At 45.3% G+C, this 144,179-nt stretch overlaps 1 non-coding gene across 1 annotated transcript; it reads left to right on the top strand.

Annotated features, from left to right (window-relative positions):
- The first annotated feature begins 62,082 nt into the window (after positions 1-62,082).
- On the top strand, positions 62,083-62,157 carry Trnas-cga. Its single transcript has one exon. It is a non-coding gene; the product is annotated as a tRNA-Ser (tRNA).
- The last annotated feature ends 82,022 nt before the right edge of the window (positions 62,158-144,179 follow it).

Genomic DNA, 144,179 nt, shown 5'->3' with positions numbered 1-144,179 from the left:
ATGAAGTAATTAGAAAGACGATAACGCAATTTCTTATTCAACAGCACGCTAGTTGAGACTGCCTCAAGCCATGCGAAACTGCAAGTAGAAACTATTCACATCTCATAATGCAATATTTTATGACAATGGTCAATCCATGATTCTTACGCCAATTGCGATTGATAAAACAGTAAGCTAAATCTCAATTTCCAACTTTCCATTGAATAACAACATCACTTTTATTTTGTAACATCACATCCCCTAGAACTTAGAACGACTTAAACCTAACTAACCTAAGGACATCACACAACACCCAGCCATCACGAGGCAGAGAAAATCCCTGACCCCGCCGGGAATCGAACCCGGGAACCCGGGCGTGGGAAGCGAGAACGCTACCGCACGACCACGAGATGCGGGCTAGGCGACACATTGTTGTGTAGTAAATGTAGCTGACATATCTAAGTTGGCTTTTGTTTTTTAATTGTAAGGAAAGCTGTATCTCTGCACAATACGGAAAAAGTAGAAGTTCCAGTACTTCATTTGAGAGCACTGCCTGATGACGCCACATGCAAGTAGCCCGCAGTTCAGTCACGAACATTTCGTTTAAGTGGATACACGTTCCTCAAATCAGTGTTCGCAATTTATTGGTGTGCTTACTGCTGGAAGAAAATGTTGAAGAAGAGTTACATAATGGAAAAGCTAAAACACATTTCATATTTAGGAGAAAGCTTTACAAAATTTTCTTTACGCCACATATCAATCATCATTTATTAAAATAAGTTAGTTAGAGCGAAGTCATACATCTCGGCCTAAGTCAAAACATTAGTACAAATTAAAGTTAAATTCAGCCTATTGACTTCATTTAAAATAATAGCCATTTGTTACTTTCAGGTTGAAAACACAAACGAAAATTCCAGGACTGATACAAACACTGCACCACGCACAGTGTGTCCCATAACAGTTGTTTCTGTTGGAAGTGAAGTTTATTTATCAGCTCAAAGTCCTATAATAGAAAAATTATGAAGTAAAATAAAATTACTGCAAGGAAAGAGCCGGTACAAAACAAATTAGTTGCATTGTCATTTGAAGCTAAAAGCAGTGGCAGTTCATAGCTTTCACATGTGTACAATAATGAATTTAAAAGCTTATGTGATAAGCTTTTAATTAAAAATTTATCACAACTTGTTTTCATTTAGTTGGTTAGGCTATTTCAGTTTGTAAATAATGACATCATGCATATCAAAGGAACCGCCCTCTGCTTTCCTCTCTGTATGTTCTCTATTTTGTGTTCTGAGCCACATACGGCAAGACTCTTAAACACATTCGATTTTTAAGCAAAAGTAATTACATTTACAAAAGTATTCGAGTATTAGAGAGTCGAGTGAAGCGAAAGAATGTGCGAATCACTATATCCCATACAAAACAGATACGTGTCAGTAATGTGTCTATCACAATAACAACAGACAAAATGCATGAAGCATGTGATTATATTCTCTTGTTTTCAGGGAAATAAGCTACAGTTATACACATAATCTCCTTCACGCATAAGGTCGGGCAGTGTGGCCAAGCGGTTCTAGGTGCTTGATTCTGGAACTGCACGACCGCTACGGTCGCAGGTTCGAATCCTGCCTCGGGCATGGATGTGTGTGATGTCCTTAGGTTAGTTAGGTTTAAGTAGTTCTAAGTTCTAGGGGACGATGACCTCAGATGTTAAGTCCCATAGTGCTCAGAGCCATTTGAACCATTTTTTTTTTTTTTCACGAATAAGTTGTAGCTTAGGTCACTCAACGAGTGAGATTCGGCTGTTTGTACATTTATTTCACGATTGTTTATGTCTCTTGATAATTTAGTAATTCTTGGAACGCAGAAATGTAATAGCTCTTTCGGTAATTAGTTAGAAAAATAATTAAAAACAAGCATTAATCTTACGGCTGGCTTTTCCGCCGCTAGGGGCGCTAGAGTGGCTGCAACTATTCGACAGCAACATTTTGCAGAGCAGTAATTGTCGCATCGTAAGATATTAGAATGTGGTGCTTCAGTTCTTGCATCGACTAATCTAAACCGATTATATCATAATCACGTAAAACATAGCAAATAAGTATCGCGATTTACTGCAGACAAAATATAATGCGAAGAAATCAAAGCGCCGAGTGAACGGACACTTTCCAACCAGAGCTAGTGTTCCTTCTCAAAAAAACTCGTATTCGACACTGTGTTAAGTTCCAATCTTTCTATATTTCCTTGAAATAAGAGTAAGTATTGTGTTGTGAACCTTTTCTATATGTCATAGACGAAAGTGTTACAGTACCAAGTGTGGGAAAGTGAATCTCTAGAACTTGAAATAAATGCTCGTGAAATAGTGGAACAACTGTAGTCTATAAATACGAGCAAACCACATTGTTCAGACACAAGAATAGATTTGGTTTAACAGAGGAGAAGTAACACAATGCAAAATGGCTAGAAGCAATCCATCTTTACTCATCGCAACCGAAGCGAAACAGGTTGCTAGTTGGCTGTCAAATAATTGTCTGTGCACTAGCACGGCACGAGGGAAACTCGTCGTTTCAAGAAGCTCCATACCGTTCCAACAAGGCTATATCTTCTACGAGACTGGTGACAGGAACGTGTGGTAAATTGTTAACTTACCGTCGAAACAAAAGTCAATCTTGGCGGCAGCTGCAAATAGCCGATTAACGTGGTAGGGGTTTCCGTGGTGCAGATCGCTCATTACTCAGTGTGCATTGGGTCGAGATGGTGATACAGCAGCCCGAGATGTTTCGCATTCGCCGTTCCAAGTGATTCAGTTCAGTTACCACAGTGCGGCGCGATTTTCGGGAAGAAGTTGGCAACACACCTCGTACATTGCACGGGTCTCACTTTGCACCTCTGGACGAGTGACTAAAAATTCGGAAGTACTACGGTGTGTCCGGCATTAGGTTCAAATCGGAAATCGATCACGTGATTACCCCGATGGAGAGCGCCTCGGACGGCCTACTGCCTCGGCCGGCCATCGATCCCGCTCCAACGCTGCCGACGCTACCGGCTGCTGACCCAACCCTCGGCAACACGATGGAGATAGATTCGCTCATCGTCCCTACAGCGGCCTTCCTGCCAGAGCGACGCTACTCCCTTCCGTCGTCGGACACGGAGCGTCGCGAAAGGAAACAACGTTCTCCGAAACGTCGCAAGAGAAGGCGCCGAATCGTTTCCGGCCAAGAGGAGATGTTGCAGGTCGAGGACGACGCCACCGTCGACCCGTACGACACCCCCGAATCCGCTACTGCCGACGAAGATTTTATGAGCTCGGAGACATCCTCCGGTGTGCCTGCGCCCGTCTTCCCCACGCCCCATGCGGATGCTGAACTATTTAATGCCGAAACTACACCACGAACCACTACGAGGTGCATTCAAGTTCTAAGGCCTCCGATTTTTTTCTCCGGACTGGAAAGAGATAGAAACATGCGCATTGTTTTAAAATGAGGCCGCGTTCATTGTCAATACGTCCCAGAGATGGCAGCACCGTACGGCAGATGGAATTTTACCGCCAGCGGCGACAGTGAGAACTGTTTTAAATACTTAAAATGGCGAGGTTTCCCTTACTTGAACAGCGTGCAATCATTCGTTTTCTGAATTTGCGTGGTGTGAAACCAATTGAAATTCATCAACAGTTGAAGGAGACATGTGGTGATGGAGTTATGGATGTGTCTAAAGTGCGTTCGTGGGTGCGACAGTTTAATGAAGGCAGAACATCGTGTGACAACAAACCAAAACAACCTCGGGCTCGCACAAGCTGGTCTGACGACATGATCGAGAAAGTGGAGAGAATTGTTTTGGGGGATCGCCGAATGACTGTTGAGCAGATCACCTCCAGAGTTGGCATTTCTGTGGGTTCTGTGCACACAATCCTGCATGACGACCTGAAAATGCGAAAAGTGTCATCCAGGTGGGTGCCACGAATGCTGACGGACGACTACACGGCTGCCCATGTGGCATGTTGCCAAGCAATGTTGACGCGCAACGACAGCATGAATGGGACTTTCTTTTCGTCGGTTGTGACAATGGATGAGACGTGGATGCCATTTTTCAATCCAGAAACAAAGCGCCAGTCAGCTCAATGGAAGCACACAGATCCACCGCCACCAAAAAATTTCGGGTAACCGCCAGTGCTGAAAAAATGATGGTGTCCATGTTCTGGGACAGCGAGGGCGTAATCCTTACCCATTGCGTTCCAAAGGGCACTACGGTAACAGGTGTTTTGAAGAACAAATTCCTTCCTGCACTGCAACAAAAACGTCCGGGAAGGGCTGCGCGTGTGCTGTTTCACCAAGACAACGCACCCGCAAATCGAGCTAATGTTTCGCAACAGCTTCTTCGTGATAACAACATTGAAGTGATTCCTCATGCTCCCTACTCACCTGACCTGGCTCCTAGTGACTTTTGGCTTTTTCCAACAATGAAAGACACTCTCCGTGGCCGCACTTTCACCAGCCGTGCTGCTATTGCCCCAGCGATTTTCTAGTGGTCAAAACAGACTCCTAAAGAAGCCTTCGCCGCTGCCATGGAATCATGGCATCAGCGTTGTGAAAAATGTGTACGTCTGCAGGGCGATTACGTCGAGAAGTAACGCCAGTTTCATCGATTTCGGGTGAGTAGTTAATTAGAAAAAAATCGGAGGCCTTAGAACTTGAATGCACCTCGTACATCAGCTTCTGAAGACAAAATGGACGATACACCGGTGTCCGCCTCCACGGCGTGGCACTAGGAGGAGCTCGAGGAGTGGTGGCGATCCACTTATCATGCTCTCCTCAGAACCTCGTGAGGGCGCTTGGGATAACGTCCCACTGCGACACCCACGCCCTTGCGCTGACGCCAGAGTGGACCGGCCTCCAGCTGCCCGCCACCAGGCATACCGGATAGCAACCATCGACACCAATAACACCCACTCCAGAGTGAAAATCCACTTTATGCAGGAGATGTTCTGGGCTTCTGATATTGATTTCGATCTTCTACAGAAAATTCACTTGGCCAGTCTCCCTGATATCAATGGCTATGTCGCCCACGCCTCCGCGAGTGATCCTATGGGCCGCGGAGTGGCCATCTACGTCCGCCAAGCGATTTCTGTCACCGACGTCGCCTTCCTTCCATCAGCTCGAGGCATGGCTCTCACTGCCATGGGGACACGCTTCATTAATGTCTACGCCCCTTCAGGCACCGAACAACGACATGAACGGGCCCAGTCTTATTCCGAGGAAATCGCCCCCCTCCCTGTTTTCGGGCGATACGACTACTGCGTACTAGGAGGTGATTTTAACTGCGTCCCGCACCTCAAAGATCAGGTTCCACACTATTCTACACGCCAGAAACTATATACAGTGGTGTGGGACCTACTGCTTCACGATACCTGCGAAGTCCAACATGGCGACCGTTCTGGCCATACCTTTCTTACCAGTCATTCCGCAAGCCGTCTAGACAGGCTGTATGTCTCACAGACTCAGAGATGCGCGATACGGAGCGCAGAACGCTGGCCACTGGCCTTTTCCGACCATTGCGCTTACATCTGCGCGGTCCTTCTTCCGCTCCAGTAAGTGTGGCGCAGCCGTCAACCATGGAAACTAAACACTTCTCATCTGCATTACCTTACTTATCGCCAGTCACTGAGACATGGGCAGTCTGCCAACGACGGCTTCTCCGGTACCGCTCGACATTGACATGGTAGATGGACTGCGCCAAACAAGCGTTCCAGAGGACACTGATGAGATACGGGAAGGACTTGGCCGACAGACAGCACAACACTGTCGACTTCTACTATGCGATTCTCCAAGATCTGGACACTCAACCGCCAACCCCAGACAACCAGTTGGAACGGCGAAGAACTAGGGCGAAGATAATTGCGCTGGCACGCCGGAAATTTTAAGGAGTGGTGATACGAACGCGGCGCCACGATCATGCTGGTTCGAAAATACCGTCCATGCATCATATAGTGACCGACAAACGACGGCTTCGTCGGCAGATCATCGACACTGGTCACGTCTCGTGGCATACAGGGCACCAGTCAGAATGACATCGTTCACGCCTTCGTTGAACACTACCGTCGTACTTATAGGGAAGAAGATGCTGATACTGAAGCAGACGACTCCATTTTGCGTTACGTCACGCGCACCCTCCTCCAAAAGGAGGCGTATACTTCGACAGTGGCGGTCACATGAGACGACGAAGCAATAGACAAGAGTGCAGTCAACAGATCACCAGGAATTGACGGCTTACCGATTGAACCTTCCGCGACCTCATGACACCGTGGTGGACGACTATGTATCAAGAAGTGATGACATGACCAAGCAATACCACCCGCCTTTGTTGAGGGCATCATCATTCCAGTCCACAAACCAGCACGTGGTTCGACGGTCACGAGTCACAGACCGATCACCCTACTCAACGCCGATTACAAGATGTTCACTCGCTTACTGGCGATGGGTCTCTTAACAATACTCTCTCATATCCTGTCCCCAGACGAAACGACGCCTGGGCGTGGGGGGGGGGGGGGGGCAAGTTAACATACAGACTGCCATAGGGGAATGCAACGACTTAATTGCGATGGCGGCCTGCAGACACTGTGTAGCGGTCGTCGCTATAGATTTCGGTAGCGCATTCGATAATGTGCGCCACCGTTTCCCGTTTTCGGTAGCAGCCCGAATGGGCATCCCTCCATCCTTCATCGACGTCCTCCAGCGTCTTTACAACAGTGCCAGTTCACGAGTCCAAGTCCATGGACGTTTAGCAGGCCCAGTACAATCTGCCATTCCATACGGCAAGGGTTCCCCCTCTCTGCCCTCCTGTATGCCATTGCCCTAGAGCCCGGGATTTGGGGCCTGACAACCAAACCCTCTGGCTTCAGCCTTCGCCAACACACTTTTCGCTGTCGGGCATATGCTGATGCCGTGTGTTAGACCGCACGGATAACCGGGCGGGCATGATAACAGGTTAATGCAGGCGCTAGACAGACCCTTGAAAATGTGAAATGCTGCTACGTTAATAACTAGTGTAACTTCTAGAATTTGAATGTCAGCATCCAAAAGTGCATGCATGTTGAGCCGGACCTCAGTTTGTGGGATGGAGGTCCCCGTCTGTTGCACTTGGTCGGCCAATACAGGGACGTTAATGCTGGTTGTGGATGACGCTGAAGTTGTCGTCCAATGATGTTCCATACGTGTTGACTGAGACAGATGTGGTGATCGAGCAGGCCAACCCACCGTGCCGACACTCTGTAGAGCATGTTGGGTCACAACAGCGGTATGTGGGCGAGCGTTATCCTGTTGGAAATTACCACCTGGAATGCTGTTCATGAGTGGCAGCAGAACAGGTCCATTCATCAGACTGACGTACAATTCTGGAGTCAGGGTGCATGGGATAACGACGAATGCCCTTCTACTGTCATACGAAATCGTACCTCAGGTCAAAACTCCAGGTGTAACACGCAGACAGGTTGGTTACAGGTCCTCCATTGGCCTCTTTCTGACCAGTAGACGACCATCACTGGCACCAAGGCAGAACCAGATTTTATCAGAGAACACAACAGACTTCCACGTTGCCCTCCCTTATACCACTGAGGTCACAAATGCTGGTTGTTTGGGGTCAGCGTGATGACGCTACAGGGGGTCTCATTCGGAATTGTCCTCGAAGTAACCAATTTGTAAAAATTGGTTGTGTCTCTATGGTGCCAAATGCTGCTCAAATTGCTGCTGCAGATGCAGTACGATGCGCTAGAGCTACACACCGAAAACGATGTTTTTCCCGCTCGGAAGAGGGGTCGTTCGGAGTCCGATTTTCTTGCAACCGGACATTTTCAAGACCACTGCTGTCAGCAATCCTGTACAGTGAGTACATTCCTGCCAAGTCTTTCTGCAATATTCCGGAAGGAACATCCAGCTTCTCATAGCACTATTGCGCGGCCTCGTTCAAATTCGGCGGGGTGTTGATATTGGCGTCTTAGTGTCCTTAAAGGCATTGTTGACTGCCATCAACTCATCACGTCCCATCTCAAAGGTAAATAACGCTCACGAGGGTTACAGCGTTTATTTAAAGCAAATCAGGTTTGCATCTTCATAGTGGCGTTACTAACGCCACTCTTATGCGAGTGGCGCGAAGAGTGATTGTTCAAATGGCTCTAAGCACTATGGGAGTTAACATCTGAGGTCATCAGTCCCCTAAGACGTAAAACTACTTAAACCTAACAAACCTAAGGACAACACACACATCCATGCCCGAGGCAGGATTCGAACCTGCGACCGTAATAGCAGCGCGGTTCCGGACTGAAGCGCCTAGAACCGCTCGGTGCGAAGTGTGAATAGACATCTTTCAGATGTAGGAACACGCCTACCAACTTTCGTTTATGTCTTACAATTCCTTCGTGGTGCTGCGACTTTTTCCCGTCATTGTAGAAGCTATTGACAACTAACACAATTTTTTTATTTTCTAGACAGGGCAAATGGTTGAAATATTAAAGAAACTCAGTTCATTTCTAAATATCACGTCTTTCATAGTACACAAACAGCTTCCGTTTCAAGGTACAAGAATGCGCGACTGACGAAATGTGTCTTAACCGTCCACACGTTATGTAACTAGTTTTAAAAACACACAGAAATTTACTCAACGTAAAACTCTGTAATTGGAGAATTAACATTGTCCTCAAAATAGCTTTAATGTATTATACAGCAATTAAATATGTAGATCTCGTAATATTTACCAGCGCTGCACAGAACTCAACCTCGTGTCTCACAACAACAGAAACTGCCGGAAACTGTTATGACGGTCTCCAGGGCGCGGTCCTTCATGTGATTCTAAAATCGGCCACTAGAATAAAGGCAGAGCATGTGTTCCTAGGTACACTGTTCTCCACGTGCGACACTCCCTCCTACTGTGATTACAAACTGGGCACAAGACCCCAATTGAAATGTTCGACAACAAGCTGGTCACTAATAAGTTGCATTTTTATAAACTTTGTAAGATCTTACGAGTGATTTTCACAATGGCCGATGTTCAGTTATACAAGGTATATCTGACTTCTTATCAGTCGTGTGATTTATTGTAAGTGTGAGCTACTGAATTAATTTCTTATTTATCTTCGAATTTAGACAGCGTTACGAAACTGTTTATTGGGTCTTGATATTGTTTAAAACAAGGCAGAGTTTCACTACACCACGGCTTAGAGATACTACGTGCATCGGTAGTCCAACGTAAAAGGTGTATGGAACTTTGATCCTGAACGTAAATGTAGACCCTGAAATCACCAGATATACCCTGTTAAAACAGGATGATTTTATAGAATCTAGGAAACTTGTCGTCTTATGCGTAAGTTAGAATTCACGAAGTTACTGTCTTATTCATGTAGAAGTTACATTCTTGTGGAATCAGATGACCCTTTTGAAACACTGTACTAAAAAGTCTAATGCTATATGCAACTATTCTGCTGTTATCGAAACAAATTGAATGGAGCACAATGTCGGCGAATTATGTTGTTCAAATTTCGGCAATTTAAGTTTACAGGCTATATCCAAAACGTACAACGAAGACGTTGGATATGCCATTCATTATTTGCCCGTTGACCGTTAGAATAAGTTGAAGATGTTAATATCCCAAGTTGTTGGCACAACCAAGGCCGTCATGACTGAGGCTTTGCCCTTTTAAAATCTTTCTCTGGTTCGATGGCGAAGACGTTGGTCGCACGTGGCGGTGGCGCTGGAGTTTGTAATTCAATGGAAGATATTTGGTGGACGCACCCTAGAAGAAGGAGCTATCTTCAGAACTATGACGACGTTGATGGTGGTTTAGATACGTCACCACGCGACAATGGATTTTCTTTGAGATTCTATGCCGGCGGCGGTGACCGTGCGGTTCTAGGCACTTCAGTCCGGAACCGCGTGACTGCTACGGTCGCAGGTTCGAATCCTGCCTCGGGCATGGATGTGTGTGATGTCCTTAGGTTAGTTAGGTTTAAGTAGTTCTAAGTTCTAGGGGACTGATGACCTCAGATGTTGAGTCCCATAGTGCTCAGAGCCATTTGAACCATTTTGAGATTCTATATAAGTTCTTTACTCAACTCGCTCTAGACTATCTGTTAAAAGCTTCTGTCTGTCTCAACAACACTCGAATATCATTGCAGTACACTTTAATTCAAATGGCTCTGAGCACTATGGGACTCAACTGCTGAGGTCATTAGTCCCCTAGAACTTAGAACTAGTTAAACCTAACTAACCTAAGGAACTCACAAACATCCATGCCCGAGGCAGGATTCGAACCTGCGACCGTAGCGGTCTTGCGGTTCCAGACTGCAGCGCCTTTAACCGCACGGCCACTTCGGCCGGCCACACTTTAATTACTGGAGTGTGCTTGAATTTCGTTCTATCACCAATACAGATATGAAAGATTGTCTGACGGACTACAAACTAACTTCTTCAATAACCCACTCTTGAAATGTTACCACCAAGTCTGGTAGTTTTGCTAAAGTATCTCAGTACTAGACCACTGCTTTCGCTAAATCTATGCGTTGCTAGCCTCACTTCTGCTCTTGCGTATGACCAATGACTTAATTCCATACTTACCGCCACACTTACATTAAACAGCTACAAATATAAATTGAGAATATTATTCACATGATTATTTACACTGTTAACTTACTTCTGTGTGTTGGTTAAATGGTTGTGCGTCTATGAAACTACAGCAAACTTTCTTTCGAGTAATGTAGAATATCTGAACTGTTAGAACAATCGGGACGTAAAGGTGACAATCTGATATACAGGGTGGTCCAGAAGCGGGAAACCAGATGGTGCTACGGTTGGCCAGCTAGATGGCACTGCCTTAGGTCAATCGGATATAAACTGCGTTTTTTTGAAATAGGAACCCCCATTTTTATTACATATTCCTGTAGTACGTAAAGAAATATGAATGTTTTAGTTGGACCACTTTTTTCGATTTTTGGTAGGTGGCGCTGTAATAGTCACAGACGAACAGTTGGTAACAGGTAGGTTTTTTATAACTTAAAATACAGAACGTAGGTACGTTTGAACATTCTATTTCGGTTGTTCCAATGTGATACATGTATCTTTGTGAACTTATCATTTCTGTGAACGCTGTTACAGCGTGGTTACCTGTAAATGCCACATTAATGCAATAAATGCTCAAAATGATGTCCGTCAACCTCAATGCATTTCGCAATACGTGTAACGACATTCCTCTCAACACCGAGTAGTTCGCCTTTCGTAATGTTCACACATGCATTGACAATGCGCTGACGCATGTTGTCAGGCGATCACCATAGCAAATATCTTTCAACTTTCCCCACAGAGAGAAATCCAGGGACGTCAGATCCGGTGAACGTGCGGGCCATGGTATGGTGCTTCGACGACTATTCCACTTGTCATGAAATATGCTATTCGATACCGCTTCAACCGCACGCGAGCTATGTGCCGGACATCCATCATGTTTGAAGTACATCGCCATTCTGTCATGCAGTGAAACATGTTGTAGTAACATCGGTAGAACATTACGTAGGAAATCAGCATACATTGCCCCATTTAGATTGCCATCGATAAAATGGGAGTCAATTATCCTTCCTCCCATAATGTCGCACCATACATTAACCCGCCAAGGTCGCTGATGTTCCACTTGTCGCTGCCATCGTGGATTTTCCGTTGCCCAATAGTGCATATTATGCCGGTTTACGTTACCGGTGTTGGTGAATGACGCTTCGCCGCTAAATAGAACCCGTGCAAAAAGTCTGTCATCATCCCATAATTTCTCTTGTGCCCAATGGCAGAACTGTACACGACGTTCAAAGTCGTCGCCATGCAATTCCAGGTGCATTGAAATACGGTGCGGGTGCAATCGATGTTGATGTAGCATTCTCAAGACCGTCGTTTTTGAGATTCCCGATTCTCGCGCAATTTGTCTGCTACTGATGTGCGGATTAGCCGCGACAGCAGCTAAAACACCTACTTGGTCATCATCATTTGTTGAGGGTCGTGGTTGACGTTTCACATGTGGCTGAACACTTCCTGTTTCCTTAAATAACGTAACTATGCGGCGAACGGTCCGGACACTTGGATGATATCGTCCAGGATACCGAGCAGCATACATAGCACGCGCACGTCGGGCATTTTGATCACAATAGCCATACATCAACACGATATCGACCTTTTCCGCAATTGGTAAATAGTCCATTTTTACACGGGCAATGTATGACGAAGCAAATACCGTCCGCACTGGCGGAATGTTACGTGATACCACGTACTTATACGTTTGTGGCTATTACAGCGCCATCTATCACAAAGCGAAAAAAGTGGTCCAACTAAAACATTCGTATTTTGAATGTACTACACGAATGGGTTCCTATATTTTAAAAAACACAGTTGATATCCGTTTGACCTATGGCAGCGCCATCTGGTTTCTCTTCTTTTTTTTTGGTGGGGTTTAAGGGCGCTCAACTACTGAGGTCATTAGCGCCCAGTCACAGTTGTTAGAGCACATGGAATCTAGTAAAACTCAAGGGGAGGGGGGGGGGGGACACCAGAAAGTCCTGACAAGGATGCAGATAAAATAAGTAAAAAAGTTAGATGTCTTTGGACAAGCCAGCCAAAGTTATAAAACGCAAAACACGAGCAGCTGCTCGTGCGTCATCAGCTAAAATATCCGGTAAAGTAGATGGCAGGGACAGGACAACACGAGATTGACTGAAGTGCGGACGCGACAATAAAACATGGCGCACTGTTAATGCTTGTCCACAAGGGCACTGTGGGGCTGGGTCACCGGAGAGCAGGTAGCGGTGGCTAAACCGGCAATGCCCAATCCGCAACCTGGTCAGAAGGACCTCTTCTCGCCGAGATGGTCGGGAGGAGGTTATCCAAGCAGTTGGGAGCGGTTTTACTGCCCAGAGCTTGTTTCCTTGGAGGGATGACCAAGCATCCCACCACAATGACACAAGCCTCTTACAAACAACCCCACGAACGTCAGATGACGGGACACAATGGGAGGCTGGCTGAGGCAGGAGGACTGCAGCCTTGGCTGCAGCATCAGCAGCCTCATTCCCAGGCACTCCTACATGTCCGGGAACCCACAGAAAGCTGACAGGAGAACCATTATCAGCGAAAGAATGGAGGGACTGCTGGATCCGTTGAACCAAGGGATGGACCGGATAGGGAGCTCCAAGGCTCTGAAGAGCACTGAGTGAGTCAGAGCAGAGTACACACGATGAATGGCGGTGGCGGCGGGCATACTGAATGGCCTGATGGAGAGCAAAAAGCTCGGCCGTAAAGCTGGAACATTGATCGAAGAGCCGGTATTTAAAGGTGGCGGCCCCGACGACAAAGGCACAGCCGACACCATCATCAGTTTTGGAGCCATCAGTGTAAATAAAGGTGTGGCCAGCAAGTCGAGCACGAAGTTCGACAAACCGTGAGCAATACACTGCAGCCGGAGTACCCTCCTTCGGGAGTGAGCTGAGGTCGAGATAAATATGAACCGGAGCCTGAAGCCAAGGTGGTGTCGGCCTCTCACCCTCTCTGAAGTTGGTAGGGAGGGCAAAATCCAATTGTCGAAGCAGGCGACAGAAGCGGACTCTGGTGGGCAGCAGGGCAGACACATACAACCCGTACTGACGGTCGAGAGAATCGGCGAAGAAGGACTGATAAGAGGGGTGGTCGGGCATTGACAACAGCCGGCAGGCATACCGACACAGCAGTACATCGCGCCGGTAGGTCAATGGTAATTCGGCAGCTTCAGCATAAAGACTCTCGACAGGACTAGTGTAGAAGGCTCCGGTCGCAAGACGTAACCCCCGATGGTGGATGGAGTTGAGACGGCGTAAGAGGGATGGCCGAGCAGACGAAGCTCCCATAATCCAGCTTCGATCGGACTATGGACCGACAGAAGCGAAGCAGGACAGTGCGATCCGCTCCCCAAGATGAACCACTAAGAACTCTGAGGACATTAAGGGAACGTGTACAATGGGCCGCCAAATAAGAGACATGCGGAGACCAACAAAGTTTCCTGTCCAATCTGAGCCCTAGAAACTTAGTTGTTTCCACGAATGGGAGAACAACGGGACCGAGATGTAAGGATGGCGGAAAGAACGCTTTATATCGCCAAAAGTTGATACAAACTGTCTTCTCTTCAGAGAACCGGAAGCCATTTGCCACGCTCCATGAGTATAGGCTGTCTAGACAACGCTGAAGGCAGCGCTCCAGGAGGCATGTTCTCTGGGCACTGCAGTAGATCGCAAAGTCATCGACAAAGAGAGAGCCTGAGACGTTAGGTGGAATGCAATCCATAATTGGATTGATCGCGATGGCAAAAAGGGCTACGCTCAAGACGGAGCCCTGAGGTACTCCGTTCTCCTGGAGGAACACGTCGGACAATACGGAACCCACATGTACCCTAAACTTTCGATCCGTTAAAAAGGGATCAATAAAAAGGGGCAGGCGACCGCATAGGACCCACCTGTGCATAGTGCGGAGGATACCTCCTCTCCAACAGCTATCATAAGTCTTCTCCAAATCGAAGAACACGGCTACCGTTTGGCGCCTTCGCAAAAAGTTCTTCATGATGAATCTCGACAAGGTCACAAGGTGGTCAACAGCAGAGCGGCGGCGACGAAAGCCGCATTGGACATTGGTAAGTAGCCGTTGAGATTCAAGAATCCAGACTAACCGAGCATTAACCATGCGCTCCATCACCTTACAGACACAGCTCGTAAGAGAAATGGGGCAGTAACTGGAAGGAAGGTGTCTATCCTCCCCGGGTTTGGGTATAGGAACAACGACGGCGTCACACCAATGCATGGGGACCTGACCTTTGGTCCAGACGCGATTGTAGGTATGAAGAAGGAAGCTTTTGCCCGCCGGAGAAAGGTGTGCCAGCATCTGAACGTGAATAGCATCTGGCCCCGGAGCAGAGGACCAGGACAGTGCAAGCGCACGTTCGAGTTCCCGCATAGTAAAGGGGGCATTATAAGTTTCCAGATTCAGCGAGTGGAAGGAAGGTCGCCGAGCCTCTTCTGCCTCTTTCCTGGGAAAGAAGGCAGGGTGGTAATGGGCGGAGCATGAAACCTCCGCGAAAAACCGGCCGAAGGCGTTGGAGACAGCCACAGGATCAACAAGGACCTCATTACCTGAGGTCAGGCCAGGTACTGAGGAGTGGGCCTTAATGCCCGACAGCCGGCGCAGGCTACCCCAAACGACAGAAGAGGGAGTAAAACTGATAAAGGAGCTGGTGAAAGAGGCCCAACAAGCTTTTTTGCTGTCTTTGGTGACTCTACGGCATTGCGCTCAGAGTCGTTTGTATCCAATACAATTCGCCAACGTAGGATGGCGGCGAAAGGTGCGTAAAGCACGTCGTCAAGCACGGATAGCGTCTCTACAAGCTTCATTCCACCAGGGGACCGAAACGCGACGTGAAGAAGAGGTAGTACGAGGAATGGAACGTTCGGCAGCATTGATGATAACAGCCGTGAGGTATTCGACCTGACTGTCACAACTGAGAAAATCGTGGTCCAGAAAGGTCGCCAGGGAGGAGTAAAGTCCCCAGTCAGCTTTCGGTATGTTCCAGCTCGAAGGACGTGGGGATGGGGTGTGGTGTAGGAGACGAACGACACAGGGGAAGTGGTCGCTCAAATAGGTGTCAGAAAGGACATACTGTGGTGTCACCGCCAGACACCACACTTGCTAGGTGGTAACTTAAATCGGCCGCGGTCCATTTAGTACATGTCGGACCCGCGTGTCGCCACTGTGTGATCGCAGACCTAGAGCCACCACAAGGCAGGTCTCGAGATACGAGATAGCACTCGCCCCAGTTGTACGACGACATTGCTAGCGACAATACGGACGAAGCCTTCCTCTCATTTGCCGAGAGTCAGTTAGAATAGCCTTCTGCTAAGTCCATGGCTACGACCTAGCAAGGCGCCAATTGTAACAGTGCATGTATATTACGAGTCGCATTTGTACAGTCAAGAGAGATGTATCACAAGGAGTCATTAAAGTTAAGTATAAAGCAGCTACGTACTTTTCTTGCTACCATTCAATAGTTATCCTGTTCCAGAATTCACGCCCGTCTGCGTTAGATAGCGTGCCTATCGGCCCCCTCAAAATAACACTGTGTCGGCACTTCTGTCGACACATCATTTGGCGACGAGGCTTAAAGGATCGTGTTCTTTCTACTTGCTTTGCTCTGATTTACTTGTGTCATGGCTTCGCCAGATGTACTGTCCGAATTTTATCGCTTGCAGAATCAGCAGACGCAGGCGTTATTGGATGCCCTTGGACAGCTCGTCCAGGGTCAACGTGCCATTCAAACCGATGCGGCAGCCGCCGCTCCACCGCTACCATAGCCACAACTCGCAGTTGCACCGCCTTTTAGGAACTACGACCCGGCGCACGAGTCGTGGACCGAGTGGTCCCGACAGTTCGCCTTCCATCTAGCCGCCTACAGAATTCAAGGCAATGAGCGGCAGCCGTTTTTGCTTTCTTGTGTCGGTGTGTCCACCTACCGTGTGATAGTGAAATTGTTTCCCCGACGTGACGTAGCAACTCTGTCCTACGAGGAAATTTTGTCGGCATTGGATGCCTATTTCAAAGAAACAGTTAATGTGGTTGCAAAACGGTATACGTTTTTTCGTACAAAGCGTACGGCCGGTCAAACTAATAGGGAGTGGGTAGCAACATTGCAAGGACTTACTAGGGACTGTGCCTTTGAATGTGACTGTGGCCTTTCTTATTCAGATACAATGGTGTGTGATGCAATGGCACAGAACGTTTCTGATGTTCGCATACGGGAGCAAATTTTGAAACTAGTAAATCCCTCCCTTCAACAAGTGATAGACATATTAGATAGACAAGACACACTTGACTGTGCTCAGGGCTCTTTTGAAACTTCGCCAGCCGTGTGTAACATTAACCGGCCCGCTGGACGCGCTGCGCGGCCCGGTAACCGGGCCTCGCGCACTTTGAAGCAGCTGCCGCCGCGCTCTAAGCCACGTGTGCCGCGCCAGCACACAAATGCAGTGAAATCATGCCCGCGGTGTGCTACTAGACATTCGCGTGAACATTTCCCGTCACGCCAAGCTATTTGCTTTTTCTGCAATAGGAAAGGACATGTTCAAAGTGTTTGCCAGAAAAAGCTCAGATCAGACAATCACAATCATTCCAGGCCCTTTGCTTCGCGCCAGAATCGAACCAAGGACACTCAGGCTCGTGGACCTTCGCCCATGGACATTCATGTCGTTACTTCCACCCCGTCCAGTGCCACTTTCTCTAACAGTGACTGTGTTCGTCCCACAAAAACTGTGCGTCGACGTCGCCGGAAATCACGTCAATTAGCAGGTGCTTCTGTACCAGTGTCTGTTCAAATTGCACGAGGCAGTCGCTCTTGTCGTCAGCAGGACAATAAACTTTTTGTAGATTTGGACTCTAATGGCAAGGTCATACCATTCCAGCTCGATACCGGAGCTGCAGTTTCATTGCTCAATCATGACACGTACAAACAACTGGGCAAACCTCCGTTGCGTTCCGCAAATGTTAAGCTAACCACATATTCAGGACAGAAAATTCCTGTGTTAGGACAGTGCAGCCTTCTTGCAACATACAAGGGACAAACGAAACTTGTGTCATTTTACGTTCTTCGTTCTTCTACTGCAGTGAACTTGTTTGGTTTAGATTTATTTCAATTGTTTAACATGTCTATAGTAAATCAGGTCCTATCAGTGAATCAGACTGTGCTTTCAGACAGTGTTGCTCGGTTATGTGAAGAATTTGCAGACATTTTTGCACCGGGCCTAGGTTGCACTAAAAGCTATGAAGCACATTTGGAACTGAAAGTAAACGCGCAACCGAAATTTTTCAGAGCGCGCAATGTTCCCCACGCATTGCGTGATGAGGTCGCAAGAACATTAAACGATCTCGAATCACAGGGTGTAGTTGAACGTGTGCAAGCTTCTCTCTGCGCCTCACCCTTAGTAATTTTGCCAAAACCTTCCGGAAAATTGAGACTTTGCGTGGACTTCAAGGCCACAGTGAATCCACAACTAGTGACTGCTACTTTTCCTTTGCCCCGCCCGGAAGATCTTTTTGCTAAACTGTGCCTGGGAAAATATTTTTCAAAGTTGGACCTAGCCGATGCGTACTTGCAAATACCGGTGGACGACGAATCCCAGCGCGTATTGGTGGTTAACACGCATCTTGGATTGTACAGGTTCAAAAGACTGCCGTTCGGGTGTGCATCCGCCCCTGCATTGTTTCAGCAATATTTACAAACTATTTGTGGGTCGGTCCCTACTGCAGCAAACTATCTGGACGATATAGTGATCTCCGGACAGACAGAAGAAGATCATCTTGCGAACCTACGAACATTATTTCAGGTCTTGCGACAAAATGGTCTTCGCTTGCGGAAGGACAAATGTGTGTTTTTTGCTCGTGACTTACCATACCTGGGCCATGTCATCAATGCCCAAGGCATACATCCGAGTCCAGAGCACCTCCGTGCCATACAATATTTGCCTTCCCCTCAAAATGTGAAGCAGCTACAGAGTGTGTTGGGTAAAATTAACTATTATCATAGATATGTGCGCAATGCCTCTTCCATTTCAGCTCCGCTTCATCGCTTACGCCGTAAAGGTGTTCCGTTCGTCTGGACGACGGAATGCGAACGCGCCTTTCGCCAGTTGAAATCGGCGTTGCTTTCTAATGCTTGCCTCACGCCTTTCGATCCCCAGAAACCCCTTTTGTTGATGGTAGATGCATCGGATTTCGGGATCGGTGCTGTGCTTGCGCACAAAGTTGGCTCCCATGATCGCCCTATTGCCTTTGCGTCCACATTGCTCTCGTCTGCGCAAAGAAATTATTCCCAGATAGAGAAAGAAGCTTTGGCTCTCGTGTTTGGTGTTACTAAGTTCCATGATTTCTTGTATGGTCGTCACTTCACCATCATCACAGACCACAAACCTTTGACATCACATTTTCATCCGACCAAGCCTGTACCTCCACGTACAGCGCAGAAATTCATTCGCTGGTTTATTTTCCTCTCGCAGTACCGCTACGATATCTTGTATCGGTCCACGGCTAAGCACGGAAACGCCGATGCGTTGTCCCGTTTGCCTGTTGCTGAGGATAAAGCATTCGATTCTTCCGAACTTGCTTGCATGTTCATTGATTCGGAAACCGATGAAGTGGTTGAATCGTTTCCGATTGATTTTCGTCGTGTAGCTACAGCCACAGCTGCTGACCCTGTCCTTGCTACTGTTTTGCGTTTTGTTGCTACGCAATGGCCTTTGTCAAAGTCTCGGATCGAGGATCCGTCGGTTCGTAGATTTTTTGCTCACAGGGAGAGACTTTTTGTTCGACGTGGTGTTTTGTTGTTGCGTTCTGATAATGATCAGTCCAGAGTCGTGGTCCCACGTTCGTTACAGTCCTCTGTTTTACGGCTTCTTCACCAAGGACATTGGGGTATAGTGCGAACGAAACAACTTGCTCATCAGCACTGTACTTGGTTCGGAATCGATGCTGCGATTACGAATATGTGTTCTTCTTGCATGGCGTGTGCCGAACAACAATCCGCACCGCCGCGGAAAGTCTTTGCATGGCCAAAAGCCACTTTCCCTTGGCAACGCTTGCACATTGATTTTGCTGGTCCATTCTGGAATGCTCGATGGTTGGTTCTGGTAGATGCTTTCAGTAATTTTCCTTTTGTTGTCCGGATGTCTTCCACGACGTCCCCCGCCACCATCCAAGCGTTGTCTGCTATCTTTTGCATTGAAGGTCTTCCGCAGACTATTGTTTCCGACAATGGCCCACAATTCCTGTCCGCAGAATTTCAGTCATTCTGCCAGGCCAATGGTATTCAACATCTGACATCCGCGCCGTTTTCGCCTCAGTCAAACGGTGCCGCTGAACGATTGGTCCGGACTTTCAAGTCACAGATGTTGAAATTGACAGAGTCGCATTCTCGGGAGGACGCATTGTTGATCTTTTTGTCTTCGTATCGCTCTCAGCCCCGAGATGGTCGCTCGCCGGCTGAGTTGCTCCACGGTCGTCCTCATCGAACCTTGATGTCTTTGCTGCATCCGCCGCATCAGGTTCCTGTGCAGCGGCAGACTCCTGCCTTTGCTCCAGGCGACGTTGTATTTTATCGCAACTATCGAGGTTCACGGCGTTGGGTCGCAGGGCGCATTCTTCGCTGCCTCGGCCGCGCGATGTATTTGGTTTTGGGGGCCTCTGGTGAGGTGCGTCGGCATCTCAATCAGCTGCGCCTCTGTCGTCGCACGGGTTCTGCCGCTCCCCGTCTGCTTTCAGCGACGGTGCCGTCCGGTCAGAGCCCTGGGGACCCATCTACTGGCTTGCCTCATCCCCAGGTGTTACCGACGATGCCTTCCATATTGCCCCATGGCGACGCGCCGCCGCAGCAGCAGCCGCCGCCGCCGCCGCCGCCGCCTGTTCTCCCGCCGGCGCCGCCCGCATTCGACGCTTCGCTGCAGCCGCCAAGCGCCTCCCTGGGTCACGCGCCGCCGATCGCTTCCCGTGACCAGCCGTCCTCCGCCATGGACCTCTTGCCCGCTCCGGACCACATGACGTCATCGGGCGTCGGGTACCCCGACGCAATGGAGGTCGACCCTTCGGCCCCTCCTGTCTTATTACGGGCGCATACACCGCATGTTGACGTGCACCCTGGACTAGGTTTTCAGGCGTTTCCTAGATCCCCTCGGACCGAATGGCCGGGTGCGGGTGGCACAGCCTCGCCTGTTGTTAGGCTCCCCACCTCCTCGCATACGTCAACATGGGGTCCTCCCCACGGCGGGCGGAAGCCTTATCACACGACCGTTCGCCGATTTGCGGGGGAGGAATGTGGTGTCACCGCCAGACACCACACTTGCTAGGTGGTAACTTAAATCGGCCGCGGTCCATTTAGTACATGTCGGACCCGCGTGTCGCCACTGTGTGATCGCAGACCTAGCGCCACCACAAGGCAGGTCTCGAGATACGAGATAGCACTCGCCCCAGTTGTACGACGACATTGCTAGCGACAATACGGACGAAGCCTTCCTCTCATTTGCCGAGAGTCAGTTAGAATAGCCTTCTGCTAAGTCCATGGCTACGACCTAGCAAGGCGCCAATTGTAACAGTGCATGTATATTACGAGTCGCATTTGTATAGTCAAGAGAGATGTATCACAAGGAGTCATTAAAGTTAAGTATAAAGCAGCTACGTACTTTTCTTGCTACCATTCAATAGTTATCCTGTTCCAGAATTCACGCCCGTCTGCGTTAGATAGCGTGCCTATCGGCCCCCTCAAAATAACACTGTCGGCACTTCTGTCGACACATCACATACCACTCGAACCAACTGGCAAGAGTGGTAGAACAGATCGAGAGGTCCAAGTGGGAGTAGGTATGAGTAGAGACTGAGAGGAAAGTCGGGGCACCAGTATTGAGACAGACAAGATTGAGATGGTTGAAGACATCCGCCAAGAGTGAGCCTCTTTTACAGGATGCAGAAGAGCCCCAAAGGGGATGATGGGCATTGAAGTCGCCAAACAATAAAAACGGTGGAGGAAGCTGATCAATCAGGTGCATCATGTCAGCCCGACTAACTGCGGATGACGATGGAGTGTAGATGGTACAAACTGAAAAATTAAAAGCAGAAAGAGTAATAGGGACAGCTATTGCTTGGAGTGGGGTGGTCAATGGGATGGGATGGTAATAGACATCGTCCCGAACGAGCAACATGACCCCACCATGAGCTGGGATACCGTCCACAGGGGTGAGGTCATACCGCTCCGAGGTATAGTGGGTAAAGGCAATACGGTCAGTCGGGCGCAACTTGGTTTCCTGGAGACCAAGGATGAGCGGACAGTGCAGGTGGAGGAGCAGTTGTAATTCCTCGCGATTAGATCGAATACCTCTTATGTTCCAATGTAACAAGGCCATCGCTAGTCAAAAAAGAGGGGGAATGAGATGGGGGAAGAGCTGGTCGCCTCGACGGCCGCGGAGGGCCAGGTTTCGAGGGAACAACGTTACAACCGGCGGGAGGCAGATCCTGTTCCATCGAGTCGTCGCCAGCTGCGGCCGCTGTCCCGGGTTGTGTAGGAGGGGCAGCATCATTTGCCAACGAGAGGCCAGCTGAGCGCCTGCCAGCAGAGCGTCCCGGTGAAACTGAGGACGGCCGGGAGCAGCGACTCACGGATGGAGCGTCAGACGAAACGTGCCGGGGTGGAGAGGGGGATAGAGACTTCTTCTTGGAGGCCTTCTTGGAAGTCCGAGGAGGCTCAGGGATGGACCCGAAGAAGGTCCTCACGTTCGGGGTCCGTTTTGGAACGCCGGACCTCGGAAGCTGGGGTCTGGAACGTTTCCCCGATGGATGCCTGAGAAGAGGATCGCTTCTCAGGCGGCGGGGGGGGGGGAGGAGGAGGAGGATGAAGGGTGGCCCCTGGGGCAGAGGGGGCGGGGGCCGTGGGGGAGGAGGATTTGGAAGGGAGGGATTTGGGAGGCGGAGGCATAGACCCCGGACGGGGGGAGGAGGTGGAGGGGGACCGTGGAAGGAGTGGACACGACTGAGGCAAACAAAGTGGTCAACGTCACGGGATAGAGGTGGTCATACTTCTTCCTGGCCTCAGAATAAGAGAGACGATCCAAAGTTTTGAGTTCTTGAATCTTCTTCTCCTTCTGATACGTGGGGCAGTCTAAGGATCTAGGCGAGTGGATGCCAGGACAATTAACGCACCAGGGTGGTGGGGTGCTTGTATGTTCCTCACGAAGAGGACGTCCACAATCGCCACAAAGGGGCTCAGCCTCACACCCTGACGACATGTGCCCAAAGCGCAAACACCGAAAACAGCACATAGGAGGCGGGACATAAGGTCGCACGTCGCACCGGTAGCACATCACCTTTACCTTCTCCGGGAGAACGTCCCCCTCGAATGCGAGGATAAAGGCCCCGGTGTCGATGCGACGGTCTTTGGGGCCGCGTTGGACTCGCCGGACGAAATGCACGCCTCGGCGCTCCAGGTTGGCCTTGAGCTCCTCATCAGATTGCAGCAGGAGGTCCCGATGAAAAATAACCCCCTGCATCCTATTCAGCGCCAGATGCGAGACAATGGACACTGGGATGTCCCCTAGTCGGTCGCACGCCTGGAGCGCCGCCGACTGTGTGGCGGAGGTGGTCTTTATAAGAACGGACCCCAAACGCATCTTACTGAGAGCCTCGATTTCCCCGAAGATGTCCTCGATGTGCTGAACAAAGAACATGGGCTTGGAGGTGGCGAACGTCCCCCCATCGGTTCGAGAACAGGCCAAATAGCGGGGGAAGTACTTCGCCCCAAGCCGGCGGGCCTGTCCCTCCTCCCAGGGAGTGGCCAAGGGGGGAAAGGGCAGGAGAACCGGAACCAGAGACAGTACCTTTCCTTTTGAAAGACTCGGGCGCAGAGCGACCTGATACATGTTGACGTTTCATCTGCGAAATGTCCTCATCGATACCACCCACTCCGACCAGGGGCTCTGCCCACGGGCGCCACCCAGCCTCAGCAAGGGCCACCTGGCAGGATGACCGTTGCCGGGAGTCCTGATGCCCCAAGGAGACGGGCATCTACTCCTTGGCCGACATGGGGAGGGTGCAGCTCAGGTATCGGCAGTATGATCCCTGTGTTGTCAGGGGGTTACAACCTAGAGGGTACATGACGACCCCAGCACAACGGGCTGGCTACCGTGCTGGATTTCGGGTGCCATGGAAAGTCCATCATGATCGTAGGTGCAGATGGGGACGCACTATGGGCGTAACTTGTACAACCCATCAGGCGTTTAGGCCCAATTTGAGGAATAGTGGGTATGGTGACAACGCCGTTACAATGCTGAGTGCCAAGGTCTTAGTGCACTGAGGACCAGAGGTGCACCATGTAAGGCGTCCTTCCCCAAGAGGCTCGTACTTCTGTAGAATTTTGAAAAATGGAGGTCAAACCCCAAGGGGGACCATCACATGGAAGGCCGAAACGGTTGAAACTCCTTTTAGTCGCCTCTTACGACAGGCAGGAATACCTCGGGCCTATTCTTATCCCGGACCCGCAGGGGGGGTAGACGAGTTTCGTTCTTTGTAGTTTTTTCGTTTGCTGGTTAATTTTATGTGGACATTGGCCTCTTATTTTTTGATGTGTTAAAATACAGCATCACCGATCTACTGCGGTCTAACTGTGTTTGTGAGGCAGTAAATTTATCCACAGGGCAGTGACTGCGTCACTGGAATTCACTTTGGACGTGTGGCGGTGGGACTTGTAGTCCTGTACCACCTTCTGACGGTGACTACTACATCAGTCAGGCGGAAAATTTAGCCTAACGTGGGCAGGTATGGTTGGAAAGTATTGGACGTAGGATGGTGGCTGGTCCCGCCAAGGGATGCGTCCATGGTGGGCGTGCCAGGCCTATCGTTACCCGTGGTCGGAAATCGATCCCTCTAGAATAGTTACGGTTAGGCCCTGTCCTGCGCTTTACTTAAAGACTACTACCAAATATTCTACTGCGAGTGATAATCGGTGTTTGACTATAGAATAGAACATCTTTAAATTTGTTACAGTAATTGGCCAATTAAAGACCGCTTAGAATCTAAGATAAATGTACAAATTCTTTTTATCTTCCCAGAACTACTTCATGCGTTGGCTGACGGCTTGCCTCTGTTCATTTGACTTCATCCTCCTAGGTTGTGAATTTTGTTACCGGACAGGAAATTTTGCGGTGCTGATCAGCAGCCTCAAACGTCGTGTCCTATATTGTGTCTTCTGTGGCGATAAGTTTTCTCAAGTCTCTTCTTTTCTCTTACAGCCATCCCGTCGTGTTTCTTAATTTGGAAATGAAATTAAAAATGTTCTTCGTTTGCCTGTTGTAATGTATCCTGTAAATCCGACCGTAAACTTTAATCTCCTCTTTCTTGTTGTGGTTTTAATTGTTTCCATGTTTCCGTATTAATCTTCATTTCTTCAGTTGCTATCTTCGTTCTTTTGTGGTCTTTCAATTTTATTGAGTATTCTTTTTTCTTTCTTTTCCAGTTCTTGTTCATCCCTTTCATACAGTATCAGCCATTCAGATCCGTAAAGTGCTTCCGGTTTAATTACTGTCACATAGCTTTTAATTTTTACTTGGAACGATATGATTTTTTATTATATCTGTTTTTGAAGAGTTTGTATACTAATTTAAATTTCTACGCTCTTTCTTTACTGGTAGTGTTATCTAACCCATTTTAATACATAAACTTATCAACTCTGTCGACGTTTCCGTGTTCTGTTTGTATGTATTTTTCTCTGTTGTGTTTATGTTCAATGTATTCCGTTTTATCATATCATATTTGTAATTGGGTTTTAGCAGCAATTTCGAGAAGTGTTTCTATCATTATCTTTGCATCTGTTTTGTCATTACAAGTTAGTGCAATATTGTCAGCAAAAGCGAGACATTTCACCTCAGATCTTTCTCTTCCTTGCCATAGATCGATTCTTTCAATGTTTCTCTGCTGTAGTTCTTCACCACACTCTCTCATGACCTTGTTTAAGACTAGATTGAAGAGAATCGGTGAGAACTCATCGCCCTGCCGAACGACTGTATTAATTTTAAAGGGTTCAGAAACTTCTCCTAAAAACTCCATCTCTGTGAGTATCTGTTCGACTAAGTGGTTTTGTCAATATCTGCTTCTTCCACTGCTAAGAATACTGTCTGTCTGTTTACATAATCGGTGGCTTCGTTGAACTCAATGAATGTAACAACTGTGTTTAGGTTCCACTTGTTTTGATCTTGAGGAAAGTTTTCAAGTTAAAAATTTACTATGGGTACGATCTGACTGACTGACTAAAACAGAGGTTGTACAGAGTTTCAGGGAGAGCATAAGGGAACAGTTGACAGGAATGGGGGAAAGAAATACAGTAGAAGAAGAATGGGTAGCTTTGAGGGAGGAAGTAGTGAAGGCAGCAGAGGATCAAGTAGGTAAAAAGACGAGGGCTAGTAGAAATCCTTGGGTAACAGAAGAAATATTGAATTTGATTGATGAAAGGAGAAAATGTAAAAATTCAGTAAATGAAGCAGGCAAAAAGGAATACAAACGTCTCAAAAATGAGATCGACAGGAAGTGCAAAATGGCTAAGCAGGGATGGCTAGAGGACAAATGTAAGGATGTAGAGGCCTATATCACTAGGGGTAAGGTTGATACCGCCTACAGGAAAATTAAAGAGATCTTTGGAGAAAAGAGAACCACTTGCATGAATATCAAGAGCTCAGATGGAAACCCATTTCTAAGCAAAGAAGGGAAAGCAGAAAGGTGGAAGGAATATGTAGAGGGTCTATACAAGGGCGATGTACTTGAGGACAATATTATGGAAATGGAAGAGGATGTAGATGAAGATGAAATGGGAGATATGATACTGCGTGAAGAGTTTGACAGAGTACTGAAAGACCTGAGTCGAAACAAGGTCCCGGGAGTAGACAACATTCCATTATAATTACTGACAGCCTTGGGAGAGCCAGTCCTGACAAAACTCTACCATCTGGTGAGCAAGATGTATGAGACAGGCGAAATACCCTCAGACTTCAAGAAGAATACAATAATTCCAATCCCAAAGAAAGCAGGTGTTGACAGATGTGAAAATTACCGAACTATCAGTTTAATAAGTCACGGTTGCAAAATACTAACGCGATTTCTTTACAGACGAATGGAAAAACTAGTAGAAACCGACCTCGGGTAAGATCAGTTTGGATTCCGTAGAAATGTTGGAACACGCGAGGCAATACTGACCCGACGACTTATCTTAGAAGCTAGATAAAGGAAAGGTAAGCCTACGTTTCTTGCATTTGTAGACTTAGGGAAAGCTTTTGACAATGTTGACTGGAATACTCTCTTTAAAATTCTGAAGGTAGCAGGGCTAAAATATAGGGAGCGAAAGGCTATTTACAATTTGTATAGAAACCAAATGGCAGTTATAAGAGTTGAGGGGCATGACAGGGAAACACTGGTTGGGAAGGGAGTGAGACAGGGTTGTAGCCTCTCCCCGATGTTATTCAATCTGTATATTGAGCAAGCAGTGAAGGAAACAAAAGAAAAATTTGGAGTAGGTATTAAAATCCATGGAGAAGAAATAAAAACCTTGAGATTCGCCGATGACATTGTAATTCTGTCAGAGGCAGCAAAGGACTTGTAAGAGCAGTTGAATGGAATGGATAGCGTCTTGAAAGGGGGATATAAGATGAACATCAACAAGGGCAAAACGAGGATAATGGAATGTAGTCGAACAAAGTCGTGAGATGCTGAGGGTATTAGATTAGGAAATGAGACACTTAAAGTAGTAAAGGAGTTTTGCTATTTGGGGAGCAAAATAACTGATGATGGTTGAAGTAGAGAGGATATAAAATGTAGACTGGCAATAGCAAGGAAAGCGTTTCTGAAGAAGAGAAATTTGTTAACATCGAATATAGATTTAAGTGTCATGAAGTCATTTCTGAAAGTATTTGTATGGAGTGTAGCCATGTATGGAAGTGAAACATGGACGATAAATAGCTTGGACAAGAAGAGAATAGAAGCTTTCGAAATGTGGTGCTACAGAAGAACGCTGAAGATTAGATGGGTAGATCACATAACTAATAAGGAGGTATTGAATAGAATTGGGGAGAAGAGGAGCTTGTGCCACAACTTGACTACAAGAAGGCATCGGTTGGTAGGACATGTTCTGAGACATCGAGGGATCACAAATTTAGCATTGGAGGACAGCGTGGAGGGTAAAAATCGTAGAGGGAGACGAAGAGATGAATACAGTAAGCAGATTCAGAAGGATGTAGGTTGCAGTAGGTACTGGGAGATGAAGAAGCTTGCATAGGATAGATTAGCATGGAGAGCTGCATCAAACCTGTCTCAGGACTGAAGACCACAACAACAACAACAACAACGATCTGTTTTTCTGAATCCAGCTTACTACTCGACAGTTGTGTGGTCTGCTTGGTCTTCTATTTTATTCAGGACAGATTTCGATATAATTTTGTAGGTGAATGGACACAGAGATATGTCTCGGTAATTGTTGGTTTCCGTCCTGTCACCGTTGCGCTATAATGGATGATTATGGCTTGTTTCCAGTCGTCCGGTATTCTTCCTTTATCCTAGCAGTCTTTAATAACCTCATATAGGGTTTCAGATCCCCGCTTCCCTCCCAGTCTCCACATCTCAGCTAATATTCCGTCTTCACCTGGAGCTCTCTTGTATTTCAGCTGGCCAATGAATTTCTCAATTTTATGAAGTGATTCTGAAGGTGGGTTCCCCTGCCTGAAAACTAGTCTTTGTGTTGGTTCCTCGCAGTTTAGAAGATTTTTGAAGTATTTTGCTAGTAACTAACAGTTGTCTTTGATGCTGGTAATCAGTTTGCCTGTTGAATCTTTGAAGTGTAGGCTCATCGGCTTGCAGCCTGTTATTTCTTCTTTAAGGGGAGCCGGAGGTGCCAATGCTGCCCATGTTAAAATCACTAAGTTTGAGGAATTTATGAATAAACTACCAAGTAGAAAAATTTGAATTTTTTTTACATATAGAGTGGTTTAGTATTGCAGTTACGACAGAGTGATTTTGGAGTATCTTTTCTAGTTTCCTTCCAATTATTTTTTTTATTAATGACCCAAATTTTTTTACAAATCATTGCTTTATAATTAAACTGAAATGAAACTACTGAACATATTGCCAAATGGCTGTGTTACAATGTAAGTTTGACCACTAGAAGTGCTGTATAAAATTTTCATCTCTGTAGCTTGAGTGGATTTTGAGAAAATGTTCCTTATATTCGAAAAATTCTAATTTACGGGAAATGGCTATCAAAGTTTCTTAATACATTCCTGCACTATAGGATGGGTTATCAGGGTCTTCTTCTTCATCCTCCAAAAGCTTCCCCTTCTGTCTTCTGTTCTGGCCTGTTGTTCCATCATACTTCATATGCCCTTCTCTTCTATCTGCTCCTCTTATCCTTTCTCTGTCAATATTTCTTAGTGCTCGTACAGTGTCCACCCCAGCTGTAAATCCTAATGCCTTCAGAACTTCACACTTCACACTGTTCCCTTGGTTGTAGGTTGCTATTGCATCATAAATGCCAAGGTGCAGTGTTTTTATGCTTACAAACACCCTTTTAGAAATCACTTTCCAAATCAAATTGTTTACGCTCTCATTAGGATTCTGTGTCTTTCCGTGTAGACATTTGTGTAATAATTCTAGCTGTGCTAAGTCATGAAAAATTGGTTTTATTGTTCCCTCCTGATTCTTGTACATACTGCGTATTACCCGCTTTACACAAGAAGTATAATACTACCAACAACAGGCGCAACACTGAACTAATTCGAAATGGTAAACAGCAAAGAGACGATGTTTCGCGCTCTTATTCATTGTAGTATCGCAACTTGGTATTAGTGTTAATTTTCTTTTCCCTACGTTCTTCCTCTTCTTATATACACGGTTACAAAAACGTGGCATCGTAACCAGAAAAAAAGTGTACGACAATATTAAATGGAGTAAGATGTTCGAAATTCTGAGGAAAATAGGAGTAAGCTGTAAGGAAACATGGGTAATATTTGTTACATAAAACAATGTAGCCAACCCTTGCACACTCGCTGTATGCGTAACATGAGGCGCTGTATGCGTAACAGGCCGAGAAAATCCCAAGCAGTTCGCCAGGAAGTCACGAGAGGGTGTTAGATGCATTCAGCGGCCGCCCATTTCCTCTGCAGGCGTGGGGGAAAATGGTAATAACTCCACTTCTAGGGCGAGTAGAACAATAATTCAAAGTTTACGTTAAAGAGGAATGTTCCAATTAATTTTCGGTAGCAAAAAAAAATCGTAATTTTTTGGATTTGACCACCTCCGGCTCCCCTTAAAAACATTGTAGAGGTCCCTAGTGTTGTCTGGAATTTATATTTATTTCCTCTAATCATTTTTATCACATCTCCGTTTCCCTGTTCGAATAATTCTAGATGTCTGTTTTCTGATCTCAGTGAATGTGTTCCAGTCTCTTTCGTTTCTGCTGGACATCTATTTTTTCAAAGCTGATAGTCTATGGTCTACTGCTTCGTCACATATCTTATTCCACCACCTGTATCTCCTTCTTCGTGGTTGTTCTAGTTCTTTCACCATTTCTATCAGTTCTTCTCTGATTTCATCCCGGTTTTCCATTTTATTTGTGTCACGCTTTTAAACGAATTCGTTCCTGTCGTTTGACAGTAATCTTGTGTCAATTCTATTGACTTTTTTTGAATTTGGGGTCTGACTTTTAGGTTGTTATTTCACTTTGATTTCTGTTAAAAAGTGGTCCGAATCTATGCCTAGTCCTCTTCTGACCTGTATGTTCATGATTTCTCCGATATTTGTCTGGTTATTGCCACATGATCCAGTTACTATGAGGCTAAGTGCGTATTAGGAGAAGACCAGGCCTTGTTCCTCCTTGGTAACTTTCTGAAAAAGGTTGACATTAGTTTTAAGTCGAATTGTCTGCAGAAGTTGATGAGCCTTTCTCCATTCTTACTGGTGCGTTTGTGTGCAAAAAAATTGCTTTCTGTTGCTTTGCATTTCTCTTTTCTGCCGCTCTGTGCATTGAAGGCTACGAGTAGTATTGTGTGGTGCTCTGATATTTTTAAAGTCTCATTTTTTTGTGTTTCTCAAAGCTATTCAACTTTTTCTGTAATTTTTGCTGTTGTTATTGTTGGCAGGTGCATCTGCATTTATGATGGCATAGCCTTTGTATGATAATTTAAGCGAGGGAAGTGACAGTCGTTCCGATGGGGACGCAGAATTTGTTATGATTTCTGTTGGATTCCGTTTGACAATGAAAGCTGTTCCAAGCATAGTGACTTTCTGTTTATTCTTCATGGGCGGTTTTCCTTTACAGACCCCCAGCCCTCTGACTCGGATACGTTCTCGTCACCGTATCTGGTTTCCTGGTGCGCTGGTATGAGTATGTTGCTCCTGTTTGACACATCCGTTAACTGTTTTTGTTTCCCAGTCCTTAGTAAAGTGTTGATGTTCAATGCGCCCAGCAGATGTATCTTCATAGACCGTAAGAGAGAAATTCTAAGAAGCTCAAACTCTTCCTCACATGATGTTCTACACTCTCCAGAATCCGATGGCGTAGTTCCATCACTATTTCCAGTGATGAGGGATTGTTTACCTCATTGAGTATTTTTCTTTTCAGTGTTTACCATCATCTCTTGGTTGAAAGTTGAACGGGTACAGTACCCCCCGACATTGAAAATAGGTACAACATTCTTCGTTATTCTTGAAGTACAACATATTTTTTCTAATAATAACTCAATTTCAATTAATACAGCGAAGCCGGATACCAGTGTAAAAAAGAATGACAATTTATTTATTTAATTGATCACATGTGCACTCCCACAAAATAAATCCCTACATCCAGTTTGGTGAGATCTGTGAAATGAATGAATGTATGGTCGTCTGCTATCCGCAGATAGTGAATGTGAATATATGATCATCTTTGAGACGATCTTTTAGTCACCTTTGGTGGAACCAAAGAGATGAAATTTACCGGAGCTTTGAGCGCCTGAAATGTGGCTGACCAATGGGTAGCAAGGTCTTCCCCCACCTCGACAGAGGTGTCAGGCAAATCCAACACCTTCCATGAAAACCCTGACATGATAAGAAAATCCAGTAGTATGTCACATAGCTCCGAATAAATCGTGACATTAAATTAACCAAAGTAATACGAGTAACGAGTGAGCAAATGGAATACCACAGACTAACACAAGAATGCCTAAATGCATGTCATACCTTTCCACCGTGAGACAGACGCAGTTCCGAGGGGAGAAACGAAAACAGAAGCCGAGAGCAGAACCGTGTTAAGCTGGAAGGTCCTACGACAAGGGACGGACACCCACGTTTCCAGCTAACCACTAGGACCACCCCCCAGCCCATGTTAAAAGCTAGAGCCCTCCAGAAGAACAGTATAGATCTTACGATAACACAAAAAGGGCCACCCTAGCCGCAAGTTTTAGCGTGAGACTTTCTCGCGTCTCTGTTACGTTGAAAACTTTAAAAACATTGCCCCACCACGAAAAATATAACGTTTCTCATTGAATAGACAGAATTTTTGTAGGCGGAGCTTAAGGTTAACATTGAGACCCTGATTGGTCAGATGAAAACACAGCCAGATAGTTTTTTTAAACCAACTTCGGTAAATTGTAGTAAGGAGAAGTTAGTAGAGAGTTGCTTCTGAGACGGCGAGGTGAGCGGAGCTGTGCTGCCCGCTGCCCCCTGACGAACACCGACAAGGTAATGAATGCATGCGATGCCGCATAACAGCGCATAAGGCTTCACTCAGAACTGCAGAAGTCTCATCTGTTACACCCCCTTTTTGCGTAATACTAGTGTCGATCGTCAATTAAAGCTCATGGTGTTCACATTTGCCATTAGATAAGTAATTAAGATAATTGAGGGTCACTGTAGACCATTTTGATAGTTTTCTCTTTTGTGAAACTTAATTTAAACCTAGATTATAGATGTGATATGGCATAGGTCATCCTTCGATCCATTGTAGAACTTGGAAACCCATTCAGGGAATATTCGTTCACATTTTTGTTAAATGCTGTTGGTTTTTACCATCCTGTATTAAAACATTTCCTTTTATCAACAGTACAATTTATAAACAATGTTTTGTGAGTAGAATAAAATTTCGAATGGTAAACTTAACTGCTTTTTACCAGCTAACTAAAAATAGGAAAGCCTTGAACCCCTTCCACTAAATTTAGTTAGTATTAAGATTCTTTTACAGAGAGTGTAGTGGAGCTGACCCTGAAATCATTAAGTATTTGGTTATATCATCGCTAGTCTCACTGAACGCTTCTGAACTCTACATGTCATGTGTGGTCTGACGTCTCCTTACCAGCAACAGGTTCCAGGTTCAAACTAGTCAATTCCCTAAAAAACACGCTCAGAGCGTCGTTGCGCGAAAGTGGTAGAGAGACACGATATAGAACAAACAGACATCACGCAGAATGATAGAAAACGGTGACCCTGCCAGGATGGTAAAATACCATGATTGAAGGTCGACCACATGCCTAACTAGGTCGGAAAAGTATCCTGTTAAAACATTTTCGTAATAAAAAATTTTTTTTTTGAAAGGCATACATAGTCGAAAACAGTAGCCGCAGCGATAGATAGTAAGAAAGTATTCAATAAAAGTGAGACATTCTGGCAGAGACAATAGCATAATTAAGTTATAAATTTTAATATTGTTACCATTAAGCTTTCTCTCCAATCCAAGCGCACAGGTGGCGGATACATCGTTGACAAGTTGGTTCTGACCCAACAAGTAAGTGAAGGGTTTGTCAAGTCGTGTGAACAAAAAGTTTATGAAACGCGTGAGATCGTATGAGCGCATGTTGACTCGAAGTAGGGCGCGTGAATTGCTTTTAAAACAGAAAATAAGGGATTCGGAAAGATTAGCAATGGCAGATCGAGACCTTGACCGAATTGAGGTAGAGACCCAGCATGAAAATGGACAGAGAATAGAGGACAGTACAACGGACGGCGCAGCAGTATCGCGAGAAATAGTACATATAACGCACCATAACGAGGATAATGTACGTCAAGGCATAGAAAACATAAGTCAGCATACGACAGAGGGCAGGAAAGTAGAGAGACAGTCGATGAGGATTCTAACTTGCGTCTTGAATACATAGAACCCATAGTACAAGTAATCAGAGCTCCCTCAACATAGAGTACAAGGAATGCGAGCAGAAACGTGTCACAGCACAGTTCAATGCAATCGGTTGCGAACCAACACTTAGGCGAAAACACAGAGCGTAGGACGTCGGAAGAAAACGTAATAGGACCCACTAATCTGGCAGAATTATTACAATAAATTACGGAAACCATGACAAGGCAAAATAAAGACATAGCGAACCAAATTCAAATTCAGAATGCAGAAACCACGAGACAAATGCGTGCGATTAAAGAACAAAAAAAAAAAAAAAATCAGTTACACGTAAGTCATATTGAAGACGAGGCAAAAGAATCTCGAGAAGTGATAAGAAACTTAATAACAGGTCACAATCAATTGAGAACAGACATTGACAAGGTACAAACGGACGTACAAACTTTGCGTAATGACATTCAGGACGAGATCAAAACATTACGTAACAACACCCAGGGAGAAGTCAAGAAACTAGAGAAACAGATAAACGAAATTACTAAACAATCAGCAGGTACAGCGCGTGAAGTTGTTGAAAACAGTGTGTTACACAAACGTATCACAAAAGCAGCGCTGAAAAGATATGATAACCGCATAGTCAAAATAGAAGCGCAAACGAAGCGACAATTTCAGAAATTGCGTACAGAGTTGTTGCAAACCATTGAAGAGCGTAGTGAACAAGATCGAACAAGCACAGAGTCTGCAACCACATCCGTGTCTGCAACAGCACCGGAAAAACAAGCAATTAACGAAGATATTACGCAGTTGCGATTCCAATCATAGGCGGAAAGTAACATACGTGAAATCAGACAGCCTGCACAGCAACAAACACGTTTCGAAACTCTTGATGAACAAACGTCATCACAAACACATGCGGAACTACAAATGTATGTTTCAAGACAGGTTGGATAGTGCAATGAAGCAGCAAGGTTAGCCAGACAAGATACCGAACCAATACCTGACAATGGAAAGCCAGGTCGCGAAGAGTACAGTGCAATGCATTCAGCTATACGTTCACAACCGATGGAAAAAAATTATTGCGTACCACTCCAACGATACTACGCAAGGGTAGACGAAAGTTACAGTGGACAATATCCAATGGATCTACCACAACCGGAAAGAACGACGGGAGAAATGATCAGAAACAAAAGTGGCGAAGAATCGCGAATTTCATATGGAACTAAGACGAAGTACGACAATGATCATTTCCTCACAGTCAGAAAATTTCAACACTTTCGAGAAGGAAACTCATTACATCCACGAACTTTTATTGATAAATTCGGAGTAGGATTACCAGAACACTGGATGCTAACACACAAATTAGACTTTATATGTGCACACATGTCAGGAACAGTCGCAGAAACCATGCAGAATGTTGCAGCGACATGCCGATCGTACGAAGATGTCAGAGAGAAGTTTCTCTCACGATATTGATCCAGCGAAGCACAGAATAGAGTGATGCACGAATTATTACAGAACCCATATTTTGAAAATTCAGGAGAGAAGAGTCCCGTGAAATTTTTCGAATTAATGGCAAAGAAAAATCAATGCTTAGATGTACCATACAGTGACGGAGAGTTGATTAAATTATGTGCGATGAAGCTACCATTGAAATACCAGCAATCATTAGTAGGTCGCGGAGGCAATGACGTCGAAGCATTTAAAGATATTCTAAGGGAACTAGAGTTCATATTTTCGGAAGATGACGCAAGAAAAAGACGAAGCGCACGTGAAAACGAAAGCAAAAAGCAGTGGAATCCACAATACACAGTACGAAGAAACAATAATTACGAACCACGTGATAACTTCGCACCAAGAAACGACAATAGATTTCAACAAAGAACCGGTTATGGATTTAGAAGAGAATATGGCAACAACTATTATTTACCCAGGAACGGCAACAACTATTACAGAGGGAATAACGACAACTGGAACGGGTACTGGAGAACCAATAGACCGACAAATTATCAACAAAGAAACCACTATCAACAAGCTGAACAAGAAAAGAGAATACAGATAGAAGAGGTGGAGGTAAGACCACCAAACCCCGAAAAACGTTCGAATTGACAGCTAAGCGCCCATGCCAAAGAGAATGACGCACCGACCCAGGACAATTGCAGCACTTTGAACAGAGAAGTAAAAATCTTATCACGAGAAGAGAAGAAGGAAGAAAAATCCGCAGGGACCAGATGAAAACGAAGACAAGAAAATAACAATATCGTGTTGGGACGAAATTAATTGGGAGAATACTGATGAGGAAGATGAATTACCAGAGGCATGCACAACGAATGTAGGAGGAAAGGACGAAGTAATGAGTATTGCAGAGCTATTTGAGATGGAAACGAAGGGAAAGAGAATTCAATGAGGATAATGCGCAGTTGACAGAAGTTGAAAATAAGCTACGATTGGGGACACAACCCAAAGTATATAATGAAGGAAGTTATGAAGCGATAATTAGAGCATTTAGATGCGATTATGTGGAAGTAGCGATGAAGAAGGAGAAGATAGGCGAGGATGAGGAAAAAGTAGAGGATGTTGATGAAAGCGCAAATGAAGGAAGAAATAGAGAAGAGGAAATAAAAGAGAGAGAAGTAGCAGTCGAAGCTTATCCTACAGAAAGTTCGAATTCACAAGGGAAATTCCTAAAAAGACTCATGTATGATTCAGTGGAGGATTCGTTGATGCAAGAAGAAGAAGAACAGAACCAACCCTTTCAAATTCAACCAATTGTGAAGGCCATGGTAAAGCATATCCCAGTCAATATTGTAATTGATAGCGGAAGTGAACTGACTGCGATCTCAGAAAATTTATTCATGCAGTGTAATGCCAATGAGGAATTGCCAGTTATGAAAACACGTAAGATTAAAGTAAGAGGTCCTATTAGAAACAACGCTGCGGAAGTTACGAGACAAACAAGGTTAACTCTTTCGTGTCAAGGTCAAAAGATCGAAGCCAACTTTGTGATTATACCTAAACTAACTGTAGATTTGATTATAGGGGCAGAGTTTTTAAATGAGAGATGAGTGATAATAGATATGGGGAAAGGTAGCGTAACATTCGGGAATGTCACACTTCTCTTTGATCAAAAGCTAAAATTAGAAGAAATACCAGTTATAAACAAACAATTAAGAATGACGTGAGATAAAGAGGATGAAGAATTAGAATGGTGTGCACAAAAGGGGGAATCGCCTCAACTCATGTTAGAAGCCCATAAAGAAATCGACCAAAAACTGCAAGAAGTTCAAGGGATTTCAGAACACAGTAAAAGAGAATTAGAGGGTATTTTACGAGATAAAGCAGAGGTATTTTTACCTAAGACTGGCAGTATTAAACACTTTCAGTACAAGTTTGAAGATTAATTTTATTACTGGCAAATAATCAGCACAATATTTCAAGATTATGTTGCAGATAAGATCGTCAGGAGAAAGAAGAATGAAGAGAGAGGAAAGTGGGAAAAAGAAGGTAGTTTCAATAAAAACAAAAACAAAAATAACACCAATAGTACCATAGATTAAGGTGAAGGAATAAAGCATAGATAGTCTAGCAGCATGAAATACTAAAATGCTATACACCACGACACTACACAAAAAAAACGAATTTGAGGATTTTTGTAGAAGTTAAGACTCAAAATATCTTAGAATTGTAACATGGAAAGGGCGCAGAAATTTGTAAATCTTTTAAGAAGGCGTAAAACAATGTAGGTACTAGACATATGTTACATGATTATAAGTAAAACTTTTTGTAAGAACCATTGTAAAAACTCCAGCAAAGACGAGATGCAATGACCCACAAGTTGCAACGAGAGAAGTATCAAGAAAGAAAAGGACATAATTTGCAAGACATGATTCCTACAAGGCAGAAGCGTCGAGAGAAAGGAAAGGACAGCGAGATCAACAGAAGGCTCTTGTATCGGAAGTGGGCTGTAAATCTGCCCGCTAAGCGGAACCCTGCTGGGACAGAACACGGAACCACACAGTGGTGGAACCCTGCAGAGACACGACAGGACACCAAATGCCAGAAGGGACAGGTGCAGGGACTGACAAGCAAACACCGGACTTTCACCACTTGTAAACCCTGGAACGCCCCGACTCAGCGGAGCGAGCAAAAAACGGCCTGACGAGAAGACTGCTTGGGCAAGCCACCAATGGCACAAAAAAAAAAAAAAAATGTAAAAGTCACACTACTGCTATTAAAACAGCACACTGATGCACGAAACTGAAGAAAACTTCCACAAAGTAAAAATGACACGCCCAAACAATTTATCAGACTGTTACTAAGAGGAGAACTTCAAAGTGACTAGTTATCAATAAATATTTCCATATCCTGCCCAGAGAAGAACCAAGAGGCGAGTAAGAAGCAGAGAAAAAGCAGGAAGAAGAGAAGTTGAAGATTCGCAAGATTGAGACGAAGAAAGGAGATGGGTGAAGAATAGATGACATACCTTCCTAAATCCCTATCCTATTGTAAACTAGTCGTCTGCGGTGTATTACAACGAAAAACGACCGCTTTCAGCTACACATAACGATGACTTTCACACGTACGAAGCCAGTAAACCACGAGATTCTGCACTCACAGCTCCATTCCATTATGGGACCCCCACAACAGCAACACACACTTGCAAAGCCAACAAGAAACGACGAACGAAGCTCTACATCAAATACTTGCCCCCATCCATCTCGCTCAAGTCCATCACCTTCGTGCAAAAAACATTCGCCAACCTCATGCTTAAACATTCATAGGATTGTGTGAATGTGTGGAATCAAATTATGTGATGTAGGAATTGTGCAAAAGAAATGTGTGAAAAACTAAATAAGTTAAGCACACCAGACAGCTAATAAACTACAAAATAACAGTCATTGACTTTGGACTTAAGTAAAAAAATAGACTATCGAAAAAAATAAGTCATTAGTTCTGAAATGGACAGTATATAAAGAACAAAAGTAAGGCATAATAAACACTAAAACTATATGCCACTTATTTTCTCCTCATAAAAATAAAAGTATAACTATATTTTACTTACTTTCTCCTTATAAAAACAAAGAATAAAAAATTATCTTATTGGATGTTTCCCTTTTTTTTAACCTTTGTACCATTTGTTAGGATAATATCTCAATACTTGTGTATGTATAATTCTCTGTCAAAGCAATTCTTGGAAATAATTCTTATTTGTTAGTGTAACAATGTTGAAATGAGTGTCTAGAAACTCAAACATTTTACTTGTACATGATATTTAGAAAATGTGTTAGGAATAGATTTTACTTAGTTACTACATTTATAAAAACAATATTTCTAAGAAAATCGATGTGAAAGACTCCTCACTTTCGACAACAAACTTCTTAAAAAACAAACTTCACAATTAAATAAAGAAAGAAAATAATTAAAAAATAATAATTATAATAGAATAAAAATATTCTTCCCTTGTCAATATAAACATATTTTTGATAATAATGTGGAAGAATATAAAAATATAAATTAGTAATACAAACTAGCATAGAACAGAATAACATGGCTGAACAGTAGGCAACAAAATTTAGATAACGGAATAATTTTTGACTGACTTAGACAACGATTCAATCATTGCCTAACTTCAGTGCAAAAATTAAGTTCGAAGGGTGGTGATATGTAAGGTGTCAGGCAAATCCAAACCTTCCATGAAAACCCTGACATGATAAGCAAATCCAGTAGTATGTCACATAGCTCCGAATAAATCGTGACATTAAATTGACCAAAGTAATACGAGTAACGAGTGAGCAAATGGAATACCACAGACTAACACAAGAATGCCTAAATGCATGTCATACCTTTCCACCGTGAGACAGACGCAGTTCCGAGGGGAGAAACGAAAACAGAAGCCGAGAGCAGAACCGTGTTAAGCTGGAAGGTCCTACGACAAGGGACGGACACCCACGTTTCCAGCTAACCACTAGGACCACCCCCCAGCCCATGTTAAAAGCTAGAGCCCTCCAGAAGAACAGTATAGATCTTACGATAACACAAAAAGGGCCACCCTAGCCGCAAGTTTTAGCGTGAGACTTTTTCGCGTCTCTGTTACGTTGAAAACTTTAAAAACATTGCCCCACCACGAATAGTATAACGTTTCTCATTGGATGGACAGAATTTTTGTAGGCGGAGCTTAAGGTTAACATTGAGACCCTGATTGGTCAGATGAAAACACAGCCAGATAGTTTTTTTAAACCAATTTCGGTAAATTGTAGTAAGGATAAGTTAGGAGAGAGTTGCTTCCGAGACGGCGAGGTGAGCGGAGCTGTGCTGCCCGCTGCCCCCTGACGAACACCGACAAGGTAATGAAAGCACGCGATGCCGCATAACAGCACATAAAGCTTCACTCAGAACTGCAGAAGTCTCATCTGTTACACCCCCTTTTTGCGTAATACTAGTGTCGATCGTCAATTAAAGCTCATGGTGTTCACATTTGCCACTTGAAGTAAAAATCTGAAACGCGATGATTTTTCTGTTATATAGTTATTGAGAAGCCACATCAGCCACTGTAATCTACGACAAGTTAAATAAGTAATTAAAGATAATTGAGGGTCACTGTAGACCATTTTGATAGTTTTCTCTTTTGTGAAACTTAATTTAAACCTAGATTATAGATGTGATATGGCATAGGACATCCTTCGATCCATTGTAGAACTTGGAAACCCACTCAGGGAATATTCGTTCACATTTTTGTTGAACACTGTTGGTTTTTACCATCCTGTATTAAAACATTTCCTTTTATCAATAGTGCAATTTATAAACAATGTTTTGTGTGTAGAATAAAATTTCGAATGGTAAACTTAACTGCTTTTGCGACGTTATTTTACCAGCTAACTAAAAATAGGAAAGCCTTGAACCCCTTCCACTAAATTTAGTTAGTATTAAGATTCTTTTACAGGGAGTGCAGTGGAGCTGCCGCTGAAATCATTAAGTGTTTGGTTATATCATCGCTAGTCTCACTGAACTCTTCTGAACCCTACATGTCATGTGTGGCCTGACGTCTCTTTACCAGCAACAGGTCCCAGGTTCAAACTAGTCAATTCCCTAAAAAACATGCTCAGAGCGTCTTTGCGCGAAAGTGGTAGGCAGACACGATATAGAACAGACACCACGCAGAATGTTAGACTGGGATGAATACTAATTGAAGTGGGAAAGCTGAAAGTGATGTGATTATAATGTTGTGACTATTCCTTGTGTTGTATTCCATGTTGCAGTGTGGTGTATGTCATGTAGTTTAAGTATGTGTGGTTTGCATGGGAGAGTAGCAAAGTAGTTTCAGAGGCAGTGGGTTATGCATGTTCCTTTTGTACCGCTCGGTCCGGAAGAAAGTTTCGTGAGGATGGTTGTGAGAGTCGAAGTGTGAGATATAGCAAAAGAGCCACCATCCTATCCAGAAAGGGCACTGTAGCGTCAAATAATTACGAGACTATAAGATAGATAATCACCAATGTAAAACCATGCCCACTGGGCGGAATTTCTCATGTGTTATTGTTGTAGGTTATTGAATTTGTGTGTTTAGGTTATAGAATTTATCGGAATAAATAAGATAGTAAAAAGAAAAAGATTGGTGGCCTTTTCCTTCGAATAGTGTGTTGTCATGATACCCAGGATTTATAACGTGTGCGCCATTCATATTCAGTGCGATGGCCACGTGTTGATCAAAGCCGTTAAATAAGAAAGAAAATGTGGTATTGACAGTGCGTAGTGAACAGTCAGAGTTGTGTAAATTACTAATAGTCAGATGTGCGTTCCCGTTTCCGTTGGGTAGTATTCATACAGGAGGATAATTTGTAACTTAATTGTGAGTACGAGAGTTCATGTTACTCGATAAATAAGAATGAATCCACTCGCTTGGCAGACCACTCATCTTGCAGGCCTGACTGCTTGATGACACAGTATGGGCAAGTTGTGTGGGTGCCTCTCAAAGTAAATAAAGGAATTTAGTATTATTATTATTATTCTGAACTAACTGATTTGATCACAACGTTCTGTAATGGTTGGTTACCGGTCTGTACGTGAATCTTGTTGCATAATCCTTAGTAGCCATGTAGACGGTTACTGTTTGTGTTCCCGGTCAGGGTGGCGCGATGGAACGATCTCTATGGAATTCCTCATAATTTACGTTTTGTTCCAGTTTCAGTTGCTTATTACATGTTGTATGTTGTAGCACTAATAAGTAGTTGCAAAAGAGAATTAATCGGAATGACGCAAAATTACATGTTAATGAAGAAAAGACAGAATACCTGCCCATAAGTAAGAAAGCCAAAAAAGATGCACCTTTGACTGTAGATGGATTCAATTTCAAGTTTGTTGACCACTGAAAGTACCTAGGACGTCTTTTTAGTAATAACAACAGAACAGATATAGAAATAGATGCCCGTTTACCTGCCGGCCGCCGTGGCCGAGCGTTTGTAGGCGTTTCAGTCTGGAACCGTGCGACCGCTACGGTCGCAGGTTCGAATCCTGCCTCGGGCATGGATGTGTGTGATGTCCTTAGGTTAGTTAGCTTTAAATACTTATAAGTTCTAGGGTACTGATGACCTCAGATGTTAAGTCCCATAGTGCTCAGAGCCATTTGAACCATTTTGAACCAGTTTAGCAACAGCAAACAAGACACTTTTTAGTTTCATCAAAATTCTAAAAAAGATCACTTAGCAGTAACTTCAAAATCGGCTTACATCAATTGACCATTGTACCTGTGATGTTATATGGATGTGAAACATTAATATTTAGAAAGAAAGATGAAGAAAAACTGTTAATACTCGAAAGAAAAGTACTAAGGAACATTTTTGGACCTGTATACGACGAAAAAAAAGTTCAAATGGCTCTGAGCACTACGAGACTTAATATCTGAGGTAATCAATCCCCTAGAACTTGGAACTACTTAAACCTAACTAGCCTAAGGACATCACACACATCCATGCCTGTGGCAGGATTCGAACCTGCGAGCGTAACAGTCGCGCGGTTCCAGACTGAAGACCGCTCAGCCACAGCGGCCGGCAGGACGAAAATAACATGGAATGGAGAATAAGAAGAAATGAAGAATTAAGAGGGCTGTACAAACACCTTAACATCGTCGAAGTGCTCAAGAGGAGAAGGTTGAATTAGGCGGGTCATGTAGGAACAATGATAGAGAATAGACAACCCGAGCGGTTCTAGGCGCTTCAGTCTGGAACCGCGCGACCGCTACGGTCGCAGGTTCACATCCTGCCTCGGGCATGGATGTGTGTGAAGTCCGTAGGTTAGTTACTTTTAAGTAGTTCTAAGTTCTAGGGGACTGATGATCTGATATGTTAAATCCCATAGTGCTCGGAGCCATTTTTGAATAGACACCCTAGAATGGCATTCAGCAGAACAATAGATGAAACGAGAGGAAGAGGAAGATCCAGAATCAGATGGCGGGATAACATTCGGGAGGACACAACTAGGATGAACAGAAACAACAACTGGACAAACAGCGCATTGGACAGACAGAAGTTGAAGAGGCTCAGAGCAGGCGTATGGTCGATAAGGCCCACGCCACAAGTAAAGTATTACATGTTTTATAATTCTGGTGACTTTTAATATCTGGCCATCGGTCGTGATCTCCGTTTTCAGTATTTTTCTAGAATCCCCTTTTTTACTCTTTTGGCACGGAACCTTTGTTTAGTGGCAAAATGTGGGTGGATGACCACAGATGGTTAAATGAAGTTGTTTCTAAACTAGCTTAGCACCCTCTCCTTCGCTCGTGTAGACTGTATGACCTGCATAGAATTTGCTTCATTTAATCGATTTTTTATGTTATTCACAAATTGCAACACCTTCTAAACTTTTCATGCTAAGTAAGGCCATATAAGCATGGTCTTTTACGAATATGCGTCTGATCGAAAAGCGATTCTTGTAGTTGGAGTCCAAAGTTTTTGATAAGCATGCCTTTTACTTTCTTGTGGTGATATTTCCATCCCCTTATAAATATTTCTTTATATCCAAATGAGAACTGAAATACTAATTTTCATAACTTTAGCTTAATTTTTTTTTAATGTAACGAAATATTTTCTTTAAAAATTTAATCCTCTATTGCACTCCCTTAGGAGTTGAATTTCCACAAACACTAAAGCATTTTTTTAATTTGTAATTGAGAAGTCAAATACCACTTGTTATATTCGTAGATGCAACAGAAAATGTCATTTAACAGTTCTTAAGCAATTATATATTTTCAATATAACTTTCACCAGCTGTTTTACCCCCTCAGTGGTTGAATTCCCAAAAATGTTGAACACACAATCTTTTTTTATTTCTGACTCAGAAACCAAATACCAGTTTTCGTAGTTCTACCTTCAAAATTACCTTAATAGCGACGCTTTCACCCCCTTAGGAGTGGAGTTTTGGACAATCTCTTCATAAACGATTCCTACAGTATAAGATTCACTATCTCCAAGTTTAGTGTATCTATCCTTAGCAGTTTTGGCTGAGCGATGATGAGTCAATGAATCAGTCTGGCCCTATTTCACTTCATTAGGTGTCGAATTTCGAGAAATAGCTTCTTAAACGAAGCCAGCAGTATAAGATCAACACCTTCTGTAAATTTCAAATTTCTGTCCTTAGTTGCTTGGGCTGGAAGATAATGTTTCACTGGGTCAGTGAGTCAGTACATTGCCTTTTATATACGAGGGATGTCCAGAAAGTAAGTTCCGATCGGTCGCGAATTCGCGAAATGGAAACCACTGCGAAAATCCGGCAAAGCTTTGCACTGATGTGTTGGACAGTGTCTCTAGTATCCCCGTCGATCGTGTCGCGTCGCTTTTTTCAGTTTTGAGTGAACAGTGAGCACGTAAAGATGCGTAGGGAATAGCGTCTCCCGCCAAGTACGAGGGCCTGGTTAGAGATTTCGCCTGTGTCATGCAGCCCACACAACACAACTGTCGAACAGTTCCTTCGCCATTCCAATTCTCGGCCGCACACTGTAGGAGCAATGAAGACGCTCCTGCAGCGTTTCCGATGAGAAGTGTTTGATCACCCACAATACAGTCCGTAATTGGCTCCCCCTGAGTATCATCTCTGCTCACAAGAACCGCTGGCTATGAAGACAAAATTTTTCCACAGACAACGAGCTGCAGACCAGTGCAGATAACTGGCCGAAAGCACAGGCGGCTGTTTCCAATGACGAGGATACTGGAAAGTTGATTCAGCACTACCACAAAACTCGAAGTTTGAGCGGAGACTACGTGGAGAAGTAGGTGGAAGATGTACCTAACTGTTGCAAATAAAACGTTTCTGGTTTTCGCTATGGTTTCCATTTCGTGACCGATCGGAACTTACTTTCTGGACAACCCTCGTGGAGAGATAACGTCCTGTTCTCTCTTTTATTTTATGAAATTTTAACTGTATAGCAGCGAATCTGATATTTCTTCAAAAAATCCCTTGAGGACCCGCTCCCATTTTCTTGGAACACAATACTTTCATTCTTACAGTTTACACTAGACGATAGAATTTCAAGTATTTCGAAACTGGTCGCGGAGGCAATTAAAGATTGTTCACTCAGAAACTGTTTGCGCATTCTTCATTTAAAAAACATACCTCCTGTTCGTAATTAATATTTTTAATCTCTTTGAAGACAAAGTTATTCTTTAACACAGCCGTAGTCAACCTGGTCCCTACTGCTCACTAGCGGGCTTCCCAGCTGTCATGGTGAGTGTCAGGCGGTAAGGGATTCGGAAACCTTATTGTCAGAGTTTCGTAAAATTTTGACGAAGTATTTGGTACGTATTTTTTAATATATGCTTTAACTTGCTGTAACTCTGATTTATAAATTTTATAAAGTAAAATTACTTTCCTACTTTCTGAGTCGTCGTTACTGTGGAACCGGTGGGCGATTAGAAAATTTTAATCCTAAGATAGATGCAAAAATGGGTGGTAGGTAAAAAAGGATTGCCACCCCTGCTGTAACATCTTCTACTTCATACAAGTAACAGCTAAATAACTAAATTCTTGTAAAGAATACCGACGTGTAAAACAATGAAGACAAACATCTCTACAACCAGCCTGAGCATGTCAGTGAGAGCCATGCAAACTTTACTGACAATCTTTTATGTACTTTGTTTGGGTATTTGGAACAAATACATCAAGCTGCTGAAAGAATCTCCAGTTTCCATAAAAACGCAAAGGCATTGCAGGCCTGTCTTTGTAGTTTCATTCAGTGTCAACGGGTACTCCAAGTTATATCACATGCGAAAAATTGTCGAACTGTCCATTATTGTCAGCACGCAGCCTACTGAAAAAATTGCGCCAGATATTTCTCTACTTAATATTTGGGGAACCCATCACAATGGTTTTTCCTGTCTTTTTTAAATGACGCTACAGTACTGTAAATATCACACTCTCCAGTATGGCACGTGCGCCAACTGCAGTCGTCTATGTGTGTGAAGCGTAACATGGGGATTTTCATGTAGATGCACTATAAGAAATTGAGTTGCTGCTACCAGACAATCATTTCTCCTGTTTCCTTTTACAGACCTCTTGACACCGGTGTTATTTGATGCTCTCAACTTATGGTCATTCTTTGAACTTGTTAATCAATGAGCCTTACGTTATTGGTGTTCCCTCTTTGGTTGTTGTAGTGGTGAGACTACCGTTAGAGTGTTGGTGGTTTTAACGAATACAAAAGCGCTCTATTTCACGAATGTCTTGAAAAATTTTTATGTGTAAATTAATTTAAGACCCAAAACAATTTATGTAAAACTACATAACAAACGTTGTATTTTTGCATTAATTCCGTGTATTATCTTATAACGTAGAATTGTAATTAATTCTTAAATGTGAGAAAGCAATTGTATTTCTTAATTGTCAAAGAATGCATCAGCCAATCGGCCGCTGTGGCTGAGCGGTTCTAGGCGCTTCAGTCCGGAACCGCGCTGCTGCTACGGTCGCAGGTTCGACTCCATCCTCCATGGTGCTTAGAGTCATTTGAAGCATTTTTTGCATCAGCTGCAACGCAAGCGGCGTCAACAGTCAAATTTTGTTATCAGCCGCGCCGGAAAAAGAGCACAGCGAAACAGTAAAACAGGAGCGGCGTCTGGATCGCTCTCTCTCGACACCTCTCTCTCGATATCTCTCTCTTAATGATCGCTCTGTCGAACGATTTTTTTGTTTTTGTTTTGTTTTGGTTTTAGGGTGCAAAACTTCTATGGTCATTAGCGCCCGGTCCGTGACTTAGGAAACAGTAAAAAACGAAAATGGAAACCAGCAGCAATGGGAACGAAAGTCATAAAATTGGAGAAACTAAAATCAGAAAGAAGGCTTAAAAATCCACTACAGAAAGGGGTTGGTTGTCCCCAAAAAAAGCTTCAAATGACTGACGTCATTTCACTGGCACTAATAAACTTGAGAACGCGGTCGGCTGAGCGCGTGTCATCTGCTAAAATCGACGATATATCAGGCGATAGCTGTAGACGGGAGCGTAACGGATTAAAATAGGGGCACTCAATTAAAAGGTGTCTGACCGTCCACAGCTGAGAGCAGTGGGGACAGAGTGGGGGAGGATCGCCGCTTAAAAGATGTCGATGGCTAAAAAGACAGTGCCCTATCCGGAGTCTAGTTAAAATTACCTCCTCGCGACGACGCGTTCGGGAAGAAGAGGTCCAAGCACAAGGAAAAGCTTTCATGTCCCGCAATTTATTATGGGTAAGTGTCGAGCAATGCGTGTGCCATAAATGAACAACACGTCGACATAGAACGCTCCGTAGATCGGCGAAGGGAATCGATTGAATAGCTGGCCGAGGAAGAGAGACTGCAGCCTTGGCTGCAATATCGGCCGCCTCATTTCCACAGATACCAACGTGTCCCGTGAGCCAGAGGAACGCCACCGAGACGCCCCCCAGGTGGAGCAAGCGCAGACAGTCCTGAATCCGGTGAACCAGAGGGTGCACAGGATAAAGAGCTTGGAGACTGGGGAGAGAGCTGAGAGAATCTGAGCAGATAACGTGCTGTATCCGCTGATGGCGGCGGATGTAGTGGACAGCCTGGAGAACAGCGTAAAGCTCCGCAGTATAAACCGAACACTGGTCGGGGAGCCGAAAGTGATTTGGGGTGTCGCCAACAATATAGGCACTCCCTACACCTAACGATGTTTTCGAGCCGTCGGTGTAAATAAATGTGGCGTCCGTCATTTGTGCACATAGAACAGCAAATGCCCGACGATAAACAAGTGAAGGGGTACCATCCTTGGGAAATCGACAAAGGTCACGGAGCAGGCAGATCCGGGGACGGAGCCAAGGCGGTGCTGTACCCCAAGTTGTCAAGAAGGTTTTAGGAAAGCGGAAGGAAAGAGAATGGAGCAGTTGACGGAAGCGGACTCCCGGTGGTAGTAGGGAGGAGGGGCGGCCTGCGTACCCTACATCAAAGGAGGCGTCGAAAAATATGTCATGGGCTGGATTAGCAGGCATGGAAGACAGATGGCTAGCATAACGACTCAGAAGGACTGCTCGCCGATTGGACAGCGGAGGTTCAGCAGTCTCAGCATAAAGGCTTTCCACAAGGCTGGTGTAAAAAGCTCCAGACACTAAACGTAATCCACGGTGGTGGATAGAGTCGGGACGCCGAAGAATAGACGGCCGAGCAGAGGAGTAGACTATGCTTCCATAGTCCAATTTCGAGTGCACTAAGGCGCGATAGAGGCGGAGAAGGACCACTCGGTCCGCTCCCCAGGAGGTACCATTCAGGACACGGAGGGTGTTGAGGGATCGCAGACAGCGAGCTGAAAGAAAGGAAACGTGGGAGGACCAGCACAGTTTTCTGTCAAACATAAGACCCAAGAATTTAGCGACGTCTGAAAACGGAAGGTTGACAGGACCTAGATGTAAGGAGGGTGGAAGAAACTCCTTACGTCGCCAAAAATTAACACAAACGGTCTTACTGGGAGAAAAACGGAAGCCGGTTTCGATGCTCCAAGAGTGGAGGCGATCGACACATCCTTGAAGATGTCGTTCAAGAAGGCTGGTCCGTTGAGAGCTGTAGTAGATCGCAAAATCGTCCACAAAGAGGGAGCCCGAGACATCAGGAAGGAGACAATCCATAATTGGATTGATGGCAATGGCAAACAGTACGACACTCAGCTCGGAGCCCTGGGGTACCACGTTTTCTTGGGAGAAAGTATGGGAGAGAGTAGTGTTCACCCGCACCCTAAATGTGCGCTCTGCCATAAATTCGCGAAGAAAAAGGGGCAGCCGACCTCGAAAGCCCCAAGAGAACAGTGTGCGGAGGATGCCTGTCCTCCAACAGGTATCGTATGCTCTCTCCAGATCAAAAAATATTGCTACTGTTTGGCGTTTCCGGAGAAAATTGTTCATGATATAAGTGGAGAGAGCAACAAGATGGTCAACTGCAGAACGATGCTTTCGGAATCCGCATTGGGCAGGTGTTAAAAGACTGCGGGATTCCAGCCATCACGCTAAACGGTAATTCACCATACGCTCCAAAACCTTACAGACACTACTCGTGAGAGAAATGGGGCGATAGCTAGAGGGGAGATGTTTGTCCTTTCCAGGTTTCGGAACAGGAACGACGATAGCTTCCCGCCATCGTCTGGGAAAAGTACTGTCGGTCCAAATTCGATTATAAAGGCGAAGGAGGTAACGCAGACTATGGGTTGATAAATGCAGCAACATTTGGACGTGGATACCATCCGGTCCTGGGGCGGAGGAGCGAGAAGAAGAGAGTGCATGTTGGAGTTCCCGCAAGGAGAAAACAGTATTGTAGCTTTCGCGATTTTGAGAGGAGAAAGCAAGAGGTCGCACTTCCGCTGCACGTTTCTTCGGGAGAAACGCTGGCGGGTAATTTGAAGAGCTCGAAATCTCAGCAAAGTGCTGACCCAACGAGTTAGAAATTGCGATGGGGTCCACTAATGTGTCATGCGCGACAGTGAGTCCAGAGACCGGGGAGAAACTAGGCGCGCCTGAGAGCCGTCGAAGCCGACTCCAAACTTCCGAGGAGGGAGTGAAGGTGTTAAATGAGCTAATAAAGAATTTCCAGCTTGCCTTCTTGCTATCGCGGATGACACGACGGCATCGCGCTCGGAACTGCTTATAGCGGATACAGTTGGCCAAAGTAGGATGGTGGCGGAAAACGCGGAGAGCACGTCGCCGCTCACGTATTGCATCACGGCATGCCTCGTTCCACCAAGGAACTGGGGGGGGGGGGGGGGGGGGGGGGCGCCGGGGCAATTCGAAAGTGCGTGGTATTGAATGTTCCGCAGCTGTAAGAATAACGTCGGTAATATGTGTGACCTCATCGTCGACGCTGGGAAAGTGACGGTCATCGAAAGTCGCTAGAGACGAAAAAAGTGTCCAATCGGCTTGGGCAAACTTCCAGCGTCGCGGGCGCATGTAGGGCAGTTGAGGCTGCAGTCTAAGGACACATGGAAAGTGGTCACTCGAGTGTGTATCATCAAGGGCGAACCATTCGAAGCGCCGAGCTAGCGGAACAGTACCGACCGCAAGGTCCAAATGAGATAAATTTGTCGTGGAGGCAGACAAAAATGTAGGGACCCCAGTGTTGAGGCAAACTAGATCTGCTTGGTGGAAGACGTCTAGCAATAGTGAGCCACGTGAACAAGGATGTGGAGATCCCCAAAGCGGGTGGTGGGCATTGAAGTTCCCAACCAGGAAATATGGCGGTGGAAGTTGACCAAGAAGATGAAGGAGATCAGCTCGTGCCATTGGTGTGGACGATGGAATGTATACAGTACAAAGAGAGAACGTGTATCTGGAAAGGGAAAGACGGACGGCGACAGCTTGGAAGGAAGTGTTTAAATGGATTGGGTGATAATGGAGAGTTTCATGGAGAAGAATCGTGAGTCCTCCATGTGCTGGAGTGCCTTCAACAGAGGGGAGATCATTTCGGACGGACTGAAAATGAGGGAGAACAAAGCGGTCATGGGGACGCAGCTTTGTTTCCTGAAGACAGAAGATGACCGGCGAGTAGGATCGCAAGAGGATCGACAATTCATCCCGATTGGCTCGAATACCGCGGATATTCCAGTGGATAATGGACATAGGGTGAACAGAAAATGGAGGAATGTGACCAAGGTCGCTGTCAACTCAACGACTGCTCAGAGCTTGCGACCGACAGCATGGAATGGCATTCAGCCGAAGGCAGAAGATCCTGATCCATAGGTTGGTCAGGAGCAGCTCCTGCCACCAGCGATCGGCCGGTTGAGCGGCCGCCAGCAGTGCGCCTCGGCGACACAGAAGACGGCCGAGGCCGATTTCCGCCAGGTGGTGCTGTAGATGGGACACGCCTTGGCGGAGAAGGAGAGGAACTGGGTTTCTTTGTAGCCTTCTTGGAAGTATGATGTTTAGAAGAAGGAGGAACCGATGGTTGGGAAGTTGCCGTACGTAAAAACTCTTCACGAGTATGCTCTTTTTTCGAAGTCTTGGTGTCTGACTTTTGGGCTCGAGATTTAGCAGAACTCGACGAAGGGTGAGCCAGAGAGTGGGCAGGCGAAAGTGGCGAGGTTGAACGGGCGATCTTTGCGCTGGCCGATCTGACGACCGTGGCACTAAAGGTGAGGTCGCAAGTCTGCGAGGCCGCCTCCTTTGTTGGCCGTGGAGAAGCAAGGACAGTGCTGTATTTTCCTTTCTGAGGCACGGTGGGCTGTCGACTGGCGAATAATTTTCGAGCAGCAAAGGTCGACACCTTTTCCTTTACTTTAATTTCCTGGATGAGCTTTTCGTCCTTAAAAACGGGACAATCTCGAGAGGAAGCAGCGTGGTCACCCATACAGTTGATGCAGCGAGGGGATGGAGGTGGACAAGCACCCTCATGGGCATCCTTGCCACACATAACACATTTGGCCGGATTGGAACAGGACTGGCTGGTGTGATTGAACCGCTGACACCGATAGCAACGCGTAGGGTTTGGGACGTAAGGGCGAACGGAAATTATCTCATAGCCTGCTCTAATTTTCGATCGGAGTTGAACTTTGTCAAATGTCAAGAAGACAGTGCAGGTTGGAATGATGTTCGTGTCAACCCTTTTCATAACCCTATGAACAGCCGTTACGCCCTGGTCAGACAGGTAGTGCTGAATTTCTTCGTCAGACAATCCATCGAGGGAGCGTGTATAAACGACTCCGCGTGAGGAATTTAAAGTACGGTGCGGTTCCACCCGGACAGGGAAGGTGTGTAGTAGTGAGGTACGCAGCAATTTTTGTGCCTGGAGGGCACTGACTGTTTCTAACAACAGGGTGCCATTCCGTAATCTGGAACAAGACTTTACAGGACTTGCAATTGCGTCGACACCTTTCTGAATAATGAAAGGGTTGACCGTGGAGAAGTCGTGACCTTCGTCAGACCGAGAAACAACAAGGAACTGTGGCAACGATGGAAGAACTGACTGTGGCTGAGACTCAGTGAACTTACGTTTGTGAGCAGACATAGTGGAAGGTGAGGAAACCATTGCGAAAGAATCCCCATGATTACTGGCGTCTCCGATGGCGCGCTCCTCCCTTGTGGGGGCCCTCTCTGAGTGCACTCCCGCCTTAGGTGATTGTTCACACCTCAGGTCACACCTCCCGACAAACGGACGGAGGGACCAATCGGCACTTTCGGAACGTATCAGCTCGGGTAATCACCCCTCCCTGGGCCTGGCCTACCTGTCTACCTGGGGCGGGGAATTACGCGTTACCCCGTCACCGGCTACGCATGGAAGTGTGTGGGTCGGCCTTCAGACATGCACAAGGAGGAAGAAAGAGAAAGGGAAAGGAAAGAAGAGGGGTCTCAAACGCCGCAGCGGAGAAAAGGGTAAAGAGAAGAGGTAAGGAAAAGAGAAGGACAAAGGAAGGATGAAGACATACAAGCAAGGAAGGCGAAGAATGCGGTACATTTACAAGCGTCCGTCTCCGGACGTAGGCACAAACTATACTCCCAGAGGGGGAGAAAGGGAAGGAAAGAGCCAGAGGTGAGGGGGGGGGCGAAGATGGGGGATGGGGAAGGATGCGGAAAGGGAAGGTATGCAGCCCGGAAAGGAAGGAAGGCCACATTAGCTCGGGGTCCTGTGCTCACTACGCACGTATCCACAAAAGAGTTGTGGATCCCCTGGGGGGTCGAACGATTTTGTAACAGGTAGTTCTACTTGAAGATATCTTCAAGGTGTGTGAAGTATTTATCTGTGTAAAAGTATCGTCAATATTTGAATAATTGTTATTGTTTATCAATGTTTCATTTCAACAACATTGCCTGCCAACTTTTCTATGTTTCTGCTAGTAGAACTTCAAGACTGCCGGCACATCGTTTGCTGGCCGTTGCCGAACATCATTGATGTTCGAATTTGTAGCAACCACTCGTGCGTCCCTGAGATCCGATAAGCCGATCTGTAAATGCAGTTTCTGGGCAGCACTTCTGTACGTAACGCTTAATATTAATAATCGGAATATTGCCAACAAACGGCGTGCGTGATCAGTCCACCCCACGGTATCAATGTAGGTTGGACAAAACCTTGAATTATTAAATTTGTCTCTCTTAGTGATAAATTTACCAGTGCCGTGTGGTAATTTAAACTTACTGAGACGCCCTGCTAAACCTGGAGAACAGGACACGTAGTTTAAATTGTGGAAAGAGCAAAAATAAGCGGCTGTCAGTTACACTCTAACATACAACTTTATTTACTTGACCAAACATTACAAGAGCCAGCAAATTTTTTTAAAAAAACCACAGCATTAATTTTTGGAACTTAATAACCGGCTGAATACTCCTTAGAATCTCATGCCTTAAGGGCAAGACCCCTTTAATTTAAAATCGGTTGAAAGCCAATAACTTAAGACTCAAACGAAACTCCGAATTTTTCAAAGGCAAAAGGCCTTATCTTAAAAGAGTTCTTTTAATTAAGCTGAAGGTCCAAACAATCTGACACCTTAAGAGCAAAACAACTTCAGTTCAAAATCGGCTGAATGCCCGTCACTTGAGACTCAACAAAATTAAATTTTTAAAAAGGCTAAAGACCTTACTTAAAACAGCTCTCTAAATTAGTCTGAAGGCCCAAACAATCTTACGCCTTAAGGGCAAAACAACCTTAATTTAAAACTCGGCTAGAAGCCATGCAAATACAAACAACAAGAACACATAAGAAAAGGCAGTACACCCAACAACGCTCACAAGGGAACCTCCCCATCACACCCCCCTCAGATTTAGTTATAAGTTGGCACAGCGTATAGGCCTTGAAAAACTGAACACAGATCAATCGAGAAAACAGGGAGAAGTTGTGTGGAACTATGAAAAAAATAAACAAAATATACAAACTGAGTAGTCCATGTGCAAGACAGGCAACAACAAGAATAGGGTGAGCTCACGAACGCCGTGGTTCCGTGGTTAGCGTGAGTAGCTGCGGAGAGAGAGGTTCTTGGTTCAAATCTTCCCTCGAGTGAAAAGTTTAATATTTTGTTTTCAGAGAATTATTATTATCTGTCTGTCCATCCGTCAAATGATTTCGGTTCCCACTGGAGAGGCACGTCCTTTCGTCTACTAATCGCACGGTTTTGCAGTGCGGTAGTAAAACACAGACACTAAACTTATTACAGTGAACAGAGACGTCAATGAACGAACGAACAGATCATAACTTTGCGAAAATAAAGATAGTAAGCTTTTCACTCGAGGGAAGTCTTGAACCCAGGACTTCTCGTTCCGCAGCTGCTCACGCTAACCACGGGACCACGGCGCTCCTGAGCTCACACTATCCTTGATGTTGCCTATCTTGCGCATGAACTACTCAGTTTGTATATTTTTCTTATTGTTTTCATAGTTCCACACAACTTCTTCCTGTTTCCTCGATTGATCTGTGCTCAGTTTTTCCAAGGGAACTGTGCCAACTTATAACTAAATCTGAGGGGGGTGCGATGGGGAGGTTCCCTTGTCAGAAGTTTCTGTGGGTCGGCCTGGAATTCAACCACTAACACTCGCTTAGGTCAGACAGGGAGTCGGGCCAACCATTCTCGATCCGACGACAACCCAACCGACAGACAGTCAACGGACCTACCGACAAGATAACTTCCGCTCCACCCGACCAACACACAACAGGGAGTTCAATGGAACAACGTAGCAAAGTATTGGCGCCCACAACCAAATATACATTGAGCTGTCAAACTACACACCGCGCTGGACAGCGACAACACGATGAGGAAAATACACTGCCTGAATTTACGTCAACGGCCAGGGCAGACAACCGGAACGTTAACGGCCACAAGGCAGAAGATTCCGCTGGTGCACTTGAATTCAAAATAACCAAGTACAGTTAAACTCCACCGGAGGGTAGCTAAAATTTGACAACTTGAAAACACACGTTGTTGCTCGCGGGAATGTCACAACAGCCGACAACGAAATCCAAACGACACAATGTGAACAGTCGTAACTTGCTGGTAGATTGAATCAAAACTCAACTTTCGTGTCCAGGATTGGTGAGCCACGGACCTCGTAGCAATGGGAACAGCACCACACACTCCGACCGCGCGTGGAAACTGCCAGCAGCCTCGGCCAAACTACGCGCAGCGGAGATTTCCTCGTTGCTCCACGCCAGCTGACCAACTGCCCGCACACAGCACAGCCGGAAACTACACTCCTGGAAATGGAAAAAAGAACACATTGACACCGGTGTGTCAGACCCACCATACTTGCTCCGGACACTGCGAGAGGGCTGTACAAGCAATGATCACACGCACGGCACAGCGGACACACCAGGAACCGCGGTGTTGGCCGTCGAATGGCGCTAGCTGCGCAGCATTTGTGCACCGCCGCCGTCAGTGTCAGCCAGTTTGCCGTGGCATACGGAGCTCCATCGCAGTCTTTAACACTGGTAGCATGCCGCGACAGCGTGGACGTGAACCGTATGTGCAGTTGACGGACTTTGAGCGAGGGCGTATAGTGGGCATGCGGGAGGCCAGGTGGACGTACCGCCGAATTGCTCAACACGTGGGGCGTGAGGCCTCCACAGTACATCGATGTTGTCGCCAGTGGTCGGCGGAAGGTGCACGTGCCCGTCGACCTGGGACCGGACCGCAGCGACGCACGGATGCACGCCAAGACCGCAGGATCCTACGCAGTGCCGTAGGGGACCGCACCGCCATTTCCCAGCAAATTAGGGACACTGTTGCTCCTGGGGTATCGGCGAGGACCATTCGCAACCGTCTCCATGAAGCTGGGCTACGGTCCCGCACACCGATAGGCCGTCTTCCGCTCACGCCCCAAAATCGTGCAGCCCGCCTCCATGGTGTCGCGACAGGCGTGAATGGAGGGACGAATGGAGACGTGTCGTCTTCAACGATGAGAGTCGCTTCTGCCTTGGTGCCAATGATGGTCGTATGCGTGTTTGGCGCCGTGCAGGTGAGCGCCACAATCAGGACTGCATACGACCGAGGCACACAGGGCCAACACCCGGCATCATGGTGTGGGGAGCGATCTCCTACACTGGCCGTACACCACTGGTGATCGTCGAGGGGACACTGAACAGTCCACGGTACATCCAAACCGTCATCGAACCCATCGTTCTACCATTCCTAGACCGGCAAGGGAACTTGCTGTTCCAACAGGACAATGCACGTCCGCATGTACCCCGTGCCACCCAACGTGCTCTAGAAGGTGTAAGTCAACTACCCTGGCCAGCAAGATCTCCGGATCTGTCCCCCATTGAGCATGTTTGGGACTGGATGAAGCGTCGTCTCACGCGGTCTGCACGTCCAGCACGAACGCTGGTCCAACTGAGGCGCCAGGTGGAAATGGCATGGCAAGCCGTTCCACAGGACTACATCCAGCATCTCTACGATCGTCTCCATGGGAGAATAGCAGCCTGCATTGCTGCGAAAGGTGGATATACGCTGTACTAGTGCCGACATTGTGCATGCTCTGTTGCCTGTGTCTATATGCCTGTGGTTCTGTCAGTGTGATCATGTGATGTATCTGACCCCAGGAATGTGTCAATAAAGTTTCCCCTTCCTGGGACAATGAATTCACGGTGTTCTTATTTCAATTTCCAGGAGTGTATAAGCGCAGGGCAAAGATAGTATAAGGTGCGAATATCGATACACACCGCTGCTGCCACTCGCGGAGAGAGAGGATAACAGCATAATCGCGATAACCGCGCGAGACTAAACACAGAATAGCAACCAAGTTTTAATCCAACGCATAACTTGAGTCAGCCACGTTTCACTTATCTTTTTTTTTAATCTTGGATGTTTCTTTTAATTAACGGCACTCCAGTTAATTTCCTCTTATCTAAATGTATTTTACAGTTACCATTAAAGAGCGCCACACAAAACACAGAAAACTTTCTTTTTGGAAAATAATAATTCAATCTGTCGGCAGATACCGTATAACTGACATTCCTTTCATCAGTACCACCCCCCATCACTTACATTAGCAAACATATGTGACCATGTGACAGAATTCTTTCTGTTGCAAACAACACTACATGAAAAAGTGTTCATTAAAATAATGTTAACTTGAAATCGGAGCATCAGTGGCGTGCATGACGGAGGTGGAGTAGTCTGCAATGACAGAGCGCCGTGTACCACTCGATGAAAAGTGTATGGTTCAGGGCGTTGTGAAACTGTTTACGTTGATACTCATTTTCTTTCAGATGATGCAATGCAACAGTCGTTCATGTTAAGTCAGCCGTGGTCGCATGCGGACATGCTCCGCGTGCCGGGTAGCGCTCCACTAACGAAGTTCTTTACTTCCGAGTCACGGTATTTGTGCTGTCCATCGTCCATCAATATTGTACCCCATGGCGGACTCTTACCGCCGAGTTACACTTAAAGTTACATTCCACATCGAACACGCACGACCACGCACTTTTGAAATCGGACAGTTCATTCACGAAGAGCTATGCCTGAGCCCACAAGAATCATTCACTTCTCAATCACCTGCAGCATGCCGGCCGGGAGCAGGGGTGGTTGAGCTGTTCTAGGCGCTGCAGTCTGGAACCACGTGACCGCTACGGTCGCAGGTTCGAATCCTGCTTCGGGCATGGATGTGTGTGCTGTCCCTAGGTTAGTTAGGTTTAGGTAGTTCTAAGTTCTAGGGGACTGATGACCTCAGAAGTTAAGTCCCATAGTGCTCAGAGCCATTTGAACCATTTTTGAACCTGCACCATCGCCTATATTAAAATGATGACGGACGAAGCATGCGTTGACGTAGTGCAACAACTTGCTCTCGGACTAAAATTCAAACATTCTGACGGGCATATTGGAGGGGGGGGGGGGGGGGAAGGGGGGGGGGGGGAAGGGGGGGGGGGCGCGGTGGCTGTAGACCACGCTGGTTTCGGTCTTGGAACAATTAGGGTGTTTGAGTTCTCTTTGGATGTGCCCCAAGACGTCGTCGTTGAAGCCTTCCGATCCTATGACAAAGTTGTGGGCCACATCGCAGAAAAATGGCAGACGTTCACGACATGTCAAATGGTGTCCAACAGATCAAGGCTGAACTGTCCAAACACGTACCATCCTATCTGCTGATATGCAGTGTGTAAGCCGTTGTCATGTATGATGGCCAACTATAGACACGTGCAGGATGTGGGCAGGAGCACCATGTTGGGTCCGTTTGTCTTCGTCGCCATTTGTTCCAGATCCCGACCAGTGACGTAGCTCCCAAAGCGACGGTCGCTTCTTTACCAGGTACCTATGCCTCGGCTGTGTGCAACTCAGATGCGTCACTTCAAGATGCCTCTTGTCTCCCGCCGGAACTCCCCTTCAGGAACGACGGTGCGGACGAGATCTCACAGGCACTATCTCATCTGACGTGAACGAGACCAACAACTCTGCAGAGCTCGATGAACGGCCTGCCCGCAGTGATGCACATCGTACCGAGTGTGGTGCCTACCTCTGCTTTCCTTCAGAATGGCACGACGTCGAACGATGAACGGCCACATTCTGATACTGAACAGCACCTACGGTAGCAGCGGTCGCCCCGAAAACGGAAGAAGCGAAGTCGAACGCGCTCCGACGACACACTCCTTCATATGACAGGTACCAGACAGTGATCCCGCTTTGAATGCCCAAACGACAGGAGTGGCCGGCCAGATGTCCTATCTGGGGAATTTCCTTTCCAACGCCTGCAATCTCGCCCAACAACAGCGGATCCTATGGAGGAACGTTCCCCAGTTCCCACCATGGCAGCGTCACCACACCTAGCCCTTGATGGGCGCGACAGTCGCCTGTCACCGGTTTCGATCTCCTGGGCAGACGATTCGATCACAGAGCAGAACAGATGCTGACCCACCTGTCGGGGAATGTCCCACAGAGGCGCCTGACCCACCTTCCACCCAGTGATTGCAGCCACAGTGGCTCCAATGGACGATCCAACTTTACTCCCAAGTCGTTTATATGGTTCTTATCAGTATGTTGTGATGCGATTGTCGATCAGCCTTTCCAAGACTACACAGTTACCAAAGAAGACAAACTGGTCGGAAGTGTTTAGGATCCGTTGGTTTTTTTCCAGGTTTCAGAAGCACTCCAACTTTGGCTTTGCGCCATATTTTAGGGATCTGTTATTTTTGAAGTACAGTTGTTCATTAAATGTGGGACCCATTGCTTTATTACCGGCCCAAATATTTTAATATGTTCTGGTCGTTGATCATCTAAGCCTGCAGATTTATTTTTCTTCAGAGATTGAGAAGTTACTTTCAGTTCGTTTGTGTTGAAAGGAGGATCAAGATAGTCTTCCTCTTCATAATTTCTTTATAACTTCTTGTTCACTGTCCTTCTTTTAGTTTTTCCATTCAGCGGTAGCTGATGGGCAGTTTGACCAGGAGTTTACATTAAAAAGGCTTTGGAGCACTTGTTGGATGACGTTAAGTTTTGCTATAGATTCAGTACGCTTTGACATCATTCTTTGGTTGTAAAAGTACTGAAAAAAGTATCGCCCGGGGAAGTATCGTATTCGTCAGACTACACTCCTGGAAATTGAAATAAGAACACCGTGAATTCATTGTCCCAGGAAGGGGAAACTTTATTGACACATTCCTGGGGTCAGATACATCACATGATCACACTGACAGAACCACAGGCACATAGACACAGGCAACAGAGCATGCACAATGTCGGCACTAGTACAGCGTATATCCACCTTTCGCAGCAATGCAGGCTGCTGTTCTCCCATGGAGACGATCGTAGAGATGCTGGATGTAGTCCTGTGGAACGGCTTGCCATGCCATTTCCACCTGGCGCCTCAGTTGGACCAGCGTTCGTGCTGGACGTGCAGACCGCGTGAGACGACACTTCATCCAGTCCCAAACATGCTCAATGGGGGACAGATCCGGAGATCTTGCTGGCCAAGGTAGTTGACTTACACCTTCTAGAGCACGTTGGGTGGCACGGGATACATGCGGACGTGCATTGTCCTGTTGGAACAGCAAGTTCCCTTGCCGGTCTAGGAATGGTAGAACGATGGGTTCGATGACGGTTTGGATGTACCGTGCACTATTCAGTGTCCCCTCGACGATCACCAGTGCTGTACGGCCAGTGTAGGAGATCGCTCCCCACACCATGATGCCGGGTGTTGGCCCTGTGTGCCTCGGTCGTATGCAGTCCTGATTGTGGCGCTCACCTGCACGGCGCCAAACACGCATACGACCATCATTGGCACCAAGGCAGAAGCGACTCTCATCGCTGAAGACGACACGTCTCCATTCGTCCCTCCATTCACGCCTGTCGCGACACCACTGGAGGCGGGCTGCACGATGTTGGGGCGTGAGCGGAAGACGGCCTAACGGTGTGCGGGACCGTAGCCCAGCTTCATGGAGACGGTTGCGAATGGTCCTCGCCGATACCCCAGGAGCAACAGTGTCCCTAATTTGCTGGGAAGTGGCGGTGCGGTCCCCTACGGCACTGCGTAGGATCCTACGGTCTTGGCGTGCATCCGTGCGTCACTGCGGTCCGGTCCCAGGTCGACGGGCACGTGCACCTTCCGCCGACCACTGGCGACAACATCGATGTACTGTGGAGACCTCACGCCCCACGTGTTGAGCAATTCGGCGGTACGTCCACCCGGCCTCCCGCATGCCCACTATACGCCCTCGCTCAAAGTCAGTCAACTGCACATACGGTTCACGTCCACGCTGTCGCGGCATGCTACCAGTGTTAAAGGCTGCGATGGAGCTCCGTATGCCACGGCAAACTGGCTGACACTGACGGCGGCGGTGCACAAATGCTGCGCAGCTAGCGCCATTCGACGGCCAACACCGCGGTTCCTGGTGTGTCCGCTGTGCCGTGCGTGTGATCATTGCTTGTACAGCCCTCTCGCAGTGTCCGGAGCAAGTATGGTGGGTCTGACACACCGGTGTCAATGTGTTCTTTTTTCCATTTCCAGGAGTGTATGTCATGAGAAACTGTGACCCCTTCGGTGGTGTTCACAGAGCGTGAAACACCTCTGGAGACACCGTGATAAACAGAACGGCAGCGTCACAGTGCAGAAGGCCGCATTTTGGAGGAATGGCAATGTGGTGAGGGTTGCAAAGGGACGGAAAACAGACGGTGGAGTGCGGTCATGGTCGACAGTGTCCGCAGGAGTGACAAAGTTTAACGAATATAAATTTGATGTCGAGGATACAAGAAAGACGCGAATATCACGAGTGAATAACAGGCAGAGTACTGTGTTCATTTCAGTCCTCACCGAAGAGTCCATCGTAATTGACAAAGGCCTTACAATCGGCAGTAGCTCCATACATTAACAGCTGGTGGAAGTATCACGTCCCTGCCATCTTATCTGCACAGCCCTCTAAATACAAGCGACGAGCAAGACACATCCCTTCTGTTTCACGGCCGACGGGCGACCGAGGCTACACTACGCTTTGCTCGCTGTTTACACTGCCGCGACGACTTTAGATGAAACCTGCTTTTTAATCAGAATAATATACTTTGTAAATGAAACTTCCTGGCAGATTAAATCTGTGTGCCGGACCGAGACTCCAACTCTGGACCCTTGCCTTTCGGGGGAAAGTGCTCTAGCAACTGAGCCACCCAAGCACGACTCACGCCCCCTCGTCACAGCTTTAATTCTGCCAGTACCTCGCCTCCTACCTTCCAAACTTCACAGAAGCTCTCCTGCGAACCTTGCAGAACTAGCACTCCTCAAAGAAAGGATATTGCGGAGACATGGCTTAGCCACAGCCTGGGAGTTATTTCTAGAAAGAAATTTTCACTCTACAGCGGAGTGTACGCTGATATGAAACTTCCTGGCAGATTAAAACTGTGTGCCGGACCGAGACTCGAAGCGAGACTCGAACGCCCAGACTGTAGCTAAGCCATGTCTCCGCAATATCCTTTCTTTCAGGAGTGCTAGTTCTGCAAGGTTCGCAGGAGAGCTTCTGCGAAGTTTGGAAGGTAGGAGGCAAGGTACTGGCGGAATTAAAGCTGTGAGGACGGGGCGTGCGTCGTGCTTGGGTAGCTCAGTTGGTAGAGCGCTTGCCCGCGAAAGGCAAAGGTCCCGAGTTCGAGTCTCGGTCCGGCACACAGTTTTAATCTGCCAGGAAATTTTATATCAGCGCACACTCCGCTGTAGAGTGAAAATTTCATTCCACTTTGCAAATATTACACCACAAGCTGAAAAATGTTCCCATCGGAGCACGAAATAGGCGTATATGCTCCCGTTTAAAGTACTGTGACCGGAAAGTGGGGTACCAACTGCCTCATCTACCTCTCTCGGCACCTTTAAGAATTTCCCCAAAAATTTTGGCATACGAACATATTTGTTCACTTTTTAGCATCAAACTCGCCTCTCACACTCATCAGCTCCCCTAGCTGTAACTTGTTCACACACACTAATGCATCAGTTTAAGTCTCTCATACTGATTCACTCCCACTTGCCTATTCTTACTAACTCATTCAGCCCAATTCATTGTCATTATCTCCTTCTGTGTCCCTAACTGTCACTATCACCTGTCTCCCAACCACGTTCTCCTTCGTTCTGTCCTACTACTACTGTCTCCTCTCACTGTCATTGTCTCCTTCTTGAAATTATCTCAGTCACTCCTTTCCACTACTGTTGTGTCTTCTTTCTGTCACTATCTGTCTCTTTTTCATTATCACTGTCAAAATCTCCGTCTCTCATAACAACTGCCTCTCACCTACTTCCACTTTCCCTTTCTCTTTAATCCTCCCCCTCTGGCACTGTCTGCTTCACTTTTTTCCTAGCGCTGTTCTGTCACTGTCAGTTATGTTCCACTACCAGTGAGTTCCTCTCTTTCTCTCACACTGTCATTGCCTCCTTGATTTTTCTATACCACAACCACAGTCTATTATTTTCCAGTATTTCTTACTTTTCCGTCTCTTTCCCACTGCCACTGTCCCGTTCTCCATCAGTCTTAAACAGCTCGAATATGTTAGCATGTCAAAATTGTTGGGAAAATTTTGAGAGGTTATGAGGAAGGTAGAATAAGATAGCTGGTACCCCACTTTTCAGTCAGAATCTTTTAAACAGGAGTATATTGGCCTTTTTTGTGCTCCAGTAGGCATGGTTCCTCTCATTTCCCTGCCACAGCAGGGCATATCACTCATACAAAAAGAACTTTATGGGCCAGTACAATTTTGATAATTTACTTACGTAAAATAACGCAAAACTGATTTTACATCTCAGATCCGATTTTATGTGCACCAAGATTTTGCATGTGCTTCAGTATTACAGCACGCGGATCCCAGAAATCTACTGATGACAACGGAGACACTTTGCAGCATAGTTATCGGTGCCACGTCACTGTATAAACTACGTTTTCGCAGCGCACCGGATTTTATGTGCGTATTTTACGCGCACTTGTAGGGTAACTTTGAACCCCGGTATCTCGGAAATGGATAAAGATATCAAGCGAAATTTCAAGGCTATTAGAAATAGGGATCTTAGGAGTATATCGTAAAAATTACAGCCATTTTCTGTGTCTTGGAATACGCGGCTCGGCTTTGGTACGAAAAAATGGTAAAAGAACAACGTTTTTGGGATTTTCTAAGGAACCGCCCATGAACTAATGGTTCATAAGCCCCTTAATTGGGCCCACTGTATGCAATACCGATTACAAAAGTGCCGCGATCTCTTTGCCTAAGCAGGAGGAAGTGTTTAATATTCATATTTTGACCCTGTACTGTAGTATAGTAACACTAACACTATCCTTCTGTTGGGTACACAATAGGTCCGTCGGCAAAGGGCTATCCAAAATACTTTACCCTACCTTTCTGTCATCAATAGGACACGAGGTATGAGAATCCCGTTTTTGTGGCGGAGTTTTGGAACATATTAGGTACGCATACTGTTGCATGCGTACAGATAAAATATGCCCATATGACGGGTTGGCGCGTATGGGTTTCTCACACGTTTATACTGTACATTGCTCCTGTGTCATTTCACCTATATTTATTTTTATACTGGAAAGAAAGAAGAATACGTTTATGACGATTATTACTCGACTTAACTGCCAATCAGTTACTTTATAGAAAAGTAGGATATGATTTCCGTTTATGTGTAGCAGAGATGTTTAAATAAGGTTGTAAATAGAAAAGAATTTCTTCTGATAGTCAACTAAAATCGCTTGGGTACCACTGGGCACGTCTTGTATCTCTTGCAATTTTTCGGAAACAGTTCGCTTTGACTGCGTGTTTTATGCGAGCAGCTGGTGAGGAGTTGCGACATTTGAGGCGCGAGTAATGGAGCTCGTTATTCCACTTTAACGGCAAGTGAGTCAACGCGCAACTTGAGGCGCTGTGCGGAAAAGCCGAGACGGTTCACTTCGTTTCATAACGAGGCACGGCGCTTCTGACGACGGGGGCTTCTTCGACTGAGCTACAGGACTCCGACAATGATAACCGTAGCGGTACTGCATTATGCACAAAAACGTATTCTAGGTAGCAGTGTAACGTTCTTTACAGCAAAGCAAAGGTATTTAAATACTGTTCGATCAACGAAATGCTGGATCACAACAATGAACGATCGTCACAAGGAAAATTGTATACTTTTATTATATCCTGCAGCTCAAGTCCTTAAGGGGCTCCGGAAAGGCTAAAAATCATGAAAAGTTCAATTTTTACTTTTTTGCGTTTTCTGAATCTGCAGACTATTACCTTTTAATAGATATATAATTTATTCAATTCCGAAAACTACAACTATTTTTAAATTTTTTTTGAAATGTGTTCTACATGGGCGTGACCCACTGTGGCGCTGTTAAACTGCTGTCAAATGGTGTTATTATTAACGTCCGTGTTCATCAGGTACATTTTAGTGATGTGAGATAAAGTATGTGTTGTGGCTAACCTGTGATGGATCAATATATATCGCTGGTGTGATTGTCGATTGTTTCATGTTTATTTACTCTGTCGTTATCTCGAAAATATTCGTAATTAATTCTGTTTCTTGAGTCTCTGTTTTGTTGAAGTATAATAATGAGTAAAAGTAAAGTTATTAGAAATCCTCTGAAGGCTTTTAAGAAAAGGAGAAATGTTGGAAAGCCAAAGGTATGTGTTATTACTGTAAACAATAAAGACGATAACCAAGTGAGTGAATCTAACCTCTCAGGTACACCTGCCCATAGCAATCAAAGTGGGAAAGAAAATACTTCACAGAAGAAGCTTGGTTCAATGAGTGAAAACTATGAATGTTTTATGGGCGAATCGGATGTGAATGAAATATTTGATATGTCGGTTCTCAAAGGAATTTTTTCAAACTGTGTAAGACGTATTCATTGTAGTGAAGTTGGTCTGGAACTCTCCATAACAAAGCACGTAGGACTTGCTAGTGAAATACAACTGAAATGTGATAAGTGTTCATACATGACCACCTTTTGGAACAGTGTTGCAGTAACTGCAACTGAAGAAAATGGTAGCAAAATCTACGAACACAACAACGAGCGATGCTTGCTTTAGACAAGGAACGCCTTCGGGCTGCAGACAGGGCTGTAAAGAGTCTAGAAATACAAGCAAGAGTTAACAGGAGGAGGAACAAGAGGAAGCTGGAGGAGGAGTTTGCAGAGGATGAAGATAATCCATCCTATGGACCTGGAATGCACTAAAAAGTTAATCCAATCTTTGTCGCTCGATTCCCAAAACTTTTATTTTCTCATATTAATTACATGTTTTCTAAGGATCTTCCAAACATATTTGTTTCAAACTTTCAGTAAATGATAGACAGTACCTTCTGCATAATTTAACACAGCCTTTTTCCAAAAAACTGTATATTTTTGAATATATAAATAAAAAATTGCTAAAAAATGTTGTGAATTTTCATTACAATTGAAAAAAAATCATCTTTAATAACTGAACTAAAATTTTGTAAAATCCCTGTGTTAAGTTGTAGCCCATATTACAATAAATAATCTGTAAAAGTTCAACTTCCTACCTCAAATACTTTGTGAGGAAAGATGTAATTTGTTAGCGTTATTTTAACATTGCAAGTATAGGGCGTTCCGGAGCCCCTTAAGCAAAATTTTAACTTGAATCTCTCTGATGACTTGTCTCTCTCCGATGACTTGTGTCTTCGATGAGACCATCTTGATGTCTTTTATATTGACATCCGGAAGGCGTCTGATATAACTCTGCAAAATCACTTAGTGAACAAAATACGAGCTTAGGAAATATACTGAGAACTATGAATGAAGGACAACAGGCAGATTCCATATTTGTAGATTTTCGGAAAGCATTTGACGCAGTGCCCCATTGCAGGCTGTCAACTAAGGTACGAGCATATGGAATAAGTTCACAGATATGTGAGTGGCTCGAGGACTTCTTGAATAATAGAACCCAGTATGTTGTCTTCGACGCCGAGTATTCATCAGAGACAAGGGTATCGTCACCCCGAGAGCCCCAGGGAAGTGTGATAGGAGCGCTGTTGTTCTCTATAAACATAAATGATTTGGCTGACAGGGTGGGCAGCAATCTGTGGTTGTTTGCTGATGATGCTGTGGTGTGCGGTAAGGTGTCGAAACTGGGTGACTGTAGCAAGATACAAGACGACTTAGACAAAATTTCCTGTTGGTATGGTAAATGGCAGTAACTCTAAATGTGGAAAAATATAAGTTAATGCCAATGAATAGGAAGATCAAACCTGTAATGTTTGAATACAATATTAGTAGCGTTCTGATTGACACAGTCGAGTCTTTGAAATGTCTAGGCGTAACGTTGCAAAGGGATATGAAATGGATCGAGCGTGTGAGAACTGCGGTAGGGAAGGCGAATGGTCGACTTCGGTATATTTGGAGAATTTTAAGAAAGAGTGGTTCACCTACAAAGGAGACCGCATATAGGACGCTGGTGCGATCTGTTATTGAGTACTGCTCGAGTGTTTGGGATCCGTACCAGGTCTGATGGAAGGAAGACATCGACAGTTCAGAGGCGGGCTGCTAGATTTGTTTCCGGTAGGTTCGAACAGCGCGTTAAGTCTTACGGAGATGGTTCGGTAGCTTAGTTGGCAATCTCCGGGGGGAAGGCGTCTTTGTTACGAATGGTTCACACGATCTAAAAATGGCCGGACGGAAGTTAAAGATAAACCTCGTTCAAGACGCCCTTAGATGTCTGCCGACTACTCACATGTCAGAAACGTCAACAAAATCGTGCGTGCCAATCGAAGATTGTCTGACCGAAAGATTGTAGAACAATGTAACATTTCAGTTGGATCATGTCATCAAATCCTGACACAGTGTCTTGGAATGCGTCATGTTGCCGCCAAGTTCGTCCCACGGTTCATGAGTCAAGAGGAGAAAGACCTTCGCCTCGTCTAACAACTTGTGAAGAGCCTTTGGATCGCGTAAATGAGAGCGACATGTTCATTAAGAGAATCATAACTGGTGATGAGACGTGAGACTACGGTTATGATGAAACTTCCTGGCAGGTTAAAACTGTGTGCCGGACCAAGACGAGAACTCGGGATCTTTCCCTCCAGCGAGCAGGTGCTCTAACATCTGAGCTACCCAAGCACGATTCACGACACGTCCTCATAGCTTCAGTCCTGCCAGTACCTCGTCTCCTACCTTCCAAACTTCACAGAAGCTCTTCTGCTAACCTTACAGAACTAGCACTCCAGGCAAAGGTTCCGGGTTCGAGTCTCGGTTCGGCACACAGTTTTAATCTGCCAGGAAGTTTCATGTCAGCGCACATTCCACTGCAGAATGAAAATCTCATTCTGGAAACATCCCCCAGGCTGTGGCTAAGCCATGTCTCCGTAATATCCTTTCTTCCAGGAGTACTAGTTCTGCAACGTACGCAGAAGAGATTCTGTGAAGTTTGGAAGGCAGGAGACGAGATGCTGGCACCTGCAAATTCATCCCTGTTAGTGAGTGACTATTGCACAAAAAAAAGAAAGAAAAAGGACATCACTGTGCTGCCTCATCCTCCGTACTCTCTAGACATGGCCATTGAGGACCTTTTTTTTCCAAAGTTGAAAACCCCATCGAAAGGACGAGATAAAAGAAAATTCGAAGACGGCGCTTCGCGCGTCCCAGCAAAAGGCGTACCAAGACTGCTTCCCGAAGTCGAAACGGCGTTAGGAGCAGTGTGTCAATTATGGAGGAGAGTATTTCGAAGGAGACCATGCACAATAAGTAAAAGGTAAACGTAGGAAAATTTTGTGGACAAAGTTTTTTTTTGAACAGACCTCGTACACCGACTGTTACCAATAGCTGTGTTAAGCTTCAACTACATGTTAAATACAGAAATTTCGAAAAATAGGAGGTGGATTTTTTTCGTTTATTGTTATTTCATTCGTCTAGTCCCATATGGACCGGGGACTGCATTGTCAGCGGATACAATTCCCCGCTCTTCAGTCATATGATACTAAAAATTTTAGAACATGCTATAAAATAAATTTTGTTATAAAATAAATTTTAAAACATTTTATAAAATTGGAAAAATTTTAGAACATGTTATAAAATTGGACAAAATTAATGTTTGACACTATAAAAAGACAGATCGTTAGTTGCGTAAATTAAAATATAAAAGGTTGATTTGTTGATTAATTAAAATATAGATACAGATGAATGGAAAATAAATTTTGCACACGATGTAAATGACAGAGGCACATTTGCGTAATTAATAGGTAAAAAACCGATGTGTTGACTGATTAAAATAGGTACAGAGATGAGTGAATGTAGACTGCCATGGATAGGGGTATCATCGGAACCGTAGCTGTTGGGGTAGTGTATAAGGGTGTGTTTGTGTAAGCGGATATTTCGAGAAGGGTTTTCGGAGAGTGGAGAAGAATGTGGTTCCTGACCAAACCTTAGGGTGTGGGTAGATACGAAGGGATCTCTGACAAGGAAAGGAGGGGTGGGTTCTCCAAGACCTGATAGGGTGGGTACATATCAGGGCGGATTTCATGATCGGGTAAGAGAAGGCGGTTAAAGTTTCTTTGTGGAGAGGACGTGGATAGTATGGAAATGCAGTGTTGGGGGTGTGAAGTGGTAGAAGCGCGCCGGAGGGTAAGCGGATCCGAAAACCTAGGCTGAGTACGTGGCGTTCTAGATGTGTAGGGCGTGTTAATAGGAGGGAGGAGCGAAGATTTTTTTCTTTGTAATTATTTCATCCTCGTCGTTCCATGTGGGTGGGGGATGGGCTGACAGTGACAGAATCAACCCGCCCTTCGGCCAGTAGACATTATTCACTAGCTTGGAGCCTATGCACAAAACACGGAGACATATTTACCATGAAATATTTAAAAAAAAAGGTGATGTTAATGGGAGAATGTAAGAAAAAGTGCTGTCTTCATGAATAGTTTAAAAACAGACAGCACAATTAAAAATGAATGACGCTTGAAGAACACTGAACACTTGAGAAACAATGAATATGACAGAAGAGACACTGACCATTAAAAATGGAGAATTCAACACTTTCACTAAAACTGAAAAAGGACCTGTCCAGGGATAGTTGATTGCTGATAAAAAGAAAAGTGGATATGGAGAGATATAGGAGAGTAGTGGTGATGAGGACCGAGGACTGGTAATGGGTGGTGATGAGATAGTGGTGGTTGTGGGGGACAGGGAGAGAGGGGTAGTTGGTACTGGGATCTACAAATTTGAAAGGAAAAGGGGAGGAGAAATGGGGGAGCTGTCGTATTGGGAGAGGACGAGTTGGGAGCCCCTGTAGGGCGGTGGATAGTCTGGGATGAATTCAGATTTGGCTGGATGGACATATGTTGGGGTGGAGTTTGTGGTACGAAGAGGGAGACAGTTTAAATTTCTTTAGGAGGGGACATGGAGGGTGTGCATGTGGAGGGTTGGTGGGCTGTGTAGCTACAGGCCTGGCAGCACACTAGGATTGCAAAGGAGATGGGACACAACAGTATTTTAGGACTGCAGATGGTATACGTCATTTGGAAGCGTGAGAAGAGGAGGGAATTTAATGAATTTTGTAAAGGATCATTGTGGGGGAAGGTAAGCGGATTCGGAATGTGTGGTGGAGAGCATGGCGTACTAGGATATGGAGGGACTTATCGAACTTGGATAGGTAAGAGATCCAAGCAACTTTACCATAGCAAAGGGTTAGGCTGATCAGAGATTTGTATGTGTGAGGGATAATGGAGGGCTGTAGTCCCTATGTTCAGCCAGTTAGTAATTTTATTTTACTGTGGGCTCTCTGTTGGATGATTAGTAGATGAGGTATCCATGTCAGTTGCCGCTCCAAGGTTAGCCCAAGATATTTTATGTGTTAATTAGCTGGATAGGACGGTTGTAAATGATGAGCTAGCAGTCATAGAGACGATAGGTGTAAGTGGTGCGTCCTATAATTATTGCCTGGGTTTCGGAGGGGTTAATCTTAAGGAGTCATTGGGCACACCAGGAGGTAAACTGATTGAGGTGGATTTCTGGAGCGTAGGATATATGACAGGGAAAGTATACTGAAGGAAGTGGATGGGATGAGGTGGTTTGGGCATATCGGCAGTATATAAGAGACAGAGGAGCGAGAACAGAACTTTGAGGCAGTTTTGCACTAGGGTGGAAGGTACGGGAATTGGTGTTGTTAACAAAGCCTTAGGATGGGTGAATGCATAGGAAGGATGCAATTAGGCCGACGTAGTTGACTGGAAGTGCTTAAGTCTGGAGTTTGAAAAGGAGATTGGAATGACATATGTGGACGTATGTTTCTCTAGGTCAAGAGAGACAAAGATGGTGAATTTATGGTTGTTGAGCTGTTGGGACACGATATGGGTGAGGTTCAGGAGATGATCATCAACAGAGAAGGAGGTACAGAAGCCACACTGGGTAATAGGAAGCAGGTAGTGTTGGTGCAGATGTCGGTGGATGCGTCGGGAGAGGACAGACGGAAAGATCTTGCAAAACACTGAGGGTGGAGCGAAAGTCCACGCCACATTTGCATAGCAGAGGATGGGTCCGATCAGGGATTTATTCGTATAGATGTGGAGGAGCGTGGAAGTGTGTCGGGGGTGGCCCAGCCTGTCAAATAAAAACAAGATTATGCTTGAAGAATCGAGAATTGTTGCTCATGCATCGAACTATAGGAACGCTGTGATCAGGGAAGCAGTTGAAACAGGCAGTGTGAGAAGAACTTTAGTAGGGCTACCGGATATGCGATTACAATGCATCGAAGGATGCACTTGATAAAAAGCACATAGGAGGATTTTTCACATATTATCGCCTGATGGAAGCGGTGGCGCTGCAAGCGATGCTGCAAAGCGAGCGCACACGTTATTTATGGACGCTTGTGGCACCACCTTAGGAAGCGTCATCCCCGTGACGTAATCTAGCTAATCAGATGCCGTCCTCTGGGTATAAACCTGGGACACTCTCCAGTTTTACGAGAGCCCCTCGATCATAGGCTCGAATGGACGCCGCAAATACGTGACATCAGAAACAAAGTAATGGGGCGCCTCCGCGACTTGCAGCCTTTGCTTCAAATGGTTCAAATGGCTCTGAGCACTATGGGACTTAACTTCTAAGGTCATCAGTCCCCTAGAACTTAGAACTACTTAAACCTAACTAACCTAAGGACATCACACACATCCATGCCCGAGGCAGGATTCGAACCTGCGACCGTAGCGCTCGCGCGGTTCCAGACTGTAGCGCCTAGAACCGCTCGGCCAACCCGGCCGGCGCTTGCAGCCTTTACTTAATCCTCAGTGATCACTCCCTCCACGCCACGGTACTGCGCTCTACCTAATCCTGGTCAGTTCGGTGTTAGAGACGTGACCATGGAGTGGGGAAAAGCTGCCGACAATCACATCGTATCGGTGAAGCGGTTTCACGGTCCGGATCTTATGCTCGATCTGTGCCTACCCAGGCTACATTAAACTCGCCTTTTGCGGGACGAAAGGCGGGTCAACCCTCAATCGGCTCATCCTAAAACTGGACCGCCCCACATCGCAGGCCGACAAGACATTGGTCGGATCTGCTGCGAGAATATTTTTCTCCGCAACTTCCTGAGGACAGTTCACTCTCGCACCACCGGAGGCCAATCATGCTGCGAGAAGTTTTTCACCGCAGCAGCTACAGGACAAAAGCATCTCCACACCTCCTGAGGCCAATCAAGCAAGTCAGTAATCATAACACCACACTAAGTGGTTCAACAGGAACAACGTTTTAATGTTTCACCTGTCCGTATGACGAGCAAGGAGCGCTCGGCTGATAAACGACTAGCTACATTTCACGGCAGTCACACTTATCCAAAGACGATGATGGAGGTAGTCATCGAAAACTTGGACTTTTATCCAAATTGGACGCTGCAATTTTACCCAAGTTGGATGCTGCAAGCTACCTGAGAACTCTTTATCGGTGTAAGATGTTAAAATTTTGATAAATGTTCGTGAAACAGCACGTTAACATTGTCGTACGTGCCAGAAACGCGGTCTTGTTTTGCGAATATATGGGTTGCCTGAAACGAATTGGGAGAGCCTGCCCCTCCGACCTACGAAACATTTATTGCAGTGCCTCCTTAAGTCCCGAAACGCATTCCAACCATTAAGGATATAAATCTGTAAAAATGCTCGACAATTGCCCCTAAAAAGTTTCTGGGACTACCCTCCCTAAGTCCAGGGTAATGGGCGAAAAGAAATCTTACTTTCATGGGTACTGTGTGACTGGAAGGAACCACACAGTCATTATACGACAAGAGGTAATATGTGAGATATTTGTTTAAGTAGTCTATACGACATGGCAAGGGATTCACTAAAATCCGAGGCTCTTTGAGGAATAACGAAGTCCCTTGGCAGACAGCAAGATGTTTTTCATACACGATATTGATGACTACCGAAGAGCACGGCGCTGCATCCGGGCAACGGGCGGTACACAGTAGATGTGAGAGATGTGTTGGAGGTAACGTGTAAGCATCCTCCACTGTTATTGCTCCTACGTGGTGAGAGCAGTCACACTAACATGAGAAACGATTACACAATACAGAAGCCCTGAGAAACAGTAACGGAAGGGAAACATGGCTAAAAAATAGAGTGGATGATGGAGGACAGGAATTCGATGGCAGGAAAAGGGTGAGAAGGAAAAATAGTAGGTGAATATCGACTGTAGGAAAGAAATGAAAGAGGAAGACATGTGGTAGAATTTTGCACGAAGCATAATTAAATCGTCGCTAACACTTAGTTTAAGAATCATAAACGAAGGCTGTATACGTGTAAGAGACTTGGAGACATCGGAAGGCTTCATATTAAATTGGTAGAGGTTTCGCAACCAGATTTTAAACTGAAGACATTTCCAGGGCAGAGATGTACTCTGAGCACGACTTATTGGTTAATGACTGTAGATTAAAACGGAAGAAATTACAAAAGTAGGAAATTAAGAAGATGGAACCTGGATAAATTGAAAGAATCGGAGGTAGTTGAGAGTTTCAGGGGGAGCATTGGATAAGGATTGATTGGTAGAGTGGGAGGAAATACAGTAGAGGAGGAACAAGTAGTTTTGAGAGACGAAATAGTAAAGGCAGCAAATGATCCAATGGGTAAAAAGAGAAGATCTAGGAGAAAGCCTTGAATAACACACGAGATATTTAATTTAATTGATGAAAGACGAAGATGTAAAGTGCAGTAAATGAAGCCGGCGAAAAGGAATACAAAGGTCTAAAAAGTAAGGTTGACAGGAAGTGCAAAATGGCCAAGAAGGAATGGCTATAGGACGAATGTAAGAATTTAGAAGCATATACCACTATGGGAGAGACAGAAATCGTCTATAGAAAAATTAAAAAGTCCTTTGGAGAAAAGAGAAGCTGCTGTATGAATTTCAAGGGCTCTGATGGAAAACCAGTTCTAAGCGAAGAAGGGAAAGTAGGAAGGTGGAAGCAGTATATAGAGGGTCTATACAAGGGAGATGAGCTTGAAGGCAGTATTATAGAATGGGAAGTGGTCGTAGATGAAGATGAAATGGGAAATATGACACTGCGAGAAGAATTAGACAGAGCACTGAAAGACCTAAATCGAAGCAAGGCGCCCAGAGCAGGCGACATTCAGTCAGAACTAGTGATAATAGCCTTGGGAGAGCCACAAAGACAAAACTCTTCCATCTGGTGTGCAAGATGTATGAGACAGGCGAAATACCCTCAGACTTCTAGAAGAATGTAATAATTTCAATTCCAAAGAAAGCTAGTCCTGACACATATGAATATTACCGAACCATCAGCTGAATTAGTCAGTGATGTAAAAAGCTAACACGAAGTCTTTTCAGAAGAATAGAAAAATCTGGTAGAAACTGATGTCGGGTAAGATCAGTTTGGATACCGGAAAAATCTGTGAACATGCGAGGCAATACTAACCCTACGACTTCTCTGAGGAGATGCGTTAAGGAAAGAAAAACTTTGAGAAAGCTTTCGACAATGTTGATAGAAATGCTATCTTCGAAATTCTGTACGAACAAGGCATAAAATACAGAGAGCGAAGGGCGATTTACAACTTGTACAGAAACCACACGGCAGTTGTAAGAGTCGAGGGGCATGAAAGGGAATCAGTAGCCGCGAAAGGAGTGAGACGGGGTTATTCACTCTGTATATTGAGCAAGCAGCAAAGGAAGTAAAAGAAAAATTTGGAGTACGAATTAAAGTCCAGGGAGAAGAAATAAAAACTTTGAGGTTCACTGATGACATTGCAAGTCTCTCAGAGACAACAAAGGACTTGGAAGAGCAGGTGAACTGAATGGACGGTGTCTTGAAAGGATGATATAAGACGAACATCAACAAAAGAGAAACAAGGATAATTGAATGTATTCACATTAAACTAAGTGATGCTGAGGGAATTAGATCAGGAAAAGAGACACTAAAAGTAGTGTTAAGTTTTGCTATTTGGGCAGCAAAATAACTGATGGCGGGCGAAGTAGAGTGGATATAAAATGTTGACTGGCAATGGCAAGGAAAGCGTTTCTGAAGAAGAGAAATTTGCTAAAATCGAGTATAGGTTTAAGTGCCAGGAAGTCTTTTCTGAAAGTATTTGTACGGAGTGTAGCCATATAAGGAACTGAAACATGGATGACAAACAGTTTAAACGAGAAGAGATTAGAAGCTTCTGAAATTTGGTGCTACATAAGATTGCTGAAAATCAGATGGGCAGATCACATAACTTATTTGAGGCTGACTGCAGTACAATTTTACTGCCGCCAACTTATATTTCGCGGAAAGACCACAAAGATAAGATAAGAGAGATTAGGGCTCGTACAGAGGCATATAGGCAGTCATTCGTTCCTCGTTCTGTTTGGGAGTGGAACAGGGAGAGAAAATGCTAGTTGTGGTACGAGGTACCCTCCGCCACGCACCGTATGGTGGATTGCGGAGTATGTATGTAGATGTAGATGTTATGAGGAGGTACTGAACAGATTTGGGGAGAAAGGAAATTTGTGGCACGACCTGACTAGAAGAAGGGATCAGACGATAGGACACATTGTCAAGGGATCACAGATTTGGTACTGAAGGGAACTGAGGAGTGTAAAAATCGTAGAGGGAGACCAAGAGATGAATACAGTAAGCAGATTCAGGAGGATGTAGGTATCAGTAGTTATTCAGAGATGAAAAACGTTGCACAGGATAGAGTAGCATGGAGAGCTGCGTCAAATCAGTCTTCGGACTGAAGGCCAGAGGACAACAAATGGACAGCATATTTTCATGAGAGATGCCGCAACTACAAAGTCTTGGAACAAGTTGAAATATATGGATATCGATTGAAAGAACCAACTAAAATACTCAGTCTCCAGTGTGACTTCAAGAATTCTGTGTACTTCAAGAATTTTGACAACTTACTGAGAAGGCCGAGTCAGCAGTAACTGTCCAGCTTTGCTACAGCATCACTCGGCAGAAGACGACCTTTGCAGCGCACCGCACTTGCAGGCAGCGTGGCAGAATGAATGGAGAATGGCCTCGTGCAGAGCCAGTCCTACATCCACAAGTAGAAAAAAGTACCACAAGAACCCTCTGGTGAATACTGCGTGTGTCAATGTTTTAATTTAATTACGAATTTTAACAAGATGTGTCATTTTAAATTATTAGGTGAATTATTCAAATTTTCTCTTATTTTAAATTAATTGCACTGCATATTTTTGGCAATATCTTCGTTACATTTTAATACCGCACAGTATTAGCGGCTTTCCTCTCCCCTTACCACCTTCCTCCCGCCCCTACCTATCATCTATGGCCTATGGGTCTACATGATGCAAAGTGGGTTTAGTAAAATGGTAGAGACAGCACTGAATGTGCTCACAAGCGTATTGTAACGCTGTTCCTTTTATCTTACAGCTTATCGCTATGTTCCTTTAAAGAAATCTGACTTTGCACAACATGTGAGCGATAAGATAAAATTTTAGGGATTTTAAATTTTAAATATTGTCAACCAATGTTATGTACTAATTTAGGTACAATTTTCTTCTTTCTTTCCCGTGAGGTTTCTGCAGCTGTCGCCGTGTCCCACTTGTCAGTCGCTATCGAATTCTGTCTTTCCATTCTTCCTCGTCTACTTATATTCCTCTTTTTCTCACAGCCTTATTTACCCTCTCTAGTCAGGCAACCTTCGAGTTCCTCTTCTCCTTCTCCTCTGAGTATCATGGAAGATCATCGGCCATCTGTCATCTGTCATTCGCAATGTACGTACGCTCATGTTCAGGAAAAAACACCTTGAACGACTAGAAACATGACATGTACATTAGCAGAAATGATTAGCATTTGAACTATGTCGCCCCGCGGGTTCAAGGTCAACATCGATATCACGGCTCAACACCACCTATCGGTAAAATGTGCCTGTGTCTCGTTGTTGCTATCACTCAAAGGTAATGGATCAGTGTGACTTAAACAGACGTGCAGGATACCTCGCAGACGTATGCGCGAACCGTACCGTCAAATCAGTGCATTTGAAAGAGGGCGCACTATCGGCATAAGAGAACACATTCTCCGGGAAACTGCTACTCGTGTGGGGCGAAGTGCAACAGGTGTGTGCAGAATGGTCCACGGAGGGCCGTAGAACACGACACAGACCAACCCCCAAGAAGATCGACGTCCTCATCCGAATGGCATTTTCACCAAGACAATGCACGACCACATGTTATTTCAGCAACAAGTGCCTTCTTGGTATCACAGGATATCAGCTTTTTGCCCTGCCCCGCCAGATCATCAGACTTCTCGCCAAACGAAAATGTGTGGGATATGGCCAAACGACGGGTGCAGCAGCGCTGTGAAATGTCAGGCAACACAGATGAACTTTGGAACCAGGTGAATACAGCATGTATGGCTATACCACACGACGCCATTCGCGCCTTATACGCGTCGATATCATCACGCATAGAGCAAGTTATCAGGGCCCATGGTGGACACTGTCCTCCTAGGCAACAGGACACATGCTGATCATTTTTGCGGAACTTATTAATGTACGAGGGCAGTTCAATAAGTAATGCAACACATTTTTTTCTCGGCCAATTTTGGTTGAAAAAACCGGAAATTTCTTGTGGAATATTTTCAAACATTCCCGCTTCGTCTCGTATAGTTTCATTGACTTCCGACAAGTGGCAGCGCTGTACGGAGCTGTTAAAATGGCGTCTGTAACGGATGTGCGTTGCAAACAACGGGCAGTGATCGAGTTTCTTTTGGCGGAAAACCAGGGCATCTCAGATATTCATAGGCGCTTGCAGAATGTCTACGGTGATCTGGCAGTGGACAAAAGCACGGTGAGTCGTTGGGCAAAGCGTGTGTCATCATCGCCGCAAGGTCAAGCAAGACTGTCTGATCTCCCGCGTGCGGACCGGTCGTGCACAGCTGTGACTCCTGCAATGGCGGAGCGTGCGAACACACTCGTTCGAGATGATCGACGGATCACCATCAAACAACTCAGTGCTCAACTTGACATCTCTGTTGTTAGTGCTGTCACAATTGTTCACCAGTTGGGATATTCAAAGGTTTGTTCCCGCTGGGTCCCTCGTTGTCTAACCGAACACCGTAAAGAACAAAGGAGAACCATCTGTGCGGAATTGCTTGCTCGTCATGTGGCTGAGGGTGACAATTTCTTGTCAAAGATTGTTACAGGCGATGAAACATGGGTTCATCACTTCCAACCTGAAACAAAACGGCAATCAATGGAGTGGCGCCACACCCACTCCCCTACCAAGAAAAAGTTTAAAGCCATACCCTCAGCCGGTAAAGTCATGGTTAAAGTCTTCTGGGACGCTGAAGGGGTTATTCTGTTCGATGTCCTTCCCCATGGTCAAACGATCAACTCTGAAGTGTATTGTGCTACTCTTCAGGAATTGAAGAAACGACTTCAGCGTGTTCGTAGACACAAAAATCTGAACGAACTTCTCCTTCTTCATGACAACGCAAGACCTCACACAAGTCTTCGCACCCGAGAGGAGCTCACAAAACTTCAGTGGACTGTTCTTCCTCATGCACCCTACAGCCCCGATCTCGCGCCGTCGGATTTCCATATGTTTGGCCCAATGAAGGACGCAATCCGTGGGAGACACTACGCGGATGATGAAGAAGTTATTGATGCACTACGACGTTGACTCCGACATCGACCAGTGGAATGGTACCGTACAGGCATACAGGCCCTCATTTCAAGGTGGCGTAAGGCCGTAGCATTGAATGGAGATTACGTTGAAAAATAGTGGTGTGTAGCTAAAAGATTGGGGAATAACCTGGTGTATTTCAATGCTGTTTCAGAAAAAAATGTGTTGCACTACTTATTGAACTGCCCTCGTACATGTCGTGTGAATATGAACATCCTATCTCTAGTCGTTCAAGGTGTTCTCTTATGTCTGAACATGAGTGTACATACCAGTCGAGTTGGCTTTCATCCATCCAGACGCATTCTTGAGCCTGGATCATTACCCAGATCCTTCTATTTCTTACATGGAGTCGCCAATATATTCAACATGATCTTCAGAGATATTCCATTTCTACAATTCTCAATGTGCTTTTAATTTTTTACAGTAACCTTCCACACTCGCACCCATAGGTCGTTATAGTCTCTACAGTACTTCTATAGAGAGTCTTCTTTACTTTCCAACTTAACGTAGAAGCCCATATTAGAGGGTTTAGCTTCTGGATCACTGCTGCTCCATGGGTTAGTAGTTGCTGTATTTCCATATTTCTTGTTCCACCTTCCGATAGGATACTACCCAAATATTTAAATTTTTAAGATAGAGAGGAATTACAGACATTGACATCGATTGAAATCAATGGGGAAGGTTGAAAATTTGTGCAGGACCGGGAGTCGAACCTGAGTCTCCTGCTTATTAGGTGTTTGTAGTGACTGCTGTCCCAACCGGGAACAGTGGTCTTCACAACTTCACAGTTTGCTCTAGTACCCCTCCCGTCAGGCCTGAATTCTCAAACTACGCACACACTACAAATGTAGTGCTCTTGCCCATTTGCCTCATTAGTCTCGGCTTTTCGCCTATTTCCGTAAGAGTTCGAGCCTGGTATCCGTCCGAACTGGAGATATGTACATAATTTGATGTGCAGGCCCTCTACTTCAATGACTGGTACAGTTTCTCGATTGTGTATCTGTTCAGTGTTTTGAAAATTTACTTTCAGTTTCTAATTAGTATGTTCTCCTAATAAAATTTTCTAATACCATCCTCTTAGCTAGTCACGACTGCCTGGTCATCTGCGAAGAACGAGGTGCACAGACATTGATCGTTTGTTATCTGAATGCCCATTCCTGTCCATGTCCTTCTCCGTATGTCTAAGGCTTTCTGGATGTATATTTTAAACTATTTAGGAAACAAGTGGCATCCCTGTTTCAATTCCTCTGTAATTTCGAAGGCTGTGACGAAATTTTGTACCCTACTTTGATTACAAACTCTGCAAAACTTGTGTATGTTGGACATACTTCAACATATGTCTTTTCAAGCTCACTCCCCTCAGGACTTAAGTTTCTTCATCGGCACTGTGGCATAAGCCTTCTTGCGATCTATGAACACTGTATGGCTACACAGACTCCTTTCCAGTCTTTTTGTCATCAGTTTCTTAAAGCTAAAATGTTATCATTAAAGGGTCTTACGGAATCTACTCTTGAACTTCCATGAACATCCTCCCTATCCCGTCTTCTGGGATCTGACCACACAAGCTATCAATAGAGTTTGTAACTCTGACTATACGATAATTTCCACATACTTTTTTTTACTACTTTTGCTATAAACTGGGCTTCGATATGCCAAATTCCATTCCTTGCACCGAGCGAGGTGGCGCAGTGGTTAGCACACTGGACTCGCATTCGGGAGGACGACGGTTCAATCCTGTCTCCAGCCATCCTGATATAGGTTTTCCGTGATTTCCCTAAATCATTTCAGGCAAATGCCGGGATGGTTCCTTTGAAAGGGCACGGCCGATTTTCTTCCAAATCCTTCCCTAATCCGAGCTTGCGCTCCGTCTCTAATGACCTCGTTGTCGACGGGACGTTAAACACTAACCACCACCACCACCACCATCCATTCCTTGCAAACGTTTCCCGGCAATACACCTGCATTAAACATCCGCGTAACACACTCATCCCCCACTTCACCAATATTACAGTTTTAAGAATTTTAAATATTTTCCGTCTAAATTATTTAGTTATTTATTGATGTTACGTTTTACTTTGTTTTTTGATGTGAAAATGATCATGAAGTGTGATCGTAACTAATTACCAAGAGTGACTAATTGCAGCTGAGATTATTGCACTGAATATTTAAAAAAAATTAAGGTGCCCTTGGTCGTAAGTGGGTTAGAACGTGATCCTCCTAATGGAAACTGGGCTCGAAAGTCAGTAGGTCTGACCCTTCAACAGGTGGCAGGTCGACGTGAGCTCGCTGTACGAATAGCAACGCATAGTGACTGGCAGAGTGGCACCGACAACTTAGTCCCCTGTTGGCACTGGTTACAATCGGAAGCTTCGCGCAGTGCAGATGGTGCTCCTCCCGCTAGAGGGCCCGTCCTCAAATTTGAGATAGTTTTCTCTTCGCCGTTATCTGTGGGTAGTGCGTGCTGGGGAAAAGGAAAGAAGATTGGGTCTAACGTCCGGTCGATATCGAGATCATTAGACACGGAGCAGAAGCTCAGATTGCCTCATGGATGGGGAAGGAAATCGGCCGTGCCCTATTAAAGTAACTTTCCCGGCATATGCCTGGAGCGATTTAGCGAAATCACGGAAAACCTAACTCTGGATAGTAGGACGTGGGTTTGAACCGTCGTCCTCCCGAATGCGAGTCCAGTGTTCTAACTACTGCGATATCTCCCTCAGTATTAGTCCGGATATCGTCTACCAATTGAAAGCCGTGAAAGGAACACTTCTAAAACGACATATAAATTACGAAAGTTGAGAACCTTACGAAAACGATGAGTAAATAAGGCAGCTTCACAGTTTTGCAAAACCCTATGGTGTACAATTTCTTTTAACCCAACAGAAATAACTGGGCAGGCCACCACTTTTGAACGCAGGGTTAAATGGATAATGCGAAAATTACGGCCGTAGACACAACTCTTACATCGGGGTATCTGCACAAAATTTCGCTCCAACTAACGCTGTCTGCCTGGAGTAGTATGTTGATTATGATTTTGACCTGATTGCTGATATCTTCCTGGACACAAATTAAAATCAAATCAAATCAAATGGCTCCGAGCACTATGGGACTTAACATCTGAGGTCATCAGTCCCCTAGAACTTAGAACTACTTAAACCTAACTAACTTAAGGACATCACACACATCCATGCCCGAGGCAGGATTCCAACCTGCGACCGTAGCGGTCGCGCGGTTCCACACTGTAGCGCCTAGACTTATTTCGAAGTTGTCAGAGTTCCCCAATAGTGTTCTAATTCTACAACTGTGTCCTCTGTACATTGTTTTTATTACATTAATTTATCCATCTTCTACACCTATCTTCTTCATTTCTTCCCAGAGTCTTTCCCTGTTAACTGAGTCATGCCTTTTCTATGTCTATAAAAACCATTAGCCCCCTTTTGTTATACTCCCAACTTTTTTCCATCAGTTGACGGATGGAAAATATCAGGTCGATCGTGCTTCTTCCTTTCCTAAAGCCATGCTGTTCTTCACGCAGCTCCTTTTCTATCTTTTCACTTATTCGGTTTAGCAAAATTCTCTCAAAAATCTTGGCTGTATGACTCATAAGTGTTATTCCTCTGTAGTTTTTACAAAGTCTTTAATTGCCTATTTTTGAAGATGGAACAATGTCGCCTCTTCTCCAATCGTCAGGTATTGTACTATTTCTCCTCACATTTGATAGTACTCTATACAGCCACTGCATTCCCACTGGGCCTGCTGCTCTTATCATGTCCACTGATACTTCATCAGGTGCCGGCCGCAGTGACCGTGCGGTTCTAGGCGCTTCAGTCTGGAACCACGCGACCGCTACGGTCGCAGGTTCGAATCCTGCCTCGGGCATGAATGTGTGTGATGTCCATAGGTTAGTTAGGATTAAGTAGTTCAAAGTTCTAGCGGACTGGTAACATCAGATGTTAAGTCCCATAGTGCTCAGAGCCATTTGGACCATTTTGGACTTGATCAGGTCCTGGGGCTTTCCCCCCACCTATCTTCTTCACAGCTATATCCATTTCTTCCCGTGTAATTTGTCCTATGTAACCTGAGTAATAAATTCATCACGAACATTACAATCCATTAAAAAGCTGCCAAAGCTGATTTTTTATACTTAAATTCTCAAATGGAATCGCGAATGGACAGCCACAACGAAAACAATCCCAGGCAGACCTTACGTTCTGACGGGCAGGGACCATCGAGCATTGCTGTAAGTGGTTGTAAGACATCGCATGAACTCAGCGGAAGAAATCAGTCGTGAGTTTGAAAGTGGTACTAACAATCCAGCTAGTGCAATGGCTGTGCGTAGGGAGATAAGAATAATGGGGTACAACGGTAGAGCTTCTCCTCATGAGCCACATTTCTCTGTTCAGAGCTAAGCGACGCATGAGGTGGTACAAAGAACGACGCTAGTGGAGTGGACGACTGGGAACGAGCGATTTGGAGTGATGAATTACGCTAAACCCTGTGACAATCAGACCGAAGCGCGTGGGTTAGACGATGCCTGAATGAAATATGGAGGAGATCGTGTTACCGTATGGGGGTATTTTTCATGGTAATGATGTGGTCCCTTTATTGCACTTATGAAAACGGTAATTGCGGGAACATCTGAATATATTTTAGAGCCTTGTATACCGCGTACAGTAGAGCAACAATTCGGAGACGATGATCATTTGTATCAGCATGTCAGTGCTACCAATTATAAAGCGGCGTCTTTGAGACAATGGTTTGTGGACAATAACATTCCTAAAATGGATTGGCATGCCGAGACTCTCGACTTGAACGCAATGCAACATCTTTGGGATGACTTGTAACGTATACTTTGTTCCAGGACTCAGCGTCCATCATCACTACCTTACCTGGTTACGGCTCTCGGGTACGAATGAGTTGCCATTCCTCCACATACATTGACACCTCACTGAAAGTGTATCCAGCAGAGTTCAAACGGCCATTAAGGCAAAGAGTGAACACACCCATTGTTAATGTCCACTAAAGGATGTCCGTTCGCGTCAGAAACTGAGTCGTCAGAGCAACTGACAGCTATGCCGGGGGACCCGGGTTCGATTCCCGCGTACTGGCGCTAGCTGCGCAGCATTTGTGCACCGCCGCCGTCAGTGTCAGCCAGTTTGCCGTGGCATACGGAGCTCCATCGCAGTCTTTAACACTGGTAGCATGCCGCGACAGCGTGGACGTGAACCGTATGTGCAGTTGACGGACTTTGAGCGAGGGCGTATAGTGGGCATGCGGGAGGCCGGGTGGACGTACCGCCGAATTGCTCAACACGTGGGGCGTGAGGTCTCCACAGTACATCGATGTTGTCGCCAGTGGTCGGCGGAAGGTGCACGTGCCCGTCGACCTGGGACCGGATCGCAGCGACGCACGGATGCACGCCAAGACCGTAGGATCCTACGCAGTGCCGTAGGGGACCGTACCGCCACTTCCCAGCAAATTAGGGACACTGTCGCTCCTGGGCTATCGGCGAGGACCATTCGCAACCGTCTCCATGAAGCTGGGCTACGGTCCCGCACACCGTTAGGCCGTCTTCCGCTCACGCCCCAACATCGTGCAGCCCGCCTCCAGTGGTGTCGCGACAGGCGTGAATGGAGGGACGAATGGAGACGTGTCGTCTTCAGCGATGAGAGTCGCTTCTGCCTTGGTGCCAATGATGGTCGTATGCGTGTTTGGCGCCGTGCAGGTGAGCGCCACAATCAGGACTGCATACGACCGAGGCACACAGGGCCAACACCTGGCATCATGGTGTGGGGAGCGATCTCCTACACTGGCCGTACACCACTGGTGATCGTCGAGAGGACACTGAATAGTGCACGGTACATCCAAACCGTCATCGAACCCATCGTTCTACCATTCCTAGACCGGCAAGGGAACTTGCTGTTCCAACAGGACAATGCACGTCCGCATGTATCCCGTGCCACCCAACGTGCTCTAGAAGGTGTAAGTCAACTACCCTGGCCAGCAAGATCTCCGGATCTGTCCCCCATTGAGGATGTTTGGGACTGGATGAAGCGTCGTCTCACGCGGTCTGCACGTCTAGCACGAACGCTGGTCCAACTGAGGCGCCAGGTGGAAATGGCATGGCAAGCCGTTCCACAGGACTACATCCAGCATCTCTACGATCGTCTCCATGGGAGAATAGCAGCCTGCATTGCTGCGAAAGGTGGATATACACTGTACTAGTGCCGACATTGTGCATGCTCTGTTGCCTGTGTCTATGTGCCTGTGGTTCTGTCAGTGTGATCATGTGATGTATCTGACCCCAGGAATGTGTCAATAAAGTTTCCCCTTCCTGGGACAATGAATTCACGGTGTTCTTATTTCAATTTCCAGGAGTGTACAATGCCTCATCTGCTTAATACACTCCCATCAATTTCGTTGTAGATGCAAAGCACCATTTAAATTTCGAAGCTATTTTGATTAACATTAGATGTCAGACTGTTGCAGCGATGCTAGCGCTCCAAGCGGTTATATTTCTCAATGCAGGAAACAGAATACCATTGGTCTTTTTTTTTATCAAATCTGAGGCGAGGCACTAGATTTGATCAAATAAACTGGATGAAAGGCGACACTACGTCGAGTATATTGGACAAATTAACGTTGTCCAATAAATTTGACAGCGTAATATCAGCCTACACCGTGAGGGGACGCCATAGAAGCGTTGGTAGTGTCACAAGACAAGGGAGAGCTGCCTGGGATGTCGAAGAGGCTGGACGTAAGACTGAGCGGGACGAATTATGTGAGAATGCTGTAGAAATATTGAGACACTTAACAGTTTTACACAGACTAATGAGAGCACAGGATAGACGTGACTATCGAATAAGAAAATTATCGAACCAGTTTTATTTTTGCAATATGGTGAACGCAGTGAAATAATGTGTAGTAATCAAGGGTGAGGTTATACGATAATTTGGTACCGAAAACAAACAATGAGAATGTATAAGTGATAACTCAAGGCAAATAATTGCAGGTCTATTATTTAGTCTGATCACTTAGGAGGAGGAGGAGGAGGAGATTAGTGTTTAACGTCCCATTGACAACGAGGCCATTAGAGACGGAGCACAAGCTCGGGTTAGGGAAGGATGAGGAAGGAAATCGGCCGTGCCCTTTCAAAGGAACCATCCCGGCATTTGCCTGAAGTGATATAGGGAAATCACGGAAAACCTAAATCAGGATGGCCGGACGCGGGATTGAACCGTCGTCCTTCCGAATGCGAGTCCAGTGTGCTAACCACTGCGCCACCTCGCTCGGTCTGATCACTTAGTTCGCATTAACTATAAGAAAGCTCACAAGCATCTTAAGGGGAAAAAAGACCAAATTATAAATCTGTGCAGCAGAGTAACTCTCCCAAGACAAAATTCGGGGATTTAAAGGATCAGAGTTAAAATTTTGCATTTAGATTCTGCTACATGACAGTCAGATGATACAATATAAACAAAAGATGTAAAAAAATTCGTTGTGCAAATAAACATTTGAAAATTAAAACCTAAAATTTCATTAACAGTTTAATAAAGTAACTTCATGTTATATCTGGATTCCCATGCTAGGACAAATAAAACGCACAAATTATGCTCGGCTTCGCATGCCAGGATTTTAACAGACCGTAACAGTATGGAAAGTTCATAGCGAAGGGACACGTTATATCAGTAAAGATTTCCCCTGCATCACACATAAAATAATAAAATCCAAGCACCCATTAATAAATCCAAATTTATATGTTATTTCTGGCCAATACTTTAATCACTGTAATAATTTATTAAATTCCGCCACCGCTAGAGGAGTGTGGCCTCGCAACTTATCGATAACAAAATACAGTGTGGGAAAATAAGCCTGTTGTTCCACTTACCAGTTTTAGAGACATTCTGTCTCTTCTCAAGCTGCAGAAATCGCAGTCCAACCAATCAGGAAACTTTATTAAGTCTCACAGCAAAATCGAGTAAGATCAAGCCATTATGTCTGCAGTGTATGTTACGTATTGAGATTATGTAACTAAAGGCCGAGCAAGACCTTTAGAGTGGCAACGATTACGAGAAAGGATGTGACCTTATCCCGGAATAAGGACGAAGTTATGACACAAATTCACTGAATTATACCCAGCTATTCGCGAAAAAAGCTAATTTCTACCCATCCGTAGGCTTCCTTCCCTCGCTGCGATCTTTGAAAGCGATTCCAACAGTACAGCCGTTGCTGGGCAACTGTATGTTGTAATCTTCGGCAATTGTTACAATAAAGCAATCAAATAACTCGTCCTTCATAAAGCAAATTAACTGTGGGCTTAGTCAACATTCGGTATTGGCTCATTCAACGCGCAAACAATCTCTTTGCACGCTGCGACAAACGCGTCCTGTGTGTAACTCATTGTTTGCTTTTCGATGAACTGAAAAGGTGTGAAGACTGCCCGGAGTGGAGTTATTAGTTGTTCAAACATAGACCTCCTCTACTTTTACGTATTTGAAATCAAATAATTTGCCGTGATTAATGTGTTAGCTGCCAACAGATGAAGCGTTTATTACAGATATCGAATCTAAAAGGCAAATTTTGTGACACATTTGTCATGAACAGTATCTGTGTGGCATCTCATTAGTGACCCATTATAATGTTTTGTGATTTATTTATTTTGATTTGTTTAATTTTTTGTACCTGCTATACATTCTCGCCAACGGCCTTGCCACAGTGCTAACGCCGGTTCCCGTCAGATCAGCGAAGTTAAGCGGTGTCGGGCTTGGCTAGCACCTGGATGGGTGACTGATCTGCTGTGTGCTGTTGGCAAGCGGGGTGCACTCAGCCCTTGTGAGGCAAATTGAGGAGCTACTTGACTGAGGAGTAGCGGCTCTGGTCACGAAAACTGACAACGGGCGGGAGAGCGGTGTGCTGACCACATGCCCCTCCTTATCCGCATCGATTGACGCCTATCGTTATAGGGTGACATGGCGGCCGGTTGGTACCGTCGGGCCTTCCGAGGCCTGTTTCGGGGGAGTAACTATACGTACTCGATGCCAACTAGGTGAGAACAATGGGACTTAAAACCACAGTGTGACCTATCTAATCATCCCTTCACATGCAACATAATAGAAATATAGAAACAAGTAGGCCTACGTAGCGATATTATCTCTTAGATCCATCATGCGTCCACAGTTTCAAAAAGGGTTTAGAAAATCTTTTGTTCATTGCTGTTGTTGTATGTACAAATGATTTTTACTGCTACTTAGATTACAAGCGTGACAAAAAAACGTAGTAAACAACATTATTTTGCGATAATTAACATATAATCTCAAGCTAACCTCCGCAGCGCTCAACGCATAGGTACATCGAGATTCCAGCAGACGAGACACTAGTTCTCATTCCTGCATAACATATGTCTGCAGTATGAAAAATGTTTTAGTCGAGGAAATTTTCTTTCTTCGTGATCTTTTCTGAGGTTAGTAATTAGCTATGCCACAAAGAATTCCTCAGAGCTCGAGTTTTGTTTAACTACAGTAATAGTAGGGAAATGAATGGTGTTTTTGGGGTAATTAGTCCCTTCTACATGCGATTTTCTTTTTAAATGCATCCCCACAAAATCGTACATAATTGATTTCTAATTTTGACACGTCTTGCTGTGGGTAGTGTGGAATAAGTCCACTTAAAGTAACAGGTCTGCATTCCTTTCTGGATGTCCTAATTTTCGTCCTTGCTTTCCTTTTTCCCTCATATAGATATTTAATCGAAAAGCGTTTCCAGTGATGTACCTTGACTAATAAAGAGCGTCTCCATATTCTTCGTTTAGTTCCATCGCAAACTAAGGTAACTGGCGACGTAATAACGCGTGCAACTGCAGGAAATTTACTATTCATACCACCAACGTCATCCCGTGTCCGTGGCTGCTACTTTAGCCCAAAGTGCTTCTTAGTATACAGCACAACGAAACCCGTACAAATCGTCAGTCTATCACCGTAATGTTTTGCTCTTTCATCGTCAACTAAATCTTTACCTGTCGATTATGCGAGTGCTTAGGACACATTAAGAAATGCCATCCTTCCCTTCTAACGATCCAAATCGACCAGTGCTTTCTTTTAATTGTATGATAAAATTTCTGCTGTCGACTTTATACATAATTATAGAGGGAAAAATGTAAAGTAATAACATAGATATGATACGTGTGTTGTTTTTTATTTTGTAATGTGTGTACATGTTACTAAGATTTTTTTCATTCGTCCAGATAGCCGCCGTCCTCAGGAGGCCACTTTCGTGATTCGTGTATGTGTACTGCCCCATATCGAATCCGATCTGTGCATTAACGACGAGGGCCTGTGTGGCAGTCAGTCTGGTGTTGCTTTTAGGCGGTTTCCCTCGTCTGACTGCATGAATATTGGGCTGATACCCACGTCCCGCCTCAGTTACACGATTAGTGAACATTTCGAAAACTTTCATAGACTTTCACATGGATAACACTAGACGCAAACATATCGGGTACAGAATTTCTGTCCCGAAGGGGAAGGAATGGTGACAGGAAGCCCATCCAGACGTCTTCTATCACTAACATTGCCAAATCAAATACAGGGTCTGGCGCGAAATGTGTCACCATATGTGTGCAGTCCTGAAACATCGACAGCACACCGATCAGCGCAGGCTGCGAAAAGGCATCAAAAAGGTGCTGACCCGCGCGACAGTGGAAAAAGCGGGGAGCGAAAAACGCCAAACCTCCAGGAAGACAGTTCAGTGCCCCCAATCAACGCTGACCTAACCAGCCGCTCATTGCCGGTCGGCCTCAATTCGGTATCAGTCTTCGAGAGCATCGGTGCTAAATAGCAGGAAGACGAGACTTTGCCTGCGTTCTGCGAATAGTAATAGACAGTAAAAGTTCTTGCATGTAGGAGGCACAAGCAGAAAGTTACGTTTCTTTCCTTTTCAGAAATAAAGTGTCCTATTGATCAGAAAGTTTAATGTACAGATCATTCTGGATTCCTGCCGCCAGCCATTGCACCTTCGTCTTTGTGTCGGTCCTGACTCGCACAGTAGCCATCACAACAATCTGTATCGTACATACACTACTGACCATTAAAATTGCTGCACCACGAATATGACGTGCTACAGACGCGGAATTTAACGGACACGAAGAAAATGCTGTGATATGCAAATGATTAGCTTTTCAGAGCATTCACACAAGGTTGGCGCCGGTGGCGACACCTACAACGTGCTGACATGAGGAACGTTTCCAACCGATTTCTCATACACAAACAGCAGTTGAAAGGCGTTGCCTGGTGAAATGTTGTTGTGATGCCACGTGTAAGGAGGAGAAATGCGTACCATCACGTTTCCGACTTTGATAAAGGTCGGATTGTAGCCTATCGCGGTTGCGGTTTATCGTATCGCGACATTGCTGCTCGCGTTGGTCGAGATCCAATGACTGTTAGCAGAATATGGAATCGGTGGGTTCAGGAGGGTAATACGGAACGACGTGCTGGATCCCGTCGGCCTCGTATCACTAGCAGTGGAGATGACAGGCATCTTATCCGCATGGCTGTAATGGATCGTGCAGCCACGTCTCGATCACTCAACAGATGGGGACGTTTGCAAGACAACAACCATCTGTACGAACAGTTCGACGACGTTTGCAGCAGCAAGGACTATCAGCTCGGAGACCATGGCTGTGGTTACCTTGACGCTGCATCACAGACAGGACGAATGGCAAAACGTCATTTTTTCGGATGAATCCAGGTTCTGTTTACAGCATCATGATGGTCGCATCCGTGTTTGACGACACTGCGGTGAACGCACATTGGAAGCGTGTATTCGTCACCGCCATACTGGCGTATCACCTGCCGTGATGGTATGGGGTGCCATTCGTTACACGTATCGGTCACCTTTTGTTCGCATTGACGGCACTTTGAACAGTGGACGTTACATTTCAGATATGTTACGACCCGTGGCTGTATCCTTCATTCGATCACTGCGAAACCGTACATTTCAGCAGGAGAATGCACCTCCGCATGTTGCAGGCCCTGTACGGGCCTTTCAGGATACAGAAAATGTTCGACTGCTGTTCTGGCCAGCACATTCTCCAGATCTTTCACCAACTGAAAACGTCTGGTCAATGGTGGCCGAGCAACTGGCTCGTCACAATACGCCAGTCACTACTCTTGATGAACTGTGGTATCGTGTTGAAGCTGCATGGGCAGCTGTACCTGTACACGCCATCCATCTCTGTTTGACTCAACGCCCAGGCGTATCAAGGCTGTTATTACGGCGAGAGGTGGTTGTTCTGGGTACTGATTTCTCAGGATCTATGCACCCAAATTGCTTGAAAATGTAATCATTTGTCAGTTCTAGTATAATATATTTGTCCAATGAATACCCGTTTATCATCTGAATTTCTTCTTGGTGTAGCAACTTTGATGGCCAGTAGTGTAATTTATGAGTCGCACCAGATATCCCGTTGATCATCTCAACAGCAGCAGCCGTAGAGGTTGGTCATAGCAAATGAGTTACGCATTGACGGGTAACTCGCGATACCGTCATTAGAAGACTAGCGTTTACAACAAGGCCGACTATGGACGACTAATAAGTCAGCAGCTATCAGCAGTTGTGTTAATTCTTCTCAAAGTCCTGTTGGGACACAGAGGCGGTTTCGACAACAGTTTAACACACGGCGGGACCCTTCCAGGAGAACCAATCACAGGCTGTATGATCAAGGACCAATACTGGAAGTGGAGCGACCTTGGCCAAAGCCTGTTTGTTCGCCGGAGAATACTAAAGCGGCACGAGGTGCTCTACAGAGAAGCCCATCAAATTGTGCAGAAAGGCCTCAGTGCAGCTGAGCATCATCTGACACTCCGTTCAACGGATTAAGAATCCGTATGTACCAGTACAAGATGACCTCTGCTCAGAAGGTCACTGCAGAACAAAAGTGGCAGAAACTGCTGTTTGTCCGCTGGGCAGAGGATCGGGAACAAACTGTCAAAAACGTTTGCTTTTTAGATGAGGAGCATTTCCATTAGGACGGTGTAGGTAATAAAGAAATGCACGCTTTTGGGCTACTGAAAGTCTGCAAGTGCTTCATGAACGACAATATGGTGCTCCGAGGATTACAGTGTTGGTCACCGTTTCCAGTCACAAACTTAATACACCGATTTTCTTTGAGGAATCGGTGACAGTTCCTTTCTTTGGAATTCCTGAAGGAAATGATCCATCTGATTTAATCGAGCAGAAACGCCTTATCCTTCCAACCTTGCACTGAACTCACGGAAGACACGTGTAGTCCGTTCGTCGTTAACCTAAGTGTTCGTGTGAAGGAAGGTAAGAGTCTAAATGATGTATATATTGAGAATGTGCTGAGTTAGAACAATTCTCCACAGAGAGTTTTCCATGGCAGTGTATGTTTCTCTGAGTTTGTCTTGACAGTAAAGTGTTTATTCGAAAACAAAATGGTGACACATGTCGAGCGCATACTTGTAATTTACGCTCAGCCCCCTTGAAGGTACTGGATGCGACCAGAAAAAAGAAGAAAAGTAAGATTTGTTTCACGTAATCTGTAAAACTGATGATGACTTTAGCGTCAGCTGTAATTCAAAAGTCGAGAGGAGATGGGCGTCACAACACAATACGGAAAGCTGCACAGGACTAAGCACGGTTTTTGGACGAGAAGGGAACACTGCAGGCTCGGAAAGAATGGCAGTGGCGTTGCCAGCAGCCTTATTGTGTGGGTATGATACGAATGAGGTTCCCAAAAGGCTACCAAATGCTTCTGTAGCATGAAGTTATGCTCTAATTGTGATATAAAGAAAATTGTGAACACAAATTTACCGACGCCAGTTACAGACGAATTATGTAGCTGAGGGCTACACAGAATTCTAATGAATAACGATGCATGCTTATGGAAATGTGTGCGTTTTAAGCATGTTCTTCTTAAGCTTATGAAGTTGAATTCTTCTTCAACATGGTCATGTTCAGCACATTCTTATATATAAAAGTCTCGTGTCACAGTGTTAGCTGCCATACTCCTCCGAAACGGCTCGATAGATTCTGATGAAATTTTACATGTGTATTCGGTAGGTCTGAGAATCGGTCGTAATCTACTTTTCACACCCCTAAGTGCTGAGGCTGGTCCACCCCAAAAATTTTTTTTCTTATTTTTTGGAGAGAACTTTTCATTTTTATTTTTTTGATGTGGCATTAAAAAATACACACAAGCCAAGATTTTCACCCTTCTACCACCAACCTCTATTTTTAATAGCGATTTTGGTAATTTAATGATTTTCAACCCTGGTTGATAACTGATCAATTATCACTTGATCAGCGGGTCGATCGATTCTGAGAAATGTTACATGTATATTCGGTAGGTCTGAGAATCGGTCGTAGTCTATTTTTCAGACCCCTAAGTGCTAAGGTTGCTCCACCACAAAAAAAAATTCTAATTTTTTGGACAGAACTTTTTATTTTTATTTTTTTTGATGTGGCATTAAAAAATACACGCAAACCTGAATTTTCACCCTTCGACCGCCAACCCCTATTTTTTAATAGCGGTTTTTGTAATTTAATAATTTTCAACCCCAGTCGATAACTCATCAATTATTACTTGATCAGTTATCCCCACCAGGCGTCTACCGTTGATAGTCTTTCACTATTCGATAGATAGGTAATTGAAGAATTGAAGAAAACGTATTAAAAGCAATGACTCAAGTATCCCTCTTTGAATCGACGTAACTAGACCGAGAAGTTTAACTAGGTAGCACGCGTCATTCGCCAAACTGACATTTAGGCCTAGCGCACACGCATCGATTTTTATCGTACGGAAATATATCGTACGTATGGAACAAAGAAGTTACTATGCTGTCCGTTATTCCTCTAAAAGAATTTAATCGTACAATATTTTTACGTACGATAGAAATCGGTGCATGTGCGCTTGGCCTTATTCATAATGCTGGCGAACACGTTTCGACACGAAATTTCCGCTATGTTTGAGTGCTCATGGACGAGCCGTGTATCGGCTTCCATCCACGATATTTCGGCTGGACAACTGCCAGTCATCCTCAGGTGAGCCATCGAAGACTGACGAAGACGCCCTCCGATCCGTAGTATATAGCGTGCAGCGAGTATTCCGCGCATGCGTCAAAATCATATGGAGAGACGAACCACACCGCCCGCCAGTAGCGCCCTCGCTGGTGGAACTGCAGAACTCAGCTGTCTTCGTCTTAGTACTTAGGCGGAGACCTTTCAGTTAGTTTTGACGTGGTGTCTCTTTTTACAAAGGTACCTCTTGCAGACTCCTTGGCACTGATTGGCACTAAGTTTCAGGTGGGAATCACTGCTTTGTTTCGCCACGCTCTCTCCTCAACAAATTTTATGTTCAACCAAGAATATTTTGAACACATTGACGGCGTCGCCATGGGTAGCCCCTTGTCTCCCTTGGTGGCCAACCTTTTTATGGAGGATTTTGAGAAGAGAGCACTTGAATCAGCAGCCTTCAAACCAACTGCTTTTTGGAGATACGTGGATGACACTTTCGTAGTGTGGCCTCATGGAGAAGAAAAATTAATGGAGTTTTTAGATCACCTCAACTCCATTCATGAGAACATTCGGTATACCATGGAATTACAGAAAAATGGTTGCCTCCCTTTCTTGGATGCGCTAGTTAGACGGAAGAGTGATGGCTCTCTGGGGCATTCGGTTTATCGAAAGCCCACACATACTGATTTGTATTTAAATTCGTCCAGCTCCCATCACCCATCGCTAACAATGAGTGTACTTAAAATACTTGTACTCAGAGCTCATGTAGTGTCAGATGCAGATAGTTTGCCTGAAGAGCTTGCCCATCTGAAGAGGGTTTTCAAAGAGAATGGATATTCTACCCGGTAAATTAGCAAGGCACTTGCAATTAAGCCAAAGAAACAGGGAGTGGAGAAAGAAGAGAGCACGTCTACTAAATCTTTAGCTTTTCTTCCCTTTGTTGGCAACATTTCCTTCAAAATTGCAAGAATCCTCCACGGTTCGAAGTGAAAGTAAATTTCCGTCCACCATCGAAGGTTTCCGACCTGCTGGGATCAGTGAAAGACGATCTGGTATTGCGGAAGGCGGGATTTTATAAAATACCTTGTCAGTGTGGCATGTCATATATAGGACAAACATTGCGAACAGTAGAAGAACGTTGCACTGAACTTCAGCGCTGTACTCGCCTTTTGCAACCTAGCAAGTCTGCAATTGCTGAGCACTACATTTCCACCGGACACTCAATGGAGTATGACAAGACAACAATTTTGGTCACAGCAACATCCTTTTGGGACTCCTTCATAAAAGAATCAGTGGAAATTCGCATGACAGACAATCTTATCAACCGTGACAATGGCTACCAGCTAGATAATGCGCGGAACCCCGTCATCTCTAAGATCTGCTCCAGACCAGACGTCAGAGTACTCCGATGGCCGCGGCAATTGACAACGCCGAGGACAGCTGAGTTCTGCAGTTCCATCAGCGAGGGCGCTACTGGCGGGCGGTGTGGTTCGTCTGTCCATATGATTTTGACGCATGCGCGGAATACTCGCTGCACGCTATATATTACGGAAGGGAGGGCGTCTTCGTCAGTCTTCGATGGCTCACCTGAGGATGGCTGGCAGTTGTCCAGTCGAAATATCGTGGATGGAAGCTAACGACGACCGGCTGCAAGCCCGAAATCTTTTTGAATATTCAGTTCGCCGGGAAAATTTTAATATTTCATTTTTGTATGTGTCACGAGCTCCCGCCAACAGATGGTTCAAATGGCTCTAGCACTATGGGACTTAACATCTGAGGTCATCAGTCCGCTAGACTTAGAACTACTTAAACTTAACTAACCTAAGGACATCACGTACATCCATGCCCGAGGCAGGATTCGAACCTGCAACCGTAGGGGTCCCGCTGTTCCGGACTGAAGCGCCTACAAGCGCTCGGTCACAGCGGCCGGCCTCCCACCAACAACGGCTATTGTGTTACACGTATACATTGTGTTACTCGTATACATTATTCTTATAGACTAGAGACAATTTATAAGGCAAAACAACGTTTGCTGTGTCAGCTATAACAGATAAAGATTTTCAGAGGCGGAACGAAGTTCGCCGGGTATAGCTAGTAATAATATATATACGAGGGTCATTCAATAAGTAATGCAACATATTTTTCTCTGTAAGCTGGGTGATTTTCTTCAGATTCCAGTACACCACATTATCATCCATTCTTTGGCTACAAAACCCTGTTTTTCAACATCATCTCCGTTCAATGCGACGGCCTTACGCTACTTTACTGGGAGGCCTGTATGCCCGCATGGTACCACTCCACTGCGCGACGTCGAAGCCAACGCATTGCTGCATTAATAACTTCCCCAACATCCAGTACTGCTTTCCACGGAGTGCATTCTTCATTGGGCCAAACAGATGGAAACTGGAAGTTGCGAGATCCAGGCTGTACAGTGGATGAGCAATAACAGTGTAATGAAGTTTTGTGAGTTTCTCTCGGATGCGCAGACTTGTGTGACGCTTGTGTTCGGATGGAGAAGAAGAAATTCGTTTGCATTTTTGTGGTGGCGAACACGCTGAAGTCGTTTCTTCATTTTCGTGAGGGTTGCACAATACACTTCATAGTTGATCGTTGCACTGTGAGGGAGGGCGTCAGAACCGGAAGACCGTCGCATGACTTTACCTGCTGTGGGCGCGCCTCTGCACTTTTTCTTCGGAGAAGAGGCGGTGTGGCGCCACTTCGTGCATTCCCGGTTTGTTTCCTGTTAGAAGTGCTGAATCCATGTTACATCGCCCGTGACGATGTTTGACAAAAATTGTAGCTATAAACCTCACGCGCAAGCAATTCCACACAGATGGTCGCTCGTTGCTCTTTATAGTCCTCTGATAGGCGGCGCCGAACCCAGCGGGCGCAGACATAAGAGTACCCGAAGCGGTGGACAAGTGTTCAGCTTTGCAGGTAGAGATACCAGTGAAACAGCGATGTGTTTGATTGTGATTTATCGATCACCTCGAATGTGTGTGTCCGCACGTTCCAACATTGCAGCTGGCCGACAAGCGGAGGGAGATCGGACAGGTTTGCGCGACCTCGTCGCAATAATGACAGACGACTCACCTTGCTTTTTTCGACTGGCAGGTGTCTGTAGACATTCTGTTAACACCTATGAGTATCTGCAGTGAGCGGGTTTTTCGCAAAAGGAACTGAATGACAGCTCTTTTGAACGCATCTCCGTTGCAGACGTCATTCTGAAGACTACAAGTAGCCCTCACGAAACTGTAGGGGCTGAAGAGGGAATACTCCACGATGTATCACAACAAAGTCTGTCTTTTTTTCAACGTAAACTGGCCGAGAAGAAAGTGTGATGCGTTAATTATTGAACACCCTTCGCATATGCTTTCTTTTTGCACGTCATGTTACTTGTATGTCAATGGTGCGATTCTGCAATGCAATGACAGTACAGTCACCTGTTATCTTTTTTAAGAGAGACAGCGTTTGTTCTTGTAATGGATTTAAGAGTTTCCTAATTCTGTTTTCTTTCAACGATGTGTATATAGCACTCAAACAGATTGAAACTTCTATGGAAATTATGATGCAACTTTTTGATGCAAATACATTGTCTAGAGTTAAAGGCCTTTAGTACAGTATATGGCATTCAGCATGGAACAAACTCCTCAGTATGCAGATGGGAAACTTGCTGTATCTCAGTACAGAAAAATGTATTGGGGACCTAAATTCATCGAATCTTCTGCACTGAATATCAAGCAAAAAGATAATCTCTTAAATGCCCACAGAATCATCTGAAACAGGTACAACAATAAAAATCACTATCCCAGAACGGAAAACTAAGTAATTACCACACAGTTATCTAAACGCAAGCATTATACGTATTGAAAATTTGGTAACTGGATGGAGATCAGGAAATCAAGAGAAAGAAAAATAAGAAAGACAAATTCAAAGGAAATTTCTTGGGCCACGTTCGATAGGTGGAAGTAGGACTTTACCTAGAAAATCCCTGAAACTTTGAGGCAGAGAATATTAAAATTTTACGGTCCCATTACCAGAATGAATGATGACAGGCTATTAAAAATATTTCTCAGGCTTGTCATTCCAGTAGGAGTTAAGAGCAATTGGCTGCTTGACACCGAAAGAGGTCTTGAGGAACTGGGAGTAGCTGATCACCGGTGTCACAGGGCATCAAAATATTTAGCGGGAAACATAATTTATAAACATACTGGGAACAGGAAAGAACAGCACCCGCACAGAAGAACGGAAGAGAAATTTCAGCGAGAAGATGAAAACATTTTGGGAGAAAACGAAAGCAAACAAATCAGCTACACATGTCAGTCACACTCATCAATTGGGCATAGCGATATAAAAACAAAATGTACACTCCTGGAAATGGAAAAAAGAACACATTGACACCGGTGTGTCAGACCCACCATACTTGCTCCGGACACTGCGAGAGGGCTGTACAAGCAATGATCACACGCACGGCACAGCGGACACACCAGGAACCGCGGTGTTGGCCGTCGAATGGCGCTAGCTGCGCAGCATTTGTGCACCGCCGCCGTCAGTGTCAGCCAGTTTGCCGTGGCATACGGAGCTCCATCGCAGTCTTTAACACTGGTAGCATGCCGCGACAGCGTGGACGTGAACCGTATGTGCAGTTGACGGACTTTGAGCGAGGGCGTATAGTGGGCATGCGGGAGGCCGGGTGGATGTACCGCCGAATTGCTCAACACGTGGGGCGTGAGGTCTCCACAGTACATCGATGTTGTCGCCAGTGGTCGGCGGAAGGTGCACGTGCCCGTCGACCTGGGACCGGACCGCAGCGACGCATGGATGCACGCCAAGACCGTAGGATCCTACGCAGTGCCGTAGGGGACCGCACCGCCACTTCCCAGCAAATTAGGCACACTGTTGCTCCTGGGGTATCGGCGAGGACCATTCGCAACCGTCTCCATGAAGCTGGGCTACGGTCCCGCACACCGTTAGGCCGTCTTCCGCTCACGCCCCAACATCGTGCAGCCCGCCTCCAGTGGTGTCGCGACAGGCGTGAATGGAGGGACGAATGGAGACGTGTCGTCTTCAACGATGAGAGTCGCTTCTGCCTTGGTGCCAATGATGGTCGTATGCGTGTTTGGCGCCGTGCAGGTGAGCGCCACAATCAGGACTGCATACGACCGAGGCACACAGGGCCAACACCCGGCATCATGGTGTGGGGAGCGATCTCCTACACTGGCCGTACACCACTGGTGATCGTCGAGGGGACACTGAATAGTGCACGGTACATCCAAACCGTCATCGAACCCATCGTTCTACCATTCCTAGACCGGCAAGGGAACTTGCTGTTCCAACAGGACAATGCACGTCCGCATGTATCCCGTGCCACCCAACGTGCTCTAGAAGGTGTAAGTCAACTACCCTGGCCAGCAAGATCTCCGGATCTGTCCCCCATTGAGCATGTTTGGGACTGGATGAAACGTCGTCTCACGCGGTCTTCACGTCCAGCACGAACGCTGGTCCAACTGAGGCGCCAGGTGGAAATGGCATGGCAAGCCGTTCCACAGGACTACATCCAGCATCTCTACGATCGTCTCCATGGGAGAATAGCAGCCTGCATTGCTGCGAAAGGTGGATATTCACTGTACTAGTGCCGACATTGTGCATGCTCTGCTGCCTGTGTCTATGTGCCTGTGGTTCTGTCAGTGTGATCATGTGATGTATCTGACCCCAGGAATGTGTCAATAAATTTTCCCCTTCCTGGGACAATGAATTCACGGTGTTCTTATTTCAATTTCCAGGAGTGTATTTTTACAGCTCTACCTTTTTAAGTGAAAGTTTTTATGAATATGGTAAATGGATAGTTGATTCCATTGGCAGACGTTTGAAAGTAGTTCTCTGTACTCTGATGCTAATTGTCAGTTGTACCCTGGTAAATCATATTAATGACTTTATAAGAATAGTCATGTACTGTCTCGTCCTTTCCAAAGAATAAAAATTAGTTATGATACTTAATAATATTCATAATTTATGAGTAGAATCTCAGGATATCCTGTACAAAAGAAAAACAGATTGTCATAGGTGGTGGCAAAGTAATATTTGTACTAACTTTGAACTGTAGAAGAATTTCAGGATGTATGACGCTGAAAGAAAGAGATGGATTACAAGGAACCCCATGAGTGCGGGATCGCAAAAGGCCAAAGATGCTCACGGCATTTGACACTCTCATATTTTCTACCATGCAACCACAATATTGACTGCTAATGGAAACAGAGGTCTGGACTGGAGGTATCCAATGATGAACACAGAATGAGCTACGGAGCGTTGTTGAACTGCGTAGTCGACAGTACTACACTACTGGCCATTAAAATTGCTACACCACGAAGATGACGTGCTACAGACACGAAATTTAACCGACACGAAGAAGATCCTGTGATACGCAAATGATTAGCTTTTCAGAGCATTCACACAAGGTTGGCGCTGGTGGCGACACCTACGACGTGCTGACATGAGGAAAGTTTCCAACCGATATCTCATACACAAACAGCAGTTGAAAGGCGTTGCCTGGTGAAATGTTGTTCCGATGCCACGTGTAAGGAGGAGAAATGCGTACCATCACGATTCCGACTTTGATAAATCTCGGATTGTAGCCTATCGCGATTGCAGTTTATCGTATCGCGACATTGCTGCTCGCGTTGGTCGAGATCCAATGACTGTTAGCAGAATATGGAATCGGTGGGTTCAGGAGGGTAATACGGAATGCCATGTTGGATCCCAACGGCGTCGTATCACTAGCAGTCGAGATGACAGGCATCTTATCCGCATGGCTGTAACGGATCGTGCAGCCACGTCTCGATCCCTGAGTCAACAGATGGGGACGTTTGCAAGACAACAACCATCTGCACGGACAGTTCGACGACGTTTGCAGCAGCACGGACTATCAGCTCGGAGACCACGGCTGCGGTTACCCTTGACGCTGCATCACAGGCAGGAGCGCCTGCGATAGTGTACTCGACGACGAACCTGGGTGCATGAATGGCAAAACGTCATTTTTTCGGATGAATCCAGGTTCTGTTTACAGCATCATGATGGTCGCATCCGTGATTGGCGACATCGCGATGAACGCACGTAGGAAGAGTGTATTCGTCATCTCCATACTGGCGTATCACCCGGCGTGATGGTATGGGGTGCCATTGGTTACACGTCTCGGTCACCTCTTGTTCGCATTGACGGCACTTTGAACAGTGGACGTTACATTTCATATGTGTTACGACCAGTGCCTCTACCCTTCATTCGATCCCTTCGAAACCCTACATTTCAGCAGGATAATGCACGACCGCATGTTGCAGGTCCTGTCCGAGCCTTTCTGGGTACAGAAAATGTTCGACTGCTTCCCTGGTCAGCACATTCTCCAGATCTCTCACCAATTGAAAACGTCTGGTCAATGGTGGCCGAGCAACTGGCTCGTCACAGTACGCCAGTCACTACTCTTGATGAACTGTGGTATCGTGTTGAAGTTGCATGGGCAGCTGTACCTGTACACGCCATCCAAGCTCTGACTCAATGCCCAGGCGTATCAAGGCCGTTATTACGGCCAGAGGTGGTTGTTCTGAGTATTGATTTCTCAGGATCTATGTACCCAAATTGCGTGTAAATCACATGTCAGTTCTAGTATAATATTTTTGTCCAATGAATACCCGTTTATCATCTGCATTTCTTCTTTTCGTAGTCATTTTAATGACCAGTAGTGTAGTTATGTTGTTCCGAAGCAGAGCAATAGCAACGATAAGCAAAGCATAAACCAAGTAAACACTGATTTATAAGAACAGTTGTCGATGTTGACATTTCTTCAGAGAGGAACCCAAGAAATTTCGTAGTGTGTGAAAGAAGCAGCAGATGAAATGTTAGTGCTTCTGCAAGATGAGTCAATAAAATGTGTGGTGCCATATACGCTCCACTATGCGGGCAATGTACATGAGAAGTACAATGATGTCGATACGTGCTTAACAAGTGAAAGTGATAATGAAACAGGTGGCGAGCGATGTAGTTCATCATCCATGTAGGACAAGGAACCACAAATCCCGACTTCAGTGAAACATAGTAAAAGACAATCGTTGTCCAAGGAGCGGGTACTAAACATAATTACATACATGGAAGGTCATACGCATCATAATAAAAAAACAATTATGAACAGATTTCGAATAAGTCCACAGCAATATGATCGTGTGGTGCATAAGAAAAACTACGGATACTCGACTGAAACTAGGCACACTTGTCACAAAAACTGGTGTTTACTCGTTTCAAGGATGCTCGATATAATATTTACAGGATGTGAGTGATAGTGATGCACTATGTTATTAACATAAAATTGCGCGCGTCATAGATTACAGTGATTTCAAGGGAAGCAGTGGATGGTTGCAAACAGTGCTACAGAATTGGAAGACGCAAGGTAACGAAATTTCAAACAAAGCATCAACTTGACGTTGCACAGCAAACTGCGGAATCGTCCCGAAAATTTGTAGACATGGTAGACAAACTTATCCCATCGTTCATAAGGAATTTTTTTTCAACTCCGACTAAACGAGGTTTGAAGAAAAGATACATATGAAAGAACCCTGGAAATTGGAGGTGCCGAGAGTTGTATCATGATAAACTAACACCAATGCCGTAACGCATTCGTATGCAATTATGCCGACTGTTAATCCGGATGGTAAATTGGCTGGAAAGTTATTTATTGTGCTGCGAGAAATTGGAAGTGCTCTACTCCCTAAGACTCTTTCTCGTGTGCGTGGTATTGCAAGGGCAGTAGGGAATATGTACATCAGAACCAACGAGAGTGGAAGAATGGGCGTAAGACAACTACAACTACAGTATGAGCACTGCTTTTGCACAATAGCTGGTCAAAATAATTCGCTTTTGCTTGAATCCTGGTCTGCACATAAAAATCATACTCCTTTACAACATACTGTATCTCCTGCAGAGTGTGTGACATTGCAGTTCATCCCACCTTGAACCACTGGACAAGTTCAGCCTCTGGATGTTTGTATTTTTCCTTGCCTATTAAACATATTATCCCACTAGCTGCTGCTTCGTCTGAAAGGACAGTCAGTTTCGCGATATGCTCCACGACGTATTCGGTTGCATGCCATCACATTGCATCAGTTCTCATCACCCTATTATACCAGTGTGATTCTACACTCCTGGAAATGGAAAAACGAACACATTGACACCGGTGTGTCAGACCCACCATACTTGCTCAGGACACTGCGAGAGGGCTGTACAAGCAATGATCACACGCACGGCACAGCGGACACACCAGGAACCGCGGTGTTGGCCGTCGAATGGCGCTAGCTGCGCAGCATTTGTGCACCGCCGCCGTCAGTGTCAGCCAGTTTGCCGTGGCATACGGAGCTCCATCGCAGTCTTTAACACTGGTAGCATGCCGCGACAGCGTGAACGTGAACCGTATGTGCAGTTGACGGACTTTGAGCGAGGGCGTATAGTGGGCATGCGGGAGGCCGGGTGGACGTACCGCCGAATTGCTCAACACGTGGGGCGTGAGGTCTCCACAGTACATCGATGTTGTCGCCAGTGGTCGGCAGAAGGTGCACGTGCCCGTCGACCTGGGACCGGACCGCAGCGACGCACGGATGCACGCCAAGACCGTAGGATCCTACGCAGTGCCGTAGGGGACCGCACCGCCACTTCCCAGCAAATTAGGGACACTGTTGCTCCTGGGGTATCGGCGAGGACCATTCGCAACCGTCTCCATGAAGCTGGGCTACGGTCCCGCACACCGTTAGGCCGTCTTCCGCTCACGCCCCAACGTCGTGCAGCCCGCCTCCAGTGGTGTCGCGACAGGCGTGAATGGAGGGACGAATGGAGACGTGTCATCTTCAGCGATGAGAGTCGCTTCTGCCTTGGTGCCAATGATGGTCGTATGCGTGTTTGGCGCAGTGCAGGTGAGCGCCACAATCAGGACTGCATACGACCGAGGCACACAGGGCCAACACCCGGCATCATGGTGTGGGGAGCGATCTCCTACACTGGCCGTACACCACTGGTGATCGTCGAGGGGACACTGAATAGTGCACGGTACATCCAAACCGTCATCGAACCCATCGTTCTACCATTCCTAGACCGGCAAGGGAACTTGCTGTTCCAACAGGACAATGCACGTCCGCATGTATCCCGTGCCACCCAACGTGCTCTAGAAGGTGTAAGTTAACTACCCTGGCCAGCAAGATCTCCGGATCTGTCCCCCATTGAGCATGTTTGGGACTGGATGAAGCGTCGTCTCACGCGGTCTGCACGTCCAGCACGAACGCTGGTCCAACTGAGGCGCCAGGTGGAAATGGCATGGCAAGCCGTTCCACAGGACTACATCCAGCATCTCTACCATCGTCTCCATGGGAGAATAGCAGCCTGCATTGCTGCGAAAGGTGGATATACACTGTACTAGTGCCGACATTGTGCATGCTCTGTTGCCTGTGTCTATGTGCCTGTGGTTCTGTCAGTGTGATCATGTGACGTATCTGACCCCAGGAATGTGTCAATAAAGTTTCCCCTTCCTGGGACAATGAATTCACGGTGTTCTTATTTCAATTTCCAGGAGTGTATATAAATTCTTTAGGGGTGGATACCAAGCTGAAAGTCCTGCATGGTTTCTGACTCCCAAGGAGTTCGCCGTCGATCATGACTGTGTGAACCTTTGTGACAACTGTGGCGCGTCATTTTTCATTTGGTGTTCATGGTGCAAGTTAATGGTTTGTTTTGAACACTTCTTGAATGTCGACGATGTCCATTTGGTGAAATGTAATACATACATCCCATAGAAGGTTGATCTCTCTATCTACCGGACAGTAATTTTGTGTTCCCCTCCTGATGCACTTGGTGAGTTACTAGCAGCTAATATTTTCCGTATGTTAACAGAACACTTTCGAATGAGCCTTCCTACAGGCTCAACATGCGACCTCGCACTCAAGGAGCTCCTTGTTAGTTGCTTCCAGACTTAAAGTCGTGATGATAGTGTGTTTTGTTTCCCATATTTCAGTTGTATGTGCATGAAAAGTTTTGCATGGGAAACGTTTCGAGGAGGGGGTGAGTGACATAGTTGGATACACTGGGTAATTTCCCCTTTCGTTCTATGGGTCACTGTGTCACTTAGTACTCGATGTTCATTGCACCAGTCGGCAGAAATCGACTGCCGACAGATCTATCAATCGCTGCTGCCGTCTGCTAGAAACTAGCACAAGTTAAGCACTTAAGTTTCATAATGCTTTATCAACAGTGGCTTCTGTTGTTTGCTGTTCGGGCGAAGTTTGTTCCCCAGTAATTGTCAAGAAGCCAGTGTCTAGTCAGACAGGATCAGAATAAGAACGAGAGAGGGAGAGACGGAGGGAGGGAGAGAGAGAGAGAGAGAGAGGGAAAGAGAGGCGTAATAGACCACAAGGCAGGGTCTGATTTACGCTGAAATGTAAATGTTGTGTGACTAGGGCCTCCCGTCGGGTACACCGTTCGCCAGGTACAAGTCTTTCTATTTGACGCCACTTCGGAGACTTCCACGTCGATGGGGATGAAAAGATGGTGATGATTAGGACAACACATCACCCACTCCCTGGACGGGGAAATCTCCGACCCAGTCCGGAATCGAACCCGGGCCCTGAGGATTGACATTTTGTCCCGCTGACCACTCAGCTACCGGAGATGACTGATTTACACTTATATTGGACTACTGATTGATAGCGGGCAGTCTAACGTTGCTGGTCAATGTGTGAATAAATTTCCATAGAAAGAATGTTTTTTGGTCTTGAAGTGGAACGAAAATTCCAGGTACTTTCAGATCGTCAGCACTTAAACACAGTACTTCATACATAATAATTCATTTGTTACGAAGCGTCCAAAAAAAAAGGATAGTAATTAGACTGACAGGAAGCGAGGCCGGCCGCAGTGGCCGAGCGGTTCTAGGCGCTTCAGTCCGGAACCGCGCGAACGCTACGGTCGTAGCTTCGAATCCTGCTCGGGCATGGTTGTGTGTGACGTCCTTAGGTTAGTTAGGTTGAAGTAGTTCTACGTTCTAGGGGACTGATGACCTCAGAATGTTAAGTCCCATAGTGCTCAGAGCCATTTAAACCATTTTGAACAGGAAGCCGGTTCTGTTTGTAAAGGCAAAGTAAGATTCGATTGATGATAACATTTAAATCTACACTGCCTGAGAAAAAAGTGGCGCACCCACAATATATGGATGGATGTCGATGTAACATCGTACACGCGGAGAACAGGATAAGTAAATGATGAGATTTGAAATTCTCTGTCATATGCAGAACGGCCGAAATTTGCTTTAGTATTTTTCCTGATTAGTGGCGTTAACAAGCCTGATAGGATAAAAAAAAGACGTGAAGGTCGTTGGGTGTTGAGTGATCACTGTGAAGGATACAAATAGTTGGCGTACTCGTGTTAGACAGTGTCATCAGTATCTTGCAGATTTTGAAAGCGGCCTCACTGCGGTCTGGCCGAATCGTCCAATGTCCACATTTCTGGGGTATCTGGATGTAGTAGTGGCCCGACATGGGACTTTATGGGAGTGTGTAAGCAGGCATATTCGTCGTCAAGGTTCCGGTCAACCACATCTGACCATCACTAGGGTAGTTCGACGTATTATCCACCAAGAATATCGTAATCTCTTCACATCTCTATCTACCATCCAGAATATACTTATAATATTCAGGCTTCCCTGAAAATTCTGTGTCACCGACACTATTGCTCGGAGAGTAGGAGTAGCCAGACTAGTGAATTATCGTCCCACGCGGTAGGAGTAGCCAGACTAGTGAATTATCGTCCCACGCGGAACAGAAACGGATGCATTTGGTGTGGCACAGTTACGTAAGAAGCATGGACGGCTGATGAACGGCGTCGCATTGTGTTCAGCGTTAAATCACGATTCTGCACTACTCTGGAGGACCACGGTTGGCCAGTTTTGCGGCGGTCCGATTCTTCCAATGTTTTGGAGAGGCACAGGGGCGTAACTCCTGGCTCTACGGTAAGGGGAGCCATTGGGTATGACTTCAGATTATACTGACGGGATACTGTCGATACAGCGAAACGCCACGGGCATACTGAGTGCTCATGTGTTAGCTCTCATTCACCAGGAATTACGATTTAAAAACTAATAGTTACATGTATACAAACAGTAAAGAACATTCTTTATCTTTAACAACCATAAAATAAAAGCCACTGAAGATGCTGCAACTGCAGTGAAACATGTTTGGGTTAAAAAACAAAATTGTGTTTTGCTGAAGGCAGACTCTATCCAGAAACATACATATTGTTAAAGCAAACACGGAGAAAAGGGCTTCAATCCCAAGATGATTACTCTTAACCATCCTCGATCGACCATCCAAGAACATTTGCAGCAGATTGGTAGAGACAAATGAAGCTAACCTATCCACCACATTCATCTCATTGCTTTATCGGCACAATACAGATGCCTTTATGATCACTTGTTAACTGGTGATTACAAATGGCTGCTCTATGATAACGCAAAACGCAAAAGACTGTGGCTCTCACCGAACGAATCGCCAAGAAGTACATGTAAGCCAGGTTTACACACCAAAAATGTGTTTTTGTGTGTTTGGTGGAGTATTTGCGGATGCGTTCATTGTGAAGCGCCGAAACCTGGACAAACTATGAATGCTGTCCTTTAATGTGAACAGCTGTATTGAGTAAATCAATCTTTAATTGAAAACTGCCCAGTGGCTGTCAACAGAAGACGTGTTTTTCTGCAACACGATAATGCAAGACCGCACTGCACAAGACGAAACCTGGAAAATATTAATGAATGGTGGTGAGAGTTTTTGCCTCACACACCATACTCGGCCGATACTGCGCCATCGCATTTCCATTTATCGCGAACCCTTGCAACATGGCAAAAGGTTGTTGATAACGAGAGCGATTATATCATTGGTTGAAAATTGAAAATAATTAACAGTTTATCTGTTCGAATTTAATGTAAAAAGCGACATTGCTTTCGGTACCTCTAATAATTCCCTGATTAGGTTCAGAAAAGCACGCTATGTCTATCGGGTAGCCGCACACCTACGGACGTGGATGTCAGTTCAGTTAATAACCTCAGCAAGAAATCGTAACCCATAACCGTTTATCCATTTTCTTTGATCGCATCCTGGTCTTGTGCTACAAATGAACATTGCTAATATTAGCAGCCAATTCTCCTCAGTTGCTGCTTCAGTAATGCTTTATCATACAGATAAGAAACAATTCCTGTCTTTTGCAAAAGAATGATTTGTCTTTGTCTAAAGTGCGCGTCATTTATGTTGGCGGCCGAGTTTAGGTTCGTTCTGCGCATCTGGCGTCACAAAACACAGCCAGCCAATGAACATAGAACGACATTGCCAGAGCTCGACTGCAACGTAGAGCACGGACGAGTGTCTTCAGTTTTAGAAACGTTCAGTCATAAATAAAGTTATTGAACAAAAGCAATGTCTTGATAGCAGACTTTCTTTTATAGAAAGTTTGGAAAAAGCATTCTTTATACCAATGGTTCATATTCTATTAATTAATTAAACCAAACAAGCAATAAGCTTCCTAATTAAGGCGATAGCAAGGAAAGGTGTTTGTATCATTCTCACTAACCGCTTTTTTGCAGTAATGAACAGCGGTAATTGTTTATTTCCTATTGTACTTCGACGAAACGTGAGTAACTCATAGTCATACCAACAGTGTTTGTCGGTATTTTGCGTGATATTTTAAAGTCCTCCGGGAGTCCTATTGAGTTGCATGCTGCTTTAGCGTAATGGTAATTGTGTGAGGCTGCCGAGCGAAAGGTTCTGTGTTCAAATCTTGATCGGTGCTTAGTATTTGCTTTATTTTAAAAACAATATCGAAGTGTCTTACTTCACGAATTTTATTTGTTTGAATGTAATTTTTTGAAATTTCTTGTGGCAACTAAAATCGACCATACGGAAAGTATACGCTATGGAGTTTTACCTCTGCAAACTCTTAAAAATCTTGTGCACTGGTTTACTACATCTAATGCTGCACAATAACTGCGTTGAACATCGAAACAAAATTAAGTCATTTATGGGGGGAAGGTATCAGTCAAGAAGATGTGTAAAAATCAAATTTTTGGGCCAAATAGTTTTTGTGAAATCGAATGATAAAGTGTGTCAAAGCAGTCGAAACACCATGTGTCTGCACAGGCGAACAGTGGAATGATGACAAAATCGCGCACATCGCGGAATGCGAGGAGCACGTGATGGCTTTTACTTCCATAAACTGCGCGCACCCCCCTAAACGTAAGTTTGCGAACTATACTATGGCGGTGCTTCGCTTGGCGCGTACAACTGGCAACGCAGCAATCTCCCGCGTCTGGGCGGGCATGCGCGAACCGCCAAGATAAAAGAATTGAACTATAACAAACATGTTTCGCCTTGGCGTTATTAGTAGCCTATAATATGAAGTAAATAATAAATTGCACATTTTTTGATAGATATGTAGTGATTCTTGGTAGCGCATTTACATTAATTAATTATTTGCAAATATATGGTTATGTTCCTTTTTTTTCACTTACATTCTTTTTTAAGTATGCCAACTGCCTTGTTGCATTGGTAATACCAGTTCCCGTCAGATCTCCGAAGTTAAGCGCCCTCATTCTTGGCTAGCCCTTGGATGGGTCGCCGTCCGCGTTTGCCGAGTGCTGTTGGCAAGTAGGGTGCACTCAGCCCTTGTGAGGCCAACTGAGGAGTTACTTGAACGAGAAGTAGCGATACTGGTCATGAAAGCTGACAAGGGCCGGGAGAGCGGTGTGCTGACCACATGACCCTCCATAGCCACATCCGGTGTCGCCTAAGGGCTGGTCCGTACCATTGTGCCTTCAATGCCTGTTTGGACAGTGTTTGTTTATGTTCTTCTGTACGGGCTGGATGCAGTTACTACAGTTTTGAAATTGAGAGGTCACATTTACACTGCGGCGACAAAAGACGTGGGTTAGTGATCTGTACATACACAGATGGCAGTGGTGTCGCGTGTAGAAGTGCAGAGAATTCGTGGATCTGTCATTTGTTCTCACGTGACTCATGTGAAATGGTTTCCGTTATGATCATGGCCGCACGACGGGAATTACCAGCGGATGGTAGTTGGAGCTAGACGCATGGGACATTCCTTTTCGGAAATCATTAGAGAATTTACAGAATGAGATTTTCACTCTGCAGCGGAGTGTGCGCTGATATGAAACTTCCTGGCAGATTAAAACTGTGTGCCCGACCGAGACTCGAACTCGGGACCTTTGCCTTTCGCGGGCATGTGCTCTACCAACAAAGCTACCGAAGCACGACTCACGCCCGGTACTCACAGCTTTATTCCGAGATCCATAGTGTCAAAAGTGTGCCGAGAATACCACGTTTCCGGCATTACCTCTCACCAAAATCGCAGTGGCCGATGGCCATCGTTTAACGAGCGAGAGCGGCGTCGTGTACATAATGTTGTCGGTGCTAACAGACAGCACAGCGTGAAATAACCACAGAAATCAATGTGGGACATATGAGGAACGAATCCGTTAGGACAGGGCCGCGAAATTTGGCGTGAATGGGCTGTGGCAGTATACTACCGACGCCAGTGCCTTTGCCAACAGCACCACGTCGCCCTCAGCTTCTCTGCTGGGCACTCGACCGCATCGGTTGGACCCTAGACGAGTGGAAACCGTGGCCTGATCGGGTGAGTCCCAGATTCAGTTGGTAAGAGCTGGCAGTTGGGTTCGAGTGTGGCGCAGACCCCTTCAAAGCCATGGACCGAAGTTGTGAACAAGGCACTATGAAAGCTGGTGGCGGCTCCATAATGGAGTCGGCTGTGTTCCAATGGAACCAGTCATTGACTGAAAATAGCTGTATTCGGGTACCTGGAGAACAGGTGGATTTCATGATCCCAAAAACGGAATTTTTATGGATGACGATGTGCCATGTCACCGGGCCAATTGGTTTGGAAAACGTTCTGGACAGTTCGAGCGAATGATTTGGCCACCAAGATCGCCCGACATGAATCCCATAATAATCGATAGGTCAGTCCATGAACAAAATCCTGCACAGCAACGCTTGGGCAATTATGGACGGCTATAGAGGCAGAATGGCTGAACATTTCTGCAGGAGACTTCCAGCGACGTGTTGAATCCATGCCGAGGTCCGAGACGACATTAGGAGGTATTCCATGACTTTTGCCACTTCTGCGTAAACGTTTCACTGCACATAAACTATCTTGTAAGACAGTGCACGAAAGTTTGTTCACATACTGTAGGGCTGACTCAGTGAGCATGCAAACTGTACAGAGTGAGAGAAGAGTCACGTTATGGTACAGGAATGGAGGGTTGGTGAGTTGAGGGGCACTGTGTGTGTGTGTGTGTGTGTGTGTGTGTGTGTGTGTGTGTGGGTGTGGGTGTGTGTGCATCCCTGTTCATGATGAGCTATGAAATATTGAGAGTATTGTCTTTCTGCTATTGCTTGTTTGTCATTTATCGTATTTTCATTTTTATTTGTATCCTTCTGTTCGAAACATTCCACCTGTAGTACACGGGGGGCAACCGGCGGTCGGCGCACCGCATCCGGCCGCCATTGGTTTCAATCCAGCTCGCGGGAGAAATTCCGGGTGAACCTAAAATGAACGTTTTTTTCAAAAGCACTAGTTTTGAGACGATATTTATTGGCGTGGAGTGTTGAGAAAGGTGTGGCAGTCATTTTGGTGCATTACCCGATAAACATGAAAGTCATGGTCGCTGTAGTTTTGATTTTATGTGCTAGGAGCGTTGGTCTCGTGTCGTGAAGAGGACTCGCGAGCTGAAGTATGTGAATCTGACTCGCGGATCACCAAAGGCTGTCCATGCTTGCTGTAGTGTAAACAATTATTTTCTTTTGTTGTTATGGCATAAGACTGCCATGTCTGTTTTTATTCCATTGTGGAAGTGATTTTCTTTCATTAGATGTTATGCACATGTGCAGTGGGTACATTCACTGTTCTCTCTACCCTCAAATGTACTTTGTACCTGATGTTAAAATTTCTTCCAGTCACCCCAGTATTTTTAGAGTTGCAGTGATCAAATATTAATTTGATCACTGTTTATTTCTCTTTTTTCTGCCACAGTTTCAAATTTCTTGTGAATTGTGCTATACAGGATGTTTATAAATTATTCGTTCATATTAAAACAGGCGGTAGGGAGCATAAAAACAAATATATTTCGATAAGGAACATATAATCTCTGAAGTCAACTTGTAATGCTTGTTAACATTTTGTTAGTAGCGCTGACGTAAGCTGTTGTGTCGGTGCCACTGACTGGGCATGTTTACTGAAATTACAGTTAGCATGTTTGGATACATGTGAATCCACGAGCTACTCAATCTCGTTGTAATCAACAACGTTTCAGTGTTAATGCGTGGGCCGACATTCTCGGGATACGTTGATTGGCCCGTACATTCTTGATTTCTGCATCGGTGGAAGGAGATATAGTATCTTCGAGCAACACTTGTTGCCAGAACTGCTCGAGAATGTGCCTCTGAATGTCAGACGAAGGACGTCCAGCACGATTGGGCGCCAGTCGATTTAAGCATCACTCTGAGGAATCTTCTGAGAGCCACCTTCTGGATTTGATGGATCGATCGAGGTGACACTGTGGCGTGGCCACCCAAGTCACATGACCTCACGTGTCTGGATTTCTTCTTTTTAGCTCATTTGAAACAGCTGGTTTACAAAACCGCTGCGGATACTAAAGAAAACCCAGTCGCTAGAACTGCCGTCGTTCCTCGTACCAATGAAGACATGCCAGGAATCTCCTGTTGTTAACGTTACGACGTACTGCGGGTATAAAGGCCAGTGGTCGTTGCATTGGAGCAGCTCCTGCGAATTCCATTGCTGTAATTAGCATGTTAAAATATCTTCTGCGTAAATAGTCCCAAGCATCAGAAAGTGCCGTCGGAGCCGATGTGTACCATAACTAAATATATTTGTTTTGATGTTCTCTGCCTCCTGTATTAACTTGAATAGTTCCAGAAAACGGTGTATGTCTTGAAAGAGATTGGGATACAGTGTTTTTTTCCTCTCTTTTCTTTTCTTTTATTTTTCTTTTGTTTTACTAATATTTTGTGTGAGTTTGTTGTGGAACTGGTATATTATGTTGGCCACCCTGTGTTTGTGTTGAGGGATGAGTTTTCTGGTGTCAGTATGAATTGTGTATTACAGTATGCTGAATGACACGAACAGCAATAGTAAAAGGAAAATACTTTCATTAACCCATAACATCCCATAAAGAACACACACACACACACACACACACACACACACACACACAGTGTCCCACTATCAACCCTCCCTCCACCACCACCTCAACAGCCCAACAGTTCACTGTACTGTCACCCTCCATAGCTCCTATGATCCGTCAGTCAGCCCTACAGCATGTCAACAAATCCAGTTCCAGTGTGCCGCGTTATGTGACTTTTCAATTAGGAACCTGTATTATGTGCATCTAATAAAAGGGTTGGAACTTTGATAGTGGCAACTATTTATTTACTGCTCGTGCAAAATACATACGTGTTTCAAAGTTTTACTGATCTTCAAAGTAGTCACCAGCATTGTCTTTAATCTGTTGCCAGCGATGTGGAAGTCGTAGGATACTCTTAGCAGTGCCAGTTGTGTTGACAGTTCGAGCGGCGCGGTCTATTGGCCGACGAATTTGTAGCAGTTATGAAGCGAATGTCGTGAAGTGTTTCCTTCAGTTTAGAGATCGAGTTGAACTCATGAGGGCTTAAGACAGGGGACTGCAGTAGGTGGTGTAGCACTTTGGTCAAACAAACCAGTACGTGCTTGAGCAGTCTTGCAAAATGATGACACTTTCTGCAGGACCTGACCATCATTTTGCAGGACAGTGCTCAAGCACGTACAGTGCAAGCTGTTACTGATTTGTTTGATTGATGCGGCTGGTAAGTACTATACCACCTACTGCATTCCTCTGACTTAAGCCCTCGTGAGTTCAACTCGATTTCTAAACTGAAGGAAACGTTTCACGGCATTCGCTTCAGAACTGTTACAAATTCGTCGGGCAATAGACCGCGCCGCTCGTGCTGTCAACACAACTGTCACTGCTATAAGTATCCTACGACTTCCACATCGCTGGCAACAGGTTAAAGACAATGCCGGTGACTACTTTGAAGGTCAGCAGAACTTTGAAACACGTATGTATTTTGTACGAGCTGCCTTTTTTTCTCCGCCAGTTTCGATTGGAAACATGCAGAATTTGTTGTGGGACGTTACGGAATATTCCCGCATCAGCCCTATTGTTTCATGATGTTGTGATAGGTAGCAGTAGTATATTGTAGGGAAGCACCCTACTCAACGCTATATAGAATTCATATGCTTTCCATTCTGTGTCAGCCTAGTCTGCTCTAACTAGCTATGACGTCAATAAAGTTGCGCAATACCTTAAAAGTAAAGTAAATGATCTGAAAACTTAATAGCATGTCAGGAGTGATGCTAAAATAATAATGTGTTAAGTTTCAGTTTAGTAACTTTAACAGTTTTCGAAGTTTGGGCGTTTTAAGTAAAAATCATCGGTCCAACAGGAAGGAGCTAGAAACTTCAAAATTTATATTTGGATTCCTTTTTCATTGTAATTTAATGGAAAGAGCATGCTGGATCTCACAAAGTAATATTTTGGTTGAAATTCATGATTTTCTGTTTTTGTGTCCTGAAAGTACGGAAGCAAGATAGATTAAGTAAGTGATTAGACAAAGCTAGGATGTTTAGATTTACGGAGAATGGAGATACGCTATAATAACAAAGATGTGAGAAGTTTCCAAAAGGTAGCTATAAAACTATAGCTGTAGCGACTCTCCAAAGAACAAGTTCAGAGCTCATCTATTGCGTGCAGTGCAACCAAAATAATTCTCTCGCCAAAAGTATTTACCCTAGCCACATTAGAATTTTGTTACAGATACTTATCCGTGTGCTGATAGCACAATTAAATTGAGAGCTTCATTGACCTTTAGCGAATGAAGCAATTAATTATTTAGTAGCTTGAAGTGGTGTTCTGCTAGCCCCAGTGGCTAGTCAGGAAGGCAAATGTCGGCTGCGCCTTCGGCGGTCCTAACGTCGGCTACAAAAATAAGAACGCTGCGAGCTAGAGTAAGGCCCTAGTTGTCTTCTAGATTCGTATCAGCGCGCACTCCGTGTCGGAAGCCGCGTCGCGTTTGTGCAGTTGCCAGGAACAGACTTGCGATGCCGTATTACGTAACTCGATATGCACTTAACAATGAGTTCGCATTGTGGTAAAATGTTAATTGCGGAACGACTTCAGTGATTTATTCTCAGTTTGCGTATGTCGTATTTTCACGTGTCTTCGCAGGACAGACCTACCATTACTAGCGTGGTATTTGATGACTATTAACATCAAATTTTGGCGAGCATTCACTTTGAACATTTACATCGATAACGATTATTGAACAGTTTTGTTATGTAGGGGTAACAGGATCCGCACAATAGACTCTGAACAGCTCTGATAGTACAATAGCTGATAGTAACATTGCTCGGCTAAACATTTGTCTGGAACTATACGCTTTATCCTTTTCAGAATATAGTGAAAATTGTTATAGTAAACTGCATTTTCTATGAATCCCAGACATCATCCTAAATCCTCACTGTAATGAACTTCAATGATCAATAACATTATTTCTCCATCAGAGTGGACACAGTGAAGTTTAATTACAGGCATCAAGTTTTTGCTAATCGCTTTCTGGTTGCCAACATTCTAGTTAGAGAGCCTGTGTTGAGAACAGTAGCAATACAATAGAAAAAATTTTCCACTTGCTGCCCCACAATATGCAGCCTTCAAAATGCCTTCAGTAATGGCGATACGTTCCAAGCACAGAGATTTCATTGAGTTTGTTCTGACGGAAATTAAGAATGTCGCGGATATTCTCAGTCGTCTGAGAAGGTCTACGGTGAGCTGACAGTGAACAGAAGCACCGTTAGTCGTTGGGGGAGGCGTCTGTTCTCATCCCAACAAGGTTGCCCAGACCTCTCTGATCTCCCACGTAGCGGCCGGCCGCACACAGTTTTGACCGCTGCGATGTTGAGTCGTGCGGACACTCTCATTTGAGGTGATCGAAGGATCACAGGCAAACAACTCGCTGCACAACTAGATATCTCTGTTGGTTGTGCTTACACACCTGTCCACCAATTGAGGTACTCAAAGGTGCCTGCATGCTGGGTTCCTCGCCGCCTAATACACTCCTGGAAATGGAAAAAAGAACACATTGACACCGTTGTGTCAGACCCACCATACTTGCTCCGGACACTGCGAGAGGGCTGTACAAGCAATGATCACACGCACGGCACAGCGGACACACCAGGAACCGCGGTGTTGGCCGTCGAATGGCGCTAGCTGCGCAGCATTTGTGCACCGCCGCCGTCAGTGTCAGCCAGTTTGCCGTGGCATACGGAGCTCCATCGCAGTCTTTAACACTGGTAGCATGCCGCGACAGCGTGGACGTGAACCGTATGTGCAGTTGACGGACTTTGAGCGAGGGCGTATAGTGGGCATGCGGGAGGCCGAGTGGACGTACCGCCGAGTTGCTCAACACGTGGGGCGTTAGGTCTCCACAGTACATCGATGTTGTCGCCAGTGGTCGGCGGAAGGTGCACGTGCCCGTCGACCTGGGACCGGACCGCAGCGACGCACGGATGCACGCCAAGACCGTAGGATCCTACGCAGTGCCGTAGGGGACCGCACCGCCACTTCCCAGCAAATTAGGGACACTGTTGCTCCTGGGGTATCGGCGAGGACCATTCGCAACCGTCTCCATGAAGCTGGGCTACGGTCCCGCACACCGTTAGGCCGTCTTCCGCTCACGCCCCAACATCGTGCAGCCCGCCTCCAGTGGTGTCGCGACAGGCGTGAATGGAGGGACGAATGGAGACGTGTCGTCTTCAGCGATAAGAGTCGCTTCTGCCTTGGTGCCAATGATGGTCGTATGCGTGTTTGGCGCCGTGCAGGTGAGCGCCACAATCAGGACTGCATACGACCGAGGCACACAGGGCCAACACCCGGCATCATGGTGTAGGGAGCGATCTCCTGCACTGGCCGTACACCACTGGTGATCGTCGAGGGGACACTGAATAGTGCACGGTACATCCAAACCGTCATCGAACCCATCGTTCTACCATTCCTAGACCGGCAAGGGAACTTGCTGTTCCAACAGGACAATGCACGTCCGCATGTATCCCGTGCCACCCAACGTGCTCTAGAAGGTGTAAGTCAACTACCCTGGCCAGCAAGATCACCGGATCTGTCCCCCATTGAGCATGTTTGGGACTGGATGAAGCGTCGTCTCGCGCGGTCTGCACGTCCAGCACGAACGCTGGTCCAACTGAGGCGCCAGGTGGAAATGGCATGGCAAGCCGTTCCACAGGACTACATCCAGCATCTCTACGATCGTCTCCATGGGAGAATAGCAGCCTGCATTGCTGCGAAAGGTGGATATACACTGTACTAGTGCCGACATTGTGCATGCTCTGTTGCCTGTGTCTATGTGCCTGTGGTTCTGTCAGTGTGATCATGTGATGTATCTGACCCCAGGAATGTGTCAATAAAGTTTCCCCTTCCTGGGACAATGAATTCACGGTGTTCTTATTTCAATTTCCAGGAGTGTAGAAGGCCATAAAAAGCAACGAAGGACTATCTGTGTGGAACTGCTTGCTCTTTACGAGGCTGCCATGACAATTTTTTGTCGATTATCGTCACAGGCGATGAAACATGGGTTCGTCTCTTCGAACCGGAAAGAAAACGGCAATGTATGGAGTAGCGCCACACCACTTTTCCTTTGGCGTATAGGTTCAAACAGCGTCGTCATCGGAAAAGTCATGACGACGGTCTCTTAGGACTCCGAAGGGGTTACTGATTGCAGCAAGGCGTTGGCTCCGACGTAGAGTGGTAACACGTGGGCATACAGGCCCTTCCAGTAAGGTGGCTTAAGGCCGTCGAATTGAATGGGGATAATGTTGACACATAGGGTTTTGTAAGTGGGTAACAATATGGAGCACTGGAATCTTGAAATAAAACCAACCTGCTTTCACAAAAAAATGTGTTGCATTATTTATTGAACGCCCGTCGTATGTATATATAAAGAATTTTTTTACGGTATAGACAACTGATATTCCCTACCATGAATAGGCGAAACATGTCTGGTAGACAAAAATGAATCATTCAGTTGCAAAAGACGGAATTTTGTCTTATGTACAAGGTGCGTCAAAAATTGTATACACACTTTGAACTGTCATAGACAATTTATTTCCCGCTCTACAAGGTTAAATATTTGTGAGAAAGTGATGTTATGTCTCTTCAACAGGTGGCAGCAGTGGCAAGGAAGTAACTGCAACATGGCGGACGTGCGTTTGAGCTTTGAAGCGCGGAAGCAGATAATTAAGTGGTACTGGAAATTTGAGAATGTGGCTGCGGTTCGAAGACAGTGGAGAAGTGAGTATGGTACAGAACCACCTTCAAGGTTAACAATTACACGTCTACGAGACAAATTCGAAATTCATGGAACAGTGTGTGATGTGCATAAAGGTCGATCAGGGCGACCTCGTACAGCTACAAGTGATGATTCGACAACTGCGGTCTTGGAACTGTTTCAGCTTTCGCGTCAAAAATCTTCAATGCAAGCGACACGTGAGAGTAATTTAAGTGCTAGTAGTGTGCTACGCATTCTGACGAAAGGCAAATTTCGTGTTTACATTCCAAGGCTGGTACAACAGCTAAGCGACGACGATCCAGATCGAAGGTTAGAATTTTGTGAATGGGTTCAGGAGATGGTGAGACGTGAACCGGGATTTATGGGTAGCATAATTTGGTCGGATGAAGCCCAATTCAAACTCAATGGAACTGTCAATAGGCACAATTGTGTGTACTGGGCTGAAGATAATCCTCACATTACAGTTGAAAAGGCTGTGAATCTTCCTGGTGTAAATGTGTGGTGTGGTTTGTCTGCAAGGGGACTCATTGGGCCTTTCCGCTTTGAAGGTACTGTTACTGGAGAAACGTACCTAACAATGCTTGCTGACTCCATATTCCCTGCCATTCGTGCATTATACGGTAATTATGAGTTTTATTTCCAACAAGATGGCGCCCCGCCGCACTATCATAGGGACGCACGAGCATACCTGGATCACAATGTGCCAGGCCAGTGGATAGGACGCAGGGGACCAATCGAGTTTCCTGCACGCTCTCCAGACCTCACGCCGCTGGATTTCTTCTTATGGGGCACAGTAAAAGATGAGGTGTACAAACGTAAACCACGTAACCTGGACACACTTTGGAATGAGATTCAAGCAGAAATCTCATTGGACACTTTGGTACGATGTACGGAATCAGTGCTGACTCGTACTCAGAAATTTATTGATGCTGAAGGCCACCAGTTTGAGCATTAATCACATTTGCAAAGTACGTTTATTTTTCCAATTGCACTTTAAGTTTTCCATTTCCAGAAATTTAACGTTGTAGAAAGGGTAATAAATTTTCTATGACGCTTCATAGTGTGTATACATTTTTTGACGCACCCCGTATATGATAAAGTATAACTACGGTATAACATCATGCGCAATTTCGAAACTCAGAGCGGCTGTTCTTTTTTACGTGATCAAGATTTGGTGGGAAACTCGTGTCACAGGCGACCAGCTGCAACTGGTGGCGTACAGCACACGCAGCACATAAGTGCGACGCACTGTGCACGTTCTCTGCTGGCCTCCCCATAGCCCCAGGGCTCAGTGGGCGCTGCGTAATGGACGGAAATACAGCTGCGCGCTTAGGAGAGCCGTGCATCACAGTTATGAGCGAATCCCCTGCTGCGTTTCTAGCGTGCGTGCGATAACGAGAACGCACGTCGCCGCGGAAGTACGTGCTAGAAGTACGTGTCATTATTAATCGCATTAGCTGCGCAAACACACCTTGTTGCGTCCACGTAGCACGACTTTTACTTCCTAATTAATCGCGCACACAATGCAGTCAGCCGTTTAGTTCGTTCAGCCGAGAGAAAAGAACGATACAAATCGATCTATTTTCATCCACAGATACACACAGGTACAAATGAAGCTATCATCTAGTATATATCAGACACACACACACACACACACAAACACAGACACAAACACCGGATCTACCTGCTTTTGAGTAAAATAATACTACCTTTTCTTTGTGGTACTATAGTCTTCTGACCAGTTTGATGCGGCCCGTCACGATATGCTCTACAGTGTCAGCTTCCTTATCTCAGAGCAACCTTTACGCCCATTGTCCTCAATTACTTGTTGTTTATTCCAATCACTGTCTTCCCCTACAATTTTTACCCTCTGCACCTCCTTCTAGTACAATAGAACGTATTTTCTGATGTCTTACCACAGCCCTATCATCCTGTCCCTTCTTCTACTCACTGTTTTCCACATATTTCTTTCCTCGCCGATTCTGGGAAAAACCTCTTCATTTCTTATCTCATCAGTCCACCTAATTCTCAAAATCCTTCTGCAGCGCCACGTCTCAACTTCAATTCTCTTCTTTTGCGGTTTCTTCATAGTACATCTTTCATTGCCATATAATGCTGCGCTTCAGACGTACATTCTAAGAAAGATCTTCATCAAGTCCAGACCAATGTATTATACTACTATACCATTTGCTCGAAAATGCTCTCTGCCAGTACTCTTTTGCTTTTGATGCTCTCGTTACTTCGTACGACATGCGTTATTTTGCTTCTAATTAGATATTGACGCACTTCATACTCGTCTAATTTGTGGTCTCCAATTTTAATGTTCAGTTTATCGCAAATCTCATTTTTGCTCCTCATTACTTTCGTCTTTCTTCGTTTTACTGTCAGTCCATATAATGTGCTCATTAAATTGTTCATTCCATTCAACAAAGTCATGCTTAGTTACACTCAGTGTCTCTTCAATGTAGTCTGAGATGGACACACACACTTTATAGTTATTGTTATCTAGTTTCTCTGGTTTACTGTATGTTTTGTACCAGATCAGTCATATTATCAGCTACAACAATATCTTGCTGCTACCAGAATGCATGGTGACGTGTCGTAGTGCATCACTTGGCTGATTCTCCTCTGGTGCACCCGTACACACCTCGCTTCTCTGTTCTTTAACTGGGTCGAGCGACAGGAGAACTCTCGAAATTCCGTATATCCATTCTCAGCCTCAAGCGGATGACGGGACAATACCTTATGTATGTATAAGAAGTAATGATAAGACTGTCAGCTGTGTGTCTGCACGTAAAGTGCATCCCCGCAGCGGCGAGCTCTGCGTATTTCGGTTTATGGGGTGCGTAAAGTTGGCAGCGCATTAATGTCGCTGCATAATCACTGTATAACCTAGGTGCCGAGTTTCGATGTAGTGGCTGCAGTTGTGTTAAGAGACAGGATTCAGCATCATCACAACCAAAACAATGAAATTAATTAATTATATTAATTACTATTAAATATACTATACTCACCAATATTTCAGTAGGAGTTGGAAATGTTTTCCTCTTCCTTCAAGACATAGTTCAACACGTTTACATTTATTTGCGAACACCATTACCAATTTTTCGCGTGTAATCGAATACAGATAATCAGTTATCGATGTCTTCAGTTCGTCTGTTGTCTTTAGCTTATTTTGATACACAAATGTTTAAGTCGCACCCCAAAGTAAATAGTCGGGTGGAGAGAAACCCATTGAGCAAGGGGGCCAGAGACATTTCCTAATTACTCTGTCACCTAAAATTTCATCTAAAAGGCGTAGGGGCTCGTATGATATATGAGCAGTAGCATTGTCATGTTGGAAAAATGAATGATGGATCTCATTTTCATTCAGCAGACCAATAAATGGATAAATTATCCGGGAACAATAGGCATCGGAAGTGACGGTAATATCGAAAAAGATCTGACCTATAATTCGCGAACGCATTATGGGAACCCACACAACGATTTTGTCTGCGTGCAATGGCGTTTCTCCTAAGGCATGTGGATTTCCTGATGACCAAATTCGCGAACTTTGGGAATTAATGTAACCAGACAGGTGAAACCAAGCCTCATCAGTGAAAAAGGTTCGATCTAAAGCAACAACTCCATATCGGTTAACAAATCGCTTAAAACATTTGCAACACGCTATTCGTTTCGCATGGTCCATTCATTGTAACTGTTGCACAGCAGCAATTTTATACGGATACATCCCCTGTTCTTCAGTCTTGTGTGCAGTCGCCCGAGAGGCTTTAGCCTCTTGCGATAATTTCCTCACTGATTTTGTTAGATACCGTAACATGATGTCCGAAATGTTGTCAAGTTTCCGTTCTGTTATAGTAGTGGGCCTACCAGTTCTTGGTACATCGTGAACTGAATCTGTTATCTGGAATTTTCGAATTAAATCACGTACAGGGTCACGATGTGGACACCTCGAAGCAGTAAAACGCGGTCTAAAGTGCCGCCTCACATGCTCTCCAAAATTTCCTCTTGTACAGAAAATCACTTCCACTAAATCACGTATTCTTCTGCACTTGCTGGAATCTCATTGGATTTCGTTTCACGTGAAGCGGAAGCAAAGCTGTCTCGAAACAGTCAAGTACGAAACCAAGGATACATCCTATGGTGTGTGTTACGCGCACATCGACTGAGCGATAATACGAAAAGACAGCTTTACCGGCGGATTTAACTTGGACAGCACTGGCTAGCCAGCTGGCCCATCTAGCCCGCAGTAATGTGAAAAGTTGCAGTTACAATGCAAAAAGAGACGAGCAGAGAAACAATACAGCTTCGAATGTCTAATTTTTGGAGAGAATGAAATAGCATTCGACAAAGCAACGCGAGGTACGTGTGACGCAAAAGCGACTGCATGGATTTCTCCGTACATTTAAATATTGAAGCCACTCAAGGTATTAACTTGCCATCAGCCAGCTGGTAATCTCTCAGTTCCTTCCATATCCGAATCCGAGAAAAACATTTCATCACTGGATGGGTCATCTGCTACACCGATAACGAGTCGATTGACAACAGAATCCAAGAAACCAACCAAGAGCAACACTTCCTCCTATTTTTTATGGCACCAACCCTCCAACGTTCGACAGTGACGTGTGCCAAAGTTTTGCGCATTAATACCATTACGTCTGGCAGCTTAAATGTCTTGTTATTTGTCGCGACGTATCCCTTAACTCAGTCCCAGATCAGTTCTGTTAGGTTCATGTTTCAGTAGTACGCTGACAGCCGTAAAAATACAGCATTTGAATGGTCTGCTCAGTGATGTGAAAATGGTTGTTCTCCATGTTTACATGACGTTAACAACTCTGGCTCGTGTGAGACCACACCTGTGCTATTACGCTATAGAACGCTGGGTGTAGACCAAATAGAGAGTTTTAATTTTCATTTTTGTCCTAAAAGTTTAATTTGTAATATTTTATTAATTTAAACAACATTTATTAACAGTCTTTTATAAAATATCGATAACTAAGAATTTATAATTGCATTTATATTTGCAATGGAAATGTAAATGAGTGTTTGGCGTCATTGGCCGGGAGGCCCCTTTCGGGACAGGACCGGCGGCCTTAGTGCAGGTCTTATTATATTCGACGCCACATTGGGCGACCTGCGCGCCGGATGGGGATGAAATGATGATGAAGACAGCACAACACCCAGTCCCTGAGCGGAGAAAATCCCCGACCCAGCCGGGAAACGAATCGGGCCTGTAGGACGGCAATCCGCCACGCTGACCAATCAGCTATCGGGGCGGATATATTTGCAATGAAAACTGGAATTCTGCGTGCAATATATTATTAGAAACAAGAAGAAGTGCATTTTCAGTTAAAATAACGATTAGATATGTGTTAATTAGCATATTGATATCTGATGAATTTTACTTTTAAAAGATGTAGGTGTTCTAAACGAAATAAAGAACAACCAAAGCGATTTTTGAACCCTAGATAAAGAGATTAATTTCCGCTATGCATCCCGTATTCAAAAATTCCTCTTAACTTTAGTAAATGCTGTCCCTTAGAAAAATTCAAAGATCATTTTCTCTATTTTAAACTTGCGAAAAACACTAAGAACGACCTGCTTCTCGCCACTTTTTGAGGGCATTCCACACTTCTCTCACTATGGAGCAGGAAGCAGCGTCAGCAGTTTCCGCACTACGTATAAACTGCGCGACAGTCATAGCACTACTGTACAGTGACTGCGACAGTACACGGATTTTTAAATAAAAATTACATTGCTTTAACATGACAAGGAAAAATATCGATAGCTGTCATACACTAACATATTTTAAAGTTTCATTTACCATAACATAATAATAAGATATCTAATGCATATGTGGGACCTACTTCCAAGAGCGTAACAACACCAGTGTACCTGTGCTATAGCTGCTGACGAATCATCGCGTTTGTGGTTATTTACATCACATTTATTCTTATGATGAATTAAGTACACACAATAACACAACCAACAGCTGCAAAGCTCGCGCAACACTACTATCCCCACCCTACCACTCCAGATCCACCGAATACGTACGGGCGGGATTTGAATGTGCTGCCAAAGTTACCCGCCTCGCAAGGCGAGACATGCGGAGAGACTTTGCGAACGCACGGTATAAATGTGATCGGTCACGGTGGTCCACTCTACCGTCGTTACGCTCCCCTTGGCAGATAGTGGTGCTATAACCAGCTGCATACAATACCATGAAAGAGAATAAAAATCGGCGACCGCAGACCGCCTCACGCGTGATGTGACCAGCACAACCCATCAATCAACTATCCCAGTAGAGGGATCTATTGGTGTTGAGCAGACCGCGGAAACCGGTCGTATCTAAATAAACAGATTATCATTACTTTTCATACGTAGAATTGTTGGCCTTTATTCTCGACCACTAGCTGCAACCACGTAATTGCTGCGGTACTGTTGACTGAAACTACGCCTTGACTTTTCTGAGATAGCATCGGCTGTAAGATTTGCAATACCAAAGTCTCTTACATTGAAATTTGGAAATTTGTCGCAATGTCTAGTGGGACCAAACTGCTTAGGTCATCGCTCCATAAGCTTACACACTAGTTGACCTAACTTACGCTAAGGACAACACACACACTCATGCCCGATGGAGGACTCGAACCTCCGAAGAGGGAGGGGGGGGGGGGGGGAGCAGCCTCGCGGACCGTGACAAGGGACAAGGCGCCCCTGACGGAGCGCCTACCCCGCGCGGCCCGTCTTACATTGACAAATGCTTTCTCTAGGTCACCAAATGCTACACTACTGGCCATTAAAATTGCTACACCAAGAAGAAATGTAGATGATAAGCGGGTATTCACTGGACAAATATATTGTACTAGAACTGACATATGATTCCATTTTTATGCAATTTGGGTGTATAGATACCGAGAAATCAGTACCCAGAACAACCACCTCTGCCCGCAATAACGGAATTGATACGCCTGGGCATTGAGAAAAACAGAGCGTGGATGGCGTGTACAGGTACAGCTGCCCATGCAGCTTCAACACGATACCACAGTTCATCAAGAGTAGAGACTGGCGTATTGTGACGAGCCAGATGCTCGGCCACCATTGACAAACGTTTTCAGTTGGTGAGAGATCTGGAGAATGTGCTGGCCAGAGTAGCAGTCGAACATTTTCTGTATCCAGAAAGGCTCGTACAGGACCTGCAACATGCTGTCGTGCATTATCCTGCTGAAATGTAGGGTTCCGCAGGGATCGAATGAAGGGTAGAGCCACGGGTCGTAACACGTCTGAAATATAACGTCCACTGTTCAATGTGCCGTCAATGTGAACAAGAGGTGACCGAGACGTGTAACCAATGGCATCCCATACCATCACGCCGGGTGATACGACAGTATGGACATGACGAATACACGCTTCCAATGTGCGTTCACCGCGATGTCGCCAAACACGGATGCGACCATCATGATGCTGTAAACAGAACCTGGATTCATCCGAAAAAATGACGTTTTGCCATTCGTGCATCGAGGTTCGTCGCTGAGTACACCATCGCAGGCGCTCCTGTCTGTGATGCAGCGTCAAGGATAACGGCAGCCATGGTCTCCGAACTGATTGTCCATGCTGCTGCAAACGTCGTCGAACTGTTCGTGCAGATGGTTGTTGTCTTGCAAACGTCCCCATCTGTTGACACAGGGATCGAGACGTTGCTGCACGATCCGTTACAGCCATACTGATAAGATGCTTGTCATCTCGACTGCTAGTGATACGAGGCCGTTGGGATCCAGCACGGCGATCCGTACTATCCTCCTGGACCCACAGATTCCATATTCTGCTAACAGTCATTGGATCTCGACCAGCGCGAGCAGCAATGTCGCGATACGATAAACCGCAATCGCGATAGACTACAATCCGACCTTTACCAAAGTCGGAAATGGGATGGTACGCATTTCTCCTCCTCACACGAGGCATCACAACAATGTTTCACCAGGCAACGCCGGTCAACTTCTGCTTGTGCATGAGAAATCGGTTGGAAACTTTCCTCATGTCAGCACGTTATAGGTGTCCCCACCGGCGCCAACCTTGTGTGAATGCTCTGAAAAGCTAATCATTTGCATATCACAGCATCTTCTTCGTGTCGGTTACATTTCGCGTCTGTAGCACGTCATCTTCGTGGTGTAGCAATTTTAATGGCCGGTAGTGTAAAAGGCAACCCGATTTCTTCTACAGAAGTTGCTGGAAACTTAAGTCCTGATGGCTATCCGAGGATGTTAACCTTGCCCTTCCAGAATTTGACACCATTGTCACCTCGAATGCCCACAACGCGACTAGAAGAGAGATCCTGGAAGTTACCGAGTTTCCTGTTGAGTCATATCCAGAGAGTTTCACTGTCCGCGAGTGTGTTGTCACGGGACGGAATGCACTTGCAGCGTCTTGCTTACGGCCTGTAGCCAGCGCGAAACGGCCAGCAGCCTCTCGTAGTGGTAGCAGGTGCCGGCATTCCGTGCCATCTACAAAGGGAGCGGACGCGGGTGGCCTGTCCCGGTGTCACAACGCAGGCTGCGCGGGCGACACATGTGGAGCACAGGCTGGAGCACAAAGCAGTGCGCTACCATCAGCTCTGCACGTGCGCGGCCGACAATGGCGCACTAAGTGCAACTATGCCTTTGTGTCGCCTGGCCGACACTGTTAATACTAACCTCGGACTGTTTTGCAGGTGATGCAGCAAACTGTAATTAAGTACGGTAGGGTTCAATTGGTAATGAAACACTCGGCCAGTTCCGGTTGAAAAAATGTGGAATTTGTTATGGGACATCTTCGAATATTCCAGCTTTAGCCTCTATAGTTTTGCGAGGTGCCAGTGTGAAGTGGAGTTTGTACCTCTTTAATTCAGACGAATTTTGCATGACAAAGAGACATGCACTCCACCCCCGCGTTATTTACCAGCTAATTAATTATGCGCGCAACGGTAACGGAAGGAAATGATGTTGGACCCTGCTAGTCGGTAAAGTAAGGAGTGAACACTGACAATAATTTAATAAAAATCGTAATCTACTAAAAAAAAGAGAACTTTATCATAATAAACAAAAGCCTATATCTACGAAATGATATGCGTATTAAATATTACAACGAGATTTATTATACATCAGGACATAAATGCACATGACTGTCGACACACACAGTAAGTTAAAGCATAGGGTATACTGAAATATTATGGGGACAAGAGTTCTCTCGACAACAAGGCGCTCATACTCTCTCTGATGCAATAGATTGATGATAATGACCGGAGGTCCTAATGAACCAAATATTAATCTCCCGACTATATAGCAGTATCGCAATTAGTAGTGAGAGCTCAGATGGGATCACATGGAGAAACAAGCAAGGTGGACTTGTAGCAAAGCGAGCGCGCGTGCTGCTGAGGGATTCAGTATAAAATTGATAAGGTCCTACAATGCCGCAGCCGCAAAATACTGTGCCAGTACTGAAATCTGCAGCACGTCGTCGCTAGGCAGCGTCCTGATGACGTAGACGCCGACTTCTGCCGTGCAGCAACCCTGTTTCAACCCCTGCCCGCGAAGGCTGTCCGAGAATTCTAAGTTCTTCCGAAAACGAGCGACCAGGTCGCAAGACCGTCCGACTCCGAGGAAGATCAGATCCCGAATCTCTCTGCCCGCACAACGCAAGAGTGAAGTCAACATTGCTCTACTCCCTAGTCTCCTCTGTCTCAGAACATCATTCGCGCCAATAGCGGCCGTTCCCTCCAATTCCTAGCAGGGCTTCATGACGTCAACTAGCCTCAGTTTACGGTGACCAATCATGCCTCTGCTATTCAACTTAGCCGGCCGCGGTGGCCAGGCGGTTCTAGGCACTTCAGCCCGGAACCACGTGACTGCTACGGTCGCAGGTTCGAATCCTGCCTCGGGCACGGATGTGTGTGATGTCCTTAGGTTGGTTAGGTTTAAGTAGTTCTAAGTTCTGGGGGACTGATGACCTCAGATGTTGAGTCCCATAGTACTCAGAGCCATTTGAACCATTTTTTTATTCAGCTGAGGGCACTGAACTTGCCGTTAGACCGGCTACAAAAACAACCTGCCTAGACCACCGGCCATCCAGCACCAGACAGTCGCACCCAGCAGGGCACAGTCCACAAGTATTCTCAGAATCATGAGGACAATGCAGTCAGTCGGTGCCAGGAATCTTCGTTCCGTCGCGCCGGAACGGTAAACACATAAACTGCGGCGACACTCAGGCGTCTCGCAGGTCGTTTCGCCCTGCATACAACAGGCGAAACTCGGCCGACGTACGTCAGTCGTTCCGCCAGGCGCCTATTGTACGAACCCTTCAGAATTCAGGGAAGTGCAGTTCCCAACCGGAAACGCAGTGTGCCACGTCCTACGATGCTCCCCTCGCCTAGGCCACCCACGGAAGTAAAACATGTTTATGGATGAAGTGAAAAGTATTTTTTGAGCTCTTAGTACAAATACTCTCATTACAATAACCTTATCCGGTCTGTTACTATCGTGCAATGACATAGAACATTAATAAAATTGATAAAAACGAGAGGCGACATGCAAAAGAGGGCATGGAACCTCTCAGTTTCATGAAGTTCCGACAGGTGCCGGCGCTATACGCAGCCTTCAGAATGGTTTCTGTAACGGAAGTGTTGCGACTTGGCAAGACAGCCAAGCCACTAGGAGAGAAAGCCGAAAGGCACGCGTTTAGGCTCACGCCGGCTGGCGTGAGGTCTGGAACAGTTAAAGGAATAGAGACTAGCAAAAAAAGGTACGTAGCTTCTGGAATACTTAACTTTAATCCATAATTGGTAAACATCGGTCTGACGGTACATGCATCACAAGATAAATAGCAAATGATAAAGGCGCCTTGCTAGGTCGTAGCAAATGACGTAGCTGAAGGCTATGCTAACTATCGTCTCGGCAAATGAGAGCGTAATTTGTCAGTGAACCATCGCTAGCAAAGTCGGCTGTACAACTGGGGCGAGTGCTAGGAAGTCTCTCTAGACCTGCCGTGTGGCGGCGCTCGGTCTGCAATCACTGATAGTGGCGACACGCGGGTCCGACGTATACTAACGGACCGCGGCCGATTTAAAGGCTACCACCTAGCAAGTGTGGTGTCTGGCGGTGACACCACAGGAGGTGTCTTCCATGCAGAAAGCTGTCATGGATTTTATTTCGGCGGAAAACCAGAAGATCGCAGATATTCGTAGGGGCTTGCAGAAATTATACGGTGATCTGGAAGAGAACAAAAGCACAGTGAGTCGTTGGGCGAGGCTCCTGTCGTCATAGTGACAAGGTGGCGCAAACGTACGATCTCCCGCTTGCCGGCCGGCAGCACACAGCTGTGACTCTTGCCATGATGGAACGTGCGAACGCTCTCATTCGAGGTGATCGACGGGTCACAATCAAACACCTCGCTGCGCCACTGGACGTCTCCGTTGGTAAGTGCTGACACACTCGTCCACCAGTTGGGATACTGAAAGATGTGTGTAGCCACTGGGTTTCTCACCGCCCAACAGAAAACCCTAAAGAGCAACGAAGGACCATCTGTGCGGAGCGATGATGCACACCAGTGTGTTTCAACCTCTTTGAATACGCGACCCCTTTCCAAGTAAAAATATTCTGGCAGCCCCCAGAACCATAATGGAAATGCCATGTGGCTATGGCCTCCCGTCGTGTAGACCGTTCGCCTGGTGCAAGTCTTTCTAGTTGACGCCACGTCGGCGGCCTGCATGTCGATGGGGATGAAATAATGATGATAAGGACAACACAACACCCAGTCTCTGAGCGGAGAAAATCTCCGACCCAGCCGGGAATCGAACCCGGGCCGTTAGGTATGACATTCCATCGTGCTCACAACTTGGCTACCAGGGGCGGACAGAACCATAATAAAAGTATATCAGCGATTTCAAAGGCAACGTATTTAATTTTCTTTCTATTGACACTGTACTTATCGAGAAACCAAGTTCAATCTGAAAAGAGATCGCAGTGCTCTGCGGGCAGAGATCTAATTATGTTCTTCCCCGCGGTAGAGGCGTGGGGATGAGAAGGGGCCAGCGGGGGCATAGTCGCGCGTTTTCGGTCAGTTCACGAAGGAAATGAGAAATTAACCAAGTGACCAGCAACGACGATTCTGTGGGAATCCCGATGAAGCCATAGACCTAGGGAAATAGAAACAACATCAACATGCAGTGTGTGAATTAAAGTCTGAGTTGAGCTCAGGCATCTCAGATTCGCTGGGTAGAAATTGCTGTACTTCGTGCCTTGTCTCAATGCTGCCGATCCTAGCGATCTACTGTTTCGTTCGAAGCTTGTAACTGAAATGCATTCTAGTAACCGTGGTGCCAAATCTTGCACGTGGGCTGTGTTGCTGCAGCCATTTTGTATCAAATTTGAACGTGAGCGTCTTTTAGATGCACATTCTTAAATTGTTTTCGTTCCGTGTGATATTTTTATCACAGCAGATGATTGGCACGCAAAGTAAGTTGTCAGTAATACACAAGACGCTGCCACTGCGCCGCCGTTTCAGCCCGGAAGTTGATGTGGTCCTTTCCCTCTCCGTGCAAAATTCTCAGAGGTAAATACTATCCGTACAAGACTTAGTGACTCTCGCCGCCCTAGTTCCATTCCGCGGAAGAGATCGATAGGCATCGTGTTGCTTCTCACTGCTGCAAGTGTATGCGTATTTGAACTCTTCAGCAGGTTTAAATTAAATTCGTATTCATTATTATAAATAAATACCAGATTTGAACGTGAGCGAATTTGCAAGGTGATGTCACAAAACGTTGTCACTTCCGTGTGGCATTTATACCATAGGAGATGATCGTCATGAAACATACGTTACAAGTCACGCTGCAACTGCGTTCTCCTGCGCACGGCTTTGCGACCCTTACCCCCCCCACCCCCACCCCCCCAACCCCCCCACCCCTCAAGGGGGTCGCGACCCATAGGTTGAAAAACACTGATGTAGACGATGGGGAGGTTATTGATTCAGCAGGACGTTGGCTCAGATGTCGGCTAGTAGCATAGTATCATGCGGGCGTACTGATCCTCCCAGCAAGGTGGCGTAAAGCTGTCACATTGAACGGAAATTACGTTTAAAAATAGTTTTTTGTAGCCAAAAGAGTGGGGAATTGTATGGTGCATTGCGATTCTGAATAAAACCAACCTGCTTTCAGGAAAAAAAATGTGTTGCATTACTTACTAAACGCCCCTTGTGCTATTTGAACAAAGCTGCTCGACTATCCAGATCGACCTCGATAATATTTTAAAGTGATAAAAAGATTAGCATCTTTCTTTAAACGTTCAAAAAAGTAAAATTGTGCGCTTCACAAAATGCAAAAACGTAGTATCCTATGAGTACAGTATCAATAGTCCACAACTGAAAATAGTTAATCCATACAAATATCTGGGCGTAACAGTTTGTGAGGACATTAAATGTAAGAATCACATAGACACAATCACCGCAGGTGATAGACTATCTTTATTTCCTAAGATATTGGGAAAATGTAGTCCGCCCACAAAGGAGGAGGCTTACAAAACACTGGAGCATCCCATCTTAGAATATTGCTAAAGTATAGGAGACCGATCCCAAATAGGACTGCCAGGCCACAGCACAACCAACTGGTGTGCAATGTTACGACGCTGCTGCCTCTTTCCACTCCAAGAATTTTACTGTATACGTACACTGATGACCTTCTGCTTAACAGCTTGTCTTTCCGTCTTTGGAACAAAATACATCACTGATTCTGCATATCAGGTATCCGACAATTTGTTGGTAGGTTTGTGGAGGTATTAGTGTCTACGCCCAGGTCATAACGGGCTGCTGATTTGCGTACGCGGTGATGGTGTCCGATAGCAACCCAGATGGGTTCCATAGAATTTGCATCAGGCGAATTTGGTCGCCGAGACATCAACCTAAGTTCACTATAGTGCTCCTCAAACCACTGTAGCACGGTTCTGGCACCGACACACGGACAATTATTCTGGTGAAAGACGCCATCGCCATCGTGGAAGACATCAAACACTGAAGCGATGCAGCTGGTTCGCAGCTGTCATCGTGTCTTCCATTACTACCACAGGTCCCATGCAACCGCAGAAGAATGTCTCTCATGCCATAATACTGCGCCCACCATCCTAGTCTCTGACCTGGTGCAAGTTTCGAGCCGCTGGGACCTCGACGACGACGTTTGTGGAGACGACCACGACCTAGTGTAGGAAAAATGTGACTCACCCGAAGCGCCGTCACGTTTCGATTGATCGACGATCGAATCCCGAATGGTCCCGTGCCCACTGCAATTGTAACCGACGATTTCGTTAGGTCAACACGTGAACACGTATGGGTGGTCTGCTGCGGAGTTCCATGTTCAACAATGAGCGTAGAACAGTATGCTCCGAAAGACTTGTGCGTGCACCAGATATCACAGATCACCATCTACCTACTTTATAGAGTAGAGAAGTCGTGGACGTCCAACCATTTAGCGCTTCGTGGCAGTTTCACTGTGCTGCTACCTATTTCCGTATATGCTTACGACAGTAGCACGTGAGCATTCGACCAGCTTCGCCATTTTCGAGATACTCGTTCACATTCTCTGCGTAATAATAACCTGCCTATTGTCAAAGTCCGAAATACCCTCAGACTTCAAGAAGAATATAATAATTGCAATCCCATAGAAAGCAGGTGTTGACAGATGTGAAAATTACCGAACTATCAGTTTAATAAGCCACAGCTGCAAAATACTAACATGAATACTTTACAGACGAATGGAAAAAACTAGTAGAAGCCAACCTAGGGGAAGATCAGTTTGGATTCCGTAAAAATATTGGGACACGTGAGGCAATACTGACCCTACGACATCTCTTAGAAAATAGATTAAGGAAAGGCAAACCTACGTTTCTAGCATTTGTAGACTTAGAGAAAGCTTTCGACAATGTTGACTGGAATACTCTCTTTCAAGTTCTGAAGGTGGCAGGGGTAAAATACAGGGAGCGAAAGGCTATTTACAATTTGTACAGAAAAGAGATGGCAGTTACAAGTGTCGAGGGACATGAAAGGGAAGCAGTGGTTGGGAAGAGAGTGAGACAGGGTTGTAACCTGTCCCCGATGTTATTCAAACTTTATATTGAGCAAGCAGTGCAAGAAACAAAAGAAAAATTCGGAGTATATATTAAAATCCATGGAGAAGTAATAAAAACTTTGAGGTTTGCCGATGACATTGGAATTCTGTCAGAGACAGCAAAGGACTTGGAAGAGCAGTTGAACGGAGTGGATAGTGTCTTGAAAGGAGGATATAAGATGAACATCAACAAAAGCAAAACGAGGATAATGGAATGTAGTCGAATTAAGTCGGGTGATGCTGAGGGAATTAGATTAGGAAATAAGATACATAAAGTAGTAAACGAGTTTTGCTATGTGGGGAGCAAGATAACTGATGGTCGAAGTAGAGAGGATATGAAATGTAGACTGGTAATGGCAGGGAAAGCGTTTCTGAAGAAGAGAAATTTGTTAACATCGAATATAGATTTAAGTGTCAGGAAGTCATTTCTGAAAGAATTTGTATGGAGTGTAGCCATGTATGGAAGTGAAACATGGACGATAAATAGTTTGGACAAGAAGAGAATAGAAGCTTTTGAAATGTGGTGCTACAGAAGAATGCTGAAGATTAGATAGGTAGATGACATAACTAATCAGGAAGTATTGAATAGGATTGGGGAGAAGAGAGGTTTATGGCACAACTTGACTAGAAGAAGGGATCGGTTGGTAGGACATGTTCTGAGGCATCAAGGGATCACCAATTTAGTATTGGAGGGCAGCGTGAGGGTAAAAATCGTAGAGGGAGAGCAAGAGATGAATACACTAAGCAGATTCAAAAGGATGTAGGTTGCAGTAGGTACTGGGAGATGAAGAAGCTTGCACAGGATAGAGTAATATGGAGAGCTGCATCAAACCAGTCTCAGGACTGAAGACCACAACAACAACGATGTTAAAGTCGTTTGTCTCAATGTATTTCCCCATTTGCAGCGCATATCTTCCCTACGGTGATCCCCTTTCCATGTCTGCTGTGCTTACATACTAGGTCTACAACTTTGTTTCCACCGTTTTTTCTCGAAGTTCGGGGCTTTATTGTGAAAAACTTACAAAAAGATTATGATTCATAGTATTGCTCATCGCTGGCCACTACACTCACCCATCTTTCGGATAGCATACGAATCCCGTTGTGGAAGAACTGGGCGTCTTTTTTTGGGGATCCATGTCCAATAATGTTCAAATGTGTGTGAAATATTATGGGACTTAACTGCTAAGGTCATCGGTCCCTAAGCGTACGCACTACTTAACCAAACTATCATAAGGACAGACACACACACCCATGCCCGAGGGAGGACTCGACCCTCCGCCGGGATCAGCCGCATGGGGATCCATGAATCGATTCAGTTTAGCACTTGCTCATATGATCGGAAGTGCTAGTCCGGCAGACTGTAAGCCACTGATCGAAAAAGGTGGTGGTCAGAAAGAGCAACGTATAGAGAATACGGCGGGACGGATAGGACTTCTCATTTCAACATTTCCATGTATACTTTGTCGGATTTTGCGACATGGTGTCGAGCACTGACCTGCTGCAAAATGACCTACACGTGTCTATCGCTGTATTGTGGCCGTTTGTGTTTCAGTACTGGGCTCTGAATGCGTCAGTTGCTTTCGATAATGATGTCCTGTGACTGACTTAGTCTGTTTCAGTAGCTACGAACACGTTCTGTCTTCCACCGCCATGCCGGTCTTCGACATGAAAATCACCGTTCTCAAGGCGTCGAAAATATTCTCCGCACGTCCTTCCACTAATAGTTCCCTCACCATTGGTCTTACCCAGCATTTTAAGAGCCACAACCGCAGATTTCTTCACGTTAAAGCAGAAAATTAAAACTTCCGTCAAATGGAGAGAAATGGGTACGTAAGTTGAAGTACTTAATCGAGAATAACTTTATGATGCAATCACAAATCGAGTAATATTTTTATGGCATTATGTTTACAGATGCCAAGATTATTGTATTACACCGATGACCAACCCCCCGAATCCCACTTGCCGCTACTGCCGTCTATTGCAAAACGGCGGAAACAAAGTTGTAGACCTAATACTTTGTTACCGTATCACGTGTGGCTACACCAGTTCCCGTGAGATCACCGAAGTTAAGCGCTGTCGGGCGTGGTCGGCACTTGGGTGGGTGACCATCCAGGCCACCATGCGCTGTTGCCATTTTTCAGGGGTGCTCGACCGAGTAGTAGAGGCTTCGGTCAAGAATACCATCATAACGACCGGGAGAGCGGTGTGCTGACTCCACGCCCCTCCTATCCGCATCCTCTACTGAGGATGACACGGCGGTGGGATGGACCCGGTAGGCCACTCGTGGCCTGACGACGGAGTGATAGTTTGAGGAAGTGGATAATGACGGATTCAGTTAACAACAGTGATTGTTAGCAGGTCATGAACTGTACGGTTTACTGAAAACGTTACTCATCTCAAACACTTTTGAATATAAGGGGCAATTAAACAGTTTCTGTTAGAAGGCCGTACAGTCCATAATCAGTATGGCAATCGGGCAAAATCCCCTAAGCAATGACGCAATCATCCCACCGACAAACGAAGTTGAAGGTACCCGTTTGGTAAAACACAGTGTCCTGCTTGAGTGAGACCTGCCTGCTGCACTTCTTCGTTTGGCAGGAGTTTCCGACTCTTCTAGGTCTTCGCATGAGAAGAGATTAGGACCACAGTGCTCGAGTGACTCCCACTTCAGTTGGCCAGACGTCTGTGTTACAACGGTTGCGATATGGAGACGCGTGTGTGGACCAGCACGGAACTTCACCATTCCCTGGTTTTGGACAGATATGCTGCCCCATACGTTTTCTTCATTCTCCGGTGAATGTCTACCGTAGTTTGTCCTTCGGCACCAAAGAAAAGAATAACAACACGCTGGTTCTTTTTGGAAGTATTTGGTAGCAGCGTCGCCCAAGTTCACGTTTCAGCATTTACAACACACACGTCGAGAAGATACGAATGCCATGTTGGTCCCTTGCCTACATATCGATGCTTATACGCATACCAGCATCGGAGTCGCATTACATTACATATAAACTGTAGCAACGCCCTCAAACGGAAACCTTATGATCACTCCTTAAACACTGAATTTAGCAGTACTCCGGTTGCTAGCATACGACACTGACTGTTTCATACTGAAACCTTAAGGCGAACAGAACGCTGCGCGAATAAGCATAGCAAAAGAAGATCAGCAGGTACACCCGAGGACTGCCGACACGCTCCTCATCTCAGCTCACCTCGAGTCCACTGGACTCGCATTCGGGAGGACGACGGTTCAATCCCGCGTCCGGCCATCCTGATTTAAGTTTTCCGTGATTTCCTTAAATCGTTCCAGGCGAATGCCGGGATGGTTCCTTTGAAAGGGCACGGCCGACTTCCTTCCCCGTCCTTCCCTAATCCGATGAGACCGATGACCTCGCTGTTTGGTATCCTTCCCCAAAAACAACCCAACATCACCTCGAGTCGTCTACTGACTACATATCAAACTACTACGCTTAGCAATTTCACACTACTCAAAGCATTGTCACCGGGCAGCGATTAGTCTGGAAATTCTTGCCTCAGCTAAACCAGTGGCAGCTGTATTAACGTAATGTACATCCTGCGATGAAGCAGATCGCCATTTTGTGATCGGAGGTTACGAATGACAAATACATTGACTTGGAAGGTTGCAGCATCCTCACGTAAACGTAAAAAAAATGTGGCCAGCACATATTTGTTGACTCACGGAAGAGCTTCACGGGAATGCTAACTAGCAGACTCTTGAAGGTAAATACCAAATTTCCCTTGAACCCTACTCACAAAGTTTCAAGAACGATTTTTAGCCGAGGAACGTACGAATATACTCCTGTCCCCTACGTGTAGATACCGCAGACGCCAAGAAGACTAGATTACACAACTGAAGACGTGGCTGTGAACCGTGACCAACGTCCTTATACGATTTATTTGGGTAACTGATTTCGACCCATGATACAGGTTATTTTCAGAGCCACATAACTATTACCGGAAAATGAGGTTGTCAGCAGAGTAAGTATTCTCAGAAAACTTCCTAGCCCAGCTGACACGCTTTGCTTCGCAGTAATAGTTATGTGGATCTGAAGGTGAATTACGGCTCGAAACCTGAAGCATAATAACTAACCCAGACGGTGTCTTCCTTGATTGAAGGCGAGATTAGACGAGCTACACTGCATCCGGGGGCATTTAAGCTCAAATGGTTCAAATGGCTATTAGCACTATGGGACTTAACATCTGAAGTCATCAGTCCCAAGACTCAGAACTACTTAAACCTAACTAACCTAAGGACATCACACACATCCATGCCCGAGGATTCGAACCTGCGACCGTACAAGCAGCGCGGTTCCGGACTGAAGCGCCTAGAACCGCTCGGCCACAGAGGCCGGCGGCATTTAAGCATTCTTCCCGTGCTTCAAATGTGAGTGGAACGGGAAGAAACCTTAAGATATTGCAGAACTGGAATTATCGTCTACCATGTACTCGAAAGGAATTTGCAGAGTATAGCTGAAGAAACTTTACTGCAACGATTTTTCGAAACACACTAAAATCATTCATCACCCTAAATACGGAGACTTTTCACGTACATGTACAGATGTTTCATCTGCATAGCGTTCAAGTGCGCTCCTGCTAAGTGACCCCTAAGAAGTTACCTGCACCTTGTGGAAGCCCAGCTAAATTTTATTCTCTTAATTACTACAACATGCTGTTGATGTTAAAGGGTACAGTAGTATCATTGCAAATGGAAGTGAAGCTAAATTAATAATTGCTAAATAGACGAAGATCACTGAGAGTCTCCTTTGTATGGGTCACAGATCACGTAGAATGACAAGATCGATCAGCTGGCAAAGGAGACCAGTGTTTCTGGGCCTGTGATGAACGTCAGTCAACCATCCTCCGATTTCTAGTTACGGATGCGGAAATTGGTCGAGGAAGAATGGTCAGAGGATTTATGCCTTTCAGTCCGCCATAGAGGTCAATACTACGCTGCGATCCAACCAATAAGTAGAGGCACCGCCTGATTTCGAATATTTCAGGAGAGATGGACTGTGAGAACTAACTTGATACGGATGCGCCAAGGTTCAACTCGTACCCATTTACATCACGTACGTATCAACGATAAACCTTACTGTGACTGTCAAAAGAAAGGGCAAGGAGATTTCAACCACTTGCTATTTTCCTGCAGTTTTTTGAAGTACAGAAAAACCGCTCACCGCGGAACCTTGTGAAAATAAAGGTGCCCTTTCCAATACGCCCTCCTGTTGTGGTCTGTCATGAAGATCCTGAAATACACAAAGCCCTCTTGTTTTTACGGGACTGTAACGTGTGTGTAGGAAATTCATTTCTCCACTTATACTTGCATAAACACTCCAATCTAGAGTTGTATGCGTCCCAATTTCTGTTGAGTTCTCTTTCTTGGTGAAACGTTTGAGCGGAGCGAAAACAAGACTCCCTGAAAATTACGCAATGGCTTTTTGTACGAATTTTCATAGCCAAAGGAAGACTGGAAAATGGACGAAAGGGGTAGCAAACTGAGTGAGATCTAGTTCCACAAAAATATATTGAATTGCTTGAGAGTATTCAGGAAAATTAAAAATACTTAATTCGAAATTTGAGGGGAAATTGATATGTTTCACGAGCACCTGCAACTAGCTACGTAAATGAAGTGTCAAGAGGTTCATCTTTTCAAAGTCTAGCCATTTTACGCATCAAAAGTTGCATTGGTATGCTATCAAACTGTCAAAAACGACTTCCTTCAAATGAAGTACTAAATTCAGCACATTTAGAGAACAGACTATGCTAGAGAAGTTCTGAACAAAACTTGAAAATAAAAAAAATGAAAAAAGGACATACGTTTTGTGAAATAATATGTCTAAAAGAAAGAATTAGAGAAGCAGTAGAAACGCCCGTCATAGGAAGGAAGGAAGGAAGATTAGGGTTTAATGTCCCGTCGACATCTAAGTAATTACAGATGGAGCACAAGCTCAGACTGATTCAAGGATGGGGATGGAAAATGGCCCTCCACATTAAAAATACCGATCCGGGCGTTTGCTTGGAGCAATTTAGGCAAATCGCGTGAAACCTAAATCAGGATGGCGAGACACGGATTTGAACCGCCGTCCTCCCGATTGCCCCTCGAATGATCCTCAAAATCAGGCACAGCAAATTCCAATGTTTGACTGGGAGATATTTGTCTGGTGGGTTACGCAGAGAGCACAGCCTACTGTTGTGTGGTCTTGACATATTTCTATCGTCTACGCCCGAAGATTGTGGTGTTTACAAGCGAGGAGTCGAAAACGTTCAGTTCAACTGCACAAAAACACGTTTGGTAATAAAAAAAGAGCTTGTTTCAGCTGAGGACTAGCAAAATACTACAGTGATGACATGGTGTACTACTTTAGAACTGTGGATGATTTTGGTTGGCAGCCGCAAGACACGCAATGTAAAATAGAAAGGAAATAATTATAACCCATTGAGGATTCCACAACAGGGGTGACACATGTTTGTGTGATAAAACAAGACAATAATTTAGTACATGGAAAAAGGAGAACCCGTTCTTAATTCATTATTGTAAAAAAAGATCCAACAGTTTTTGAGTCTCAAAAATGTTTCACTAGAAAATCCTTCGAATATTAGGAAGCGGAACATTCTCACTCGGCACTACGTTTGCTGTGTATGGTGAATCACTCAAAGGCACTTAAAATGTGCCCCTAATCTGTTTTACTTCTTACTTTTAAAGAAATCATTTCACAAAACATTTGATGGCTCTGGTCAAAAACTCTTTTTTTATTTTCTATTTTGTCTGTAGTTGATATGTCAAGATTCCTTAGTGTAAGTACTCAACCTATGAGGAAATTGTAAAATAATTTAATATCGTTGTTCAAACTATTTATATTGTCATATCTCTTTATAAATGAATTTATATTCGTTGCTCGGTATTGGCAGTATGGTTCAATAAACCAAAGCCAAAAGAAAAGACGTTGCCTCTGCCACCCACATTGCTATCATGACGAAGCCTCATATATAAGCTCAAACTGTATTGTAAACTAGACATAACGTACTGTTACAGGCTAGTTCAGTACTTAGGACAATAATGTGAACTCATTACATCATTTAACACTCATGTACACTTTCAACAGACTACCGTTGATACATCGCTTCACGTGCTTTGAGGCAAACGGTTATATTACATAACTGATTTTATTATAAAGTTTACATAATTTGTCTGTCGTGTTGCTCAATAGCTATGTTACCACCTTTGTCAGTCCTACACTCACAGCTGTTCTGTTCAACCCACCATACGTTGGTGCATTCTCGAACGGTACGTTAAAAAAATATTGCTCATACCGCTCTGCATAAGACCGAATTTCTGTGACTTTACTGTCGTGATAACTACTCTAGATGCCTGTTGGACGAAATAATATATTTATCGACTTGGGATTTTTTGTCAGTTAAGCGCTCCGGGGAGCTGAACGTTTGTCTTGCAACGTCTTTCACTGCGTTTGAGCTACTCTCACGTCGAGTAAAAGATCCACGAGGAAGTTCGCAGTTCATTGAATCTTTTCTATCGCTTCCTTTAATACAACTTAGAAACGACTCCAGGCCATCGAACAGCGCTTAAGAATCGGACGAACGAGGTTTTTCATTGCGACCTCGTTCGTGCGTGAATTACAGTGCTTTAATAGTCTTCCAATAACTCTGACATCCCCCTTCCTCACGGCTAGATATGAGATCGTTCCATTTTAAGTGACGCAGGTGCCCCTAGATGCTTTACGGTTGTGACATTACAGTGACAGATGACTGTTAGCGAACGGCGAATCTTACTCTGATTACGTTACATTTATTTATGCTAGCAGTACGCTGACAATCTTTGCACAGTCGCTGACTATATAAAACTCTCTCTGAATTCCGTAACAATTTTCTTGAAGTCGTCTGTGAACGACGTAATACAGTTACAGATATCATGTGCTAATCCCATTTATAAACATGGTATTTTCAAAGGATTCATCCGATTACGCAATATACTTTCTACATAACTGAAGACAAGAACTTGGGATACATTTTAACTACTTATCGGATCTAAAAATTTGCCTTGGGACTATTTGAGTGGATTCCATTGTGCAACTACAATAGCTAGGCTCTTTCGTTCGTTCATTGAGTGTATGTTGAGTCGAGACGGAGATCAAACAACAACAAAAATTTTGTGTTCTCCGTTTCAAAACGTACAAATCAGTTACAACTGCGCTGTGTGTTTTGCATTGAAACTACTACACTGCATCTTCTACAGCTCAAAGCATTTGACGATGGAACTGGCAGTTTCAAGACACTGGTTGTTCGAGCAACTTATTCTGGTTCAAGAGAAAGCTTTGCACATAATTCACGTAGTCGACGTGCCTGTCGAGATATCGATTTCTCATATACACTGCACGAAAGAAATTAGAACACTCTTTTAAAGGTTTCCAATTCACTTCAGGTTTATTGTTGCAACAGTGTATTTGGAATTCATGAGATGATTACATTTACAGGTCAATAGCACAAGTTGTTCCGGCGTAACGATAAGCGACAGCACGAAGATGAAGAACGCAAGAGCAAACAAGGCTGTGAGACGACGTCAGCCGATAGCCCGCTGACTAGGACCGCACTACGACAGAAGCGCCCTCTAGCCGAAGAGAATATAAGCACCGCTCCTGCGAGTCTCGGCCGCACAGTACCAAACTGGGAATCGCAAACCAGCACAGTATTAGAACCGGCACTACAATAGGAGTAACGTGTGGTCCATATCATTTGCTTACATGGACACTGTCTACAGCGAAGAACATTACTTCATTTCATGTCGCCCATCGCTTGCGACAACACGTTGTAAATACGAAGTCAATATTCTTTATTGTACACTACTGGCCATTAAGATTGCTACACCACGAAGATGACGTGCTACAGACGCGAAATTTAACCGACAGGAAGAAGATGCTGTGATATGCAAATGATTAGCTTTTCAGAGCATTCACACAAGGTTGGCGCCGGTGGCGACACCTACAGCGTACTGACATGAGAAAAGTTTCCAACCGATTTCTTATACACAAACAGCGGTTGACCGGCGTTGCCTGGTGAAACGTTGTTGTGATACCTCGTGTAAGGAGGGAAAATGCGTACCATCACGTTTCAGACTTTGATAAAGGTCGGATTGTAGCCTATCGCGATTGCGGTTTATCGTATCGCGACGTTGCCGCTCGCGTTGGTCGAGATGCAATGACTGTTATCAGAATATGGAATCGGTGGGCTCAGGAGGGTAATACAGAACGCCGTGCTGGATCCCAACGGCCTCGTATCACTAGCAGACGAGATGACAGGCATCTTATCCGCATGGCTGTAACGGATCGTGCAGCCACATCTCGATCCCTGAGTCAACAGATGGGGACGTTTCCAAGACAACAACCATCTACACGGACAGTTCGGCGACGTTTGCAGCAGCAAGGACTATCAGCTCGGAGAGCATGGCTGCGGTTACCCTTGACGCTGCATCACAGACAGGAGCGCCTGCGATGGTGTACTCAACGACGAACCTGGGTGCACGAATGGCAAAACATCATTTTTTCGGATGAGTCCAGGTTCTGTTTACAGCATCATGATGGTCGCATCCGTCTTTGGCGACATCGCGGTGAACACACACTGGAAACGTGTATTCGTCATCGCCATACTGGCTTATCACTCGGCGTGATGGTATGAGATGCCATTAGTTACATGTCTCGGTCACCTCTTGTTCGCATTGACGGCACTTTGAACAGTGGACGTTACATTTCAGATGTGTTACGACCCGTGGCTCTACCCTTCATTCGATCCCTGCGAAACCCTACATTTCAGCATGATAATACACGACCGCATCTTGTAGGTCCTGTACGGGCCTTTCTGGGTACAGAAAATGTTCGACTGCTGCCCTGGCCAGCACATTCTCCAGATCTCTCACCAATTGAAAACGTTTGTCAATGGTGGCCGAGCAACTGGCTCGTCACAATACGCCAGTCACTACTCGTGATGAACTGTGGTATCGTGTTGAAGCTGTATGGGCAGGTGTACCTGCACAAGCCATCCGAGCTCTGTTTTACTCAATGCCCAGGCGTATCAAGGCATTTTTACGGCCAGTGTTGGTTGTTCTGGGTACTGATTTCTCAGGATCTATGCTCCCAAATTGCGTGAAAATGTAATCACACCTCAGTTCTAGTATAATATATTTGTCCAATGAATACCCGTTTATCATCTGCATTTCTACTTGGTGTAGCAATTTTAATGGCCAGTAGTGTAATAAAAACCATCAATTTGAATTTCTTGAATTGTTGTACAGCATTCCGAGAACGCAGCATCCTTTAGGCACCCTATACGAGACGAGTGGGCAGCACCCCACACAAGCGGTTCTGGTGTAGCACGTAATGCGGGGTGTAGCCTCCATCGGTGGCAATGCAGTTGTTAGCTGTCGCATCCAAGTCGATCGTACATATGGTGAACGCTTTCCTAGGATACGTTACGTCACGCCGGTTCGATCTGTTCACGTAATTCCGTCAGAATTGTTGGCTGACGTTCTCGCGAGTCACTTCTCGTCCTATTATATCCCACACATTAGAGACAAGTACGGAGATCGTGCTGGACAGGGAAGTTGCTGCAGTTTATAGCGTCCACAGTGCATTTGTCACGAACATTTTTATATTTGTTACAAATTTTAATAAAATAAACTCTGCATGATGTAGTAACCAGTGAAAAAGCAAATCAATGGACAGGCAATGTAACATTGTTAGTTCTACGAAATGTTACTTTGGAGTAAACCAGTGATACCAGAGACTTGAAATAACGTACTACGAAACAGTATATTTATATCCGTGACTCTTACAATTTAGATTATACAGGGTGAGACAGGGAAACGGGAACTTTTCCGCAATACAATAAAACTAGAAGTGATGTAGGAAAGGAAT

Source organism: Schistocerca americana, chromosome 5 (assembly GCF_021461395.2).
Source record: "Schistocerca americana isolate TAMUIC-IGC-003095 chromosome 5, iqSchAmer2.1, whole genome shotgun sequence".
Lineage (NCBI taxonomy): Eukaryota > Metazoa > Arthropoda > Insecta > Orthoptera > Acrididae > Schistocerca > Schistocerca americana.
Note: the sequence above shows the minus strand (reverse complement) of the source record. Positions and strands in the feature narration are given on the sequence as shown.